At 42.5% G+C, this 126,042-nt stretch overlaps 1 protein-coding gene across 5 annotated transcripts; it reads left to right on the top strand.

Moving 5' to 3' along the window:
- The first annotated feature begins 50,594 nt into the window (after positions 1-50,594).
- Positions 50,595-119,589, top strand: LOC101163046 (protein jagged-2). 5 transcript variants are annotated; one of them, XM_011490664.3, is made up of 26 exons: positions 50,595-50,837; positions 51,316-51,639; positions 74,534-74,591; positions 86,292-86,546; positions 87,210-87,270; positions 98,508-98,638; positions 100,328-100,447; positions 100,517-100,630; positions 102,925-103,038; positions 105,476-105,589; positions 106,179-106,225; positions 106,561-106,734; positions 106,835-106,985; positions 107,075-107,239; positions 107,747-107,860; positions 108,330-108,443; positions 108,695-108,808; positions 108,920-109,036; positions 109,112-109,139; positions 109,909-109,994; positions 111,321-111,434; positions 112,457-112,572; positions 112,663-112,923; positions 113,424-113,555; positions 115,725-115,884; positions 116,894-119,589. In XM_011490664.3, the coding sequence occupies exons 1-26, from the start codon at positions 50,769-50,771 to the stop codon at positions 117,394-117,396; spliced, it is 3,756 nt and encodes a 1,251-aa protein (XP_011488966.1). In that variant the 5' UTR covers positions 50,595-50,768; the 3' UTR covers positions 117,397-119,589. The 5 variants fall into 5 exon arrangements, with proteins under 5 accessions (XP_011488966.1, XP_020569115.1, XP_011488967.1 ...); XM_020713456.2 differs by having other exon boundaries at positions 111,294-111,434; XM_011490665.3 differs by lacking the exon at positions 105,476-105,589.
- Positions 119,590-126,042: the final 6,453 nt, after the last annotated feature.

Here is a 126,042-nt window from a genome sequence, read left to right as displayed (position 1 = left end):
GACGTGTACTGACGTGGACTAACATGTACTGACGTGTACTGACGTTTACTGACGTGTACTGACGTTTACTGACGTGGACTGACGTTTACTGACGTGGACTGACGTTTACTGACGTGGACTGACGTGTATTGACGCGTACTGACGTGTCCTGACGTGTACTGACGTTTACTGACGTGGACTGACGCGGACTGACGTGTACTGACGCGGACTGACGTGTACTGACGCGGACTGACGTTTACTGACGTGGACTGACGTTTACTGACGTGGACTGACGTGGACTAACGTGTATTGACGCGTACTGATGTGTCCTGACGTGTACTGACGTTTACTGACGTGGACTGACGTGTACTGACGCGTTTTGACGTGTACTGACGTGTACTGACGTGTACTGACGTTTACTGACGTGGACTGACGTGTACTGACATTTACTGACGTGTACCGACGTGTACCAACGTTTATGTCAAGGTGCAGGGGGTGGCTCGAGAGCCAGTTGGACCCAGATGCAGAGACAGGAGGCACACAGTTCCGGGGCAAGGGGTTTAATCACAAACACAAACGAAAAGCGCTGCAGAGCAGGATGTCAGATCAGGAACAAAGAACTCACTGTGGCGTGGCGTGGCGTGGCAAGAAACATGGGACATGGCATGACAAGACATGAACACCAGAACAGGAATAACTAATGGACCAACACAGGAGGAAGGCAGAGACAAGACTTATATACAGACAGGGCAGACAAGACACAGGTGAACACGATCAGGGCAGATGGGGACCAAAGGAAGTAAAACCCAAGAAAACAGACAAGACAGGATACTTTCAAAATAAAACAGGAAACAGAAACAAGACAGAACAAGGACCAAAAACAAGACAACAAGTTCAAATCATGACAGTACCCCCCCCCCTCAAGGAACCGCTCCGAGGTTCCAAAAGTCACATGAGGGGGGGGCCCCGGAGGATAAACCTCGACGGGCACAAGAGTCCAGAGGACGGCCGGGGGTCCGCGCCGTCCGGCGAGGCAGGTCCGGAGGACGGCCGGGGGGCCGAGCGGTCCGGCGAGGCAGGTCCGGAGGACGGCCGGGGGGCCGAGCGGTCCGGCGAGGCAGGTCCGGAGGACGGCCGGGGGGCCGAGCGGTCCGGCGTGGCAGGTCCGGCCAGGTCAGGCTCCGGCGGGTCGGGCCAGCAGTCAGGCTCCGGCGGGTCGGGCCAGCAGTCAGGCTCCGGCGGGTCGGGCCAGCAGTCAGGCTCTGGCGGGTCGGGCGTGGAGCCGAGCTCAGGCGGGTCGGGCGTGGAGCCGAGCTCAGGCGGGTCGGGCGTGGAGCCGAGCTCAGGCGGGTCGGGCGTGGAGCCGAGCTCAGGCGGGTCGGGCGTGGAGCCGAGCTCAGGCGGGTCAGGTGTGGCAGTGGAACCGGGGACCCATCGGGGCGCAGGCGGCACCCCCCTGGGAGCCGGGACGGGTCGGGGCGCAGGCGGCACCCCCCTGGGAGCTGGGACGGGTCGGGGTGCAGGCGGCACCCCCCTGGGAGCCGGGACGGGTCGGGGTGCGTCCGGGACCACCACTGGACATGGCTGTGCTGCGTCCGGGACCACCACTGGGGGAGGTTGTGGTGCATCCGGGACCACCACTGAACGTGGCTGTGGTGCATCCCGGACCACCACTGAACGTGACTGTGGGGGACGGCGGGGACGACGGCGACGTCGACCCCCCCTCATGGCGAGACGGCTCCCAGTGTAGTCCTGCTCTGCTGGGTCCAGAAAATTTGGTTGGTCCATTCTGTCACGGTGAGGAGGTGGCTCGAGAGCCGGTAGGACCCAGAATGCAGAGGCAGGAGGCACAAAGTTCCGGGGCAAGGGGTTTAATTACAAACACAAACAAAAGCGCTGCAGAGCAGGATGACAAAAACCAAACGAAAACTCACTGTGGCGTGGCGAGGGACAAGGAACGAGGAACAGGGCATGACATGGCATGAACACCAGAACAGGAATAACTAATGGACCAACACAGGAGGAAGGCAGAGACAAGACTTATATACAGACAGGGCAGACAAGACACAGGTGAACACGATCAGGGCAGATGGGGACCAAAGGAAGTAAAACCCAAGAAAACAGACAAGACAGGATACTTTCAAAATAAAACAGGAAACAGAAACAAGACAGAACAAGGACCAAAAACAAGACAAGTTCAAATCATGACAGTTTACCCACGTGTACCAACGTTTACCGACGTGTACCGACGTTTACTTACGTGTACCGACATTTACTGACATGTACTGACGTGTACTGACGCGTCCTGACGTGTACTGACGTGTACTGACGAGTACCAACGTTTACTGACGCTTACTGACGTGTACTGACGCGTACTGACGTGTACTGACGTGTACTGACGTTTACTGACATGGACTGACGTGGACTGACGTGTACTGACATTTACTGACGTGTACCGACGTGTACCGACGTTTACCCAGGTGTACCGACGTTTACTTACGTGTACCGACGTTTACTGACATGTACCGACGTTTACTGACGTTTACTGACGTGTACTGACGCGTCCTGACGTGTACTGACGTGTACTGATGCTTACTGACGCGTTCTGACGTGTACTGACGTTTACTGACGTTTACTGACGTGGACTGACGTGGACTAACGTGTACTGACGCGTTCTGACGTGTACTGACGTGTACTGACGTTTACTGACGTGGACTGACGTGGACTGACGTGCATTGACGCGTACTGACGTTTACTGACGTGTACTGACGTTTACTGACGTGGACTGACGTGGACTGACGTGCATTGACGCGTACTGACGCGTACTGACACGTTCTGACGTGTACTGACGTGTACTGACGCGTACTGACGCGTACTGACAACACTTTCACGTTTACTGGGACTGGCATTCGTTTTTTCTGCATTGTGTTTTGACGTGTTCATTGTGGGGATTTTTGTTGTTTCATTACAAGCTGTTCATTTATGCATGTGACTGTTTCAACAAATGTATTTGAATCATGTGACTAATGACTAAAGATTGAATTATTTAATTAGTGTCTGTGACCTTAAACTCAGTTGGACATAATCCTTGAATGACCAATATACTCACTCTTAGCGAAAACCTCAAAACTTCAATCTTTCTCTCCATAGAAAGAACACTTAATATAATTACAATAAGTCAATATAATTTGTACATTTTGAAATATGTGTTCAAGTACAAAAAGCAACTATTTGAATCCCTTGTGATTTTGAAAGTTCTCACGCTTAGAAATCCTGGAGGGGTCTGCCATTTTCATCTTAGGTGCATGTCTACTCTGTGAGACTTCATCTTTAAAAAATCGGCCTCCAGAAACCTTTGGAGGGAGAACAAACTCCGTGTTTTTTCAGCGACAGCCCAGAAACCAGACTGATCTAGAGGAGATCTGTGAGGAGGAGTGGGCCAAAATCCCTCCTGCAGTGTTTGCAAACCTGGTAAAAAAAACTACTGAACCAAATACTTACACTGATTTTCTCAGGGGTTCAAATACGCATTTCCAACAGTAGCATACAAATTATTAAAAAAAAAATCATACAATGTCACTTCCAGATTTGTTTATTTTAAGGTGATGTCTCTCATCGTGCACATGCTTCGAAAATGAAAATGTCAGCCCCCCCATGATTATTACAATTACAGTGTAATAACTGGTGCATAACAGAAGTAAAAGGATAAAATACAGGATCAAATATGTATAAAAAAAGAATACAGCAGATGGTGAGAGTGTATGAACATGGAAAAAAGAAGGAAATGATCTGTGTTTTTAGCCAAACAAAAAGATTCATCTAGTAATTCACTGCAGACACAAATCAAGCACTAAGCAGACAAGCTGTGGGGATGCTCCAAGCAAAATCTAATCAAAGGGGTTGGAGGGGCTGGGCTCACACATCCTGACAGGCTGCACAGCCGAGGCCTCATTTATCAACATCAGGACAGCAGGATGAAACAGATCCATCTCTGACATGTGTCTGTCTGTGCAGGGGCAGGACATGTCACTCCTCACGCCTCCACAGCCGTCAAGGAAGCAAAATGGCTGCGATTTAACCACACATTAAATCAATATTATACCAGGAGCTCCAATGAAATATTTGTTCTACCCATCAGATTTTTTCCTCATCAGTCAAGCTCTAGAATGGGAATCTGTTATCATCCTGTAAACATGCCTGCAATAAACCTGCTGAGCTTCTTTCCAGCCCTGCTTGTTTTCTGCTTCCTCCTCACAGGAGTCATCCTGATCTGATGGTCTACTTCATCTCCCAGTCCTGCACCACTGAGTCCCCCTAACCACAGATCCTCTCGTTCTTCTGTCTGATATGAAACATTCCTCACAAAAGGAGCTCCACTTGGCTTTTCGACACTGAAGAACACATTCACAAGCATGATGCATGAATGGAGGAGGACCCAAGTGCAGAAGACAGGAGCAGGGGGAAAAAAAGATTAAATGATAAATGAATTCTCTGCAACACAACTTAAAAAAACAAACATAACATGGCGTGTCACATTCCCGACATCACATGGTAAGAAAAACGATTTCTTCTTCCTGGCTGAAGACGCCAGGCCCACAGAGGAAGCTGTCACTTGATTGGTAACTGTTGGCGTGGAGTCGCAGCTCAGTTCTGTGTTCCGGAAACAAAGGACATGGTCGTGGTCGTCAACGTGACCGCCTGTTGCTGCAGGAGCAGGATGACAGCAGCTGAGCAAACAGAGCAACTGAGGGTTCTGCTCAGTGGACCTTCCAGGAACATCTTCCTATAAACCTCTTTTGATTTTGAGAATAAACCTCCTTTCTTTTAACGTCACAGTAGGTTTTAACCATCAGAGAAGTCCTGGACGTAAAGGGCGGCACGGAGGAAAAGTGACAAAGTTAGGAAAGCGGGGATGACACACCAACAAAAACTCAGCGAGATGAAAAAAAATAAAAGAAATGAGAAAATCTATGTGTGGTTTACAAAATAACACTATTATTGCGAAGCAAATGCAAACACATATAACAGCAATGACCACCTTTACACATTCACACTGCATCTGATACACAAACACGCACTGAAGCTCATGTCCATCCCGTTTTCTCCATCCACGATCGTATGAACCCATTTTATAGTTGTACTAGCCCATGTTTTATAAAGATACAACTTCTAGTTTTTGTGTTGTGACGTTGTGCAGTTGTGCTGCCTGAGTTTTTTTCACCTTTTGTGTTTTTTTGAGTATTAATAATAGTGTGATGAGATCGACACTTTTGCTGCAGTTTTTCTCTACAGTGAAGTACTCAAACGTACTCACAGAGTCAGTCCGGTGTCTCAGTCTATTCAGAATCAGACCCTCTGCCACCAGCTCTGCCTTAGCAACCTGCAACCCCCTCACACAGATTACTGTGCACCAAGCCAATAAAAGATGTGCACGCACCACTCTTTGTTTCAGTCACAAAAAGAGGCAATACTGTTTGTTTCAGCTCTGTGCTTCTTTTGCTTTATTCATGCAGAGGTCGGCCATGCAAATGTCAGAAACAGCCCAGAATTCAAAGGGAAGCTTGTGTCCAATGCATAGAAAACAAACACACGTTTATCCTAACCTTCATTTGGAGCAACACAACGATGTGCAAAAGGAGCAGAAAACAAAAGTTGTCAGTGTGACTTTGCGATGACTGCGTGTGTTTGTGTCGTACTTCAAGTCATCATTATTATGTGTTGTGTTGTTGTAATGAATGAGCGTGTGTTGTGTCTCGTGGCCTGTGCACTGGTGCGTGAACCCAGCTCGCCCTGCGTTCGGTTTTCTGCCGACAGATGGAATATGTCACGCACAGAGAATGTACAGGGGAGGTCTTCATCACATGAATCAGACCTTCATCATGCAGATGATGTCTGATAGAACCTGAGGGGGTCTGCTTCTAAAGCCGTCATGACTTTTTACCGTTTTCTTTCTCCAACATTCCATCCTTCGTCAAACTGCTTTCCTTCACAGCAGTGATGGTTTTCTAATCCTGTTCTTATGCCAAGCACCAAATAAATATAGTTTAAAAATAAGTTTAGTTTAAATAGTTTATAAATAAATTCGAGCTGTAATTTCTGAAATGACTTAAAAATGTTGAAAATGCATTCAAGTTTTGTCTTTTTTGATGCTTCAAACCTGCACACGTGGATTTCCCTTTTGGATGAAACATGAGGGTCTTGGATGAGATCTTGTTGAAAAGTGGATTATTTCGGACCGAAAGGGTTAAGTAAGGATAATGGCCGACGAAGTGTGCATTATCAGAAATTAACGCACGCCATGAACGGTTGATTCTGTGAAGTGCAGTTATTTCTGATCAAGCACACCTAACCCGCTTATACCACAGGCACTTGATATAAGCGGTCCACCCCCCGCAAAAACAATGTTTCAAAGAAAGATTGTACGATGGAGTTTTACGGCCAGTTTACGAACTATTTTTTTAAATTAAATTACAACTTTTCTGTCGTAAATTTATGAGAAAAAAGTCATGGATTAACGAGCCTATTGTCATGAGGAACCCTGACTTTGCCTCAACTGTGATCTCCTGGAAGCCCTCCCCTTCCTGAGGTCTCCTGCGAGTCACAGGTGTTCTAAATTATGTTGCTTATGTTTGTGTCTATTTATACGGTGTCTGTCCTTGTTTCTGTGTCGGAGCGTCTTCATTTCTATGCTCCTGGTTCGGTGTTGTGGTTTTTGGCAGTAAAGCCTTTCTAGTGAACAATTGGATCTGGGTCGTTCTTGCTGCTCCTGGCTTTTCTCCCTTGGACTGACCGTCACACCTAGCCTATTATTGGAGCCTAGCTTGATGAAAGATGTGGAGCGTTTTCTGCAGCTTTATTTCCAGATATGTTTAAAAAACAAAGACATGTCGGGAACTCAAAACCAGATTCTTGCCAGTGTAGCCGTCTTTCCGGCGTTCGGTGTCGGTAAAACAGAGTGTCATCTGTAAAATAAGGAACTCAGAGACACGTTTGGGTGTAGAGGACCAATGCTTTATTTTCCTTTTTCATTCACACAGCCAGAAGATCATTTGTCTCATTGCGTTTTGAACCTGTCATGCACAGAACACCAATGTGTAAACAGTTCCATATGCCCCCTCCTCCAGAAGAAACGTCCCGTTTCAACATAAAACAACAAAGATGAATGAAAAGAGTCTGTTATATTAGCGTTACAACGTTGAAAATGCCAGAAAGCGCTCCTCGTTAGATGGAAGTGTCACACAGACTTAGAGATCTGGTCTTTGGAGGAAGAAAGGACTGAAGTGGACAGCTGCAGGGACACCGACGTCTTCATCAACGGCTGCAGAGATCCTGCAAACCACCCATCAATAAATAAAACATGAATAAATCGTAAATCAAACATAGGAGCTACCAAACATTTGGAACATTATCAGTAAACAGTCAGCTCACCTGTTCAGCTACGTTTAGTGGGTCTGCTCTGCTGAAGCGCTGCGTTCACTTGCTGCTCTTTAAGATCACTTCCACTTTAATCTTTTTTTTCTCGTAAATTTACGACTTTAAACCTGCTAGTTTTTTTTTCTGATGGCCTTATAATTCAGTCGTAAGATTGAAATATTTAACCCACAAGGTTTTTGTGATGTTTTAGTCAAAAAATTAACTGTTCTGCAAAACTCCACTGCACCATTTACTCTGTGAGAATAGACTTAGAATGAAGTCCATCCACTACTGGATCATTATCTTCTGTCTAGTTCAAAGGAAAAGAAGCCTGATAATATGAATTGTCTGCAGTGATAACTGCTCTTTTCATTTTTTGCCACTTTCTGTTGAATCCAGTCCATCAAAAGCATGTTTATTCTTTCAGACAGAACATGAGGTCCTCTGTGTGTCGTTTGAGTTTGCTGTGTCATTCAGAGCTTTCGCTGGACTCTGACGTTTGTCATTTCTAGTTGCTGTGTCTCACCGCCACTACGTACATTTGGCACATATGTCACAGATGAAAATTGGTCATACATGAATAAACGTGGAAAAAGTGAGAAAACTTGTGGTCTTTATGTTTACGCAGAGAACACAAAAAACTAACGTGCATGAATATTGTGCTGTTTATATGCAATTCATTAGTGATTTCTGAGTCAATTAGATAAATTGAACGTGAAATGTGCGCCGTATGCGTGATATAAAAGTTATACATCAGTGGTTCATGGGTGAAAAGTCTGTTAGACAAATGTGGAAAGACAACAAGTTGTGTATGTTTCTCGCTAAAATCACGTACAATTGCACACGATTTACGTAATAATTGCATATAAACTACGTAAAATTCGCACCAACTGCATAATTATCAACCAACTAAAAGTTCTGAACTGCCCCAAACAGAATTCACGTAAAGACCCGTCGGCTGAAACCATCGATGAATGACTAACGCAAGAATCATGTATGAATGGCGCTTAGCATGCATGTTATACAAAAGACTGACATTTCACACGTGTAAAATGCACAGCGTGTTTGTAGTAGCTGTGTGACACGGCCTAAAGCTTCATCAGAAGGATGCAAAGGAAGGGATCTGCTGGAAGCAGGGACAATAAGCAGCCACCACAGGAAGACTCTCCTTCCTTCTCTCAGAACTAGATAATCCTTAGCTCTGTTTCCTTTGTCTCTGTTCTCTGAGGCGGCAGCTGCTGATTCATTCCTGGATAAAATGTGGCCAAGCTGAATTATGACAACGTTGCTGGAACACATAATCAAAACAATTGTTGTTTTTTTTTAAGAATACATTTTGTTCTCTCTTGAAAATACACACTAAAGCAAACATCTGAACTGATAGGATTTCATTTTTGTAAAAAATACAATTTTTTTGTTACAGCCAATTTGAATATTTGCTGACCTCGTAAACCCAGCTTAGTCTTTCAAAGCAGACTTCATTTTTGCTGTGAGACCAAATGATAAGTGGCCTCTTGTTCTGCAGGTTTCATCCTGCACTAAGAGGGAGCAAAGGCCCTGCCATTTTATCTTCTAGTCTCTATTATGGTCTATTAATAATATCAAGTTAAGACAAATTAGCCTTTTTGGGATGACTTGGACTGAAGTGGAGTTTAACAACCATAATAAATCTAGCTTGGTTTACAGTTTCCTTCCTTTTCTCTTGTGCCTTGAGGAAACTTCAGTAGGGAACCAATTTTTATATACAAAGTAAATCGGAATGAAGCGAAAAATTCTGAAAACCAAACGTTATGAAAAGAACAAGGCTACAAAAGAGGAATGGTTGGACATTTAAATGGAACTGGGTATTTGTTTAGAATTGCGCAGGTTTGAATTAAATTACAATAATACAAACATGACATGTTGCAATCCATTAAATAATGCTGAATGACAGCAAGAACTGGGATTTTGCTGCATCTTTGCAGACAACGCTTTCATTCAGGTGGGAGTGAACTCAACAGACTGCTGCCTAGCACGGAGGTGGCAGGATCAGGTGGGAGCAGATGGGGCAAATGCAGCCCTCGAGACAGCATAGTTGCATGCTAGTTCATGATTGGCCCCATTGGTTTGTGGCCCTGTCAGTCTATATGCGGATGTTGTAATCAAACAGGCCGGTGGGATTTTAAACTGTCTGTATGCTGATGTGTGACTGAATAAGTCAAGATATGCACATTTTTAAGCCTGTAAACACAAACATTAACAATGTGGAGCATGAATGTGACCATTAACATCTAATTGGTATTTCGATACAATTAAAAACCGACAAAGCAAGAAACCAAGACATTCAGCTGTCAACATCTTCACCAGTGTCCAAAACACAAACTCAAGATTCAAATGTCTCAGAAACGTTGATGATTTCAATTTCAAAATGCTGATGGATATCATCAACAGGCACGTCTGACTGCAGGTTTGATAAAGCATGTCACTCTTGCACGTAAGCATGTCAGCTGCGGTCATAAATGGGTAGGCATTGGCAGAATCTTCAAGATTACCTGCTGCCGCAGATTTTTTGAAAAATCCTTTATCCATTCACCTTCGGAACCGTTTTATCCCTTTCGGGGTCACGGGGCTGTTGGAGCCTTTCCCGGCCACTTGTGGGCGTAGGCAGGGGAAATCCTGGACAGGTTGCCAGTCTGTCGAAGGGCCACAATCACACACCCATGGACACTCATCAGACGATTTTGGAGACCTTGGAGACCCTCCTATCAGTAAATTATTGGTCTGCGGCCTTTCTGTCACTTGCCTGTCACTGGACTGCAAATTTGCCCGGGTGGACACTGACCGATGTGAAAAACTCTTTTGGTCGCCATAAAATATGTACCGTATTTTCCGGACTATAAGTCGCACCAGCCCAAAAATGCATTATAAAGTAGAAAAAAACACAGATAAGTCGTACCGGACTATAAGTCGCATTTTGACGGGAAATTTATTTGACAAAATCTGGGACCAAGAACTAATAACTTTCACAACCTCATGACACAATCATAGCAGACTGTTTATCTCATAATTTCACAGTAATTCTTTCTCATACTTGTTTATTTATTCTTTTCATGAAGCATCATTGGCCAACTAATACTCTGTTTTCATCCTGTATTTGTAGAAACAGTTGTCATTTTTATTGCATTTCTGAATCTATGAAATCATTGGAAAATAGAATATTATGTTTTTAGCCTTCAAGATGTTACTGTAAAAAAGGTTTGCTGATTCTCTGAGTCACTTAACATACTCTTAACACTTAACATACCTGATACATCAAATTGACCCAGGAACATCATCTCTGTTCATCACAAATGAACATAACAGGAGGGTTAACAATGTATTTATTTCAATTTATTTTTAATATAAGTCGCTGTGGAGTATAAGTCGCACCACTTGCCAAACTATGAAAAAAAGGGCGACTTATAGTCCGGAAAATACGGGTACTTTTTCTTGAAACATTTTTACACGCCACACATTTTTGGAGGAGAGTAACTGGTTTTCATGCGTGGAACTCTGCTGTAGAACGTCTCCCAACAGTTTTTAATGCTGGAAAAACAGCAACAGAGCCGGTTTGAAGTTAGCAGTATCAGAATTTGACCTCCAACTCAGTCTACTGATGTTTCCAGGCAGACAGTCCTACTGTTCTGTTCCCAGATGTGTTAGTGGAACCCACACAAGTGGAGTCTGAAAGCTCCACTTTGTCCCAGGGAATGCTTTAATCCCATTTTAAAAGTGTTTTTCAGTCACTTTGTTTGGCATAATCCCATAATCACAGCAAAGGGTGCGAAGAAACATGACTGAAACGTTCACGACTGCTGTTAGCAAAGCAGAGATGAACTTGATTTCTAGAAAGATTAGCTGGATTAATTGGGGGAGTTTCCAGTGAAAGTAAATGTTGGGAAGGAAGAAGGTAATGAAGGAACTCCAAAAGAGCACAGTGGAGTTGTTTCCCTTTTCAATATGAACGTGTGTGCCCTGGCTCTGTAATTCTGGATGTTGTTCTTTTCACCTGGGGATGTCTGCTTCGGTTGGAGCTCCTGAGCCCAGACAAAGACATCAGCGCCGTCATTTCACGCCTCAGTCTGACTGACTCATCCGAGCCCAGCGACTCTGTTAGTGTTTGCTTTGTGTGGAGGTGTGGGCTCTTGGCCTGCGTCTCTCCAGGGACCACACAAGCAGGAGCTGAAGACAAATTGACTCTGTCAGGCAGTTCTGTGTCTGGGGGACAAGACAGCCTAGTGCCAACTCTCTGCATGCTGTCAAGAAGCATAACACACAAACACGTGACACTCTAAGAAGAGCAGACTGGCTTCAGGCTTCCAGAGAAGAAGAAAAGCCTTCCTAATCAGGTGTGCTCTGGTTGGGTCAGATTAAATCTATAAGAATTAGTTTTTCTTCCCCTGCGTTAGAGGATGGATGATAATAAAGCAGCTATGTTTCCCACACTTTGGTCATATCTATACTGAGATTGGTCAAACCCAAACCCAAAGGGTGGGTGTTTGTGTTCAGGCTAGTGTTGCACCTCCCTGACTTCATAAGAACTGTGTTAATCTGTGAGTGAGTTCAGAGGTCAGAAAGCCTGGTCAGATGGCCACTTTGCTTTCTCCTGCCTCCTTTATAAGTCTGTGGTGCCGTCGCATCTGTCAGGGCTCCTCTTTGTTGGAGCAGTGGAGCAGAAGGCTGGAAGAAAAGAGGAGGAGGAGGAGCAAGAAAGGAGCTCGTGCCTTCACACAGAACTCCTTCCACACACTCCTGCTGGCATTTACCATAGCAGATGTTCCATTCACACACACACACACACACACACACACACACACACACACACACACACACGCTCACAGGGTTCAGGCAGACCTCCAACATATACAAAGCAGTGTCAAAACAAACGTTTTTTGAATCTGTAAATAAAAGCAGATGAATCAAAATGACGCACAAATTTAAAAAACGCTACAATTTATAGAACCACACATATGCACAGGTGCCCCCCCCCCCAGGCAGCAGGCCCATCCACAAGTCAATTGGCCCCTCCCACTTGGCAAAGGAAAGCAATTAAAGTGCTTCACAGACAGCCTCCTCCCCCCCGTGCCTTTCACCAGTATACCATCACCTCCTCCTCTCATGTCACCCCCCCCCCCCCCCCAGCACGGACATATTATTAGAAACCACCAAAAGGTCATCATACAAAGGCAGGACCTCCAGACACAGCAGAAATGACAGCTTATTGTGGGCCCCGGCTGAAAGACCCGCCCACACGCCCCAGAGAGTCAGGTAACAATCCAAACAGTCAGTCGCTTTCAAATCACTGTTTTCAGCTACCAGACCTTCAGGTTCAACCATAGCGTTCTTCTAGGTCTGGTAATACTGGAGGCTCACCGTACCCAAACCATCATTCGTTCTGATAACATCATTTATTCTTTTTAATTGATTAATTTAAAAGGGACAGGACAAGAATAACCGATGCCGTGTCCACAGGCCATCCCACCAACAGCCAGTTTACAGACCAGGGGCCTGAGACGAAACGGTAACAAAGAAATTATTAAGACATGAACATTAAGTCAGCATTGAAAACAAAGAAATGAATGGAATGGAAAATAGAAGCAGAAATTGTGTGCAGTTACTTTGTGTTTCTGTATTTTGTTTGCAACCTTTGATTTGTCCAATTAGTGTCCACAAACACACAATTCTCCATTCAATGGACTTTTTTTTGACAGACTCTATCATACTTTACTCTTGGAAATGGTTTGTTAATAGTTTATTTTAAGCAATCCATGCAGAAATTATACAAAAACAAGACAAAAAACAGGAATTTATATCTCTACAAAGAACATAGCATAATTGGTCATAAAATCTGATTGGAAAATATGCATATGTTCACTTACACTAGTATTTAATTATTATAATCATAAATACACATGTTAGAGACAATGAAACTATTAAATATTAGGATTGTCAAAAAGCTCTGAGGTTCTAAGCCATTTGGTAAAAAAACACTTGAAAAGAAATTATTGCAATTTATGAACTCATCTCAACCTAATTCTAGCTTTTGTTATTCAGTTCTCTTCCTGTTTATAAAATGAAACCTGTCAGTATTATTTTTATTTATTTATTTTAGAAACGTTTGCCCTTTTGGGGTTGTTAACTAGTTTCATGACTTTCCCGTGTTCTGATTTCTTGTCCCTTTCAGGACAGCGGGGAGGCGTGCATTCACGGTTCATCTCACGTGTTCTTGTCGGCCTCCTGTATGTCGAAGGTTCTTGCTTCTGTTCCTGAACATCTGCCTCTCATGCTACTGAATTATGGTCTGCACTTTGAGTCCCCCACTCAATCAGAGAGCAGTCAGTGATTTCCATCTAGTGGTGAATTTTGGCACTGCACATCTGTTCATATTCAAACTGTATCCATTATGCCTAACTCGGACGATTCTAAATTGCAGTGCCACTCGATTTCCTATTGTGTTTATTTCATTTTTTAAAATCTCATTTCCGTTTCAAGGTTCTATCACAGACGCTGCTCCGTGTGGTCTCATCTCACACCAAGAAGGTTCTGCTTCAAATCCAAGCTGGGATTTCCTCATGCATGTGTGGGTTTTCTCCAGACACCCCAGCTTCCCCCCAACAGTCCAAAAACATTGTGGCCCTGCAATAGACTGGCAACCCGTCCAGGGTGTGCTCTGCCTTTGACCTATAGTAGCTTGGATAGGCTCCAGCAACCCCATGACCCAAATGGGATTAAGCAGGTTTGGAAGATGGATGTGTCTGCTTTGAAGTTTTTAGGATGTGCTGGCACATTACCACACAACCTTTCTTTGTGACTCTTGTTTCGCGAGCAGTCGTGTGTGAGCATGAACACAACGTGTTGATGATGCACAGACGGATTTAGATGTGTGTGGGAGCGAGGTTAATGCAGTTTCTTCAACTTCGTTAGTTTGAATTAGTACTCTGGGCTTTTTCTTCTCTTGTTTTCTGAAGCAAAGATGACCAGATCTCTTCATCCTAAAACAATAATCTATGAAAGTACATAAATATTGAACATGTAGATGTACAGAAAATAAGGAATTGGAATATAAAACAAGTTTATAAAAAAGAAAATCACAATGAATTCAACATTTTAATCAAATCTGCTTTTCATTCTCCTTGTAGAAAAACACGATACATGCATTGGTAACTATTCTCCTGCCTCCAACAGGTGGTGGTGTTTCTGTAGTAATGTTGACCTTTCAGGTCACTGCAGTAAATTACTTTAATCTTGTTATTCAGTTTGTAAATCCACTCATTTCCAACAACGGAGCTTGGAAATTCCCTTCAAGCCTCCAAAGCTATAAATTGGTACCAATCCCCTTTACAATTTTTCTTCATTCACCTCCTTACACATTTCTAGTAAATGACAGCATATAAACTGACTTTCCAATATGTTAGACCAGCTCAGGGGCCCAATGGAAGCGAATCCTCTAAATCCTCTGCCAAGTCAAATCAAAGACTGAAAAGGGACGCACTATACTATACTATACTATACTATACTATACTATACTATACTATACTATACTATACTATACTATACTATACTATACTATACTATACTATACAGCACAAGAGTTAAGCGTCATGATTGTTAGAATCCAGCGAGGCTATACCATTCTAACTGGCCTCTATAAGTTGTTTTAAGACACCTAGAAGCAGAAAACTGCAATACAAATGTGCCATTTTCAAAACAGCAACTCTCCAGCATCAATGTCCATTCTGTTTGTGTGAACTTTAAAACTGAACGTGACATCATTCTAATTGACAACATTTCATTTGTGGTTTGCATACATGCCCGTTTTCATGCATACACATGCTACACGGTGTTTTGTTAACCAGCATAGACAGATCTAAGAACGAGGCTTGAAGGGAGAACACACAATGAGGTAGGAACAGTTCAAGCCAGGATTCAGAGTCAGAAAAGTTCCAGCTAAAAGTCTTACTGCACAGCTGTCCCCACCAGAACAGCTGGACACACATACTGAGGCTACACTCACTAATGCAGAGCAGTTCAGTATTCATACCCGCACTTCAAAGTGACTGTGGCTTCTGTTCAACAGTCATCATGTCCGTATCTAACATACTTTAGGTTTACAGAGGCCGTGAATCGGCCGACTCAAGCTGACTTACATGTTCCCAAAAGCTTAGACCTCTGATCTGCTGGTCACTTCTTTCATGTCAAGGGAACAAGGTTTGCATGATGAGTGGTGTTTGCTGTTGCACCACAAGGTCAGGGAGCGAACACACACTCTGCCAACCCAAAAGACAAACGGGCAGCAACTGTGGTGGACAACAGACTATCAGCCGATGATCTCAGGATTTCCCCTGAATCCCAGTTAGCTCCACGTTTCACCTGCAGCCCTGCTTCAATGTAGCCCAATTAAACTAAAATGGCTGTAAAATGTTCTAAAATCCAATGTATGATCAGTTCATATGTGAAAAATAAATTCATCTTCTATTTGTGACAGGGTACCTTTGGCCAAATGAGATTTTCTTCCTAATTATGTGCAATCGGCCAAATCAGTCAGTGTTCAGAAAGACAATGCACAGCTGAAGTTGTAGTTTTTATAACGCAAGATTTTTAAAATGGCACAAACAATATAGGAGAAGGCTTTTTTGATTGTAAGTGTTGACAGTTAGGACCGTGTCAAACAGCCACTACTTACATTTTGCGCATATTGCAAGTATGACAATTGGTCATATGTGAATCTATGTGGAAAAAGTGAGAAAAGTTGTGGTCTTTCCGGGACATTTTCCCAAATGTATCAGGAATGAACCACATCAACCCTTGTGCCATCTTAGATGACCCCACCCTTACTTTGACTTGTTCTCCCTACCATGACAAAGGTGGATAAAGGTGGAAAGATTTCATGTAATTCATGGACACCAGTGAAGATCACAAATCATTGAAGAAAAAAGGTTCAGCGCACTGTCTAGTGGGTCTAGATGACCCAACTCCCAACGTTAAAGTGCCTAGGATAGCACAAGGGTTAAAACCACAGAAAAAGTTGGAATAAAGCACATAAAGAACACATAAAGCCCTGTAGAACATGAACCGTGTGAATATCGCGCTGTTTGATTATTGTGTTGGTTATATACAATTGGGGTAATCACATTAATGATTCATGCATCAATTTCATAAATTGAACGTGATATAAAAGTTATACATAGGTGGTTCATGTGTGAAAAGTCTACATACATTGAATAGTCGTGGAAAGACATTTTTGCACAAAAATCACGCACAATTGCATGAGATTGTGTGTAGAATACGTAAAATACATGTAAACTGCGTAATTCTCAACCGACCCAAAGTTTTCAATAGCTCAAAACCAAATTCCCTTAACCCTTGTGCTATCTTAGATGACCCCACCCTCACATTGACGTGTTCTCCCTACCATGACAAAGGTGGATAAAGGTGAAAAGATTTCATGTAATCCATGGACACCAGTGAAGATCACAAATCATTGAAGAAAAAAGGTTCATAGCACTGTCTAGTGGGTCTAGATGACCCAAACCCCAATGTTAAATGCCTAGGATAGCACAAGGGTTACAGACCTGTCAGCTGAAACCATTTTCTGCGCAAGAAACACTCATGAATGACGTACTTCACACATGAGTCACGAAAGACATAAATTTCAAACGTGGAAAATGCGCAAAAGGTACCCAGCGGCTTTTGTGGCACAACCTTCAGGCACATTTCCACAGCTGAGATTTCTGCATGCAGCAGGATTAGAGCGAAGGCACAAACCAGATGCCTGTTTTTCCCCCGCTGAGAGCTGGAGTTAAGGGAGCACTCGCTGGTCATTGTAATCCATTACAACGTGGAGGGGGGAGAAGGGGGTGGGTGGGCAGAGAAGATACTTCAGAACAGGATGAAAAAAAGCTAAAACCTGACCCCATCTCTGCAAACAAAGACCGTGGGTATGTGAGGAGTATGGAAGCAATAATACCCCTGCCTAAAAATAAAGGGGACTAAATGACAGTGGAGGATACGGTTACAAAGAGCTCCAATGGACAAATGTGAGGGCTAGTGCTTTGAAGAGTTTCTCACAAAAGCCCCCCCCCACACACACATACCTTTGCCACCCGCTCTGCTCCCTGTGATCAAATTCCCATTATCATTGGAGATGGGTTTGAAGGGCCGTCAGAGGCTGCTCCTCTGAGCGGCTTGTACAGATGAACACGACTCAAGCAGCGACGCTCACGATGCGACGGATTTTCTTTCAAGTATACATTAGCTGAAGCATAAGGGTTAAGGTTTAAAATCACATTTAGCCACAAATGGATAACAAACATTCCTAAAAGCTCTGCAAACCTTTACAAACTGTCAAAAGTAAGGATTATATTAAGGAAATCGACACTAAAACCTAATGTATTTTCTGAGCTAAGTTATGTGTTGCTTGGCAAATTACACGCTACTTAAAAATTTGAGAACAAGATTTCTTTTTGCATAGTTTCTACAGAATGTCACCTAGTTCTTTTGTTTATAAAAAAAATCCAGAATAGGATATGGATTATAGAATCATATTTGAATGGATAGATGGACTTGTTCTAACTTTTAAAAATACATATATTTACATAGCTGACCTTTTGGATGTTTGTCCCATAGTGTCTGAGCTTCTTTCATTATTCCAAAGAGGACTAAGAGGAGAACCCTTCAGCAGAACCAGACCCCCTAGGGTAGAACTTTCAGCAGAACCAGACCCCATAAGAGGAGAACCCTTCAGCAGAACCAGACCCCCAAGGGTAGAACCTTCAGCAGAACCAGACCCCCTAAGAGGAGAACCCTTCAGCAGAACCAGACCCCCTAAGAGGAGAACCCTTCAGCAGAACCAGACCCCCAAGGGTAGAACCTTCAGCAGAACCAGACCCCCTAAGAGGAGAACCCTTCAGCAGAACCAGACCCCCAGTGGGAGAACTTTCAGCAGAACCAGACCCCCAAGGGTAGAACCTTCAGCTGAACCAGACCCCATAAGAGGAGAACCCTTCAGCAGAACCAGACTCCCAAGGGCAGAAACCTTCAGCAGAACCAGACCCCCTAAGAGGAGAACCCTTCAGCAGAACCAGACCCCCTAAGAGGAGAACCCTTCAGCAGAACCAGACCCCCTAAGAGGAGAACCCTTCAGCAGAACCAGACCCCCAAGGGTAGAACCTTCAGCTGAACCAGACCCCATAAGAGGAGAACCCTTCAGCAGAACCAGACTCCCAAGGGCAGAAACCTTCAGCAGAACCAGACCCCCTAAGAGGAGAACCCTTCAGCAGAACCAGACCCCCTAAGAGGAGAACCCTTCAGCAGAACCAGACCCCCTAAGAGGAGAACCCTTCAGCAGAACCAGACCCCCAGGGGGAGAACCTTCAGCAGGACCAGACCCCCTAAGAGGAGAACCCTTCAGCAGAACCAGACCCCCTAAGAGGAGAACCCTTCAGCAGAACCCGACCCCCTAAGAGGAGAACCCTTCAGCAGAACCAGACCCCCTAAGAGGAGAACCCTTCAGCAGAACCAGACCCCCTAAGAGGAGAACCCTTCAGCAGAACCAGACCCCCTAAGAGGATAAACCTTCAGCAGAACCAGACCCCCTAAGAGGAGAACCCTTCAGCAGAACCAGACCCCCAAGGGTAGAACCTTCAGCAGAACCATACCCCCTAAGAGGAGAACCCTTCAGCAGAACCAGACCCCCTAAGAGGAGAACCCTTCAGCAGAACCAGACCCCCAAGGGGAGAACCTTCAGCAGAACCAGAACGCTAAGAGGAGAACCCTTCAGCAGAACCAGACCCCCTAAGAGGAGAACCCTTCAGCAGAACCAGACCCCCAAGGGTAAAACCTTCAGCAGAACCAGACCCCCTAAGAGGAGAACCCTTCAGCAGAACCAGACCCCCAGGGGGAGAACCTTCAGCAGGACCAGACCCCCTAAGAGGAGAACCCTTCAGCAGAACCAGACCCCCAGGGGGAGAACCTTCAGCAGGACCAGACCCCCTAAGAGGAGAACCCTTCAGCAGAACCAGACCCCCAAGGGGAGAACCTTCAGCAGAACCAGACCCCCAGGGGGAGAACCTTCAGCAGGACCAGACCCCCTAAGAGGAAAACCCTTCAACAGAACCAGACCCCCAAGGGGAGAACCTTCAGCAGAACCAGACCCCCAAGGGGAGAAACTTCAGCAGAACCAGAACGCTAAGAGGAGAACCCTTCAGCAGAACCAGACCCCCTAAGAGGAGAACCCTTCAGGAGAACCAGACCCCCAAGGGGAGAACCTTCAGCAGAACCAGAACGCTAAGAGGAGAACCCTTCAGCAGAACCAGACCCCCTAAGAGGAGAACCCTTCAGCACAACCAGACCCCCAGGGGGAGAACCTTCAGCATGACCAGACCCCCTAAGAGGAGAACCCTTCAGCAGAACCAAACCCCCTAAGAGGAGAACCCTTCAGCACAACCAGACCCCCAGGGGGAGAACCTTCAGCATGACCAGACCCCCTAAGAGGAGAACCCTTCAGGAGAACCAGACCCCCAAGGGGAGAACCTTCAGCAGAACCAGACCCCCTAAGAGGAGAACCCTTCAACAGAACCAGACCCCCAAGGGGAGAACCTTCAGCAGAACCAGACCCCCAAGGGGAGAACCTTCAGCAGAACCAGAACGCTAAGAGGAGAACCCTTCAGCAGAACCAGACCCCATAAGAGGAGAACCCTTCAGCAGAACCAGACCCCCTAAGAGGAGAACCCTTCAGCAGAACCAGACTCCCAAGGGCAGAAACCTTCAGCAGAACCAGACCCCCTAAGAGGAGAACCCTTCAGCAGAACCAGACCCCCTAAGAGGAGAACCCTTCAGCAGAACCAGACCCCCTAAGAGGAGAACCCTTCAGCAGAACCAGACCCCCAGGGGGAGAACCTTCAGCAGGACCAGACCCCCTAAGAGGAGAACCCTTCAGCAGAACCAGACCCCCTAAGAGGAGAACCCTTCAGCAGAACCAGACCCCCAAGGGTAGAACCTTCAGCAGAACCAGACCCCCTAAGAGGAGAACCCTTCAGCAGAACCAGACCCCCTAAGAGGAGAACCTTTCAGCAGAACCAGACCCCCTAAGAGGAGAACCCTTCAGCAGAACCAGAACCCCCAAGGGGAGAACCTTCAGCAAAACCAGAACGCTAAGAGGAGAACCCTTCAGCAGAACCAGACCCCCTAAGAGGAGAACCCTTCAGCAGAACCAGACCCCCAAGGGCAGAACCTTCAGCAGAACCAGACCCCCTAAGAGGAGAACCCTTCAGCAGAACCAGACCCCCAGGGGGAGAACCTTCAGCAGGACCAGACCCCCTAAGAGGAGAACCCTTCAACAGAACCAGACCCCCAAGGGGAGAACCTTCAGCAGAACCAGAACGCTAAGAGGAGAACCCTTCAGCAGAACCAGACCCCATAAGAGGAGAACCCTTCAGCAGAACCAGACCCCCTAAGAGGAGAACCTTTCAGCAGAACCAGACCCCCTAAGAGGAGAACCCTTCAGCAGAACCAGAACCCCCAAGGGGAGAACCTTCAGCAAAACCAGAACGCTAAGAGGAGAACCCTTCAGCAGAACCAGACCCCCTAAGAGGAGAACCCTTCAGCAGAACCAGACCCCCAAGGGCAGAACCTTCAGCAGAACCAGACCCCCTAAGAGGAGAACCCTTCAGCAGAACCAGACCCCCAGGGGGAGAACCTTCAGCAGGACCAGACCCCCTAAGAGGAGAACCCTTCAACAGAACCAGACCCCCAAGGGGAGAACCTTCAGCAGAACCAGAACGCTAAGAGGAGAACCCTTCAGCAGAACCAGACCCCATAAGAGGAGAACCCTTCAGCAGAACCATCCAACATAGTAGCCTAATCACTTCAATCCTTATGATTTTTCCTCTTCATGTGTGGGCCGGAGTAAACCACCTGACGGGCCGGATACGGCCCGCACGCCGTATGTTTGACACCCCTGCCCTAAGGGGAGAACCTTCAGCACCAGACCACCTAAGGGTGATGATCTGCTGTGAAAGGTGGAGTCTACGAGTAAAGACGGAGACAGACAGAAACACTGGAAGATCTGTTCAAAGACAAAAGTTAGCAGAGGAGGAACAGGAAGAGAACCAAATTCAAGTTAAAGGACAAAAAGACATGGGGATGTCTGCCATGAGGACAAAAGTAAAGACTGGTCTACTTAAACATCTGTTGTTGCCATGCCAGCGCTCCACCCTCTTCATCAGCATGTGGGGCAAGCAGGTGGGGACATCACCTGTGCCTCTGCCATGTTAAGAGCATGCAGACCTGCTTCAGTGTCAGTTCGTCTTGACTCGTCAAAGTGAGCTGGTTCTCATGATTGTCCTGCCTCTGAGCAAGCTGTGTGAGTTCTGTCAGCCCTGACCAGTTCATCAGCCCTGGTTCTGAAATCTGGATTTTGGACCTGTTCCTGCCTCTGACCCGTCCTACAGCGACAGCTCTGCTGTGTCCTTTCCTGCTGGGATGTTCTCTGCAGTTCTTCGCCCACAAGCCGCCGTTACAAAGTAAAACATTCATAATAGTACTTCTGCCCAGGCTGTCCTCCATTGCTGCCTCTACGCACCCTCTGCTGCTCAGAAGACGGTACTACCTACCACCTCTGGTTCCTCATCCTGCCTTTAGCTCAAACCTTTCTAACTTCCTCAGAGTCTGTATTCTGTTGGGTCCAAACACTAAGCTCTGCATTTACAGGGCAGAAAAATAAAACATTTGTGTCCACTGTCTTTTGTTCATTGCTGAATTGCTCCCCGGGCGAGACCCTCTTCAGGCACCCCGCCCCACTCCAACCCCATTAGAGACTCATGTGATTTTTGTATGTTATTGCCAACTTAGTACAAAAGAATAGTATATAATATATCAATCCCTACTACAGAGAAGAAAAATCAGCTCCCAGTTGTTGTTTTCAATCCTATGATTGACACATTTGTAGTTATGACTGGTTAAATAAGATTTTGTCACCACAGAGTTGTAGTAAATGATAAATATTCACTTTTAAATAATTAGTCAATTCCATTGACTTATTAGAGGACTCAACACGATGGAAAGAAATAAAAAATAAACGTCACACATACAGGCTCAAAATTAACCCACTTTAACTTCAAATCCCCAATTAACTGGTTAAAGAAAATGTTTAGGCTGCCACAAATGATTATGAAAGTAATGACTAATCTGAAGTTATTTGCCCCGTTAGCAGAATGCTGTATAACCATCACAGCTCCTTCAACATTTATTATCCAACTATAGAATAAAATCTTAGTGTCACAGCAGACACACGGGTCATTGTGTTCAGATAATTCTTCCCATTAACTCTTTTGACTATAATTCATTTCATGGACCATCCGAGTCTTAAAAGAGCTTTAAAGTACACGTGTGATTCACAGACTGACTGTCCTGTTCACTGATGTGTTCTCTGCCAACCTGTTGTCTTAATTCAGGGACAAATAGCAGGGATGTCGGCACACATTTGATGCTGCTGCAGAAAGAGATTCTGTATGTTTCACCAAAAAAGAGTTAGAATACAAAAGGAAAACAAATGATTTGATAGGAAAACACCAGTGAGTTTTAATATGAGAACCCCATCACCCATCCACAAATAGTGGCAGAAAAAAGGAAACCAATACTTTTCTGCATGATATATTGCAAGATATATTCTTGAATGTAAATTTAAAGGGAAAACATCAGTTCAGTACTTTTCTTCAACCTCCATCTTGAATAAAGCAGAACAACCAGCATGAGGCTAATTTACTCTCCATGTCATTTGGAAAAGGATTATAAACAAAGATATAAAATGTTTGTCATTCCAGTAATGCATTTACAACAAGATCCTGCCAAACTAGAAGCTGTTTGCAGCGGAAAGTTTCAGTGTGTACGTGACCAACAGGAAGTTTCAGAAAGCTATGATATGAAGGAGCATAAATGCCCAGATTTCTAATCATGCCTCCCTTTGTCATGAGCATGACAGCTAGCAGCTTGCTCTGCAGGTTTTAGCAACATGCACGTTGTCGAGTCACGTGTTGTGCATGTCAAACTCAACAGAGAATGGATGGGTCTTGTTAAAACACCGGCTAGCAGCTGAGCAGACAGTTAATGCTTTGTAGCTCCTCCCACATGCAGGACTGGACTTGGAGAGACATGCTCAAAGGGAGATGCTGCGTAGGTTCAGTGCTCTGAAATATCACTGTAAAGATTTTTAACCACTCATGCAGTAGACAGTGCGTCGACTGCAGTGTTTTGTTGTTGTTTTTTCTGGCTGATGATTATTGCTTTTCAGCCTGAAAACAAATTCTTTTACCATCCTACAACAATCAAATTGAAAGAACGAGGTCAGTATTTGGATGTCTAAAATCTGGCCAGATCAACTAAACAGCCTCCTCCAACCTTTCGATCAACCTGTAACCCCTGACCTGGAAGAAGCCCGTCTTTACGACACGGGTTTATTCCCAACATATGAAAGAAGCTGTTAAAAACATCAACAGTGTTCATGTTTCCATAACTTTGCAACATCAGACAAACTCTCACATAGTCAGTGATGGAACTGCTTTTAGAAACTTGTATTGAAGCGTCACCTTACAGCTGAAGTGACGGCAGACTGTCGTTTAAGGTTAAGGATGGTTCACGTGCTTTAGGTTTACCTGTGGATGAAGTCTATTAATATTCTTCATGTGGTCCTTTTGGAAAGTTTCCGTGACCTGAACTATAAAGTAACTCTCAGAAAATGTAACTTATTTGCTTCTGGAGACTCGGCCGTCACAAGAAACCATTCACAAATAATGAACCGTTTACTTGATCAGAAACTAGTTAGTGAATCTCAGTACAGGTATGAGTTTCTACCACAAAGCTGAAGTGTTTGAAAGCTTCATGTCCAGACGTGTCTCCTCGTCTTTTTCTCCCACTGCTTTCCTCTGTAATTAAGATCTGGGAGTTGCAGGACCTTTGGCGTTCCTTTCCTGACCAGGAGCACAAGGTTTGTTTCAGCATTGGTGAGGCTCAGTTGCAAACTTGATGTAGAAAGATTTTTGAAATATATTTTAGTTTGATTCATTGATTCAAATCGTTAGGATGGTTTAAGTTCTTGTGAACCTTTTATTGGTTTGGTACATTTTCACCATGCTTCAGTCAATGTTAGCCATTCAAATAGCTGTTTGTTCAGCTGGGGCAAGATGTAGGGTTCTGGTTCTGAAAACTATTGTTATTAAAAAAATAAAAGGCAAGATGCCGATGTATGGAAGTGTATTGCATTCAATAAAAAAAAACAATTTCATTGTGTATTAAAAGGAAAATAAAAGAAAACGGGTGATCTTTGTTCAAATTATTTCCGAAATTAATGTTCCAATAATTTTACAAACTACAAAGGCAAAGAACTCCAAACAGGCTGGACTCTAACCTAAGATGATGTGCAATTAAATGTTGAAAAGGCGCAAAGTGTTCGTGTCACAGACATGATCCGTTTAGTTTATGTGCTCGTCACCACATCCCCAGTCTGTTTTGTTCATCCTACTGACTTCATCTACTAATAAAGATCACCTGTTTTTGAAAAATGTAAAAACGCGAAATACACGGGAAAAAAATGTTTGATTGAATGCAATACGCTTCCATACTGATGGTTATTCCACAAAAACGAATGGGAGAAAGACTTTTAGCGTCTACCAACTGCTTTTTTACATAACGAGCATTTTAGATAAACCAGATGGATCAGACGTTCACTTGTCAGCTGTTTTTAATGCTACGTCTGTAAATTCTACGATCTCATCTTTTTGTTTTTTTTATCCCAAATGGGAGATGCCCCTCATCTAGTTTGATATGTTCTTCATGTTTTTCCTGATATCTGTCTTTCATTTATTGAATAAACCTGTTTGTTTCCATTGCTTTTGCACTGATGTGATGTGTTTTTTTTTGTTTTTTACCAAAGTCTTGTTGCTAATTTAGGGTTTTTGGCTGTGCTTCTTTTTTTTTTTATCTTATGAATATTTCTGTTGTCCCCTAACAATTATTTTTCTGCTCCTTTGTGTTGTATGTTTTGTTTTTTGTATTTCTTCTTTTGCTTCTTTTTGTTTTTTGGGGTCAACCGATCCTTTGGTTGCTGTGTACATGTTTGTTATAGATCCTAAAAGAAGCTGCTAATTGTAGATGATGGAGGATCCATTGAAGCCGACTTTTTATCTTTTTTCTTTTTTCTAAGAAGAATGTTGGGAATTTCACAACAAACCTTGATGTCATCTACTGTAAGGTTTGTGTATGTTTTTTTGAATTCTGTAATTTTTGAGATTTTCCTGAATTACTGGTAATGTGATGTCTATCAGGGTTTCAGTGAACATTGAGTTTAAATCATGTGTGTTGACGATTTTAGATTTGTTAGCAGACATGGTTTTGAGTTCTTGTGCCAGCTACGTTTTATACTGTTTGTCTAAGAATAAATTTTATTATCTCCATCAGGTCCTCTAAAGAAGCTGCGTGTGACCTGATTAATATTGTCCACTGTAGGCTCAGGGTTTGAGTTTAGTCATTGTCCATTTGACCCCTTAAGGTCCTTGGAGTTGGTATGTTCCTTTGAACACATTCGAGTTTTGATGAAATTAAATTGAAACCATTCAGGAATGCATACAACTAATGAACAGCTCACGTTAGGCCATAAGCTCCATAAACACCAAACATGATTTAAGTCAATGTAAAGACGCGTTGAAAGGTCATGCGGCGTGATTTGAGCTTCAGGCCCGGCACGATAGCGGCAGCACGTTTTGGGCATTGTGTTGCACCCATGTTTCCAGAGATGAAACACTGGAACTTGCGATGAATTTATGGGCTTTGGCCCAGAATGTGTTGATGTGATCAGTGGGAGTCCAAAACTAGCATGGAGGAGAATCTGATCATTGCAGTTTGTTCTCCTCCTAAACTTTATTGTTATTTTTATTTGTTTGAGACAATAATAATAATAAAAAAGTCTTCTGAATTACACTGAACAAAAATATGAACAGAACTTTTTTGCTCCCATCTTTTGTGAGGTGAACTCAAAGATCTGAACCATTTTGTAAAGCATGATAATGCATGGCTCCATGTTGAAGCATGATGATGCACAGCTCCATGTTGCAGCATGATGATGCACAGCTCCATGTTGAAGCATGATGATGCACAGCTCCATGTTGCAGCATGATGATGCACAGCTCCATGTTGAAGCATGATAATGCACAGCTCCATGTTGAAGCATGATGATGCACAGCTCCATGTTGCAGCATGATGATGCACAGCTCCATGTTGAAGCATGATGATGCACAGCTCCATATTGAAGCATGATGATGCACAGCTCCATATTGAAGCATGATGATGCACAGCTCCATGTTGAAGCATGATGATGCACGGCTCCATTTGTGGGAGGATCTTGCTCAGCTTGCTCCCATTTGTGTTTCAAGTTTGTGTCATTCCTCACAGTCACACCATTGCTCTTTTGTGCTGTTTAGATTGCTGTTATTCTTCTTCTTATTACTCTTATTTTATCTATTTTATTTTATTATTTTATAAGCTGCTGGCACTGTGGGGCGAGAGGAAAGTAATTTCATCTGTGATGTATGTCTTGTGTTTGCAGCATATTTGACAATAAAGCTGACATTGACTTTGAGGTGTATAGATACGAAAAAGAGTAACTTTTTAAAGCTCTTTAGTACCATCAGAACTACTGGGACTTAATTTATTCAACACTTTCAAATTAAAAGTTTGCAACATTCCATAACTGTTGTCACTGCTCAGAGATATTTCCTTGGAAAAATCAAACATCACAATAAGGCTGTGTTTGGTGGGTGGTATAAACTACTTTAGCACAGTTTGGATGCCAAATGCAAATTTCTGTGGTCCCTGATCTAATCTCTGAATTCTGGAAAAATTGGGATTTCAATTGAGTGCAAATCTTAGAGAGTCTCACCTTACAGTGAGGAGGTTCAAATCCCAGCTGGGTCCTTTCTGAGTGGAGTTTGCATGATCTCCTTGTGTATGTGTTGGTTTTCTCCGGTTTCCTCCCACTGTTCAAAAACATGCTTCATGGGGTAACTGGTCCCTCTGATTCATCCTTTAGGTGAGGGTCGTCTGTGTGGCCCAGCGACAGACGGACAAAACTTGGCTGACTTGTGCACTGGCACAGGCCAGAATACTTTTACTCAGTTATGAAATCAGAGAAAAACATCTGGGAAATACAGTGTCCATGGTGTTCATTTGTTTTTGTTTTTTTACACAAACATCTTTGTTCAAAAATACATTATTTTTCATCAAATGAAATATCCATAAACCATAAGTGTCTGCATTCAAGTTTAACCCTTGTACTATCCTTGGCACTTTAACATTGGGAGTTGGGTCATCTAGACCCACTAGACAGTGCTCTGAACCTTTTTTTCTTCAATGATTTGTGATCTTCACTGGTGTCCATGGATTACATGAAATCTTTCCACCTTTATCCACCTTTGTCATGGTAGGGAGAACACGTCAATGGTCATCTTGACCCCATGGGATAGCACAAGGGTTAAACGATTCATTTTAAGTTCATTTGACTTTGATCGTGGATGTCGGTCACACTAGCAACATCTCCAAGTCCCATACGAGTCCTATTGACAGGATTGTTGAAAACATTCATGTACCAACTTGTAGGATTCTAATGAAACGTATGAATAACTCACAGCACACCTGCATTTATTGAATGTATTGCTCATTTTTGTGTTGGGTTTAACCGTTCAGCCAGATCCAGTAACTTTTGTGATTGTTAAAGTAGTGCAGCATCCCTTTCCCACACAGAGACCTAGAATCTTGTCTGTTTTAAGGCTCTGTATTTGGTGGTTAGTAGGCGTGTAACGTTCATTTTTCCAACAATCATATAATTTGTGGCTGACGATACGATTCATAGTCCACATCGGTTCATTCTGATGGGATCTGATTGACCTACAATCCGATCCTGATCATCTTGATCCAAACTTCAAGCAGTGAGACGGCTGGAAGTTTCAGACAGAAATTCCTGCTACTGAACAGTGAAGTTTTCCAGCTTCTTGGATTTCTTCCAGATCATCAAGTTTAAATGAAATATGTGTTCAAACAAACAAGTAAACTAGAATGAATGTCAAATCCATTCACATGTTAGTTTCCTAAAGTTCACCACTGTTGTTTTCCCACATCCAAAGAATCCAAAGGGAACATTCTTAGAACATTCTAGACACTGGATGGTCACATGACTTTATTCAAAGTCTGTCCACACATTGGACTGGAATGATGGACTGATCCATGTTAATGACATCACATGTGTGTTGTTGCTGTGATTGATCGTTTTTACCTACTGTACTTCAATCCAAATGGTATTTTCCAATATGGATATAATAAATACATTTCATTTTTAACCTTTTTTTTAGGGTCTAGGTCAATTCAATTTGCTTTGATGAAAAACTTGGCTTCAGACAGATTGATCTGGTTGGATGAATTGATTCATTGTTTCGATTAATCGTATCACCCCTAGTAAATGATGTCTAACAGGACAATCCCATGGCAGGTGCTTATCAGACCCTCCAGCTGGATTGCTCCTTGGGCTTGGAACCAGGCCGCCTGGAGCAGGACATGTTAGCCAACTCTCAATTTCACCACTACCTTGTTGTAGCTGGCAGGGTGCTCTACCGGGTCGAGCTCTTGCAGGAGAAAATTGTGTAATTTCCTGACGACAAACACACCCCTTCACACTTTCCTAAGAAAGCCAGGAGCATACATTTCCAGCTCCAGTTTGTCACTCAGTGAAACACAAATGACCATTTATTAACAATGCTGCTGCTCCCACTGGAGATTGTGGTGAGTGATAAACCCACTTCCACACCCAAGGTCGCATTGGGTCACACGGTGTTTACTTTTGTGTCCTTCAATTCAAGATACTTTTCAGATGGCTGATTCCTTTAGTGGGTTTGAGGGGAAACACCTCTAAGACAACAACATGAATAACAAAGTAACCCTTGTGCTATCCTAGGCACTTTCACATTGGAAGTTGGGTCATCTAGACCCACTAAACAGTACTCTGAACCTTTTTTTCTTCAATGACTTATGATCTTCACTGGTGTCCATGGTTTACATGAAATCTTTCCACCTTTATCCACCTTTGTCATGGTAGGGAGAAAACGTCAAAGTAAGGACGGGGGTCATCTAAGATAGCACAAGGGTTAAACACCATTTATTGAGAGAATAAAGAAGAGGGGGCCATATGTATAACTACGTGGTATCTGGGCCTGTTTTGTTATGACTTGTCATATTTTTGAAGATCATTTAGAACATTTGTACATAGTGTGTGCCTACCAACCTGCCCAGATCCATCAAAGCAGTATGAAAGACAGTCATCCATTGTTTTTTTTAAAGCTAAGCAGAAACTTCTTTTAATCCAAAGTTGTTGTTTTTCATTGTTGGTACTTTAAATGTGCATGTAGGTGAAGGTGTGGGTTGATAGAGATTCCGCATGCGGAACATGAGGTGGACCACTGTTGAATGATGCTGCTGTCTGATGCTGCTGTGCACAAACTGCCCGACATGAACTATCTTTGACCCCCAGTAGAAAAATGTGCATCGTAGATGTTTATTTTTACCCATGCACCTATGTTTCCATGCAGGTGCCTCTGTTTTGTCTAAATTACAAGCCCAGTGGGAGCTGAAGTGCGGAGCATTTGTGAGTTTGGGGTTTAATTGCCATGCCGCTGTTGACAGTGACACACCCAGCCCTTCCCTCCACGTCTCAGGAGGATATTTTCACAAGAGGTGGGCACCTGCCTCAGCTTCCTCACTGATTGTTTCCAGGAGCAGGGGGCCTCTGTAGTCTTGACATTTTTTGCAGTGAGGCAGCGTTTCCTTGCATTATGGCCGCAGAACAGCCCCCCCTCTCTATTGTGCAACATGTTAAAACGCCGTATGGATTTGTGAACAGCAACAGGGGAAAGTGGAATCGGGGAAGGAGGGGGATTCTGGGGAATTCCTGTGGCATTCCTATCAGATTGCTTCCTTGCCCTTTTTTAGGCAGTCCTATCGTGTCAAGGCCATGTTAGATCTGTGCTTAAGATATATTGACAAGAAACTGCATAAATCATTTAAAGCACCAAGCGTGTTGTCAAATGTGATGACAAGGTTTGATAAGACAAAAAAATGTTTGTTTGTAGCAAAATAAAAACGACTATCAGTGGAAATGAGAAAAAAAAAGACAAATGACTGCCCCTTAAAACAATGCAAGACAATCACATGTGACTGAGCCTGACACACACTGACAGGTTAAGCAAAGTGCAAATAGTTGCTGGGAAATGGGGAAAGGAGGGGGAAAATGCACGGTTCAATTCTGTATTCGGTTTTAAATTGCATAAAAAAGAATAGCGTCCTACTACTCAAACAGGACTTCACAATCCTGAAACCATGATTTCATAATATTGCCAACATAGAAGGTATGAGGGCTTGCAGGTTGCAGAAGACAAAACTATCTCATTTGACAAGCAGCATGAACCCAAAGTAGAGCAAAGTCAAAGCCCTTCATGTGTGAATTGAACCCAAAATTCCCGCCCTGGTGTTCAAGAGACTATAGGATTTGTCACAAGAGCATGGAATTGTGTCCTTCTCTTACAGGATTACTTTGTGATACTTTTAGCAACAGCAACAACTCATCAGTTAAAAAGTGAAACGACTTGCTGTCGGATTTTCAATTCATGCTTAAATTAGGTCCAGTCTTTGTGCGTTCCCAGTGCTCTGTAGAGCACAAAGAAACATTTTCCCACTGCCTTGTGGAGCCATGATCTTGTCGCCGAGCCGCAGCCATGCTGGTCATTGTATTTATGTCCTGCATATCACTTCCTGCATCAGATTGTGGATTGTTAAGGGAACAATGGCAGGTTTTTCCTTGAAAAGTCACCTCAGTCATTTATCATTGTGCTGTAAATGTACAGCAACATGGCTCAGCGACAATATTCATCCATCGTTGGATGATGGTGCTTGAATGCAGCCTCAGCCAAGAGCTGGTTAAATTCCAAGTGAGTTTTTTTTTTTAACTTGTCCTGTCCAATAGCTGAGCAAACCAATGAGAACTGAAGGCCTCTTGTGTTGGACATATTGTACTGTTACCCTAGGGGTTATGAATCTTCACACAAGGTGTATATTTGAATAAACCCCTTTTGTAATTCAGACTAAACTTTATTTATATAAATTATATTTGTAACAGTTTTTTGTTGGACCGGACAGAGAAGAAGAGGAGGGAAGAAGAGAGAGGGATTGTGGGGGGGGGGTGTAAAATCATAAAGCATCGGAAAGCAACAAGCTGCTGGAAGTTTTTAATCATTACTGTCAAGTTAAGATGTTCCAAGTGGGTTTAATGTTCCTTTTCAAGGTCTACTTAATTACTTTAAATGCCCAATTGTGCTTTAGAATGGGCTGTCAGGATAGCGCCAGTCTGTCCTGCTGCATGACGGAGGATACCAGGAGCGTAAAACCGTTCCACTCTTAAGAAAAGATGCAGGATAATTAAAACAAGTACATTTTCAGTGAATAGAAAAAAAATGATATATTGTCCTTTATTTGCAAAAGACCTACTGTTTTCTGAACTAGCATGGGGTATTGACTTCTGTTCTTAACATGAAATGTTTGTGTTAGCCAATGCAAACTTGCCCACCTCCACAAATATGCAGTCATGTACACACTTGTTGCTCATGGTTTAAGGAGCAACGATGGCGGTGAGAGTGAAGCCTTTCCAGCATCCCATCTCACCTCCCACTAGGGATGTTATGTGAGGCAAAAAGAAGTCTAGAAAAACCAATATATGTTGCCCTGGTGCAAATCTAAGAGGGGAAAAAAGCATGTTTGGACTTAATGAAATTCTTGTGCGTCAGAAGGTTGGTTCTTTGTGTGCCCCGGCTTGTTGGTGCTTCTGCTGTTGCATCATAGAGGGCTGCTCTCTAACTCTCCACGTGGTAAACGATAGAGGTTTGGTTTTTAATGTTTAGTATGAAAACAGACTTTTGCTAAAAGGTCTTTGTATTGACCAGAGCTTAAATTTGCAACAATTTGTTTTGCTCAGCACTCTTGTCATTAATCTTTGAACTCTATATTTTTGTGGGTTTACACAGATGTTTCCCCTTTCAGCCTCGTACACCCCCATCCTGAAGCAACATGTAGGGGTTAATGTTTAAAAGTACACAGTGACACTTGTTTGAGATCATGAAAGGCTGGTAATGTATCACTCAAATGTAAATGTATGGTAAGTAACTCAATATATCCAACAATCATTAACAGCTGAATATAAATAATCCATTGAATAATAAGTCATATTATTCAAGTCTGGGTCAGACTACTACCATACCCCTATCATCTGAGTGTGTAGTTTGGGGTGAAGTTGATGGCCCAAGGCCAGAAATATCAGCTTGAATATCTGGAACAACCCAGACATCCTTATAAACAAAAAAATTATACACTGCCCAGTTTGGCAAGCAGGGGGCGTAACATTACTAGAGCATTTAATTATCAATAGAAGATTCATAACATCCCAGGAACATCCCAGTGAAGTCTCCGGTGGCTTGGCCATGCCAGGTGGAGTCAAGTTGGTATTCCCAAAGACATTCTGTACAGTGAGCTCGCCACTGGTGCCAGACCTGCAGGAAGACCTGTCCTATGCTACGAGGATGTCTGCAAGCAAGACATGAGAGCAGGTGATATCGACCCACCAGGATGGGAGCAGGCAGCTGAGGACCGTACCAGCTGGAGAAGGACTATTTGAGAGGTCGTCCAGAGAAGCGAGGAGTAGACACGGCAAAAGTGGGAAGTCAAAAAGGTGCACAGACAGCAGAAAGCAGAATCAGCACCCTCCACAGAGTCAGACGCAACCCATATCTACAGCAAATATAGCAGGGCCTGCCATTCAAGAATTGGCCTGTACAGCCACAGCAAGAACAGTAACTCTACGGAACAGACCGTGGTGTAGATTCCATTGTCTCCCGAGACAGAAGGATGTCAACAATTAGCTCTGGAAGCAAGTACATTTTGACCACACAAATTCACATAGTGGGTTGAGGCATTTCCTCCAAGGTGCTGAAACCTATTCAGGTTATTGGCCGGTAGTTGGATGGGACTGCACCCTTTGAGGGATCCTTCTTGATCAGGACCGTTCGCCCTTCCGTTCGGGGTGAGTCCCATCTCTTAGCAGCTGGTTAATTTGTGCTGCCAGGCGCTCGTGGAGTCCGGTGAGCTTCTTTAGCCAGTAGGCATGTATCATGTCAGGGCCTGGTGCTGTCCAGTTCTTTATACCTGAGACTCTTTCTTGGATGTCTGCCACTTTAATGGTTACTGGATTCTGTTCAGGGAGGTTCCTATGTTCTTTTTTTCTCAGAGAGACCAGCATACATTCCACAGAATTAAATATATATACATATATATCAGTGACGTGCAGTCAGGAGAGGCAGGTGAGGCACAGCCTCACCTGTCATTATGGGATGAAAAGAGAACAAATAAATTCAATTATTATATTTAATCAGTAATTTGTGCTTTGCAGTCATTTTCCATTTAAATGTACCATTTTTGGGTGTTTTTTCTTTTCAAAATCGCTGAATTTCCGCATTTGCCGTTCAGATACTAAGAAGTGACGTGCGATGAGGCACCAGCCCGCTGAGCCTCACCTTGGATTGCGCAATACCTATGCAGTCAGACGGTACTGCTGTCTCTCTGTATGTCGGTTCAATCACTTGTACTATATGAGCTGAGTTTACATAATTTAGCAGATGTATATGATGTACAGTGTTTGTTTTTATAAATAACTGTATGTGAGGGACGTGCTTCTTAAGCTGAGCGCTAAACGCCGGTGAAAAAGCCGCTGGGTGAGGCCAGCAGTTCTCGTGCCTCATGTTAGGGGGCGCCGGTGAGCCCTGAGATTATGACGCTAAAAAATAATAGATAGCAAGCGGCAAGTCATTTTCTTCAGAAGGAGCGGCGTATGGACTTTATTTACAAGTAAAGGTAAGATGATAATAATGTTTGTGCTTTTTTCTATGCTGCAGTTTGTATATGAAAAAAACACATGTAGAAATGATATTTTAAATAAAACATGTTAAATGTTGTCAATCAAATGGTGAATAAGTTACTCAGTATGGTTCATATGTTTGTAAGTCTGACTGATGACGTCAGTGCCTCCCCAGCCATTAACCTCTCCGCACGTCACTGATATATATATATATATATATATATATATATATATATATATATATATATATATATATCATTTTATGTTGAGTGTTTGTAATTGTTCAATGAAACCTTCGTCTATTATACTTATCACACTGCAGTACTACATTTTTTATAGACTCATCTACAGCAAAAAAGTCACATTTCCCACTTGTGTGTCCACCTACCATGAGGATCTGCTTGTTGCGACATGTAACCTTAGTCTGGATTTTACTTTTCCTTCCCAACTTTTACTCCCAATATGCATCCTATTCCCCACTGTCTTCAGCAGCCCATACAACAAGTGGTTGTATGTACTTGGTAGGTGCTGATCAATGTTAATTAATGACAGGGCAGGAAAAAAGGTGCAGTACAGCAGCAGGACAGAACACCAGGATAGCACCGCATTGCAATCTGTTCCAAATGAAAGAAAATAAATGCTTGAAGAGATAAGAAGAAAAAACTTTTAGACAAATAATGTTAAAAAAATATCAATCAAGTTCAACGCCTTCTTTCCCTTTTGCATTAAAATCTTTCGAACAGAGCTTAGACCTATTTATAAACTTTCTACAATTTTCAGCCACTGCTAGGAAAATGAACGAAAAAGAAACAAGAAACAAAAATTCTCCTACAAAAGCTGATATTATTAGAAAGATTTCCAACATTTTGTTCCCGCCATTGATGTGTCTTAATTAATTGACCTTTGAAATGACAGGGAACTTCCCAAATTCCTCACTTTTGAACATTGCGTCTACGACACACTTAGCACACAAAACTGCCCGCTTCGTAACACAGAGAAACAGATTTATGAACAAAAACGGACTGTTAAGTCACAAAATCCTGTTGATACATTTTTGGGGTATTTTCCAGTGATCTTAAAGAAATTGTGGGCCATTTTTTTTTGTAAGAAAATAGCTGCATATCACGTAGACCAGTCTATGAACCAACTCTCTGGAAAACTGTTGGATGGGATGCTCTACCTGTCATACTACCTTATTACCTATCATACCTATTGTGCATTGGTGTGAGGTAGGGAGATGGTACATTGAGAAAAATAATCAAATGTGGCATTTTGCTCACCACTGTGTGCACAGCAAGTCAGTGATTGATGTCATTTCTTTGAACAGAAAGAAAACATTTTCCTGACAAAGCATTTTTCCTAAATGACTTTGAATTCATCAGAAAGCGCAGGCGGCCATTGTTCCAGATCCCAAAGACTTAATGCAGGACGGACAGCCCTTCAGAATCAACCCTCCAAAATGCCGCTGTCAGTCTCATAAGCAACATCTCACATCTCTCTTTAGATCTCTGCACTGGCTTTCTGTTGCAGACCAAAACATCAGGAGAAATCAGACCTACAACTTTTCTCCTGAAGACATTCATCCAGGTCTACAATCTGGCTGCACTGTCACCAGTGGTCAATGCATCACACAGCAAACTATCACATCTTATCTCCTCTGTGATCCCACAAAGGTGAAAATGCAAACAATGTTACATTTTTATGTGCTAAAATACAACAAGAAACACCACCAACCAAAATATTATGGTCTTTCAGATTTATTACAGTTGAGATTAAACTTTTTTTTCTTTGTTGCTTAACTTGCCAAGTGTCTCTAAATGTTCTGCTTCTGTAAGTCAGATTTTAATGGAAATATATGCTAACAGAAAAAATTATGATTGTAAATATAATATCCCCTCTCTACATCTGTGATTTGTGAATGTCTAATTCCTTTGTCTTGATCTTATTTTTTTGGATTCTAAATTGTGTTATTTAAGTGAAACTGCTTTTCTTTGTGTTTTGATTTTTCCTTTTTACAGTGCCGGACCGTGCATAACACACCTGGGCCTTCAGTAGTGCTGCGTCAGAACCCCTAAACCCCTCATGAACTGCTTTAAGATGCAGAAACCAGTTGTGCAAATTCCTGTAGCCACAATAAATGCCTCTGAATAAACTGACTAAACAAAACAGTAAACAAATCTCATTATGCAGCCACAGCCCGCAGAAAAACATAGTAAAAAAACCCAAATTTGGAATTTTATTTATTATAGTATTTATCATTTCACTCATCAAAAATCAGATTGTTTGAAGACAAATTCCAACCTCCTTTCTTTCCTCAAAAGCAGGTCAATCACCCTTTCATGTAGATTATGGAGCTTCAGTTCCGTCCAGAAGTCCTGTTCTATTCCATCAAGATCATGAAATGTATATATAAGTATGTAGTTTGATTTAGCTCAATTAACTACTTGCATCCGACACATCAATCTGTTTGGATAAATAAATAAATAAAATAAACTCATCAATTAAACTTTACATCCGTCATATACATTTATAGCTATTAAAAAGATTTACATTGACGTTATTTTTCATAGTACCGGCACAAACAAAAATCTACTTTCGCCCCTGGTTATGCGTTGGCTCCAGTTTTTGGCAGCAGTGTTTCGGTGTGTGCATGTGTGAATGTGCATGTGTGTGTGTACATGGGTGTGTGCATGGGTGTGTGCATGTGTGTGTGCATGGGTTTGTGCATGTGTGTGTGCATGTTAGTGTGCATGGGTGTGTGCATGGGTGTGTGCATGGGTGTGTGCATGTGTGTGTGCATGGGTGTGTGCATGTGTGTGTGCATGTGTGTGTGCGTGGGTTTGTGCATGTGTGTATGCATGTTACTGTGCACGTGTGTGTGCAAGTGTGACTGTAAAACACTTTGGGCCTTCTGAGAAAGCGCCATATACGTCCATGACATTTATAATTTACTTTCAATAGGGTCATTTAGCAGTTTTCAATTAAAAGTTTAGAGCAGTATTTTACAGGAAGTCCATAAATGGGAATTTTCTGCCACAAGGCCTGTTTGAACAGTGCACTCAAAAAAAGGATAAATGCAAGTGTTGGTAGGCTTGACTTGACTGTTGGTATGTGCAGAGGTGGAGAGGGGGATTGGGCCTGTCAGTGAACCTGCCAGTGATCAAAAAGTGTTTTCTCTGAAGGTGTGAGCCATTAAGGCTTTGAGGAGAGCGTAAAAGTGGAGTGAGGTCAAACAGTCAAGCGAGCTGCTAGGCCGAAGCATCTTAAAGGTATCATTCTGGGGTCTCTTGTTTACCACCGACGCATTACACCCTTCAAACACATGCTTCCCATTTTTCAATTAGGCGAAAAACCTCTTTCATGCAGCAAACATTCCATTAATTTTTGATTAAAAATATGATCCAGCAGCCGTAGACGTTCTTTGTTTAAATTGTTTATTTATTCATTTTTGTTCACGCCGGGTTTTTGCTTGTTTTACTTTTATTCTGTCTGTTTTTTTTTTGTTGTTGATTGTGTCTAAAATCCTGTAGATTTTGTCTCTAGTGTGGGTACAGTTGAGCTAGTTCCCTCCATAAATCTCTACACTGGCACCACCACAAGATTATGATGGACTAACTAACAATCATTTTTTATCTTTGTGACCAAAGTGAACCACAAATATTTGTTGTATAAATCATTTCATTTACTGATTTTGAGTATCATCCTCTTAGTCCACATGTTTCAATGAGGAGAGATCCTTGAAATGTGAGTAGCATTAGGACTGTTTGTGATAAAGAGCTGCATGAAGTGAGTCCCTAATCATTGGCGGTTAGGCTCTGGGCCAATGACGCCCCGTGTGCTGGTGGGATGAGCTCGGAGCTCAGATGAATAAACCCCAGAGCCTAGACGCTGATGATGGTTAGAGGCCAGACCGTGACAAAGCCTTGTTCCAGGTGGAGAACAGTGTGGAAGAGGGCCGGCAAAACCGTCTAGAAATAGAGATGAACGTCTATGTTATTATCAGTGACTGAGCAGGAGTTTAGCTATTGGTTTAGAGCAGGGGTGGGCAAACTATGGCCCGCGGGCTGGATCCGGCCCGCCTCCATCTTTGGTCCAGCCCACTGAACAATATCAGAGACCCATGTTTTTTTTTTAACCTGCCACACAATCAAGACGTGACATTTTCTTCCCCCCTTCTGCAGTCTGTGCTCCAACCTGAAACCCTTTAAAAATCTCTGTCAAAGAGAACAGAAGACAGTCTTCCCTTTCTACGTCGCAGTTCATCTTTCCCGGTTTTGCTCATTCTTTTAGAGCGATTATACTCCTTTTTTTAAACAGCACACCCTGTTCTGTGTCCTGATTGGCTGGAGACCTTGTCAATCAATCTCCCATGTGCCGTGTCTCCTGTACAGAAACGCAGAGCTCTTCAGATCAGAAATCTGTGATCGATCAGATCTTTGTTCTCATTCTAAGATCCTAGATTTTTTTTAATGTATCAGTATATTTTTCCTGAATTTTTGTCTTTGATAATCATAGAGTGTTATTTGGTCATTGCTTTATTTCATAAATCATGTTATTTATTTTATTAAAAGGATCATGAATGAATGAAACTTTATTCATATAGCACTTTACAACTCCTTGAAGGTACCAAAGGGCTTCACAATAAAAAAACTGATCTAAAATGGGAACAAAAGTTTTAAACTAAGAACTCTAGAATTCTCTGTTTTTGAAAATAATTTTCAATCTGAATGTTTTCATCTACATTCCATGTTATATCATTCCCACTCCATCTGCTCGTGGTTCGGTCCTTCTTTCCAATTTTACAACCCAATGTGGCCCGTGAGTTAAAATAATTGCCCATCCCTGGTTTAGACTGAAGGCTTAATTGATGAGTGGCGTTCAGAGTGAGTGACGGATGAACCCGAGTCACGCAGAAGTGAGATAGATCTTCATTATTGTCCCTAAACCTCAATGTCCCTTCTACCCTTGTTTTTACAGCGAGCCCATCTTCTCTGATATTTGTGATTTTTGTTTGAATTAGTAAATGTTTTGTTCTGTGTGGCTTAACGTAAATATCCTGGCGGGGTGTTGCCCTGTTTTGTAGAACTAATTATTTCTAAATGTAGGAAAGTATTTTATTTTGCTGGGGTATTTTATTTTGAAACACATGAGCAAAGTCATTTCCGTTCGCTGGGTAATTTTTCTGTCTGAGACAAAAGTTCCACTTCAATCACAGTTTGATCTGTTGCAAAAACACCAGTTGTTCATAGTGGGCCCAGAGGTAAACCTCGGCTGAAATCCCATCATCCCCTAACATTAGCGTTGTGTCAAAAATGGTGAGCAATATCGTAGCTATCCAGTCATACCGTTTAGATCCAGATTCCAGCTCAGACCAGGAAAACAAAGATGTTCACGGATTTGTCTGACAGAGGATGATCAGAAAGGGGCGGAGCCAGGAGTATTTGACACGCCCATTTCAGTTACCGCATCACAAAAAAAAGCACTTTTTCCATTTTTGCGTCTGCTCCTGATTCCTCCTGATTTGAATAAAGAAAAATACTCAGAAATGCAGTTTTCATTTTTAAATTCCTTTGTATTTGTCCTAAATTTTGGGGAAAAAAAGCTACATGAACACGTTAATAACCCCAAAAATAGCATTTTCATTGGAGTGGGTTTTAAAATAAGTCCTAATGCAAGTTATTCTAATTCTATAACTTGCTTAAGCGATGAAACTTGTATGTGTTCTATTTAATTCTATGCTTGAACACCGTAGATCCTCGTTAAGCTGTTAATTGATGACAAGTTGCAAAGTAATAATTAAAATATCTTTAGGTTTTCTGCTGTGAGCTATGTTTTACAGTCTGTTTACTTCCTTCACAGGCATAAATCAGTATATTACCTCCGTTTTACCACACACACATTCTCAAATACACAATCAAACTGCTGAACACCATCTAAATGTCGTCATCCTGCAAACCAACTCTTCAGGAACTGACTGGCTTCTCCGTGCCCTGCTCTCTGACCGGAGCGCCGTTGGATGAAGCTCAGACACCAGCGTGTTCAAACTCCATCACGCCATACCGTCCTGGTATTAAAAGTAGACTTTCTGTAGTAACTATTGATCTAATCGGATTGATCCCCCTTCAGTTTTAGTTCAAGAATTCAATCTTGGTTTGGATTGCATCAAGAAAAAATAAAATTACGACTTTATTCCTTTCTATTGTCTGTTTATGGGTCCAAAGCCCCCCCCCCCACCCCATGTTATTAAAATGTGGAAGTTAAAATCTTTCAGGTCACATGACCCTGACAAAAGCAGTTTACAAGAACACATGGTGGAACTGCGCCCTGCTGGGAAAAGGGATATCAGAGCCGCGGTTCTAAATGCTGCTCTGCTTCAGACGTTAATCCAGATCCAAACAGGCCTTTTATCTCGGGCTGCTTGGCTGGATTCATGACATATCTGCCTCTCAAAAGATGTTACGACTCGATTTCAGTGTTTACCCTACCCTGAGAGCGCGATGATGCATCACATTTTGAAATCCTTTTCAGGAACTGAAGGATGAATCCGTCGCTCTTTACACTCCCTTACTAACAATTACCATCCACTCCAATCTCTGAGTCATTATTATTGTTTAAGAATGCACACAATTTTTTTTTATTAAGGCTGTTTCTGGGGATCTTGTGTTGAGTTGCAGGCTTAAGCATGAGGACAAAAAGCTTTGAAACTGCAAAACTGCGATGGGGATAAAACCTCCCACTCTGCTGGATGGGAGCAAGCTGCAACACGACTGTCTAAAGTTTACTCTTCTCAGATAAAAGCTGAACTCACTTCTGTTTGCATTCTTCCAGACGGGACTTGTAAATGTTTCTATGGCAGCTGGTTCCGCCCCAGGCTTGTTTGTGTGCCACTGTTTTCCACATCATGTGGACGGAGGTTGAAGTTGCTGCTTCCAGATCCTCCTGAAGCTGCTGTTTTTGAGCACGTCAGGCAGACACACTTGGATCATGCAGGTGAGGCCAGAAAGTGATGAAGAGGAGGCAAACATAAGAAGTGAAGATGAAACTAAACCTATATTATGAAAAGAGATCAAATGAGCTGCTTTGAGCAGCTTTGTTTTTGACAATCTATTCAATTCAATTTTATTTATAGCCCAGTATTTATAACAATAGTCGTCTCAATGGGCTTCATGCCGGTAATTGTATAACAAACATGAATCATAAAGAACACAAAGTCATAGATCAATAGATAATGGCTAAACTAAACTAGAAGGAGCTGCATTTCCAGAAGAAAATGCAGGGTTGAATGCTGTATTGCTGAAAGAAAGCTTAATTTGTAAAAGAAATGGCTGAACTGAGCTGAAAGAGCTTAACATTTTAAAAGTAACATGGTTAAAATAGGTGAAAACCTGTAAAAGAGGTTAAGCACAGTGATTCCCTATGTATTTTAATGGAGCAAAAAATCCTGGAACATCTTAAAAAGTTCAATGATTTGAATGACCAAAAGTAATAACTGTAATAATTTGAAAGATTTGAATATTTTCAAAGTTGAAAGGTAGAAAATTTTGAAGCGTCCGAACCGGGTGCCGAACCGCGAACCTCATGTACCATAAGTTCCCAATGCATTTTAATAGGGCAAAAATTCCCGGAAAAACTGGAATATCTTAAAAAGTACAAGGATTTGAAAAACCAAAAGTCATAGCTGGAATAAGCTGAAGGAGCTGAACATTTTAAAAGTTGAATGGTTAAAATAGGTTAAAAATTGTAGAAGTAGTTAAGTGTCAAAAAACGGCGGAAGATAGTGTAAATAATAACTAGAAGGAGCTGCATTTCCAGAAGAAAATGCAGGGTTGAATGCTGTACTGCTGAATGAAAGCTAAATTTGCTGAAGAAATGTCTGAACTGTACTGGAAAAACCTTGAAAAGTTAAATGATCAAAAGTCCTAGTAGGAATAAGCTGAAAAAGGTGAACATTGTAATAGTAGAATGTCTAAAATAGGTCAAAATTTGTAGAAGGAGTTAAGCATTAAAGCTGAAATTGTTGATAAAATGGCTGAACTGTTGAAAATTTGAAGATGTTGCTAAAATGGCTAAAAGTGCTAGCATTGGAATCAGCATCATCAACCGACTCAAAAAAACACATTGTTTGAGAGTATCATATTGGTAAAAGCTACATGTCTAAGTTGATAGAAAATCCACTTTTTTCAAAATGGCGGCTTTTCTATTAATTCTATCTCCATAGCAACCATTTTATGTTTGGGTCGCCTGGGGATGACGAACCAATCGACGTCAGTTTCAGACAAATCAGAAAAAGTAAACCTTTGGACGTCCATAGCAACGAAGTTTGTTTGCTAACCACGCCCACATTCCTTATATGTCCAGATCCAGTGAATATCAATATGTTCAGTTCCAGCCATGGATGAAGTTAAATGCAATATTTGCTTCAGATTTGGTCAAAAAATGGCCACCAAACAGTAGGTTGTGTCGACATCCCATAATGATTTCTAAACCTATTTTATAGTCCAAAGCCTTGTGATCAATTTAACGTTTGAACGGTATCTCTAGCTAAAGGCATGTTGAAGTTACAATGGTTGAAAGAACCAAAGGTTTTCAAGGATTCTCAATGTATTTAAATGGAGCGAAAATCTTGGAAAATCCTGGAAAATCTTGAAAAGTTCAAAGATTTGAAGGACCAAAAGTAATAGCTGAAAGGAATAAGCTGAAGGAGTTGAACATTGAAATAGTAGAATGATTGAAATAGGTGAAAGTTTGAAGAAGTTTAAAATTGCCTCACATTTTGGCAAAAAATGGCCGCCAAACTGTAGGTGGTGTTGCCATCCCATAATAATTTTGAGCCTTATATTGAAGTCCAAAACCTTGTGAACATTTCAATGTTTGAACGGTGTCTCTAGCCAAAAGAATGTTAAAGTTACAATTGTTTAAAGAAGCAAAGGTGTGGCCAATGGAGCAAAAATATTGGAAAATCCGGGAATAACCGGGACTATCTGGAAAAGTTCAAGGATTTGAAGGACAAAATGTCATAGCTGGAATAAGATGAAAGAGCTGAACATTTTAAAAGTTGAATGGTTAAAATAGGTGAAAAATTGTAGAAGAAGTTTAACTGTGAACTTCTGCACGAAAAATTCTCCATGTATTTCAATGGAGAAAAAATCATGGAAAATCCTGGAATATCTTAAAAAGTTCAAGGATTGGAAAAACCAAAAGTCATAGCAGTAATAAGCTGAAAGAGCTGAACAGTTTAATAGTTGAATGGTTAAAATAGGTTGAAAATTGTAGAAGGAGTTAAGTGCCGAAAAACGGCGGAAGATAGCGTAAGAGGAAAACAAAGGGTTGAATGCTATACAGCATTCAACCAACTAGAAGGAGCTGCATTTCCAGAAGAAAATGCAGGGTTGAATGCTGTATTGCTGAAAGAAAGCTTAATTTGTAAAATAAATGGCTGAACTGAGCTGAAAGAGCTCAACATTTTAAAAGTAAAATGGTTAAAAAAGGTGAAAACCTGTAAAAAAGGTTAAGCACAAGAATTCCCTATGTATTTTAATGGAGCAAAAATCCTGCAAAATCCTGGAATATCTTAAAAATTTTAATGATTTGAATGACCAAAAGTAATATCTGTAATAAGTTTAAAGAGTTGAACATTTAAAAATTTGAATGGTAGAAAAATTTCAAGTGTCCGAACCGGGTGTCGATCCGGGAACCTCTTGCACCATAACTTTCCAATGCATTTTAATAGGGCAAAAATTCCCGGAAAAACTGGAATATCTTAAAAAGTACAAGGATTAGAAGTACCAAAAGTCATAGCAGAAAAAAGGTAAAAGAGCTGAACATTTTAAAAGTTGAATGGTTAAAATCGGTTGAAAATTGTAGAAGGAGTTAAGTGCCGAAAAACGGCGGAAGATGAGCGTAATAAATAATAAAGAGAAACAGAAAAACAAAGGGTTGAATGCTTTACAGCATTCAACCAATAAAGAAATAAAGAGAAACAGGAAAACAAAGGGTTGAATGCTTTACAGCATTCAACCAAATAAAGAGAAACAGGAAAACAAAGGGTTGAATGCTTTACAGCATTCAACCAATGAATGCTTTACAGCATTCAACCAACTATACAGACTAACCTGAGCATCCCTGCCCTCAGACCCTCCTTCTCTGTCATCTCTAAACCTGCCTGGTTTCATTATCCGCGTCTGCCAGAAAACACAGATGTTGGTTTTAGTTTGTGCATCACGGCAAACCAGACAAGTGTTCCAACAACATCGAGTGATTGATAAACTAGCAGCAACAATGAAAAAGCAATGGACATGGTAACCAGTGCAAGGACTTATTAACAGGAGTAAGTCAGTTCCCCTGGTTCTGGTTCTGGTTGTGGTTCTGGCAGCAGAGTTCTGAATGAGCAGCAGCTTTTTTGAAGACTCATCCAGAACCAAAAAGTCAACAGAAGATTGTCTCAGTTCAGATGCATTATGAGTTGTCTTTGTGTCTCCTCCTCCATCCTGACTGTGGGCTTAGACCAGGCATGTCCAAAGTCTGGCCCATGGGCCACATGTGACCTGCCTTCAACCTTCCTTTGCCCCGCAGGCTCCTGTCATAAAATCAATAATCTGCAGCCTCAGAACCTTCTAAGAAATACGATTTCTTTATTATGATGGCTGACGTACATTCCAAGCAGAAAAGAACAGATTTATTTGTCCTCTGATCAAAACCACAGTAGTTTGTTCTTCTGAATTACATCACGGTTATTTTCCTGTTCCCATTATTCAAATTTAGGAGTTGACATTGAGCATTTAACAGAGGAACATATATGACATTTCAAACAAATCCAGATTTAATGTTGACAAAAGCATTTTTTCCCCATAGACTTTTTCTTTTCTTTTTTTATTCCGGTCTTCAAATTAGAAATTCGCAGTAATTTTCATATTTTTTTTAATGTAAATCTGTTTTATGTGAAACAATAAAAAGCACTCCCTTGTAATAAAACTGTTAGTTAAATATTTTCCTTTTCACCTCACCGATTGTCCGTGGGTGTGAATGTGAGTGTGCATGGGTGTGTGATATGTGTGACCCTGCAACAGACTGGCGACCTGTCCTGGGTGTCCCCCACCTTTGCCCATAAGTGGCTCCGCCACCCCTGTGACCCCAAAAGGGATAACCGGAATAAGATGAATGAATGAACCTCACCATTCGGACCCTCTTTGCAAAATGTTTGGACTCCGGTGACTCAACTACCCCTGGCTGGCAGTGTGCAGACAGAGGCGTGGCCTAACGTGGGCGGGGTTAAACGCGCTCCACCCACTGTCTTTGATTTTTCTTCGTCACCGCAATTGCCGTTATTTTCTTAGCATTTTACAAGTTTCCACGTGCAACAATGCCTCCTACTTAAATTACGGTTCACCATGTTCATATTTTTTCAGGAAAAGATTTGTTTTTTTGATTTCAGGATGTGCATACTCCTGCTTTTAGAGTTTTTTGTAATTAATAACAGCCCTTTTTATTTATGTCTACAGGAACAAGAAAGGCAGACTGAACTAAACTGTGACGAGTCGGTCGTGAACGAAACGGCTCTTATCTCGCATAAATAAAGCTTATATTGTGCACTAGACTAAAGAATGCAATTTGCTTCTTTTTTCCCGCCTCTGTATTCCCTGCTCAGTGGACGAACACACCAGCCTCCTCTTCTTCAGCACATTTGTAGACGCAGCAAGTCACTGATCAGAATGACTGGAGACAATCGCCTTGTTTCAAAACTGGAAACGCCGCTCAGACGTTCATATGAGGACTCGCAGACAGTCTCAGACAAATCAAAGCAACACTAGAATGAACTAGAAGGAGCTGTATTGAAAATGAATGAAAATGAAACTTAAAGGGGAATAATTGAAAAAAAAGGAAACAATAAGTAAAGAAATGATCAAAGTTGACTATGAATAAAGTGAAAACAGCACAATAACATAATGGATATTTTTGTGAAAAAAGCCAGAGCCGGGTATCGAACCAGCGAGCTTCTGCACCAAGGATTCCCCATGTATTTCAATGGAGGCAAAAATCCTGGAAATCCTGGAATATCTGGAAAAGTTCAAGGATTTGAAGGACCAAAGGTCATAGCTGGAAAAAGATGAAAGAGTTGAACATTTGAATACTTGAATGGTTGAAATAGATGAAACATTGCAGAAGGAGTTAAGCGGCAGGAAATGGAGGAAGACACTATAATAAAGAAAGAGAAACAGGAAAACTATGGGTTAAATGTTCTATAGCATTTAACCGACTAAAGGCACAATTGTGGAAATGACTGATGAGACGAGAGAGCTTCTTCCTGGAACCTGTTTTTTAAAACTGTCCTTCAGTGCCGCCACGCTGCCGCCGCCGCTGCAGCAGCAGCAGCCTCATGTGGCTCCTTCATCCTGCCATTGTGGCTCTTCAGTTATGTAGAAAAATGCTAACGATTGTGGTTTGATATTAAAATGAACTTAAAGCTCATACAGATTTAAAAAACAATTCTTCATAGTGATGGAAACTGCCATGTTACATTTGAATTTCTTGCACTTTCATTTAAGTAAATCTGCTGCAGCATAGACATTTTTGAAAGAATGTCTATGAAGTGCTATAAAAGTAAAAAATTTTATACAAAGAAGACGACAAGAATTTTATTGCAAATATTCAAAAGGTCCATGTTATGAATAAATAATAGCTTGATGGCTTAATTGGTTTTGGTCAGTAAGAAGCTGGACTGAAGGTTAGAGCTTTCTCACTGAGAGACATAAGTGCTAACCACTACACCACAGTGCAGCCCTGCAGTTGAACATGAAAAGGTATTAGGGTTTTGGAAACAAGCAGGAAAGAGGCAACGCAAAATTAACATCTTCTTGTCCGTTTTTCATCTCCCATCATTTTTTTCCAAAACTATTTTGAGGGTTTTGTTCAGATGAATTTGTCTTGATAAACAATTCAAAGTATTTGACAGTGAACAGATCTCATAATCATGAGAATCAATCACACACACCATCCCTGACAGACGTGTTTCACCTTCCGCAGGGTTCTTGTTTCGTCTTTTCTGTGCCTTTAGATTTCCTAATCCTTCATCTGTCTCCAAAATATCGAAACAAGCCTCTAAAAAAGGATCTCAATGAATTCATTCAGAAATGTTCCATCAGTGCGCACTACGTGTTTGTCCTCTGCACAAGGTGCTGGGACAGCTTTTTAAGGAAAAAGACGTACATTCTGTCAAAGTTCAGTTTCACATCACCTCATTCACATCCATATGCAGTCATAACTTTCAGTTTTAATGACCTGAATGTTTTCTGCCCTTTCAAAACAACAGAGATCTGTTGTTTGTCTATCCATCTATGACAATGAAAAAGTAAAATCTCTAAAATGCTTTTCTATCAACTGCATCATTACACTACAGCAACAACAAAAAAATCACTTGTGGGTTGAGACAATGAACTGTTTTTAACAGCAGGAGATGAAACCAAATCATCGTGTAAAAAAAGGCTGTGCAAGAAAAGAAGGAAGGGACCGTGTAAACAAAGACACAGAGCAGCAATCCTATGCACTCTGTTTGTGATCAGTGCATGTTTTTGTTTTGAATGTGTTAAACCACAATCACATATCAAATATTTATATGCTATCGTTGTTGTCCTTTCCTCAGCTTGTCTTTATAAGAAACACTTTCAATGCTACCATGGTTAATATTTATGCACACAACATTTGTGCGTCAGTGAGCAAGCACCACACAAACTGTCTGTGTGTTTGCACCTGCCTCCTTTAGAGGAAACACCAGCTGCAGAGGCCACCTGTCAGACTGCAGATTACCGATCCAACTGCAGACGGGATTTATCATCTGCACAAGCCGAGCTGCAGCAGAGCGGTCTGTGTGGGGAGAAGCCGCTGTCCATCCATGACTCGCCATGCAAGACTGTGTTGACCCACCCCGTTGGCCCTCACAATCCCTGAGGGTTCAGGTCCGAACGTTTGATCAAATTTGACCCTGAATTTCAACAAAGCACAGCGTTGATGAGTGGAAGTTGTTTGCTTACCAGGTGAATGTGGGGGAATTCAGGAACTACATCCACTGTCTGGCAGCACATTCATGGATTAATGGGAGATTCCAGCCTATTAGTAGTCATTAGCTGCCTTTCCATTAACTATGAAATTACAAAAATTGGATTTTTGATGTGCACGGTGGCGCAGTGGTTAGCGCTCTTGCCTCACAGCAAGAAGGCTCCCAGTTCAAGTCCCGGCTGGGGGATGTAAAAAACAGCTTCAATGGGGGACCTTTCTGTGTGGAGTTTGCATGTTCCCCCCCTGTATGTGTGGGTTCTCTCCAGGATCTCCAGCTTCCTCCCACCATCCAAAAACATGCTTCATAGGTTAATTGGCAACTCTAAATTGACCATAGGTGTGAGTGTGGGAGTGAATGGGTGTGTGATTGAGGACATTCTACCCTGCAAAAAACTGGCGACTTGTTCAGGGTGCCCCCCCAGCCTGATGCTGTGTGGATCGCTCTAGTGTGGAAATAAGCTCTGAGATCTCCTGCTCGCTGTTCCCGCTCCCACCCCTGTTTCTGATTGGCTGTAAACGGTGAGGCTCCGGCAGCCCCGTGACCCCGAAAGGGATAAAATGGTATAGAAAATGAATGAATGAATGAAATTTGCTTGATGAAAACACTCCAATTTAAAAAAAAAAAACTCTAAATGGACACATTTCACAAAACTGCAATGAAAACACTTTTTAAATTAAATGAGTCATGTGACCAACAACCGGATGGCGATGCCCTTCTTGTGTCACAGCTCATCAGAAGTGGAGCATGTCATGTGGAATTGTTGGATCCACAGCTCCTCTGGAAAATCACCAAACATCATCTGTAGTCCCTCCCACATGTAAGGAGCTCGCCGCTCCACGACCTGAAGAAGGCGCCGACGCCTCCTTTGATAGATGATGATGAGCGCTAGTGCCGTGGCAGAAATGTGAATGTATCTGCTGTCAATCAAAGTGTTGTTCACATCCTTACATCGCATGATTAGGATCTAAGGAAAAGAGTGTCATTGATAAATTGTGTAAATTTCATTTTCAAAAAGTTAAAAAAAATTCTAATTTGATCATTAAATGGATTAACAGAAATGCTTTTTCATTTTCAAAATGTAACGGCATCAAATGACTCAAAATTAAAATTAAAAATCAATACTTCAAAATGCTTTTTCATTTTCTACTTAAAAACCGCTTATTCTGTGTCATAATAAAATGAAAATGCAAAGAAGGGATTGCATTTTCATTTTAACATCCACCCTGCGAATGAAATGTCAAATACCCTTTTCTTTATCATCTTAATTAAGTGACAGAATAAGCAGTGTTGAAGAAGAAAATGAAAAAGCATTTTGGTGGATTGCTTTTCATCTTAATTTTGAGTCAAAAAATGCAGCTTTATTTTGAAAATGAAAAAGCATTTCTGGTTTTGACTTCTATTTTTTATTATGCTGCAGAATCGCTTTTATACACAAAAGACATTTCTGCATTTCTACCAATACTGTTGGGAAGGTAGAGCGGCCGGTAGAGGGCGCTAACGGCCCCGTTGTCCTTCAGACCGGCCAGTCTTGAAGAGTCCTTCCGAAACTGGTGTCTGAAGGTTCCAAGTTTCAGTCTGAACGTGATGAGTGATGACCTGTGGTTCCTTTAAAGTTGGAAATGTTTGTTTTCACATGAAACACTGATGCTGAGAATCCATCTGTGCGTAAAACCCGCAGCTGAAGAAACGATTTAGGAAAAAGAAATCCATGAAGATGAAGGAGCATGCAAAGCTGTGAAAAGATGCCCGAGGAGGAGCTGGAAAAAAGTTTGGTGAGGGGCTTCAGGGCGTAAGAAAGAGGGACTCCTGCAACATCTCCTGCAGGAGAGAGAGCAGGAGATTCTGCGCAGCTCCTCGCAGCTCCCTGGAGCTACAGGAGGGTTTTTTCTGGGATTCTCCTCGGACATTGACATTTGTAATGAAACACAAAGAGATGCTGTGTGGATCGCAGACAAGCTCTAGCGTGGAAATAAGCTCCGAGATCTCCTGCTCTCTGTTCCCGCCCCCACCCCTGTTTCTGATTGGCTGTAAACGGTGAGGTCCGCACTGACGGCTGGCCCGTCATTGGTTGGTGGGGTGTCGATCACATCCCACGCCTGGTTCCGTCTCTGACAGCAGAGCCGCGCCGCTTCTCCTCCTCACTGCTGCTCAGAGCCTCGAGCGGCGGCGCGGAGCGGAGCAGACTGTGCGCGCGTGACTGACCGTGTGTGGACCAAACCGCTGCAGCGCGCATCCAACCCTGCAGGCATCCCGGGAGCAGGCGCGCCTCTCCGCCTCCGCGGGACACTTTTCCCTCATGAAAGCCAACACCGGGGAGACATGTGGAAGCATCCCGTGAAACCGCACCGCTTCTCGGTGGTGTGTTTTCTGTTGACAGTGTGGGCAGAGGTGAGAACTTCATGATGACGCGTCCTGGAGACAGGTGGCGTGTTCGCCATGTGGACTGCAGAGAGTGACCTGCCTCTTTCAACACATTCTGCTGTTTTTTAACTTTCAAAATGTAAAAATGTCCTGGGAAGATAAAAGAAAATGCATGCACGCGCACTGTGCGCTCTTACACGCAGCTTAGACAGCTGCGCCTTTGAGAAGGGACCCTAAAGCTGGAGCGCAGCAGAAACACGGCGCTTTAGAACTTGTCTTCACAGTGATGTTGGTGACTAGAATGTGGACAGAACTGAACCGGAGTTCTGGTCCAGAGGGTCAAACTTGGTCCGCGCGTAAAGAAAGCGCACTTTCCCCTGGACATTTAGTTTAGACTTCAGATTCTAACGGTTCGATGCCATCTTTTGCTGTTTCCCGTTACTGTGTGCATGCCATGTGTTCATGAGCAGCTGTGAGCCCCCGTCTCTCCCCCTCTACCCCTCAGGTGTCTCAGTGCACGGGGTACTTTGAGCTCCAGCTGCTGTCGCTGGACAACCCCCGGGGGCAGCTCCTGAGCGGGGACTGCTGCGACTCCACGCGCAGCGCGGCCGGCGGCTTCTGCGGCGAGGACGAGTGCGACACCTACTTCCGAGTGTGCTTAAAGGAATACCAAACCGAGGTCACGACCACGGGAGCGTGCACGTACGGCTCCGAGATCACGAAGGTTTTTGGTGGGAATATTTTTCGCTTCAAGAGTGACCAGAAATCAGGACAGAACCGGAACCATGACGCAGGGAAAATCGTCATTCCCTTTCAGTTCGCGTGGCCGGTAAGTCGATATTGGCTTTATTGTCCAGCATAAAGTCCAAAGTGATGCTTTGATGTCTTTTGTGAGGATCCTGCATGTCCAAACTACATAATGACGCGTTTCTAAGCGGAGCTCTGGCTTTTCTTTGCGTAATTCTGTTCTAAGGTGTAAAGACGGTCCCTCCGTTATGTTTGATTTTAAAAAGCAATTATATGTTAGTTGGATGATAGTATGATGTTTTGCAGAAGGTTTCCTTGTTCTGTCTTGGAGAAACACGGCGCGTTTCAGGTGAAGCCAAAGTCCTGAGTGCGCATGACTTTTACGCACAGCAGAAGAGCAGCGTGTCTGGGTTTGATGAGTTACCACACAGTCAGCTGTCTGTGTGGCTTCATGAAAAGTGAAGGGGTGTTGTGTGGGTGGATGGGAATGCTCTTCACGCGGTGCTGATTTAAAAGTGGCATGTAACAACATCCAGGCTTAATCCAAAAAGAACAACGAGCCAACCAAAACTTGCTCCCGCTTGTTCCTCTGAGGACCAACCTGGGAATACTGGATTGCTGCTGGCAGTCAAAGCTCTGTGAAACTCATGCAACAGCAATAAATCTTCAACTGGGCAGTTTCATGATAGGGAGGGGTTTTTGGGGAGGACGTCATCAGTTCAGTTCTCACATTTGCTGAGCCAGCTGTTACAATGGTCGTGTAAGCTCTCACCCTGCGTCCCTCAAACCAGTTTATCTTTCTCTTTGGATTTTAAGACCTTCCACAACAGTTTAGTTTTTTTTAAACTAGTTTATGCTTAATGTTTTTCAAATTTCAAAACATTTTTTTAAATTCTAGAACTGACAAACTGAACTTTAAGCAGGCAATGTTTGCATTTAATAATCCAAAATGAAGCGTCATTCCTGCAAACATCTTTATTGGAGGCAAACGCAATAAATAAGACCATGAAACCTGAGAAATGTGTACGTTATTACATGTAATGTAATTTTAATGTCACGGCAGCTGTATAATCATGAAAGCACTTAAACCTTGTCCAGGTGTTCATGTCAGAACATACATATCAGTTGCTCCGTGTGCTCACCAGCTACATGACCTCTCCATTCATCACTCCCCATGGTCAGCTGTCAGCAGAGGGTAGATGGAAGTCATAAGTTGGGGCCCCGCAGGCAGATATGGTTACCACTAAGTCGTGTGTGACACGCCGGTGGATATCAGTGTCAGCAAACACTCAAATATGTGAAGATCCCCGGTCAGACTGGGCTCGAGACGCCTTTACCTCCCATCCTCTCAGGTTAATGCTCGCTCTGTTATGGGGTGATTGTGTGCCGAGTGTGTGTGGGGTCAGTATTTACCACTGTCTGCCTGGGAGGGGGTGTGAATGTTGGGGTAGGTGTGGGTGAGGAGCGTGTTAGCAGCTTTCTTCTCATGATGCTGTCAACACCGAAGCAGGCATTTAAGACCCATTTTTCCCTTTATTAGGTAGACATTTTACAAACTGCTCCGCTGGCCTGACCTGCTGTTGGCTGCTTTCACAGCATCCGTGAAGAAAGATGCTAGGAAAACAGCAGTTTTAGAAACCACTGCTTCATTCTGAGCGGTTTATTTTTATGGTGTTTTATTGGAGATGTCATCACTCAGATGAACTCAGAGATCTTGATTTGGTCAAGCAGCCAAATGTCCAGATCAGAGTTTTTTTGTCCCTGATCCGATTCCGAGTCATTTGATTTTAAAACGATATTGAGTCTCCATCTGATACTTTTGTAAAACACATTTTAAAATAGGAAATAAAGTGATCCAGATTGGTCCCTATTTTGTATTTTATTCACTTTATTTTATTATTTAACATTCAAACAGAACACAATTGTGACAATTAAGCAAAAATAGTGCAACTAATAACTAAATAAAATTGTAAACTAGAAACTAGTAAAAATAGGTGATATTTAGTCACGTGAGAACGTTTGTGAACTGCTGTAGCATTAGTTCCTTTGTGTCTTTTTGAATAATAATGATGTTTACTTGAAAAATTTTCTCCCTAAGTCTTTGTTGCAGCAGGACAGTAAAGTAATAATTAGTCATGGGAGAAAGTTTGAGGACTGTAGCTTTTGCCTCTTTACGAATCAGATGTGATCATATCTTCATTAAAAGTGAAAAACAAGGATGTTACAGTGAGTTTCCATGACTAGATCATTGTAACAGTTTATTAGGTTTGGTTGTTTCTGAGAGATTATGCATTCTTTACTTCTCCTGGAGCTTTCATTCTCCGCCGCCTCTCTGCCGGCAGCCGGAGAGCGCCGTATTCATTACAGAGAAACAAGAACCTGACCTTTGTTTAAAGTTAAGACAAAAAGCAAGAGAGTTTAAAACATTTATTAAAGAGTTTCTGTCTGTGAATATCTTGCTAACCTTCCCATTTTTATTAGCCTCCTGCTGCGCTTTACAGCCCTAATATGTCAAGTTCATGATATGCAGACTTCGACCGGGACATTTATTGGAAACAACAAACTTGAAATACACAACATTGATCAAAATATATATAGATATTTATTTAAAAAAAATCCAAGCTTGATTGGGAAACGGCATCTGATTTTGATGGAGTCTGAAAGCGTGTGATCCGATCGGGAGATCCCTACCAAAAGCGAGATGAAAATCTTTCCAACAGGCTCATAGTTTTACCAAAAAGATTGACTATCCCTCAGAATGTCAGGCATCAGCACCCAAACCTTTGGCTCTGTGATAGTTTATGTTGGAAATGTATCAAAAAGTGGGTTTACTCCGGTTTGGTGATGAATGACTCCATCAGCTGTAGGAACGTTTGTCCGTCAGGCGCAGAGCCGTCGTTTTCTCATGATCCTTACATTTCATGACTCACATTTGCAGATTTCTTTCTGTATACAGTCATCGATAGTTTTTTGTATAGACTGTCATTTGGAAGATAATCTTTTATTTTTAAAATAAAGTCAACATATTTTAACATTTTTTTTTGTCATTAATATGTGATATTTAGCAAGATCCTTCACAAAACTGTGGAGGAACTTTTAAAGAATGGAGGCTCAATCTCCAGCTGCTCCGTGTGATAAACCGTCATCTGCAGATCAATCAAATTCCTGCTGTCCCCTTGTTTTTTTTTTGGACTAAAGCAGAGCACGGACAGAATAAAACTACCACATGGGGTTTCCTTACCATTGCTGTTGGAGAAATACCCTCATCTTTCCCTAAGTTCTGCCTAAATACTTGATTTTATTCATCTGGAAATAACATTTTAGAGGGACAACAGTGCCTGCATATATCTCTGTTGTACTGGTAATTATGTTTGTGAAATTTAAAAAAAAACAACAAAATGAATAATACAAGAATAATAAATTAAAATATAAATAAAAAAGATAAGTAATAAAAGAACCTTTAGTCCAGATGTCGTCCAGCATCCAGATCCTGTTTGTCCATTGTTTTTAGAACAATGACCGTGAGTTTACCAAGATTTTAGCCTTTTTTATGAAACCTACAGCAGAGCCTCAAAAAAGTTTTTTTTTCAGCAGAAGGGGAGCTGATGTTGTGATTCACTTTTCCTGCTCCATATCAGTTTGGAGTCCATCCCTCTGCACCGAGAAAGACTATTCCTAAGCCGAAATCCGATCCAACAGGGACTGCAGATGAAAAATAGCCCTTTGTCTAACTCTGGCATATTGACAGAAATGTTTATTAATATGCGCTGTCCCCCCTATTCAAATAAATGATTCTCAACAGAATCATGGATGGAATGATCGGTTGGATCGTGCAATGCTCAGTGGCATTTCATGAAGGACCACAACTGTAGTTCTTTAAGCCACAGTTGGTATTTGACACAGGAAGTCATCAACATTTGATCAAGTATTGCTGAAAACTGCAAGGGGAGAGATGTGGAAAAAATAGTCTCTTCAAATCCAGACGTCACTCCAATCGATGACGTCATCAACAGTCGCCGGTCATCTAGGTTAGCGCTTAGCTGCCAGCGCTTGGATAATACATAATAACATCGGTTTTACAACTTTAAAAAGTCACGCTACGACATAAATGCATTAGTGACACTTAAATGTAAACGTCTGGAATTCAGAGCAAAAACCCATGAAGAAATAGTTTCTCTTCCACGGCACTGTGGGACACGGTGCAGGGATACCCAGCACTAGGTCGCTACGCCTCCTCCTTCAAAAACACTTTCGGACACAGCTACAACACCAGACGCCCCTAAATTAGAGCAACAGGGAGGAGGCGGAGGGGTAAGGGATGAATCTGGATTTGGTCTATGTCTCTTTAGAAGTTCTGCCTGGAGAAAGTGGAGAAAGTCTTCTCCCTCCAAAAACGGCACTTGGTTGGACTGTCTGTAAAAATGCTAGGATCACAGTGTTTGATAGAAAGGCCCAACCTTACGTTCGCACAACAAAGCACAACATTTTAGCGTAAAGACATCAAGCACAGTGAAATGGAAGGGAGATGCAGATGGAAGATGAAGCTCTTTTTTGTACTTTATTCATCACCAAAGGTTAATTTCTTCTGTGTATTTGACCCATCCACCAGTAGAAAGGGAGCAGTTAGACACTACAAGGTCACTTACTCAGCCTTTATGGGGGACCCTGTCCAACCAGCCAATAGAACTATAACCACTCTCTCTGGTCATAACCGCTTCTTCATAAAAATCTACCTCAAAAAGGGTGTAAAGTTTTGGTCCAGATTCCAGCTCAGACGAGGAAAACAAAGACGTTTATGGATCTATATGTCTGACAGTGTCTGACAGAATATAGCGGAGCAGGAAGTTTGTGGCCCAACCAGATTTTATTCTGTCACAAATACGATCTTTTTCAAAAGACATTTTTTTCATCTGCTCCTTCACAACGATTTGTATGAATAAATAGTCAGAAATGCAACTTTGAGCTTAATTCTTTGCATATGTCATCCATCATTAGAAAGAAGTCAAAAGAATTTTAAAAACACCATTTTCATAAAAAAGGGTAGTAAATTTCCTTCATGTTATCAAACAGTTAACTTTATGTAGCAAAAATCCAAAATGTCACAACTAAGGAAGAAGCTGCCCAACCTTAAAGATTTGGGGTGTAACCCTTGTGCTATCCTAGGCACTATAACATTGGCAGTGGGGTCATCTAGACCCACTAGACAGTGCACTAAACCTTTTTTCTTTAACGATTTGTGATCTTCACTGGTGTCCATGGATTACAGGAAATCCTCTTCACCTTTATCCATCTTTGTCATGGTAGGAATAACACGTCCACGTAAGGATCGGGTCATCTGGACCCCATAAGATAGGACAAGGGATACTCAGCTTTTTATGGAGCCATGTTTTAGTTAAAGAAAAGCTTAGAGACAGCTTTTATTTTTAAAGATTGGTATCTGTTAGGGAGGCAGCGATTCACTTCCCCATCATTCTCTTGGGTTGTTCCATCTATTGTTTATTTTTTACAATAAAAACTCAGAAATACCATATTTTAAAGTGTCTATATCCTGCTTGTCTTAAGCCTTTCAGAGTAAACTGTATCCAAATGTATGATCATATATGACCTTTGGCACACTAAAAAACATTTTTTTATGAAATAAGAGTTTTTGTCGCAGCTCATTTTCCTACCAGGAAGTAAAACGACTCGATCTTGCAGGCTCCGCCTATTGCTCATTGTGGGTGGGGCCCATTGCATGACATCATCCTAGAGCCGTATTGTGCATATAAACATAATAATAACACCTCTAGCTCTACGGAGAAAGTGGGTGTATTGGCAGCCAGACTCTTCCTGGAAGGGGCAGTTCCTCACTTTGTGTTGTCACAATGCGAGGACCCACTCGTTTTGGTGAGTTGGGAGGGGCTGGTGCTCAGAGAGCAGGTTTATAGAGGAATACTCAGAGATGAATGGATCAAAATACCACTTTGGGTTGTTTTTGTGAGGAATGAACATTACAACACACTTAAAACTCAAATTGTTGTTTTGTATGATATAGGTCCTTTAAAATTTGGTAATAAGCAATTAAATTCTTCTTACATCTACTTGACACTTTCAACATTAACATACAGGTATGCTGTCAGAATGCAACCATTCACTTTCCCCATCATGTCACAAACGGTTGGGGTTTGAACTGAGAGACGTGGCGTACCTGTAAGTGCGTGTCATTAAACGCTGTTTCCTTCCCATGAAAAACATACAGTAGTTCATTACCATGAAAGGCATTCCTATATTATCTAGATAACAAGCATCGAAACAGAAGCAACTCACAGAAGTCTAGATGGATGAATTCTTGCCATGAGGCATAAGATGTCTTATTTTGTGGTTTTACCTCTGGTGTTAATACCAGAAAATGAATGCAGTTGCTAAAATAAAGAAACCAGGTTTGAGATCAAAGTCATGGTTAAACCAGGACGTTAATTTCTGCAGCATGCTGGGTCACCTGGAAGTTCAGTAGGGCAGAAGCCAAACTGAAGAGTGAGTGGCTCAAGCTGCAACACTTTGTAGTTTCCTGCCAACAAATGCAGACAACCCTTTGATACCAAAGTACTTTAGCTAATAACATGATTTAGATTTGACTTTTCCGCAGTAAGTGCAGCGTCACAAGCACACCAATAACATCTGTGCAACATCTATACAGTACGTGAACTCATTGGTCCGCTGTTGCAAAACAAGATGGAGGACACCATCTCTCCCGCAGCTGCACAACAGGGGTTGCATGTGCCCGAAGAACCTCGGGCCGGCGGCTGAGTGGCACGAGTATGTTCATGCACCGCCTTCTGTGGAGCGGCAAGTAAAAACAGCACTGCTGAAGTTTACAGTTCATTTTTGGATTTGAACGCTTCACCTTGATCCAAAACCTCATTTCAGTCCATCTGAACAATGGATTTCTGTCCACCTCATACCCCAGTCATGTGTTTACACAACCCTAACAGATGTCCACACTGCTCCTTAATGTCCAACAAGAGGGGTTTCAGTTCTCCTTCTGGCTCAGAGCCATCAGCTGTTCCGGACACTTCGTGTGACTTCCTCAGTTCAAAAGTTACTGAGCTGGAAAACTAACATCCATAATAACAGCAGACTTCAGTCATCGCCCTCTCTCTGTTTGTTTGCTACCCTGATAGAGAAGACAAAAGACTAAAGCTGTCACTAAAGCTTAGAGACCTTTGCATAAACCTTCTGACACTTTGATGCCCAGGACTAGGATGCTTTCTGTGAGACACACAAGTATTATAATTGACTTTTGTTTTAAGAGCAGCGTCTCCATTCCACCAATAAACAGTGAGAAGATAGTTTAAGATCTTTTCCACCCAGACAGTTCCAACCCTCCCTGGAGCTACATCACACTTGTCACACCTCCACAGCCTGATCTAGCGCCTCATTGATGGATGTTTTAACAGCTAAATCCCCTTCTCCCCTCACACCTGCCCCCCGCTCTCACCAGCGTGTTGTCAAAAGTCAGGTGAAGTGTCAGATTCTGTCAGCCCCAGAGCCTTGAAGCCATCAGTTTAGTCAAATTCTTTAGTGCCGTTTACACTTGAGCCTGACCACATGAAGGTCGCATGCGGCTCCAGAAACTCCAGAGAATGTATTCGGATGCCTCCACTATTGGTTATTGACACAACAGTCATTAAAACTAATGTAGCTGTGATATTAGGAAGCTGGTCAGTAGAACATGCGGCCCTCAGGATACAATACTCGGTTTCCCTTCACTTTGTAAATTGCAGACCTTTGGTACCAATGTTCTTTGCTTTTGGAGTATCATCTTGAGCATTTCAAAGATAATTTTAAGGGACAGAAAATATGTTTGTGAACTTTTGGAAATGTTGAAATGAACTGATCCACCTTCTTGTTTGGAGAAGAGACAAAGACTACAGATTTATGTACGATAACTCAACTTTATACCATAGAAATTCCCAAGCGACACTGTTTTCAGAAATCTCAATTTGGATTATTAAAAAAGTTTACATATGTGTTTGCAGAAAGATGTTTCAGATTTCCAGGACAAGAGCGATGCTAACCTAAAACATCAAACACTTGTACACTTCTCTCTGTTCAGACAGATTTTTCATAATTTTCTGTCTTGACTGCCAGTATTTTACAAAGGTCGAACTGAGCGCCCACCGTCCTGACCACACCAGGTATGGATGGGGTTGTCTTGGCATTGATTCTTGGAGGGCTTTCCACCAGAACTCTCGTTTGGACCAAGCAGAGAAACCCTGGTTAACCTTAAGGGTCTCTGATCATTGCTAATAAACTCTGGTGCAGTTTAAGTCAGTACATATGCATATCAATTATCCAAAGGATCTATCTGTAAATGTCCATTTTGTTAGAGCTGGGTTGATAAAATCAATAAATCGATCTGAATCAATCCAAGCTTCATAAATCAATAATCGATCCATAAAAGTAAGGATCAATCTTTTATGGCTTTCCTTTTCCAGTGAAAAGGAAAGCCATAAAAGCACTAAGGGTGAAGTCCGCTAGCTTGATGCTAACATATAATGGAATTTCCCATAGGACGGCTAATGCTAATGCTCAGTCAACCTAAACCTAATTGCTGACTAAATGACCAGCTTTTATAGAGTATATAGATATTAATATACTCATTTTCCAAACTCTATTAAGGAAACATTTTTTTTAAAGTAAGCATTTGTGATCTGAAGCACCGTTTTTTCATATAACACTGTATGGTGATAACAATCTCATCGGTTTATTATTTCACTGATAGGTTTTACAGAATGTAAACTGTATCAGATTAATATGAACATCTTCAAAACTTATATATATTATTACTGTATTTCTATACAGATATGTCTAGATGTGTAAACATTGCAAATTCAAAATCGAATCTAACTGATCGAATGAATCTAAAAATAAATTGTGAATGGAATCGATTCTGGACGTTATTGGTGATATCCAGCCCTTAGTGGAACCTGCCTGTAGAGGTGGGACACAGCTGGGCTCACTGCACCTGGTTGCCATTATACCAATTCATATTCCCTATGAGTGTCATATTTTTTCATCACATTGGGTTATACAGAAGAGCCACATTTTTTCCTGTTTTCACCCCATCATAATGGTAACCTAAGTAGCCTACAAAAACCACACGGGGCTCACACACTCATGCTGGTTGGATGAAAGCAGGAGGCACTAAAACGTTAGAAAAGGTCTTGTCAGTGAAGTTACAGTGAGGATTGCTCAGAAAAGCATGATCGGTCAAGGACTTGCAGTACCGGCTGTCTTTTCTCTCCATCTTTGTCAGAATTTATCTTGGACACGATACAGTACATGTACGAAAAGAGCCTCTTTTTGAATAGTAGGATTTTTCCAGACAGCTTGATCCATTTCAGTCTTTTTTCTGCTTTGTGTGAGACCAAACCAAAGCAATTCAAGGTGTAAAATTATCTGCATCCCCACCTAAACCAAGTTTGTGATGAAAGATACATAGCAAGGATTGTTCAGATCAGTCCTCTAGGTTGATGTTGTCACACTTGTCATTGACAATGCTGGTCAGCGCATAATTATTCTTGAGAAATAAAAAAACTTTCATGCCAGTAAACATTTCTTACTAAACTGGTCTTCAAACTGCTGCAATCTGGCTGTCATGTTCTCTGCTGCAAGCATTCGCTCCTGGGGGATTGGGTAAAGGTTCAAGGGTTTTGTCTGCTTAGTTAGGACTAAAATGTACGACATTTGCATTTGTTACACAAGCAACTCCTAACAGAGAAACCTCTGTAACACTTTCCACACTTTTGTAAAGCTCTCCTGGGTCCATAATTTCCTCCACATATCACACAACATAGATAAAATCAAATCAAATCAAATCAAATCAAATCAAATCAAATCAAATCAAATCAAATCAAATCAAATCAAATCAAATCAAATCAAACTTCATTTATAAAGCACTTTTCATATAAAAGTATAACACAAACATTAAAACAAAACAACATAAATAATATAAAAACAAGCTTGAAAATTAAAATAAACAAGCACAAAAATAAAAAAATGTAAAAATAGGGCCCCCCCTCCCCGTACCTACACACAACCCTCCACTTCTTTCACACCTCCCACCCCCCTAACTGATGGGGAAAGACAATGAGAAATAGGCTGAGCACAAAAACAAGATGTTGGAAACGCTAATAATTGGAATCTCCCTCTCTGTGAACAGCTGCATAACCAGCCAAATGCAGCATCACAGGCGGGGACCGCTCCACCACAGATAAGCAGTAATGCAGGTTCCCATCCAAAGTCGCAGTGGCTGAACAGCAGCCGACACAGAAGCGGAGGACCCAACTGAGGAAGCACCAGAAATTAAAATAAGAATGAAAAAGTAAACATATTGATAAAAGCAATAAACAATAAAACATTGAAATAAGGTTAATTAAAATAACACATGAAAAATCTAGTTTAAGTTAATATAAAGATAAAATGGATAAATAAATAAATACATTGATAAATAAAAATAAATAAATAGTGGTAGTAAAAAATAAGCTGAAAGCCAGGTTAAACAGATAGGTCTTTAGCCTTTTCTTAAAAACTTCAATGCTCTCTGCGGCTCTCAGGTCCTCTGGCAGACTGTTCCATAAACGGGGGCCATAGTGTTGAAATGATCCTTCTCTGTAGGTTTTGGTTTGGTTTTAGTGCCAAAGGATCTCAGGGTCCGCGAGGGTTCATACCTTACTAAAAGATTGGATAAATAAGAAAGTGCAAGACCGTTAAGACATTTAAAAACGGTTAAAAGTATCTTAAAATCAATCCTGAAGCATATGGGGAGCCAATGCAGGGATTTTAAAATTGGTGCGATGTGAGCCTGCCTCCTGGTCTTGGTGAGAACTCGTGCAGCAGAATTTTTGAGAAGCTGAAGGTTCCTAATATGGGTTTTTGGAAGAGCAGCAAGCAGGGCGTTACAATAATCAATTTTACTCATGATGAAAGCATGCATTAGAATCACCAGATTAGCAAGAGAGAGTTGTGGGCGGATCCTAGACAGATTTCTAAGATGATAAAAAACAGTTTTAACCACCTGTTTTATATGTGGGAAAAAAGTTAGCTTAGAGTCGAAAATAACGCCCTGGTTTCTGACTTAATGAAAGGTATTTTAACTTCAGAAACTCTTTCTCTCTCTCTTACATAACTAAAATTTCTGTTTTTTCCTGGTTGAGCTGCAGAAATGATTTGCCATCCATAATTGTCCTCAGCGCTACATGGAAGCATTGACTGTATATATGCCTCCATGTGCAGTCAATAATTAGAGAGATTGTTCTCACTTACTAATGCATGGAAGACACTAATCATGCTGGGAGATCAGATTTTTTATGTTGGAGAGCTCTACAAAAGCTCTTCAAAATCATTCAGAGAGGTGAGCTTCACTGACTACTGCAGGAGCGGCATCTGAACGACGGCGCCTTCAGCGATACTTGAGTCTCTCTGCGACCCTGTTTGATGACTTCCTGTCCCGCATTAGTCAGGGAAGGTAATGTAAGAGTAAAACTAGAGGATCCTTTTATTACTGTCTTAGAAAAATATCATAGAGTTCAGGTGAAGAACGACCAGATTCTCCTCCATGCTGGTTTTGGACTCCGTCCACTGATCACTAACACATCACTGCAAAAGCGGAGTCCCTTACTGGGTGACGCAACATGACTTCTTTGCCAAAATTCAGATTTTTGTATTCTCGCCCAAATCGCTCTCCCAAAATGCACTGCACCCAGTTTGTGCTGGATGTGGGTTTTATAACGGGCTTTTAGCACATGGTGTTCACGCTGGACTGGACGAGCACATTTGGAAGAGGCTTGATGTGATGTTGAAGGGATGTAAATGTGCTGAGTCTTTGTCCAGACTTTTTCTTTCACAGCTCTGTTCTGATTAATGAAAGACTTCTAGCCAGGCACAAACCACAGTTATTAATTTCTCCATCATGATGAATTTTCAAACAGTTGAACTTGTTTACACTACCATGCAGGCACCAAGTCCTTGATAGGTCAAAGTTCAACGGGTTTACCTGCAAAATACATGGAGTGTGCGTGGAGCTGCAACGCAATCAAAAACCTGGGTAGCGGCGCGTGAACACAAGAGTTCTGCACACTACTAGAGCTGCCCCGTGTGTGCCGCTGGGTCACTATAAATCCCATAATGCACTGCCATGATCTTAAAAGACTAGGAAAGCCTGTGAGCGGGAGTCCTTGCCTCTCTGATGAAGATGAATAAATAGTCACACAGAAGTGGTCCCTCAAATTTTGGCTGGTCCGGGTCTTGGAGAAAAAAATGTGGTGTTGTAGAAAGGAATTCAGAAAAGCTCTAGAAAGAGTTTCAGAAAAAAATGCATATGTTCCATATGTTCCATATGTGCCATATGTTTATTGCTGTTTTTTTAAAAGCTATAAACCGTCTCAAAAGCTTTGTCAGTTCAACCACGTGCATGACAACAAAGTGTTGAACTGAGCTTTAATACAGACTTCATTTCTGCATCTTTGCTTGCGGCTACAGACACTTCATCTGTCTGTCATCGTTTCTTTATCTGCTGTGTGGGAAAAGTTTTCATTAGAAATTTCAATAGAAATCTCCAGACACAATTTTAAAAGACCTGATTTTTAAGAACCATTTTCACATGGTTCAAGGCCAGTGCCTAGTTCCTAACAAACACGGACGTATTTGTTGTTTTAATTTCACCCGCTGTGTATTAGAGGATGACACCTCTGCCCTACTTGAAAGCCTTAAGTATAAAGTGAGATGCAGTGCTTTTGTTGGATGCGACGTCACTTATATTTCATCTGGCCTGCACATAAAAGGACCCGCCTGCACACAGCATGTTTTTGGAGGGTCTGTCCTCAGGTGGACCAGTTTTGGAGGAGTTGTTCAGCGTTTTCCCACGGCATGAATATCACCATCCCCAAGGCGCTGTGGAAATGAGGCTTCCTAAACGCCTTTGTCACCACACCTTTCAGCAGGAACAATACGTTTCTACCTCGGCTTTTGTGCTTACAGTTATCAGGATCATCTGGGATGCGGGGACATTTCTGAGAAATGGAAGTGGAGAAGAACTAAGAAGGAAGAGGTTTGATTTAAATTTAAGGGCATTCCATGAACGCGCAGCTTTGAAGTAAATGAGACTGAATTTCTTTTTATTTGGGGGCTGGCTGTCAGGCAGAGCTAAATCCTGTAATGATCAAAAATGGAACAGAATACATTTTGGAGACAAATTTGCAAAAGATTGGTTTATAAAGTTTATATAGTTTATATAGTTACTCCTTTCCACATATCACCTCTTTTGTTCATACTTTTCAGTAATATTGCTTGAAAATTTTCACAATTGGGCACCATTCAATTTTATTTGGCTAATTTATCAAGTAATTTGGGGTTTTAGCTTCTCTTTTAGGGTTTCTAGTTCTTTTCATGCTTTTGCAAACCTAACTAACAATGTTTCTCAGGTAAGATCTTTTCAGTCCTTCACCTGCTTTAGCATTTAGCAAACTGCTGTAGTATTTTAAGCTATCAGCGTCTTCAGTGAGCGCACTTATCTTAGTTGTGAACAAAGTTTGTCTTGTATCTGTCGTGTTGCACTTCCTGCCTATCGCAGATGGAAGAGGCAAACATGAAGACCAACACTTAACTAGAAAATCAACAGAACTTCCCAACGGTCCCTTCGCCTGCCCCTTGGCCCCTTTAGGTGTTCTGGGTAGTGTAGTTTGATTACAAATATATGACTGCATTGACTGGTAAATGGGCCTTATAGTTGCTTTTTGGAGAGTTTCTATGGGGAAATTTAAGGCTGTTATGCCCTTGTGTTGTCTTTTTTCAGCTTGCTGGTTCCCCTTCTTCTTCCAAGGTTTTTCTTTTCCTCTGAAACGAAACCCCATTTTTTATTGGCCCTGATGTTTTTTGTTATCTAGATTATTTACAGGCTTTCTTGCTTTACGGACAATAAACGCGGAGAAGCCTAAAAGGTCAGTACATGCCATAAACGTTGCTGCAGGAGAGTTACTGCAGATGTCTCTATGTTGATTTATTGCTTAAAAGCTTAAAGCATGTTATGCGCTGATGTAACACATGTAACAACAGTGTACAAAATGTTGTTAGGTTATGGACAACAAATAGAGCTTGAGGCCTCAGGTGAACCTCCTAGAGCAGCTGGGAATAGGCCTCACCAGGAGTAACAGCAGTCAGTTGAAGGGATACTGGACGGAGGTGAATACGGTTAGGCTGTGGCGTCTGGACACCATGTGACACCATCACCTGGAAGTCATGAGTACGAGCAACTTCCTTTAACCTTATTAATACTTCACGGTACGCTTACCACATGCACAACAACCGCACGTTTCCTTTTCATACGTCCCTTGAGGTGGCTGTACGAGCCTCAAGAGAACTGCAAGACACACCGGACAACCCGAAAAACCCGGTCAACCCCTTTACAGGTGCATGTGACTGATGCTGTGAAAATCGCAAGGTTCAACAAACATGCTTCTAAAAAGGGAATAGTTCAATCCGTAATCTAAAACCACAGTGAAGGGCAGAAACTCGGTCAAGGAAAGAACAGGAAGACTTGAAAACAGGCAGGTAAACAGGTCAGAGAGGACCAGGCTCGACTCTGATAACTTACTGAGACGATCTGAAGGACATGATTTAAGTGGAGGGTGTGCTTAAACTGCATGTCCCAGGTGTGGCTGATGACAGCGATGACCCCAAACAAAACCAGCAGATGAGGAGGAGCAGTGAGTAAACCACTGAACATGACAAACTGTTGGAAAATTTTAAATAAATGTGAGTTTATACTAGGCCTGCACAATATACCGCAAATTTATCGTTATCGCAATATCAAGCTGTGCAATATGTATATCGCAAAAGACAGCAAATTTGCAATAAATGGTTACCTTAGATGTGGCCAAACAATCTTATGGCAGCTTGAAGTGTTTAATGGATTGAAAGAATCCCTTTCTGCATTTGACCAATCAGATGGACCCCTTCACGTTGTTAACTAATCGGATGGCGCCCTATTATGTTGTATGTTCGCCTCCTATGTCAACAAGGGTCATTTGTAGTATAATTTTTAAGCTGTTGTAATATAATGGGAATAATATTTTTGGTTGTTTTGCTAATTGTTTATATACCGCAAATTATATCGTTATCGCAATATTAATCACTGATATCGCATATCGCGAGTTTTCTTCATATCGTGCAGCCCTAGTTTATACTTATATTTACTCTTAATAATAACAATTGAAGCTGTCAGAAGTAAGAACTCTGTCTCCTCCTCTGGTCACCGGCGGGAGTAGTCTCCAGAATAATGAAAGCATGTCATCTTCCAGCGTGCACTTCCTGGATGCAGCACACCTGACTCTCATTCACCCAAACAACCACAGTCTATTTCAGCACTGCACTGAGCCTCACTCAGTGCAAAGTATTGTCTGTGCCACTCTGCCTTCATCACCGAGCGTTACATCAGGCTCCTGACCCTGTATCTGACTCTGTTTGCCTGCCGTACTAATGGGTAGATGAGGCCTTGTGAAGCGTTTCGGCGCATTGCCCAAACTGTATTGATACTGTGTCGATTCTGTGTTACTCAATACTGCGTCCTGGTGGACCAGAAACATCATTAAAGGCAACCAAGGAAACTCCACTGATATATAAACTATTGTAAACACAATATTTGTCATTGTAGTTTCTCATTCCCTTGTCTGGCTCTATGGCCCAGCATTGGGGAAGTTCTTTAAAGTTTGACAGTTCTGCAGAACAAATGCCACATTTGACGTCCCAAACATAAAATGATTCTTTTCAAATAAGAGTCCGTTTGAAATGGAATTGTATTCTGTAGATCAAGCAGAAACTGAGAGGAACAAAAATCACTATTAATAGTATGAGATAATTCCACAAATCTCATTAAAACACCACATTCAACACCTTTAGGAAAGTTGGTGTCCAAACTAACTTTTTTCACTAGGAGCACTGTGGACCCCAACTGAAAGTTTTAGGGGCGCATACCGTAAATCAACATGCTAACCAAATCTACTCATTTCCACTGTATTATGAATAAATACTTTAATAATAGATGCAGAAATTACAATGTGCAGTTTCTAATTCAGTGTCACATTTTAATCTGCACTTTTGAAGATGCAACAACAAGGTAAACTTACAAACGCATCGCTGTCATGACAGTACAAATACTAAACAAAACGGATGGAAATGTATGTTGGTGACACCAAATAAGTGCAGCCAAGATGCGCAATAAGCGTGTTTGAGATCACCCAGGTGGACTCAACGCTGCACAGATCACCTGGTGTGTGACGTATATTTTTGTTTTTGCTCCAACATCACCCGTCAATCAAAACAAAAATATCACGAGAAAGGGGCGGGAGCAAGGCCCCAACCTGAGCGAACGCAGCTGGAAATTTAGTACTGCACTGACTGAAAGCTGCGCTGATAACTGCAAAACAATGCATTATGGGACATGTGTCCTGATGGGTTTTTGTAGTTCAGTGATCAATCAAAATAATTTTAAATACCAATTGAAAAAAGGCTACATACATTACAAAACATTCAAATAAGTATAAATATATAATAACCCAGATCATACTGAGGGAGAGAGGGATATTAAAACTAAATTGAATGGTAAGGACAACTCCAATTTCCTGGCTGTTGTCCTTCATTCGCCTTCAACCCCCCGCCTGGTCTCCCACACGATCCAGGCGCGGCGCTGGTTCATCTCAAACACGTCTATCGTTGCATTTTCCCCAACGTGTTTTCAGTGTGTCTCAGACTAAATCTTGTCACTCGCACATATTTAAAGTTCAAGCCCCGTTAGCTGTCACGCATGTAGGTGTGGGATATTTATTCTCCTCAGCTGACCCGACTCCCGCGGGAGCGGTGAGCTGCCCTAACAGCGGTGCATAAACCGTTTGTGGTCGGGGGTGACACGCCGCCGCTCGCTTAACCAAAACCTAAACCTTCCTCCGGTTCTGTGCGACCCAGAGAAAAGTTCAGCACGGACTGCATGTATTTAGAAAATTACGAGCGAATAGATACGTTCTAAAGAAAAGTAAGGAACTCCTTAATGTGGTCCGGGGAGGGAGGGGGCTGTCAGGTTTCCTGCTTTCAAACCCTGTCATTGTCACGCCCCCCAAGAGTCATATACCCCACTGTGATTGGCTGGTCAGCTCTGCGCACGACAATGAAAAAGTGTCTTTCATACAAACTGGCGGGCCGCATTAAAATTGAACTTTCATATTAAGGCGGGGGCTGCAAAATATCATCTTGGGGGCCGCAAGTTTGAGACCCCTGCTGTAGACTCTGGCCCTGGTCCACTAGCCTCAGGTCGGAAGAACGAATCAATAGTTCACTTAGTTCACTTGCTCAGACGCACATATCAGGTTGTGATGATATTTGTCTCCTTTTCCTTCCCGCAGATGTTTACGCGCGCGCGAACATCTCTAGGCCCCTCCCCCTCCACGCATTTAGCCACTTACAGTGACTTTCCCTATTCTTCTCACACGCATTGGCTGCCTCAGACAGGTATCATGCGAGTGTGTGCTAGCGTTTCATGAATATGTGCGTGAGTGTGTGTGTCTGCCTGTGTGCGTGTGGGCTCACGTCTCATTGATTATTTCATTGATCATTGACGTGCCCCTTCTACGTTGAATGTATTAAAAATACGAAGGGTGGGGGAGGCAAATTTACTGGTAGCACATGTGCGACTGGATGTAAAATTTAGTCGCACACTCTCAAATTTTGGTCGCAAAATACGACCATTTGGTCGCAGTCTGGAGCCCTGGGAAAGACTTAATAGAAAAAAAACACGTCAAACACAGGCGGCGAGGAAAATGGGGGCGCACAATCGCGAGAAACAGCTGGAAGCTAAACGCTACTCTGTTAAACTCATCGGCTGGACTGATTTAGCTCCCAAGTGACAGAAACGTAACCAAGAAGATCCGGTACTTTTTCAAATTAAAATATTTATCAAAATTTAAGATAGCTTAGACTCATAATAATAATAAGTAAAACCACCCAAATGGGCATAAAACTACAGAATCTGGAAACTGCTGGTAGATGCGCTTCCGTGCTTGGCTCCTCTGTGACACACCGACACAGTGGCTTTTCCTGGAGCGATGCGTGTACCGACCGGAGTTTCACTTTGTAAGCTCGACACGTGAGCCGAGGCGTTGGTGTTGCCGGACCCATCCCTAGCCTGCTGCCTGCCCCGACCCGCGCCAGGATCCTGACGACCCGGTCTCTCCTCTGATGATGTCATACCTGTTATTGACCCCTGCCTGCCTGATACCTGATTTAGGTTTGTGGACTTTTAGCTGAGCCAATAAACCTGCTGCATTTGGATCTAGCCGTCTGCCTGTTCTTGTGACAGAAGCATTTGTTTATCTTTGTCATTTCTGTCACAATACAAAAATGCATCTTCAGATTCCCAGTCTTTAGTTTGTTTTATTGGATTTGTTCTTGATTCTGTGAATCAACAAGGATCCTTGCTTCAGTCAGTAAACTGGACATTCACGTCTTACTGCTTATTACCTACATGCATTATGTTAAAGACCTACTCCAAATGAAAAATGTCTTTTTGGTGTTTTTAACGTGTTCTTGTAGCATTTTTTTCATGATGGAGGACATATCAAGTTTAAAACTGTATCTCTGAGTATATCTTTATTGTGAATCAAGATCAGACGAAAAATGTTGCTTAAAAAAGCTTGTAGTTGTTACATTGGTGCTACAGTCGTGGGACAAAGTCTCCTTGCTCTAGCTCCGCCCCTTTCTGATCATCCACCTGCACACCAACAGATCCATGAACGTCTTTGTTTTCCTGGTCTGAGCTGGAATCTGGATCAGAACTGGACAGAAGTTTTTTAGATTTTACCTGAAAACAGTTTGACAATAGAACAAAAGATGATCTCAGGGGGACTTTAAGCTGCTGTTGTCATGTAAATAATACTAAGATCATCAATATAAACTGATCATAAATTGTTATTACATCATCCACAGCTACTTCTCTGTAGCACAATAAATAAAACGGCTTGGGTGAAAGTTGAAGCTCGTCTCATCTCTGAATGTAGGTGGTGACGTCTTTCTGACAGGTTTGATTAAGCTCCGAGGATAAAATGAATCCTTTCTTTAAGTTTGATCTCTGTCTTCTTTCAGAACAAATAAAGAAAACTGGACTGGTGTTAGAAAAAACAGACTGAATAACCTAATTTTATCACTTCTGTCAGTCAGATGACTTACATTTAAACCTGTTTCAGCCATGGATACATGTGTTCCACCAGTTTACAGACGTCAGATTCACTCCGTACTCCTCTCACCTCCACATAAATAGCTTTTTACTTGTGACAGAGATAATTGAGGTCGTTTCTCAATTCAAAGCTCAGTAAAGACCTGATTAGCTTTGATTAGATTAGCTGGCTGAGAAAGGTCTCCATTGGAGCGACTGGCACGGCAAGGCCTCCTCAGAAGGGGGCTGGGTGGAGGGGTGGTGGGCTCGTCTCGTTAAATGAACCATCACGGCTTCTCTCTAGTGGGAGCAACATGCATTATTCATGCCAACAGACTAACAGGTGTAACAAGACAGGTGTTGAAGCTGTTTTTTCTGTCTCTGATCACAACCCTGGAAAAGTTGTTAATTAGGTCTTTGTTCCCCTCGTGAATTTGAACAGTACAGAGACAAAGATTTATTCTGACGATCTAGTAGAAATGTTCAAAAACAAACGGTCACTTTCATCTTTTAACAAATGCAATTAGCTTTTCATGAAACTCCGACTAAAGAAATGCTCAACTGTTGCACTTTTGATTGACCCAAATGCTCTCACCTCATACCCAATGTGCATGTCAAGCAACCTGCTCCTACACCTGGCTGTGGTTCCTGTCTCCGGCTCGACTCGCGCCTTTGACTGTCCCCACAACCATGGCTGGATGAAGCTCGTCTGCTGGACTTTTATATATGTAGTTGTAGATTTAGATAAGTTAATTCTTCTCTAAGATTTCTGGTAAATCGCCTGTCCGTCCTGGGGGAGGATCCCTCCTTCATGTGGGCACCCCTGAAGTTTCTTCGTTTTTTCCGGAATCCGGTTTTTTTGGGAGTTTTTCCTTACCGCGAAGGGGGGTCTAAGGGCAGGGATGCCAGTATAGCTTAGTCAGTTTGTTAGTTCATTTTAGTATTTTCCTATTGAAGTCTTTGTATTCGTGATCCTTTTAAGTTCATGTTTTACTTCGAAGCCCATCGAGACGACTGTTGTTGTGATTTTGGGCTATACAAATAAAATTGAATTGAATTGAATTGAATTGAAAAGTGCTATTTGAAATAATTTTCCCTGATCTGAGCATGGAGTCATCATTCATTCATGACTCTTGCAAACACAGAGCTGCAGAATCCTTCAATGCTCATTTGGCCTTGTGCTGTTTTTAATCCACTGTAATGTCTTTTCCGTCTAAAACAAAAGCAGAAGTAAAACTGCTTCATGTATTCGTGATGACAAGCTGGAGCCGCCCGTTTGCCCTAGACTCACCTGCGACCGTCCCTCCCATGCCACGTTGGAGGTGGAGGTGGAGGGGAGGAGGTCAGTGACCTCCTGTAAGGCTGTTGTATCCCACCGCTCACCGTGTGACGGCTTGGAATGATAGCAGCCGCCTTGGCCTGGAACTCGACAGAAACTGTGGAGAAAAGGACGGATGTGAGAAACACCAACAACAGCATCTCGTTTTTGGAACGTTCCCTCTGATGCTATTCCTCTGTCTCGTCTGTGAGGAGCACAGAAACTGTTGTAATTGTTCTGGGGAGTCCCTGATTTATGAGCACATGGGGGGGGGTCACCTGCTAACTTAAGTTTAAGCACAAGTGCATTCCTCTAATTCCAAGCCGTTTATAGTCTTCTCTTACATCATTTTGCTGACTATTGTTTCCGTGCTTTGGTCCGTCGACTGCCTCTTCGGCTCCACTGTTTAATGATGAAGAAAGCGTGTGAAGGTGACCTGAATCTTCAGAAGGAGACGTCTCTTGGAGACGGCTCATTAGTGAGCGTGATGAGGAGAATGTGCGGCTCCAGCAGTGCAGGGACAATTGTGTTCCTGCTCGGCGCAAAGCAGCAATTTATTCATTAAAGGGACGGAGGAGACGAGCGGATTTGTCCTCAGTTAATGAAAACTCAAACCCCTCTGACTCTTGTAAATTGGTTTGGAGGTGTCAAGTGTCTTTAAGCAAACACCCCCTCTCCCCCGCACGCTAACACATGTGCACAGACCCACATTTGACTCCTGAAGTTGTCGTGATGCAGATGTCAAGGCCGTGAGTTTGGAGCTGCTGTCCTTCACAGACGTGGAGCTCGGCACCGATATGCAGCAAACAGCAGCAGCTGCCTGTTTCTCAGAGCTGCTCTCACTGACATTTCAAGTGATCCCAGGCAGACGGATGAGGACATGGAGACTTTGTTTCTTTACTTTAAGGGTCATAGTAGCTCGCTGCCTCATAAATCCGCTGCTTCCTGCTGTCAGAGAGCGGTCTTAAATCTGAGGCGTATCTTTAACAGCCGTTTCTGGATTAGATTATTGACATCACTCACTTTCTGCCTCCAAGGGAGTCCCCTTAAACCCAGTTTAGAATGATCTCAACATGACGGGCAAACTCTAAACTTGTAGAGTGATCTGCAAAATTAACCTCCAAATAGGTAGGAGTAAAGCTGGTGTAAGAGCTCAGCAATGGCACTGATGACAGGGCTGGACAGGCTGTGTTTTTACATTGTTCACACCGGAACCGGACTCTACCATTGGAATAATGTGACAAACCAGGCCAGACATCCGTTTGTCTCCAGTCATCCTCATTGCAGTCAACCGTCTCGGGCTCTGGGTCGTGGGAACTCACAGCTGCCGTCTTGACCTTATGCGCTCACAGACGGTCAGATTGTGGTCGGTTTGCTGTCGCCAAAAAAGAAAAAAAAAAAAGCTGCTTCTGAATCAATTTATAACTGTGGTTACTATGGGATGTTGGTCTCCTCTTTAGGGTTAAATGAACAGAATTCTGTCTCTACGACAAACTGCTTTTAATACTAACAGAATAAAGCTTGACGTGTTTCCTAAGTTATTAATTGTATTCAATGTTTTAACATTTTATTGCTTTATTATATTTGCAATGAATAATTTGACTACTTTCAAATAAACATGATATCATGATATGAGATCTTTGGTTGTTTTTATGGTTTTATTCTTTTTTATTGTTTTTTTGAGTGCGCCTGTGTGGTTGCAAGTAGCCGGCTAGGTTTAATAAAGCTTTGCTTATATTCTATTCTATTCTATTTTATTCTATATATTAAACATAGAGATCATGTTTGGTTGTCTACCAGTGCTATACTTTCCAAGTGTTCATACTGATTCTCCTCTTTACTGTGCACCTGTGGCAGGGATTGACTGAAAACTTTTTTTTTCCGAAGAAAAATACTTTTCTCGGCCAAAAACGGTGACTCTGTGAAGGTGATGAAACCTCAGCTGTAGAGATGCTGGCCTGTACCAAGAGGAAATACTAAGATGAGTGAAACTGCAGCTTCTGGTTGAGTCATGATAGATTCTGTCATATTTGGCATCAAATGAATTGAAAAACGGAGCAGAAACCACCTGCTGGGTAAAACAATGGTGCAGGTTTTCAGGTGAATGTTTTGCTCTTTGACAGTTGACTGGCTGCACCTGTTAACCAGCCTTAGGCTCATGGTAGCTAATCAGTAACAGAGTGTGGGAACCAGACCAATTTTCCCACCATGATTCACCGCCTGAGCGGAGCTGGGGTGTTTTAAGGAAATGCTTCTATGTGTTTATGAGGGGATGGCGGCTCACTGTCACTATGACGACATTGTGTTCATATCTCTGCATGTACATGAAGCTGATCTTGTTTACGTACGTTTCTGTGTGGATGATGCCACGTTTCTGAAGTGCTGAGTGATAACCCCCCCCCCCCTTTTCTTTTTTCACAGCGAGCGTACACGGTGATAGTGGAGGCGTGGGACTGGGACAACAGCACTCACAGCAGTGGTAAGGTTTCCCCGCTCAATGGTGTGACTGCCACTGCAGAAAGCCACAGGCTGAGAAAGTTTAACTCAGAAAACCTTTTCTACACAGAAGCATTGGATCTTAAATGCATAGACTAAATTCATGATTAGTCTATGGCCAAAAATTTTTTAGGAGAGCACCAATGCTGTCCTACAGACACACATATTAGATCCAACCATTAGCTTCAAATGACATCAGGATAAACGATAAAGCTTTAAAACCACATGGAAATATTTCACATTTCATATCCATCCAAAACTAAAATTTCTAGAAAAAAAGGAGAAATACTGTGGGTGTGTGGTGTACATTTAAGTATAAATACATGCTTTCCCAACTCAATCATTTATTTATCCTCTAAACCCGCTTAGTCCTGTGTAGGGTCATGGGAGGCTGGAGCCTATCCCTACTGGGGTGCACTGCTCAGTTTGTCAGTCCGTCACAAAGCCACAGAGAGACGGATGACATTAAGATTCACGCCTCAGCATATTTTTAGACCGGGGGAGGATGCCCGGGTTCCCAGAAAATATGCACGAGGAGAACATCCAAACTCCACGCAGAGGTCCCAGCAGTAAGGTGAAGGTGCTAACCACTCCACCACTGTTTGGGGAGCAAAATCCAGAAAACAAAGGTGGAGACCAGCAGAGTGGTTTAGAAAAGAACTGAAGACACAAAGAATCCTATGCGGAGGATCAGCGGTTATGTCTGCAGAAAGACTCTTTGTATACGTCTCATAAACTTAATTTAGGATTTACAACATTTTTGTTAATATTTCTTGTTTGTGTCAGTAAACTGTTGTTCATACATAATGTTCAATATGATTTGATTTTTGTATACTTTCCAAGGACATTGTATGTTTACTCAATCCCCAATCAACCGCTAAAAACGGCGGCGTGATTTTACTCTGGATTACACTCCCATGCAGCTGCTGGTTGGCGGAAACCTATTCCTGGAAAGCGCTCTGCGCTGTTCTTGACCTAAACTTTAGGCCACTGAAGGTTGCTGACCTCTGTGAACTGCGTTAAGCCTTAAGGCTGATTTCCGCTGGTCTGTCGGCGGTGTGTCTCCGTTGTGTTGGCACAAAAATGAGAATATTCATTTATCAATCTGAATGTTTTCATCGCCTCCGTCACGTCTGCCTTCCACGTCCGTGCCTCTGCACCACAGCGCAAGCTTTACGCAGGAGTTCCACGTCCCGTCGGTTGACGCGTCAATTTCAGCTCAAAAAGTCGGGGAACCGGAAACAAGTCCAGGTTTCAAAATAAAAACTTCCACTGTATACTTTCAAAATAGAAATTCACAAGACTTCATTTAATAATCACGGTGACATATCACGCAGTAACGCTAACACTGCGGATAACGCCACCACGGCAGAGGTTTAATTGTGGAGGTTCAAAAGCAAAACATCATTTATGACTCAAAGGTGTTTTACAAGGACTCGGTTAGAAAGGAGAGGGCATGGGGTTTGGTTGTTTTAGGGAATGGGAACATGGGAATAACAGGACAAACCCCTCCTCTGTGATCCAGGGGGGGTAGGAACAAAGATGCAACAAAGTTTATGTAAATTAACTGACAGTGGTGAGATGGACTCAACACAATGGAGACGCACCGCTGGCAGCCAATGTCTATTGGGGATGAGTCTCATGCACCTGTGGGAGTGGCTTGTACGGGTGCTTTGGGTTTCTGGGTAGTCTGGGTCCGTGGAGGGTTGTAGAGAAGAGCAGCTGCATCTTAAGAGGAGGACAGGTGTGTCCTGCGGTTTCCCTGAGGCTGTCATGAAAAGTAAATGTGTGACAATCGTAAATAGTTGTTGGGATATTACACTGCACTCGAGTGAGAGGCACACTAGCTCCTTACAGACCACATGCTTTATGCACGGGGTGTGCACGTGGCGCCTAAGTGCCTGTGGGTACCTGCCCACACACACTACCCTCTGATTGTCTAATTTTCTTATTTCTAACAGCCAGGTTGCGTGCAATGAGCGAATAAAGAGCACGCACCTTTCCCTTTGAACAGCACCAACAAGCTCTCTGCATAGTGCAGGGGGAAGGAAAAAAGGAAAAAAATCCATACGACACGCCTGTGTCTCACCTACTTCACCCTACTTCACCCTTACTTACCCCTATGTGTTCAGTACAAAATGATGGCTGTGGCATGCCTGTTAGAATAAATGGGCATAAACCGAGTGGTCAACGATCTTAAATGTCCAGAGTTGCTGCTGTTTTCAACAGCTTTGGCTTTTTTTTTAAATGAAAACTCGACAGCGGAAAACTTGGTTGTGCAGAAATGTCCTGCTTGGACTTGTTGATGAGAGGGATCCCATCGCAGTACTTTACTGGAATTCACTGCACTCCTGAGAGCGGCCTGTTCTTTTCTGGGGGCAGTCTGCATGTGTGGGTGCATGATTCACCTGTGGCAATGAATGTGACTGAAACACCTGAATGAAATGATTGGAACGGCTGAACGGATTCTCATGGCGATATGGGGCACGTCAGGCTGCAGTGGGAAGTGACTGAAGGCCTAAAGTAACCTGATTACTTCATGATGTCATTTACACCGCTCAGAAAAGTAAAAATACATGCAGAGCTAGTGGATAATAAACGTAAAATGTATAGTAGCCATAGATTTTGCTCTAAATGTTCTTAAGATAGAAACCTGCTTTAAAACTGACCATTTTAGCTGAAGGAGTGAACAGTGGTTCACCTACAGACCCGTTAGCTCGGTCCTAACATGTCTGCAGCTTGCACCTGAGTTTTTTAATCACAGAGCTCAATCTAGTTTATACTTGCTATCTGGACTAAAGCTGTTTTTTTCCCAGCATGTCTAGAATTAAAATGTCCTATTGAGGAAATGAAGGAATAAAACACTCAAGTTTTTCCAGAAAGCTTAGTGTCTTGTGGGACATCAGCCATGGACACGCTCACACGAACCACTGAACATGTCTTTTTTCATTCAGATAGTTAGACTAGCATCAAACGATGTGTTGTTATTGTGTGGCCACAAAGTCATCTTTTCCCATCTTTTCAGACTTCATCAACAGCACTGGGTATATTGTGTTACAGGGACAGGCAGCTCTTCACATTTATAATAATAAGAAGAATGGATTAGATTTATCTGCTTTTCCAGACACTCAAAGTTCTTCCAATGTGTCCATCATTCATTCGTACGTGGTGATGGTAACTACTGATGTAGCCACAGCTGCCCTGGGGCAGACTGACGGGGGCGTGGCTGCCAGTTTGCGCCTATAGAAAAACAGTGTTTGCTCTTGGAGGAGGTGAGTTTTGAGGCGTATAGAGATGGACATATTTAGCAAAACTGCAATGGAAAGACTTTTTACAAATTAAACGAGTCACGACGCCGACGTCTCCTTTGATGGATGATGATGAGCGCTAGTGCTGTGGCAGAAATGTGAATAGATCTGCTTTAGATCCATTGTTCACATCCGTCACCCCATCCCGTGGGTTGGTTATTCCCATAATTAGGATTTGGTGGAAACAGTGTGATTGCAAAATCGTGTTTGTTTTTTTTGTTGACATTTCTAGAATTTCAGTAAAGCTTTGCGCATATGTGTGATGAAAATGCAGCTACTGTCTCATCATTTTTGAAGCATTTGTATTTCATCTCAGGTTAGCATCTCCGAGTTTCTACTAAACAGGTTGCCGATCGTTATTAGTTGAAGCCACTTTCATTTCTTGCACAATATTGCATTGGCTTATCAGCATGAGTTGGTTCTGTTTTTGTGGGTTAAGCCCCGTCTTCCCGTCTTCCCCTCTCTAACCCTCATCTGGCCCTTCTCTTCATCAAGATTTGAGAGTGTGTTATCTCCTTGAGCTGTTAATTACAGAGCAGCTCCAGCCCACATCTCTCTGATGTCTGCTTCCTGAATGGCGGCCTACAACCGTCTGGCTGCTGCTCTCTGCTTCCCTAGACACCTCTGTGACAGGCTGGCATCCAGGCGGCTCGCTCAACCACTTGTACGTCTGACGCTGTGAGGGCCAGAGGGCTGTCTCTTCCCACCACGCTGGTCCTGTAGACCTAACTCCGGTTATCTTTTTTTTTGGCAATTTAACTCGGGACTCTTAACAGCAGACAATTGAAACTTATCCTGTTATAAGAGACACAACTTTGACTACAGTTAGAAAGAAACTGTGATAAAAAAATGTACACAACCCATTAAAACATCAAGGATGTCCACTTAGTCCACTATATGGGTTTGTTTCCACCAGATAAAAGAATTGGAAATCATCATAATTGGAAATCATCATGGGGAAAGAGAGGGAAAAATTTCACTGAGTTCTTAAATGATTTTTTATCAGATACAGTTTGTTTTTTGTCAAACGTACCTTACATGTTTCGGCAGAATACCATCCGCCTTCATCAGAGTCATCCAACCTGCATTTTAGTTTGGCTTTAAACAAAAAAACGCTGCTTTAGGCAAGAGCCCTAACCCTAACCCTAACCAGAGGCCTCAAATGGTTACTTTAGAAATGTTTCCTTAAAAGAGTTTGGAAAATTCCTCCCTGTTTGTATATTTATATACTTTTTGTAAAGCTGGTTGTTTAGGTTTAGGTTGACTGAGTGTTAACATTATTTGATCCTTTATTTATCCCACACTGGGGAATGTCTTCTCTGCCTTTTGACCCATCCCCTGGGGAGTGCGGTGAGCTGCAGACTGGCCTCGCTTGGGGGGTGACAGCTGTCTGGGCGGAGCGGGGATCGATCCCCCAACCCTTCGGTTGTTTGACGAATTGCTCTACCGCCTGAGCTAACCTGCCGTCCTATTGGCTGTCCTATGGGAAATTCCCTTATACCCTTTTCTTTACTGCTGTTGTCTGTTAGGTCACTGGAAAAGGAAAAGGCATAAAAGATCCATCCCTACTTTGATGGATCGATTATTGATTTATTAAGCTATGATTGATTCAGATTGATTAATTGATTTAATAAACCCAGCCCTATGTTTCTCCCACTAAAGTATCAAGCCAGATTTCGACGAAATTACTGAACCATTTCATGCATTTTAATGTGTGCTTGTATGTGGGGGGAGTTAGGAGATGGATGGGTGATGGGAGATGATATCTATTTTTTAATGTTTCCTTTTTGTTTTTGTCTTGGTTTTGGTTTTTAAAATTGGAAAATGTTTTTATGTGAAGCACTTTGAGTCACCTCAGTTAGAAAAGTCTCTACAAGTAATGTTTGGTCTGATGTAATTGTTGGAGCAGAGCTGGAGACCACTGAACAAGGAGTGTCCTCTAATTAGCATCACAGGTGTATTCCACCTGCTAATCAGTCAGTCTGCTTTTTCAAGTGGTGACCAGTCCTCCAATGGTGGCATGTTGTGTGTCAAACAGAGAATTGTCTCCTGAGATTATATAGAAGTCACAGACAAACATTTCTGAGGTAGAGGCTTTAAAATCCACAACTCCACTGATTATTCTGAAATTATAACAGTAGAAAACCTCCCTGGACTGGACTGCAGCAGGAACAATGTCATAACAAGTTATCCCTTCATTTATTTAACATATCTGTTAAAATGTAAAAATCATTTGTTTACATTTTGTATAAATCATTGTCCTTAAATCTTCTGGAAGCAGCTCCTGCTGAGCAAAGGCGGGGCAAAAGCCTGGACAGGTAGCCCCTGTAATGCCGCGCCACACAATCACACATGCACCTGTTTAGAATCTCAATATAACATGTGAAGTCAGTTTTTGGGCAGTGGGAGGAAGCAAGAATCCCTGGAGACAATCCACATGTGGAGAACATGCAAACTCCTCACAGACATGTCTCAGCTTGGATTTGAACCTTCTCTCGTGAGGTGAAGGCGCGAACCACTGTCTCACTGGGCTGCCATATTCAGGTAAACAATAGTGGCTTATTTACTCCCACTAATTGTTTTTTCCCTATTCTGCTGGAATTTCTTTTAAACTTTTGTAAAGTTTGTTGATTGATGACATCCCTTGTAAAAAAAAAAAAAAAGACAATGTTGCTAACACCAGAGACCTACAGAACCAATGACCTGCAGGACCAGAGACCTACAGGACCAGAGACCTGCACAACCAGAGACCTGCAGGACCAGAGACCTGCACAACCAGAGACCTACAGAACCAATGACCTGCAGGACCAGATACCTACAGGACCAGAGACCTACAGAACCAATGACCTGCAGGACCACATACCTACAGGACCAGATACCTACAGGACCAGAGACCTACAGAACCAATGACCTGCAGGACCACATACCTACAGGACCAGATACCTACAGAACCAATGACCTGCAGGACCAGATACCTACAGGACCAGATACCTACAGAACCAATGACCTGCAGGACCAGATACCTACAGGACCAGAGACCTACAGAACCAATGACCTGCAGGACCAGATACCTACTGGACCAGATACCTACAGGACCAGAGACCTGCAGGACCAGAGACCTACAGAACCAGAGACCTGCAGGACCAATGACCTGCAGGACCAGAGACCTGCAGGACCAGAGACCTGCATGACCAGAGACCTGCAGGACCAGAGACCTGCATGACCAGAGACCTACAGAACCAGAGACCTGCAGGAACAGAGACCTACAGAACCAGAGACCTACAGAACCAATGACCTGCAGGACCAGATAACTACAGGACCAGAGACCTACAGGACCAATGACCTGCAGGACCAGATACCTACTGGACCAGATACCTACAGGACCAGAGACCTGCAGGACCAGAGACCTACAGAACCAGAGACCTGCAGGACCCATGACCTGCAGGACCAGAGACCTGCAGGACCAGAGACCTGCATGACCAGAGACCTGCAGGACCAGAGACCTGCATGACCAGAGACCTACAGAACCAGAGACCTGCAGGAACAGAGACCTACAGAACCAGAGACCTACAGAACCAATGACCTGCAGGACCAGATAACTACAGGACCAGAGACCTACAGGACCAATGACCTGCAGGACCAGATACCTACAGGACCAATGACCTACAGGACCAATGACCTGCAGGACCATAGACCTACAGAACCAGAGACCTACAGAACCAATGACCTGCAGGACCAGATAACTACAGGACCAGAGACCTACAAGACCAATGACCTGCAGGACCAGAGCCAGGACCTGGTCTGACTCTGAGTTCTGACTGAGATTGACCATCACCTTACTTCAACAACTGCTAACCGTTGTATGAATGGAGTCTTGTCATCATTAGCCTGCAGGCAGAATCACTCAACTTCATTTCTGGAAAAAAGTCCGAATAGGCGGACAGATCAGGTGACCAGAGGCTGATGTGGGTTAGGATAGATCACGTTAACGCTGGTGGGGATGCAATGAGTCCCGAAGAAGAATTACAAAAAAAAGACGACATGTGTCCATCTAAAGATGGACACAGAACTTGTTGCTCTGCCGTTTTTTGTATTTTTTTGCTTGCAGCTGTTTTGCAGTGAGACTGCTTGTTGTCACGCGGCAGCTGCGCACAAACCAGCTGTTGTGAGAGAAGAGATGAGCTCCTAATGTTAGAGGCTGCTGCTGATCCGTGTTAAATTCAGTAACTCGTCTCTTTCAAAGTCTCTGAAAGACTTTATAGAAAATGTCTAAGAAGGACGACAACCTGCTACAAAGATTCTGTTTTGTGTGTTGTTGTTTTTGGACATCAGGGGTTCTACCATTACCCTAAACTGAAAAGACCATTCTGAGGCGGCACAGTGGGGTAGTGGTTAGCACTACGGCCTCACAGTGAGAAGGCTCTGGTCCAAGTTCCAGCTGGGTCCTCTCTGTGTGGAGTTAGCATGTTCTCCTCACACATGCCTGGGTTTTCATGGGCACTCTGGCTTCCAAAAACATGCTTCATGGGTTTTTTGATAAATCTAAATTTTCACACACACACTCAAAGACCATTGGCAAAGTGTCTAAAGTGTACCTCACCTTCACCTGCTGCAGTACTCAGGACACACTAAGAACTTGTATTTTATTTATCGGGAAATGAATTTGTAGAATTAGAAAATGTTTATATTTAACTCATAAGTCATCACCGTCTCATATATCTTCATATCTGTGCCACTTTTTCAAAGTAGCCTGTGACAGGTCGCGACCTGTCCAGGGTGAACCCCCACCAACAGAAGCTCGGTCAGCGGCAGCCCAGTGACCCCAGAAGGGATTAAGAAAATGGACGGATACTCCTTGAAACAGTCATGTGGTTTTTCCATTAGCACTGTGCTTTGACCTGTGCAGTCTTAGGGATTGAATGTTTTTTTTTCTATTAACTCCTATATGGGATCATTTTCCGTAGGGTAGCTGGGCGCTTCCTTAAAGATAGGGGGAGGAGCCTGGTCAAATGGCTCCTCCACATCCACAGGAGTCAGTTGAGGTGGCTTGGGCATGCAGTCCAGATGCCTCCTGGACGTCTCCCTGGGGAGGTGTTCCGGGCATGTCCCACTGGGGGGGGACCCTGGGGAAGACCCAGGACATGATGGAGAGATTATGTCTCTCAGCTGGCCTGGGAACCCCTCGGGGTCCCCTCAGAGGAGCTAGAGGAAGTGGCTGGGGCGAGGGAAGTCCCGGCATCTCTGCTTAGACTGCTACCCCCGCGACCCGGCCCGGATGAGTGGAAGAAGATGGATGGATGGATGGAATCATTTGATTATCCTCTCTCAAAAAGCAAAGAGCCACTCTAGCAGGATGTTGACTGGCTTTCACCAGCCTTCATCATACAACTATGTGCATTGTGGGATTTGTAGTACCATTTTGGGCCAGCTCCAGCATTGATCAGACATTTGGGTCTTTATTTTTCCATATGTTATGTGGAGGGAAAAAAACCCTCAAAGGCTGTCTAAGCTTGAGAAATCCAGTTTGTTGAAAAACATAACACAAATAATCTGATAATACCAGGAGGACGGAGATCCTGAAATTGATGTTTAGAACTGTAAATATTTTTCAAAGTAAAAGCAGACCAGTCCCTCTGGTGCTAAAAAGATGTTTGGTAGCTTTAGCTGCATTATCTGTAAAGCATCCAAAGTAAACCATCCAATTTATTGAATCGTTTGAAAGACCCACTCCAGGGAAAATTGTGTTTTTAACAAGTTATTGAGGCCTTTTTCTGATGATATAGGACATAAATTAAGAAAATTGAACTTAAAATTTCATTTCTGAGAGATGCTGGATAGCTCTGATATTGTTGCATCGCTAATGTTAGCTTGGGGGTGTTAGGGGCTGTTAAGGAGGAGGTGATGGGCCTTACTCCACGCCAACAGTCCATTGGCGTGCAAATCTCTGATGAACTCCTGCTGCTCTGCAGAAACTATGTCCTAGAAAAACGACAGAAGTTTTTGGATTTTGGCTAAAAACGACATCATCGTAATGAGAAGACTGCTGGGAACGCTTTGACAGCAGTTTAAAGCATGCTTAGAGAAAATACAGATTTGATTGCTGCATCAACATGTGAACATGCACTCACTTCTGAAATAAAATGTTATCTGGTAACATTGTCCTCTCTTAGATTCTTACTTATATCATAGAATAAAAAAAATGTGCAATAACCCAATAACTGAATTTTGCATGTACTGTAATGCACACCTTGCAGCCATTCATTTTCAAGCCTTACCCACAATCAAACATAACTGAAGGTAGTTTCTACGCTGCAGTTCTGAAGTCTGAACAGAAAAATGCCTTCTTAAAAGCAGCCTGGACTTTCATGTGCTGGAAAAGCTCTGTTGTTGACGTGAGCTAGTTTGAGGTGGGTCTCTCTCCGCTGGTCTTCCTAGTAACAACAGCCTCTCTATGCATGTCTCCTTCACGCCAGAGGAAGCTTGTGATTGGTCTATATTTTTGTATCGAACTGCTGGACATGAACAGAAGTGACTGTCTGGGTGTTTGGAGTGGTGGGTGCAGGACTGAAATCTGTGGCAGTGTGTTAATTCACAGTGAGACTCATTTCATCAAAATGGTGCGAAAATGGATTCTCAGTCTCAAGCTGAAAACTCCAAACTTAAGAAATTATGCTCATCAGATAAAAGGCACAAGGAGATCTGGTTATATTTGACAGAAGGATAATAAACTGCAGCTGATGAGGAGGGTAACATGTAGACATATAACTCAGTATAAACACTAAATGTGTGCATTTAACATGAAAATATGAGGAAATACATGTTATATATACAGTGCCCTTGCCAAAGGATTCGGCCTCCTTGAACTTTTCAACCTTTTGCCACGTTTCAGGCTAAACATGTCGATATAAAACTGAAATTTTATGTGTAGAATCAACAAGTGGGACACAATCATGAAGTGGAACCAAATTTATTGGATATTTCAAACTAGTTTTACAAATAAAAAACTGAAAAATTGGGTGTGCAAAATGATTTAGCCCCCTTATGTTAATACTTTGTAGCACCACTTTCTGCTGCTGTTACAGAGCTCCTTCTTCCACATGTCCAGGTGGCTTGTGGGTAACTTTAAACAACACTTTTTATTGATATCTTTAAGCAATGGCTTTCTTCTTGCCATTCTTCCATAAAGGCCAGATTAGTGCAGTTTACGACTGATTGTTGTCCTATGGACAGACTCTCCACCTCAGCTGTAGTTCTCTGCAGTTCATCCAGAGTCATCATGGGCCTCTTGGCTTCATCTCTGATCAGTCTTCTCCTTGTTTGAGCTGAAAGTTTAGACGGACGGCCAGGTCTTTGTAGATCTGCCTTCCATTTCAATATTATCAGTTGCACAGAGCTCCTTGGGATGTTTACAGCTTGGGAAATCTTTCTGTATCCAAATCCGGCTTTAAACTTCTACTCAACAGCATCTAGGAGTCGGACCTGCCGGGTGTCTTCCTTGTTCTTCGTGATGCTCTCCGTGCTTCAAACGAACCTCTGAGACGATCACAGAGCAGGAGCATTTATACGGAGACTTGATTACATCCAGGTGGATTCTATTATCATCATTAGTCATTCAGGTTCACTTTTGATCATTCAGAGATCCTCACTGAATATCTGGAGAGAGTTTGCTGCACTGAAAGTAAAGGGGCTGAATCATTTTGCACGCCCAATATTTCAGTTTTTTCTTTGTTAAAAAAGTTTGAAATTTCCAATAAAGTTCATTCGACTTCATGATTCCACTTGTTGTTGATTCTTCGCATAGAATTACCCTTTTATTTATTTATGTTTGAAGCCTGAAATGTGCCAAAAGGTTGAAAAGTTCAAAGGGGCCGAACACTTTCACAAGGCACTGTATATAGCCATGAAAAGCACTACAATCCTTTAGATTTTTTATTTTTTTTGCCTTTAGCAAGTTCTCAAAGTCGTAAGTCACAAAGACAGTCATTTGGACTTGGTTCATCTTCTATCAATAAAGATATTTGACTTCTTCTCTGTGAATTCTGGCTGCTTAAGCTGCAGCAGTACCTTCAGTGGCTTTCCTTTTAAGCGGGATGTCTTTTCTGTCCAGGTATACTTTGTAACGGGGCTTTCTTTCTGGAAAAACCAACTAAAAGGCGCTCTCCATGCCTCCCTTTCCTGGCCTATTCCCCGTCTCCTATTGGCCAAAAACCAGCTAGCCTAACGTCATTTCAGTAACCTAGGATGAGCATATGACATAACCTTAGTTTGGATGGTTTTTGACTCTGTTACCAGCTTTCGAGCAAAACTGAACCACACAAAAGGAATGTGTATCCTCTGTGTCTTTACATGTTACTTATGGTCTGCATGTTCTATAGATGAGGAGCTGCTTATCGAGCGGAGCATCCACAAAGGTATGATCAACCCCGGAGAGGAGAAACAGACTGTAGAGCACAAGACTTCGGTCACCAGCATGCAGTACACCGTTCGAGTGCGTTGCCATGAGCACTACTATGGCAGCAAGTGCAACCAGGTGTGCCGTCCTCGCGATGACTACTTTGGCCATTATGTGTGCGACCAGTCGGGAAACAGAAACTGTATGGAGGGATGGACGGGGCCAGACTGCAAAACAGGTGAGGGAGAAATATCAGCTCAGATACTTTCAAATACGTGTTTTGGTTCAGTTTCAGTCAGTACCAAGAATGTTGACTGGAAATTATGTGCTCAACATCACAAAGAGAAACGGAAGTCATGCTTTATTACCTGCTTAAATTTCACAGCACACAACTACAATATCACAACAACAAGACAACATTTACATAAAAACCTAGCCATTAATCACTCACTTCCCCTGAAAGAGTGTTTCCTTCATACTTCATGCCAAAAATACAGTCATATAGGCTCTGTGAATGACTATAGATGTCATTTATGTAATGGCAAACATCCATGTGTTAGATAAAACATAAAACACTGCCTGTATTACCATCATCCATGTGAAATGTGGCATACTTACAGAAAGTACACCAAGATGAAAAAGGTCAAACAAAACCAGTTCATCAATGTGAGACAAAGTTTGGCTGGAAGAATTTTGTGTCTCTCCCAGGGCTGAACACCAGAAACTGACATGTCATCTACTCCTTCTTGTTGAAAAAGGAGGGATTTTCTGCTTTGACAAAGATAACAATGTTTAATTTAGGGAATTAAGGACTCCAAGTTCTTACTAATAAAATGTTGAGATAAGGATTTTATCATAAACAACGTGTACTTTTTTCTTCTGTTCCAATATCTCCTAACAGCCATCTGCAAACCAGGATGTCACAGCATTCATGGAACCTGCAGCGTCCCAGGGGAATGCAAGTAAGACAGGATTTCTTTCCCTTTGTTCTGCTTCGGCTGCAGCGTTTGCTTCGTCTGGGCCGAGCTTGCGTGTGTGTCCTCCTAGCAGCAGTCATGTATGACCAGACAATGACAAAAAGCTGACCTGCGACTGACCGTGTGCTCCTGACGTTTGTAGCCCTGCAGAGCAGAGCTTTTGGCTGCATGTGCTGATCTGTGGAGATTAAGTGGGGGGGCAGTGTCACAGGGACTCGATGCTGTTTAAAACATGGAAAAACTGCAGAACTGTCAACCTGCAGTTACTTTTAGAAGCAAAAAATGAACCACAGCTGCCTCTTTTGAATTTAACACACAAAGAACTCTGTGCTATTGTGGGTATTGATAATAATAACATTCCTGATGTCTGTTTTAAACTGATCCTTTATAACATAAAACTGTCCATTTTGTTACAGAGTAGCTAGATTATTTAACATTTTCTGTTCAGAGATTGTGCTCAGTTATTATACACAAAGATGAGGTCTTCTTCTTTGGAATAAAACCAAAAAGTCCATGGTATTTGTGAAAATTGTATGTGTGAAAATGCAATGACACATCAGGAATAATCATAAAAATGAATCACATTCTAACAGAAAACAGGGATGCTAAAACTGCAGAAGCCAATTCAGAATTTTCTGCCCGACAATAAAACCTTCTTTTCATCTTTGATGCTTTTACTGTTTATTAAAGGTCTCTTTAGCCTTTTATAGTAAACTATCTTCATATATGATCATATATGACCCTTGGCACACTAAAGAAAGATTATTTTATGAAATATGGATTATCTTTGCAGCTCCTTTTCCTACACAGAAGGAAGATGCCTTGATTTCTGAGGCTCCGCCTTTCGCCCAGTGTGGGTGCCGCCCATTTCATGACATCATCCCAGCAGCGTCTTTGTTTTTCGCCCATGTTTAGCTGATCAGCGCTAGCTTAAGGGAGAAAGTGGGCGTATGTGTTAGCCTGGGGGCGGGGCTGGCAGAGGAGACTCTTCCTGGAAGGGGCTGGACCTCACTTTGTGATGTCACTATGTGAGAACACACTCAACTGGGAGGGGCCAGTGCTTAAAGAGCATGTTTTAGGAGGAATACTCAGAAATGTGTTAGTGGATCAAAATACCGCTTTGTTGTTGTTTTTAGTGAGGATAAACATCATAACACACTTTAAAGCTAAAAAAAGTGGGTTTTTCATGATATAGGCCTTTTAAGAAAATGTGGTAAAATAGAAAAATGGAAAACAGTTTTGTGAGGCTGGTACAGTTATTTTGGACTTGTTTCATAGTGATCGTGTTCTTCATTAAGTTAAGTGCCTAAAAGGGAGGGGGGTATGTTTAAGTGGCCACTATGAGCCAAAGGCTGTTTCTGTGTTGACATATCTGGCGGTGTGCAGATGGCCGACACTCTTTCTTTGCAATCAATTTTTAATGAACTGAAACACTAAAAATTAGTTCCCTGAAGGCGGATCTTCCCTGTGACTGCTGTTACGCATTCTTGACATTGTAGTTATGCTTTAAGGTTGGCCCTTAGAGGCCCCGTATTATCTAGGGCCCTAAACATTTGTCTGTCTTGCCTATCAGCATGTGGCCCTTTGCTGCACTGCTGCCCAGTCATGTCAGATGCAATGTTGTTTGGAAATTCAGTTTTGTGGGAGAAGAAGATACAGACTTAGTATAAACATTTTTTTTCCCCGGTACTCGTGATAAAGAAGAAGCTAAGGATTCTGTGTGGATAATCAATGATTTTATCCTGAAGCTGGTATGCATCCTATTGACCATAATTAGATCTCCAACCCGGTTCTGGCACAGTCTTGCTGCATCTCTTTGGAGTAGAGAATCTCCTTCAAAGTTCTTCTTTTCAAACGTTGGCAAGCTGAAACAAGCTATGTGGGTTTTCTTTAAACACTTAGCCAAAATGTTTAATAAAAATATGAAAAATTATTTAATTGTTACAGACCACATCCACCCAAAAGTTGGGCCACAAACCTTCCAAAGGACATTCCCACCAGCCAGTCAGGCATTTTGGTTTTTCTGACCAAAGCTGCAGGGTTTCACACAGGACTCCACAAGACACCTGGACTGAATTTGCAGCCTCAAAAGCTCCCTCCGGGATGAAACCTACCCTGCTCTTCCCGGATGTGGGGTTCAACCATCAGCTGAATCTCTTCTCTGGTTCTCTGTCCTAGACTCAACCAGGGAAGCTGAGATTTGTGGACCAGTTGTTGTGGCACACGCTTTGGCCTCGCTAAAAAAGGAGAAAGGGGAACCCCCTCCTCAGTTTTCCAATGTCTATGGATTATTGGAAAGCTCCAGGTAGGGGTGGCCCAGACTTCTTAGTCCACAGGCTCTGATTGGGCTTTCTTTATGGAATTGGGATTGAGGTATTCCAATTTTTTTTATGCCCTCCCCGCCTTGTGACATGAAGGTCAATAAATCCCAGGGTTGTTCTTAAATTGATTGGAGGTATTTTTGAATCATCTCAGCCATGTTTACACTTAAGTTTTAGTTTCGGTTTCTCAGTTCTCTGCTAATAACAGCACTGCTGTAGTACAGACTCCTCCCAGTCACACCTGTCCAGGCTTTTCTTGTTCCCACGTAACCCTAGTCCAGGCAAACAAAACAAAATTTTTCATCTACATTTCATGGCTTCTGGGAAACACATCAACTTAATTGGTCACGGCTAATGTCTTGTTCTTGGCATTTTTCAAATGAGATGTGGTGAGAAGCTCGGTCACCCACGGAGAGCTCGGAGTAGAACTGCTTCGTCTCCACATCCAGAGGAGCCAGTTGAGGTACTTGGACATCTAGTCCGGATGCCTCCTGGACGCCTCCCTGGGGAGGTGTTCCGGGCATGTCCCACTGGGCGGGGGCCCCAGGGAAGACCCAGGACACGCTGGAGAGACTGTCTCTCAGCTGCCCTGGGAACACCTCGGGGTCCCCCCAGAGGAGCTGGAGGAAGTGGTCAGGGTGAGGGAAGTCTGGGCATCTCTGCCTAGACTGCTGCCCCCCGGTCCCGGATGGAAGGATGGATTTCAAATGAAAATCTCCAATATTTAAGATGTTGGTTATTTTTCAGAAACAAGTCATCCCATTTAAGTAAAACTTTCCTTTGCAAGTTACTGTAACTTACATCTACAGGCCCGGGGTAATTTTTGGACTTGAAATTAGATCAACATACTCTGTCAGATTAAAAGTTTTAGCAACTGTGATAATTGGGCTTTTTCTGCAGAAAGTCTTTCTGCTGCACCCTCTCACTGAAAGCTGAGAATTACAGCAGGATGGAACCAAACCGGCTTCCGGAAGTCCCGCATCAGGCCTGGAGATTAGATGTGGTAAATAAGGAGCTCCTGATCTCACAACCAGGAAGCCGTTGGTTTGAAAACATGCAGACTGAAGGGAAAACTGTCCTTACAGATCTGCCTTTCCAGACGTCGTCATGATTCATCTAAGCCCAAAATGTTCAGTTATTACAAATATCACAAAAACACTGACTTGTTTGCAAACTCGACCAAGATTAGAAGCAGAAGTCAGTTTTCTAGCGTGTGAAGGTGCAATTGCGTAAGTAATGTTTTGATGGACTTACCGTCAGACTATCCGGGAAGTTTTGGAAAACAGAAGCAGTTCAGGACCACAGAGGTGTGCAGGAGAACAGTTTAGTTTGAAGGCAGGCGTTTCTTCAAGCTGCTACATGAACGCAGGACTCTGGAGGGAAATATGGAGTCAGTTTGAGCTGAATTGTGCAAATGGACACTATGGATCAGGGATCTTAAGAAACATTCACTTCTTTTTGCACAAACAGTGCCAAGAGCTTGAAGGGAAACCAAAAGAAAGGGGGGTGTTTTTTTTTTTGAGGATGCAGGATTGATTAATGAAGGCATCATAAAAAAAACAAAAACCTGACATTTCTCAGAGAAAATGGCCAGAGGATTAGTATCGGGAAAAACATCTTTGAATGTGTCTCAGCATGTTTTTGGAGCTTCCCTGGGATCAAAAATGCACCCATGCAGCTGAGAAAAGAAAAGTAGCAGTTCTTCATTCTCAGTGGGTTTGAGGTTTATGTTAGAACATATCATGATCATACCAGAATGTAATAAGGCAACCGTATTGATAAAAGTACAATCAGTCAGAACATCCAGCTGGGAAAAGGGAAGAGTTTCTGTGCACTCGGTATGCAAATGAGTCATTCCTGTCTGTGTCTTAAAGCAAATGGGACTTATTTTTCCCGGAGTGTCCGGACTTTAAAAAGTCCGTCCTGCCCGTTCCACTTAAAGAGGCCAAAAAGTTGAAGTTACCTGGGAACTTTAGAAGCAGCTGTTTCCTGTTTAGGCTAAGCTGTTTGGAGTTCACTCCTCCAGTCTGTCATTTGCAGGTCTTTGAAGGCTTCTGAACAGTTTCCAATGTCTGACTGTGAGGTTTCAGAGGGGAACCTCTTCACAACATTTACAGCTTCTAGGATACTGATATGGGGGGGGGGTGTTCTGGTTAGAACTGTACAAAGGAAATAAAGACAGAATACTTCAACTCAGTCAATGTGCAGATAATGTGATGCTGTCACATACGTGTTTCTCCCCTCAGCAGCTGAAAGGCAGCCTTTATGCTTCCAGATTGACAGATGAACAGGTGGTTTGCTACACAAACAGGTCCGTTTGCATTTACTGAAGAAAAAAAAAGGATTCGGCTGCTTTCATGAACTTCTTTGTCTCTGTGCCCATTTATAATAAATAGAACCAAAAGGGTCAAGAAATGAATCAGACCCAACGAGAGGAGGAACAGCGAGTTTGGAGATGTCTAGAAGAAGACCAGAGAGGAGGTCATGGGTGTATAGGAGGAGGACAAGAGAGTGGCGGGTGTGAGGGAGGAGGGTGCAGAAGAAAGGGTTCGATGTGGCGCCCCCTAAAGGGAGCAGCCAAAAGTTGTAACCTGCTTCATTTGAGCTAAAAGACTAGAAGTCAGATGTTTAGAATGAACTAATCCAGTTTGACTTTTTGACCTCAGGCTCCATTTGTCACTTATTGTTTGGACAGAGAAAAACTTTAGCACTAATTCTAAAAGAGAGTGCGCAGAAAAGGAGGTTGGAATTCCTCACAGCCTTATTGAAAGGTGTGTGCTTCTTTCATACTTAATCACTTTTCCTAGAAGGTGATGTGCCTCGGCTCTGGGCTCTAAGACGACCCCAGTTTCTCAGCACCAGCCAGAACAGTTGTGCAGCCCTTCCATGTGTCTTGCTTTTTCTGTGGTCGTGTGTTTCATGCAGACATAGCGTGTCCGTGGGCCGTCACAGACATGATCGAACATGAAGTGAAGCTGCTCATGATGGGGATTTGTCTGTAAAATGGTCTTTCTCTCTGAGTTTTCACACTCTGCCAGTCCGGTCAAACTGTTTTTTTTTTTTTTTAAGGGAAAGTTACAACTACAGAACATGAAAGATTCGGATTGCTCATCGTTGCTGCAGAAGGAGCATGTGTTTGTGTTCACGTTTAATTTATTGACAAGATAATCTAGTCAAATAGTTTGGGTGCTTTAGGTCCCTCTGTTAAAGCCATCAGTGTGTGAATGGATGAATGGGACTGTGTCTGAGAAGCGCAATGCAAAGACCATTTGACCAATCGGACGGACGGTTTCACGTTGTTGACCAATCGGATGGAGCCCTTTTATGTTAGATGCTCGCCTCCCACGTAGACGAGGGTCATTTGGAGAATAATTTCAGTTATTTTGACTCTTATTTAAAGTAAACTGTTCCAGTGAAATAAAAATGTTTTTGGTTATTTTGCTATTTGTTTATGTATCAGTAGTTATATCGTCATCACAACATTGATCATTAATATTGTAAATTGTGAGTTTTCCTCATATTGTGCAGCCCTAGTGTGGTTTTATGTGGAACTTCATCTAACTGATGCTGAAACTGCACCAGTTTATGCAAGAAGATGCTGATTGGAGGATCTCTAGCAGCAAAGGTTAATGGGAAATGGCTGAAAGCGACATAAAAGAGATAAATATTGAGACAAAGGATAAAAGGGTGAAAGAATTTCAACACTTTTTTATCTGATGACCAAAAAAAAAAAGCTTCTTTCTTTGGTACTTATTTGACTGATGATGCTGACAACAAAAAAATCACTCTTTTTTTCTCATTTTGTACTACTGTGAAGCGGCTTAGCAAGTAAATTCCATGAACATGGGAACAATGAAGCTTTATGTCATGCTGTTGTCTCTAGTCGTAGCTGATAAACATGTTTGTAGGAAAGCCTAAGAAATTGTCAAAAATGATTAAGACAACATAAAAAGAGGAAGAGGGGTTGATCGCCCTAAAGAGCAGAAACAGGAGGAAGGAGAGAGAATCAGGAGAAAAGCCTGGTAGTTTGACAGAGGAGAAACTATAAATGGGTGTTTGGGATCTTGTTTCTTGCACACAGCGCTTTCACAACCTACGCTCGCTCATGTAATACTACTAAGCATGTAGCTAGGCAACAGCAGGCCATGTCTGTCTTTTGGATTTGGGGGTGCAAGACTGGCCTCTAAATAACTCAGTGTTCCCACACATCAGCCCCCCCAGACCTCTGCCCCTGTCCCCCATGGGTGTGGTGTGTCTGAGGGGTATTATGGGCAGCCGAGATATTTTAGGCTCCTGCCGCCCCCCCCCCTGACGGGTCAGTCGGCAGGAGCCTGGTGCTGGGGCTTGTGGGTTCTGCCACCCTTGTGTTTTCGCTGCCTAAACCCATTTTCTTGCTGCTCCACACAGCAGCCAGACAGACTGTCCACACTGCAACCACCGCTGCACCAGCGGCCCGAAGCCGGGCACCGCCGCCGACCGCAGAGGGAGACGGCGGCAAACAATGCAGAGCCCGACACACACCCATGCTGCCACAAACTCGCTGCATCTAGATGGCTGTGTTAGAAGCACACATGTGTATGCGGGGTCCCTCAACACCATGTCAAACTTCAAAGTTCTGTAATTGCAGTCTTGTCTGCAGTTAGTGATCAAATACTGGCGGCTAAAATGATCATAAATATGCTGCAGCAGTGATTTTTGCTGCACAGTAAAAACAAATTAAAATAAAAAGGAAAAAAACATTTTAGGCAGTTTTTGTTGTATATTTATGTAATTGTTACCCAATGAACCAAATGATGAATAAATGTTTTGTTAAGATTTAACTTTCTTTAGATCATCCAAGTGAAGCCACATGTTCTATCATCATCTGAAGATATATGTGTCACCAGCAGATGCATATTTTTTTGTAAACGCCCTCCCAGCCAGCAGTAGGCAGTTGGGCGGCTAAAGAGGAGGAGAATCCCTCGAATAGAGGAGACGAAGAGGAAGTCAGTGTTGGAGACTCACTGTGAGCAGAGAAACACTGCAGCAGCTGATGACAGAGGAGACGACAACAGTCTAACAATCATCAAAGAAAGGCAATTTATGGAATCGTTTTAGTAATGAAGCACTTACAAAACGGAATGCAAGTGCTGTACAGCTTGAAAACAAAACACAATTTCAGTTAGATGCAGTACAATTGCAAACATTATTTTAAAGACATTTATATGATTTCAAAGACTAACATGTTAGTCAATTATGACAATAGGTGGGAAATGGAAGTGGAATAAAATGGCCATTTAAAATAGGATAAAAAATGTCAAACAAGCTAAAAATAGAACAAATACAACAATAAAAGCCAGAATACCATGGCTTATGATTATGCATCAAGTAAAATCATTTTTAATTTGCTTCAGAGTTGAGGCAGCTGTTTGTGGGGCTGAGGACGGAAGCTGCTTGGATGCAGCGCTCTGCCAAAGGTGAAGCATCAAAGGGTTAAGAAGACTCTAGTGGTGTAGAAAGAAGCTGAGGTTGCAAACAAAGTTGGTGTTTTCTAAAAATATCCAAGGAAACCTTCGACTAACTGTTTTCATTTTTGCTCAGATTTCCTTGTAACCTGCAGAAAGCAGAGCCAGGAAGGTTTTTAGCTTTTTAGCAGAGCTACAATTTTAAAAAGTCCGAGCAGGTTGAATCAAAGTCATCGACTTTTAGGACGGAGAGAGTCTGCAGGAAAGTGAAAGGCATCTGAAGGAGTAATAGTGAAATTACAGATTTAAGGCAGAACCAGAAGAAAACATCACACGTTTGCCAGTTTCATAAAACTCAACAGGTTTTGCTCAAATCAAATTTGCAACAGTTTCTAATAACTATAACTGTAACCAGAAGAGGCTGTGAAGACCCTGAAGTTAACATGATTTCAGCATTTGATTGCAAGACCAGCTTTTTGAGCGCTTCCTTTAAAAGTGTGTCGTCCTGGCGTTCTTCATCACTGCTGGTTTAGTGGTCGGTCACTGTGCTTCACTGCAGCCCACTCTTCTACAGTGTGACATCACATGTGTGGACATCACATGTGTGGACATCACATTGTAGGTTATAGTACTACAGAGGTGGATTCTGGAGTCCTACTGATACCAAATTCATAGAAAAGCTCGGGTCTGAAGGGGTTTTTAACATGCATCATTGTGTGATGCAACCTGGAGAAATCCTCAGGGATGTTACCTACCATCATGGAGTGTTTCAGGCCTTTCAAACATCATACACTCTCTCCCAGGTGACTGATCCCGGCTTGTGTCCAGGTAGCACTACTCACCCACGGTTGCCCCCTCCTCATCCACAGGGTGCTGCTGCCTCAGTGACCTCTTTGATGACCCCAATGCTACCCAGCATGTTGAATGCTCTGCACGGCGACTGGCGTGTGACCTCGATGGGCTTGCCACCCATTGTTCTGGCACTCCTGTGTTAAATCAGCACACTTTGGCCTCTCCTTGACGATCCGGTCCTCCAAGGAGAAGGTCAATTCCACGAGAACGATTTGCTTGGAGGCTTCCGAGATGAGCAGCATATGTGGCCTCAGGGTTGTGGTGGTTTCTGGACATTTCAGCTGCTTTTCAAGGTCAACTTTTTCACCCAGTCTGGTGCTGTTAGCAGCCTGAACGGACGGCTCTAGCAGCTAGTAGCGTCTTCCCAGGCCGGACAAAGGCGAGGATATTCCTTGCTGGGTGGAGGCGAGGTGTTGGCTATTGCCTTCAGGACCTGGTCATGGCGCCAGCGGTAGCACCCCTCGCCCAGGGCTTTCAAGCAACAGCAGAGGATGTGCTTCAGACACGGTTTGCATGCTGGAGACTCCACCCATCCCCAGCAGAACATGTTGGTGGGGCTTGGTAGGACGCTGTAGACAGCCTGTATCAGGAAACGCATGCGGTCTGGCTCAGATTTCTACAACTGTGCTTATGTCCTATGCTCCCGCCTTGTCCAGGCTCACTGCTGGAAGGTGGGGAAGCAGCAAAAAATGATTCATTGAACTTAAAGCAGGATGGTGGTCATTGTTCTGCATCTGCAATTTGCACACCTGAAAGGCAGGTGAACAACTGGCCCAAACAAACACAAAACTGTCTGCGTAGTTTGAAACGAGAGGACATCCTCTCTGCTCATGTCAGACATCCTGTAAGTAATGACAGTTTCAGCATTGCAGTGATGTCCTTCTGGGTGAGCTATGGGCTGAGCTCTGCTTGCCGCTCTCCTCTTTCTAAGCTCCGGCTGCTGTGCTCGAGAGCAGCTGAGCGGAGCCCCGTCCCCGCCTGTACCTCGTTTTTGATCCCCCGTGTGAGGACATTATAGTCCATCATCAGGGCAGACACTAGATGATCAGCTGCTTGGTTTGTGTGGCAGTGGCCTGATCAGCATGTCTTCAGCTCACATCTCAGAAAACAGCGCCCACCTTGAGTGTAGTAGATGTCAAAGCGTGTCAGCGTTTGCTTCCTTCTCCATCTACCTGGTTGACTTACCCATCTGTTCTCCTCTTTTGAAACCTTTTCAAGCTGAAACAATTTTTCAAAGGTGTAAAGAAATGTGGCGTTTTGGTTTTTGTGGGGGTTCGTCATTAATCTGCTGCTGTGAGCGACCAGCTGCCCCAAGTGCTCCTTTGCAGCTCGCTGCAGGGCAACAGGCAAGGCTACTCGATCCACGTCTATTTTCAAGTGGTCGTGACAGTAAAGTGGGAAGGAGGAGGGGGTGGGGGTTGACTTGAAATAGGCCGAGAGAGAAATGACAGGACAGGTGGGACAAGGTTGCCGCTAGCCTTAGAATAACAGCGTGCTGACATACACCAACAGATTAGCTAACCCCTGTGCAGGCCTCTGCTCCAAGATGACAAACCATCATTACAGAAAGGAGCTGCTCTCCCAAGTTTGAGCTCATGACATACAAAGAATGCCAAAAGAAAACATGCAACACTTGTGGGGAGAGGAAAAATAACCTCCATCTTTCTGCTCACTGCCCCACGTCTGATCAAGTCCAAACCAAATAGACAACACGAATGACTAACTGGAAGTTATTTCATGTGTTCAAAAAACATTTTTAATCCAGGGGATTTAAACCGACTAAATAAACCTATGTGATATTGTTGAATTAATTGATAGAACATTATTGGTAATATTGAAAACAACATCAATAATGTATACCTTTTACATGTTATCATTTTATCACACTAATGGATTTCCGTGGTTTCATTTATGGCGGTGTACCAGACGGTTCTTCCTGACTCTAGCTCCTCATCCAAATATGTTTTTGCATTTTTATTTACCAAGCTGTGGTCAAAATCCAACCAGGCGACTGTTAGTGATCCCTTCAGACAAATGAAAAAACGTCCAGCACCGTGTTTTCTGGGTTTTTCAGAATTGTGAGGAATCTGGGAATTGGTGACCAACATTTTCAGAGATAAGCCGATGAGTTACAGCCACAGATCCCAGGGCTTCAGCTTAACCATTATCAGCTTTTCAACATTTAACATTATAGCTACATTTAGCTTATTATGCTCTTAATGTAAAGCAGCCTTTTTTTTAAATGATGGATAACATTAAGCAAAGAAAGACTATGACGAGTTTCATTATCTGCTGGTGGAAACTATACACATTAGAGTCTACATCCTTTGTTAATATTTTGTTTTCTGTATATTGTAAAAATCATTGACTTTTTACACTAACGTTACATTTTTTAATATCTAAATTTGCCCTTTGTAGAAAGGGATTTATTTATTATTTTCTCTGTTATTTATTCCAGTTTGGCTGCTTATGAAAGTGATAATGTCAAAAAGGGGCTGATTAATTCTGCTCCTACTTTCAGCTTTTCCAGAGTCTGGTCCGGTCTGCCACATATGTCACCGGTTTGTGTCTGAATAAAAAAATCTCTGGGTTGTTATGTTTGTAGATGCAAGTATGGATGGGACGGCTTGCTGTGCGACCAGTGCTTGCCTTACCCCGGCTGCTTCCACGGTACCTGCAACGAGCCGTGGGAGTGTTCCTGTGAGAAGAACTGGGGAGGTCTTCTCTGTGATAAAGGTCAGCGCAAACTTATTTCATTGAGTTAAAACAATGTCACAACTTCCAGTGTCCTTGTACATTCAATGTTTTTTCTGTTGAAATATCTCTTTAAAAGTTATTTTCAGAAGTGCAAGCACAAAAACTGATTTGATTCCAAAATGACCAAGCCTTTGTGGTTATGTTAAATCTAGTATGTGAGACATGTACTGCATCATTCCCCCCTGGCTCGTCTCTGCTCCTCTACCTGACCGTGAACCTCCTCTCTGCTCCTGCTCCTACACCTGGCTGTGGATCCTGCCTCTGGCTCGTCTCGCACCCCCAGCCGTCCCCCCACTCCATCTAGATGAAGCTCATTTGGTGGAATTGAAACATGTAGTTGTAGCGTTAGATAAGCTAATTCTTCTCTAAGAGTTCTGGTCCATGGCCTGTCCGTCCTGGGGGAGGATCCCTCCTTTATGTGGACACCCCTGAGGTTTCTTTGTTTTTTTCTGGAATCTGTTTATTTTTAGGAGTTTTAACTTACCGAGAAGGAGGGTCTGAGGGCAGGGATGTTAGTTTAGTTTAGTCAGTTTAGATTTTTTATTGAGTTCTATGCATTCATGATCCTTTTGATTTCATGTTTACTTCACAATTACTGGAACGAAGCCCATTGAGACGACTGTTGTTGTGATTTGGGGCTATATAAATAAAATGGAATTGAATCACAATTTTGGAGGAATGAAAATTAAATAAGAGGTTGGCTTTGCACAATCCAGCCCACAACAGCAGGGTGCAAGATGCTAGCAGGTAGGGCATGCATAGCCAAATGGCTGGTATAGCATACAGAAGCATCTGTGCTGAGAATGAGCTGAAACGTCAAGATGGGAATCACATTAGTAGGTAGTGTGGAAAGACCAGGGTAACCTCCTGTGGGACGTCCAGGTACAGAGAAAATGATAACAGACCGGACCGAGCAATCCTGGGCGAGTAGGAGAACAGGGCCCAAGTGATAGATCCCAAAGGATGGTAACTTCAGGGGAGAGTATCAAGAAACACCAAGGACTGAAAGAGGGAGGTGAAGGCGACAGAGAAGACTCAGGGCGGTGACCCCCTCACTGGGAGAATGATGATCTTAGTCCAGAAGGACTAAGGATCAGCTAAGATCCTGCACAGGACCTTCAGGCCCCAGGGGACCAGACCACTCACAGAGCGGGGGGGGTTTGGGGTTATACACACATATTTAAGAAACTAAAAATCTTTATATTCATTCATTCATTTTCTTAACCGTTTTTCCCTTTCGGGGTCACGGGGCTGCCTGAGCCTATCCCGGCCACTTGTGGGCGAAGTCAGGGGATGCCCTGGTCAGGTCACCAGTCTGTCGCAGGGTAGAATGTCCACAAACACACACCACTTCACTCTCACACTCACACCTAGGGACAATTTAGAGTTGCCAATTAACCTATGAAGCATGTTTTTGGACGGTGGGAAGAAGCCGGAGACCCCGGAGAGAACCCACACATACATGGGGAGAACATGCAAACTCCACACAGAAAGGTCCCCCGTTGATGTAGTTTTTCAGGTCCCCTAGCTGGGACTTGAACCGGAGGCCTTCTTGCTGTGAGGCAAGAGCGCTAACCACTGCGCCACCGTCTTAATAATCATTGTAAATATATCTTCTGTCCGAAAATGTTGCATGTGATTAAATGAGTGTTTAACTTTGCTGTGCAGATTTGAACTACTGTGGCACCAACTGGCCGTGCAAAAACGGAGGAACATGCATGAACACAGAGCCAGACGAGTATAACTGTGCGTGCCCAGACGGCTACTCAGGAAAGAACTGCCAGATTGGTGAGTGGGCAAATCAAAAACCAGGAAGATGTTGGAGAACGTTTAAATTTGACACGGCTCTTTGTGTAGTTGAACATGCCTGCGTGTCCAACCCCTGTGCTAATGGAGGGACATGCCATGAGGTTCCTTCAGGTTTTGAGTGTCACTGTCCTCCTGGCTGGTCTGGGCCCACCTGTGCTAAAGGTGAGAGACTCGAAAATGCACCAACTGTTGTTAAAATAAATTAAAACAAATGTTTTTTTCTGTTTCAAAAATGTAACCATATACTGTCATCTAAAACCCAGTAGCACCAGGAAAATAACCAAATACATTTGATTTTCCTTAAAGCCGGGACAGGATCTGGCAACCCTGTGACCCTGAAAGGGATGTAGCAGTTTAAGAAATGGATGGATGGACTTTCCTACATTAGATGTTTTTATTTTAACATACAACTATACTGCTTTGGTGTACCTCTCTACCAAAAGAGTAATATATGACACTGGTTATTGTAATGTAATGCTTTACTTTAGTGACATTTTACTCAGGAAATGCTCCGTATCATTATTATTATATTGACAACAAGTATGAAAACTAAGAGAAGCATATGCTTGATGAACAAACAGTAAATCAAAGATGTTGTCATCACAACGGGTCCGTATGAAAAGTAACTGTAATCCAAAGGTCCATGACGTGAACTGTTCCTGTAGGCACCTTCAGATTTTCCTGCTTAAAGCAGTTTAGCCACAAAAGGTGGTGCTGCTGCATCAGTCACCCTTTCTACTGCTCAAGTTTTGAAAGACATGCCAGATTAAGACGAGCTATTGACAGCAATGTTTTCTCAGCTAATACATTAGGTGTCAGTGCAAAATTATTCACTTACTTACAGGTGAGAGATCAAAAATGTTGACACCCCTGGTAAAACGTTCTGTCATTGGGCATAAAAAAGCCAAGGAAAGACATCAGATTACAGATTCCTTACATGTCAAATTCACTTTTTTTCCTTTCAAAATATCAGAAAACAAAATAATGGCGTTGTAAAAGTTTGGGCCCCCTGCAGAGACAGTGCCTTGTCCTGCCCTCTCTTTATTTTCGGATTTTTCTCAGATGCCAGCATGTTAGGGCTGAAATCTGGGTGAATCTAGTCTTCCTTCTACTCGTGAAATGTCTCCTGTTCCGCTCGCTGCACTCCAACCCCAGAGCATGATTGCTCCACCCTCATGCTTAACAGTTGGACAGAGGATCTTTTCATTAAACTCTGGTCCCTTTTTTCTCCAAACGTACCTTTGCTCCTTCCGACCTTAAAGTTCCATTTGAACCTCGTTGCTCCACAGAATGTGTCTCTAAAATGCATCAGGCTTGTTTCTGTGTTCATTTGTGAACTTCAAAGGTTGAAATTTGTGGCAAGGACGTAGGAGAGGTGTTTTTCTGATGATTCTTCCATAAAGACCATATTTGTACAAGTATGTCTTTACAGTAAAACAGTGTAACTCCAAAATCTGCAGGTCTTTCTGGAAGGATGGTGCAGTCTAACATGGGTTTGGACTTGCTTTATCGCAATCCTGCGAGCTGCTCTGTCTGAGATTTGTCTTGGTCTTGTTCCAGATCTTCCTTCAACTTCCACTGTTCATGTTGATGCCATTTCTTACTTACATTCTGAACAGAGGATACTGGCATCTGAAAACACTCTGTGGTTTACTTGTAGCCGTCTCCTGCGTTGTGAGCAGCAATTGTTTTCAGTTTCAGGGCTCTAGACAACTGCTTGGAAGAACCCATGATGCTGATTGTTGGGGCAAAGGTCACATGACTCAGATTATTTCAAGTCTTTAAGATTGAAGTCACCGGGTCTTCACAAACGATGATTAGGAACAATCCATGACACGGTCAGGTCTCCGCTTTTCCAAAGGGCGCAGGGCATGCAATAAATACTGCAAGGGGGCACAAACTTTTGCACACCATTGTTTTGTCTTCTGTTCATTTGAAAGTGTAAATGACAGAAATTAAACCTTTTTTTTTTTTTTTACATATTTCAAGAATGTCTCATCTGTTCTCTGATGCCTTTTAAAGATTTTCCCATTTTTCCTTGCCTTCTTTATTGCACATTAATACAACGTTGTACCTGGGGGGGCCTGACCTTCTCTACCCACTGTCCTTAATATGGCAGCAATCCACTGTCACTCCATTTGTTCAGCTAAGAAATGTTAGCAAGCTTGAAGTGGCCTCAAAGCAGCAGAAAGCTGCACACAGCATTGCCTTCATTTGTGCCTTGGGCTTGTCTACATGGACAAGATCCAGAAAGGTTACCCATTGAAGGGTCATCCATTACTCAGCTAAGCCCCACCAGAAAGGCTTTTGATTTATAAGAAGACATCTTTGAATCAGTATTGCTCTCCAGACTCTTCTTTTGTTTTATTGTGAGGGATGACAGGTGTGTACAGCTAAGGAAAATGCACCCGCTTTATGCGAGTGTGACGTTGCGTCTAACGTGAGCCCTATTTCAGACACAGACGAATGCTCCTCGAACCCCTGCGCTCATGGTGGGACCTGCATCGACATGGAAAATAACTTTGAATGCCTCTGCACTCCGTCGTGGACCGGCAAGACCTGCCAGATCGGTACGTCTGTCTGTCATGTAAAAGGATCTTTAATCCGTGCACGTTTGGATCTGCTGCCAAAAAATCACGAAAAACAGCATTAAAGGGTTCGCCATGAAAACCACAACCATAATACATGCATGTCGGTTCAGAGTTGCTGTAAAAAACCCAGTGTGTGTGTTTATGTGCATGGCACTCACGTCGACTCATGCATCATAACTCATTATAGGAGTCTGGTTTGCACAGTTACAGCATATCAGGCTGTTCTGTTGGCTAAACATTGGTGCAACTGCTTCAGTGTCATTTCAAACTTTTCTGAGTTTGTATATACGCACCCCCAGCTGAGACACTTTCTGGGGATCATCTGCAACTCAGGCCAGGTGACTTGACTGAGGCTAAAAATATTCCACAGCCTGGCAACTGCTGGCCTTGCGGCCAAATATTCCCTGCTGGGGGGGCTATCTTTGGCTCCAGACAGGCCATAACAGAGTAATAGTAAGGCTACGGTGAGGAAAACAACCCTTTGGCTTCATACAGGAAGCATTGTTCTAAGCTGTAAACATGTGTAGAGGAAGGCAGATGAAAAGCTGGGGTTAGGGTTACAACTGTCCAGAGCTCTTCCATTTTCAGAGGTGGCACTGGTACCTGAGGGAGAGCAAAAGGAGACAGGGCAGTAGTCAAGGGGGAGGTTGGGTTTTCAGGAAAAGGTCCGGGTGTTGCGTTTCAGCAGCCTAACAGGTGCCGCTTACCTCCTGGGACTGGTATAAATGCACTGTGATGGTCTGAGTGGGCGAGGCGGTGCGGCAACCGCTGCCTCTGAAACTGACCACTTGGAATGTGCAGGTTGCCCTTTAGGGAATGCAACATAGACATTAACCCTGAGGGAGGGGTATGTATAAACAGGGGGAGGGGGTGGGGGGGTGGAAAACAGTGGAAAACTTAGGAAAAAAATAGTCTTGCCACTAGAAAGTCATTCTGAAATTTCTCTAGGAAGTGCTAGCAAAAATGTTGTAGTATTTCATGGATGCCATTATGTAAAAGGATTGTCATATAAAGGCCGTGTCCCACAGCCACCACGTACATGTTGTGCATATTGCACGGAGAAAAATTGGTCATACGTGGACAAAGTGAGAAAAGTTGTAGTCTTTACGTGAAATTTTCACAGATCTATCAGGAATGAAGCACGTTAAAACCACGGAAGAAGTACAAATAAACCAAGGAAAGAACACGTAAACCAACATAAAAGTCAGATCTGGCTCAAAATTCATACATCAGTTACGTAATTTTAAAGTACCGGTTATCTGAGTCCCGTATACACGATTTTGAAGTTATACATCGGTGCACATTATTTCCAGTGAAAGAAACTCTGAATGCTTCAGGATACCCAAAACATTTTGGACAATTCCAAGCTCCCAACCTTGTGGGATCAGTTTGGAGCGGGCCCCTTCCTCTTCCAACATGACTGTGCACCAGTGACCAAAGCAAGGTCCACAAAGACATGGAGGACAGCGTCTGGTGTGATGAACTGGACTGGTCTGCATAGAGTCCTGACCTGAACCCCATAGAACACCTTTGGGATGAATTAGAGCAGAGCCTGAGAGCCAGGCCTTCTCCACCAACATCAGAGTGTGACCTTATCAATGACCTCTTGGAAGAACGGTCCTAAATTCCTAGAAACGCTCCTCAACCTCATGGACAACCTTCCCAGATGAGTTGAAGCTGTAAGAGCAGCAGAAGGTGGATCCACATCATATTGATCTCTAGGGGTTAGGGATGGGACGGTAGTTCAGTTCATATGTGAGTAAAGACAGGTGAGCCAGGACTTTTGGTAATATAGTGTACATCACGAACAAATCATGAAAGACGTGGAAAAGGCACAAAATGTACGTAGTGGTTGTGCTGGGTTGAAATGTGATTTTTTTTTTGTGGATATTATTGAAATATCCACTAATATTTTAAGGACTTTGAAAAAAAATTTGAAACAATGTGTATTTTCACTAATGATTTGTCGCCAAACTGAATGCCAAATCTATCAGGGTGTTAGATTACAAAATAAACAGGAATAGTTACAATGGAATGGGATTAAAAAAAACATTTTATGAAAGCAATTCTGCAAATAAAAATGTGCATCTTTAATATAGATCAACCTTTTAAAATAAATCATATGAATGTATGCTTGATCCGGCTGTGCAAATCAAGTGGCAGCGCAACAGTTTTCGTGCACCAGTGTTGGTCTGCAGGAAAAGTACCGCTGATAAAACCAGAGGACCTCAGCAACTTTAAATGCAGAACTCTTGTGCGTTTTTTTTTGTAGCTTTGAAAAAAACAAAATAAATAGTGAAATGTTTCTGTCATTTGAGAAAATCTCAAATCCTTGGCTGGTGATGTGTTGGGAATAAGCTGTTCTTGGTGACTGGGTAATCCAAGTGTCTTTGTTCATCTCGTCCTCAATTTTCAGACATTAACGAGTGTGCGGGAAAGCCTTGCCTCAATGCTTACTCTTGCAAAAACTTCATTGGTGGATACCACTGTATCTGCTTTCGTGGATGGGTTGGCCAGAATTGTGACATCAGTTAGTATGAGTCCAGAAAAGCTTCGGTTTCAGCCCTGTCCTGCCTGTCTGCTGCACTCACAGCTGAAGCCCAGCTGCTCAGCCCGCCAGCCTCTCTTCCACTTTTCTAAAGTTTGCTTTCTTCTCAAAACTACCAATGATAGAGTCTCTAGTTCCAGCTAAAAGCTAAAGAAGTGTAGAACTGAAATGAAATCACTTCCCTGTGATTGTGCGTTTGCGACTTTTTATTGCTGTAAAACGATGACGTTGTTTCTCAAGTGGAAGAGCAGTGATTGAGCCAGAAATGCTGGGCTTCAGCTCCATTTTCCATCTCCCACACCTCTCTCTATTGATCATTTAAAGCTGCTCCAGGTAAGTAATAGCAGAACATCGTCTCACACTTTAAAAAGTGAACATTTAAACCACTTTTTCCTCTGCAGCTCTGTTTCACTACCTGCTCTCGTAACTGTCTGCATGTCTGCTTTTGCATCACTTTGAGTCCTTGAAAACTTAACCCTTAATGGCACTAAAACGTTTCCACTCTGTAGCTGCATGCAATAGTGAGTAATAGAAATTCATCTCAATATGAAGCCCTGCTTTTCCCCCACAGATCTGAACAGCTGCCACGGGCAGTGTCAGAACGGAGGAGCCTGCAAGGTGAGTCCCCAGAAAGTTTTCTTCACAATGTTCTGCTTTTATTGCTTCATATCAAAGTGTTCATTATGTCAAACGTTTATCATTTCATATTATACCAAAAGAAGTCCTTAAGAGCATTGAAAGTTTTGCACAAATACAAAAAATACAACAAATCATTTGTACATTTTGCTGAAATATAAAATCTTGTTGAAACCTTTCCTTGTTTTTTTAAGGATTTCCAATGAATCTATTATACAGAGAAAAGCACACATAGGGGTCAACCGGGTCAACATGCAGCAGGAGTACCCCACTTATTTCCAAGTAGCCCTACATTGAATTTCTTGTCTCTACATCAGGAAAGCGCCAATGGCTACCAGTGTGTCTGCCAACCAGGTTTTGTGGGTCGCCACTGCGAGGTGCAGAGGAACCTGTGCTCTAGCGGTCCATGCAAAAATGGTGGCCACTGCCACGCTTTGTTGGATCACTTCCTGTGCGAATGCCCTCAGGGCTTCACAGGGGCAACATGCGAGGTAAGCCCTCCACACATGAACTCCAAAACGGCACTTGTACCTATTTTGAAACAGAACAGAAGGTTTCAGATCAGATTCTGTGTTTTTTTACCCCTTCAAGGTGCAGAATGATCCTTGCCGGCCAAACCCCTGTCACAACAAGGCCCAGTGTTTCCGCCGGTTGAATGATTTTTACTGTAGCTGTTCCAATGAGCATGAGGGCAAAACCTGTTCAGAAGCGAAGGACCATTGTAAGACCAACACATGTCTTGGTAAAGTCCTTTTTTTCCCAGGATGTTAGTGACTTCCAACTCTCCTCCTCTGCTCACCGAAAACCTTCTTTTCATTTCTTTCATTCAAGCAATTGACAGTTGCACTGTTGGTGTTTTCACCAACGACACCCAACAGCTTGTGCGGCGCATCTCATCCAATGTGTGTCGACCACACGGACGCTGCATCAGCCTGACTGCCGGGAACTTCAGCTGCTCCTGTGATTCGGGATTCACCGGCCTCTACTGTCACGAGAGTGAGTCATTATTCCCCTGGCTAACAGCCCAAACGCATGCACAGTCTAAATGTAGCATGCAGAAGAGGAGGCACACACACCACAGCATCCATGATACCTTTGAGTATTTTAACACCCCCAAACCTTTCTATGAAAAAAAATGGTTTGTTTAGCTTTTGTTAAAGATATGATTAGGATTATCTGTTGATGCTACATTTGGGATTTTTTAGCAGCTGTTATAAGAAATGATTGTGGCAAGAAAGTTGGAAAAAGGTCACATCAGTCTTTGCTCTGTCATATTTCACCTAAATGCAAGCTGCAAATGTTTTAATAAAACCCAAACAGCTGAGGCTGTTGGACTTTCAGCTCCTTCCGCTCGGAACTGATAGATCTGATTTGTGTAGTTTATTGAATAAAATATGACCACAAAGCTGTTTGGAATAAGGTTTTGTTTTTTTCCTTTACTTTAAATGTTTTGTTCTTAAAAACCCAGGTGACCAAACCCCAAAATGAACTCTTTGCCTGCAGACATAAATGACTGTGCCTCCAACCCCTGCAAAAATGGAGGCACTTGCATTGATGGGATCAACTCCTTCCGGTGTATCTGCCCAGGCGGCTGGGAAGGCCTCCTCTGTGATTCTGGTGGGTGTGGGGGGTGCAGCGGGGAGGTGGAATGGGCTTAGCAGGTATCAGTGTGTCGTTTAGGTTAGTCTCTGAGACAAAAGGAGCAGCTTAAAACCTCAGTGAATTCCAGTGCACTGTTATTAAAAGATGTTTTTTTTAAAAATGGTCAGATTAAAGTAAAACACTTCTGCCATAAAGAGATGCCAAAGCATCTCATTTACGGTAGCTGGGTGTAAATATCCTTGTTTTTTTCCCCAAAGTTGTCTTGCTTTAGGATAGTCAAATGTTTTCAATATATTGCAGACTCCTTAAAATCAAATTCTTTTTTTTGTTAGTATTTTAGATTTTTAATTACAGTTTTATATAAAAAAAAGATTACAATAAACTTACAAAAAAATAATATGCTTTTTACCTGATAAAAAGGTGTTGCTTTTGCTAACACAAGAGACTTTGTGCTTCTTTGATTTGCTGATGCGTCTGCTTTCAGAGGTGAACGAGTGCAGCAGACTTCCCTGTCAGAACGGCGGCCAGTGTGTCGATCTCCTCAACGACTTCTACTGCAACTGTGTGGACAACTGGAAGGGGAAAACCTGCCACTCACGTGAGCCTTTGACACTTTTAAGAAACAGCATTAAATACGTCTGAAGAGGGAAACTGAGTATTTACACATATTGGGAGGTAGAAAGAGTTAGCGGTAGTATTTGTGCTTTGTTCTAAGATGACGATGCCCTCACGCTCTGTTGTTCAGACATGTTTGTCTCCTCTGATGTAATCCTGGCTTCGGTAAATGCCCACCAGCGCTGGAACACAGCGAAACATTTGCAATCGTTTAGTCATGCTGTCTCTGTTCAGGTGAGAGTCACTGTGACTCCAACACCTGCAATAACGGAGGGACGTGTTACGACCACGGCGATTCCTTCGTGTGCAGCTGTCCTGCAGGGTGGGGAGGAAGAACCTGCAGCACAGGTGAGACACCGGCTGGACGGATCATGATCAAGCACTTTGATACCAGCATGGAAGCTGAATTCGTTGCTGTAATCCTAACATTTTAAAAAATGACATATTTCGAATTGTCAGGCAAAAACAACTCTTGTGATTCGAGTCCGTGTGAGAATGGCGGGACGTGTGTCGGGGCTGGAGACTCCTTCACTTGCATTTGCAAAGAAGGCTGGGAAGGGCTGACGTGTACACAAAGTAGGCTCTCTTCCTTCATCTTAACAAAAGTGCAGTAGCTCTGTTTTGATGCATAAAACATTTTATCTTTTGCAGATGTTGATGACTGTAAACCACATCCATGGTAAGACTGATCACTTTCTCCATGAATTGTGCATTTCCTCTGATTATCAACCATCATTTATGGCTATGAATACTGTTAAAATGCACATTGGACTGGGTGGAGATTTCACTTCTCTGCTTTTCTCCACATTTGCTGGGTTTAGTTGATGACCTGGAGGTTTACAGCTGTTTATGAGTTCCAGATGTAGAACCTTATAGTTACTAAATAATGTTATCCCTGAGCTCCAAAACCCTAATTCACATTTTCCCTAATATTTTATTCTATTTGCTAACAGGGAAAAACATTTTTTGACATTTTCACATTTATTACTAGTTTGATTGTTAAGCAGTAATAAAGTGAAATAAAAACAACCTATTTTTTAATTGATCAAACATATTCTATGCATATTTTCAGCATATTTCACTAGATTTTTACAATTTAAAAGTGTCTTCATTCCGACCGTTAAGGATATGATAATGACCACTTAGGGTTTCTTTTCACCAAAAAAACATTTTATAATTCACAGCTGAGCATGTCATCAGCTTCTACAGTGACTTTGGGGCTGAATGGGCCAAATATACAATTTCAAATGTGTTTGTTCATAGTTGTCTACTTTTTTGTGTCACATGTCTTTCCACAAAGAGTATTATCTGTACACCTTATGTCCTCTTAGCTACAAATTTTGTATCTATTTATGGGAAGCACTTTTAGGGGTGTTCAACCCAAAAAGACAGTTTGAGGTCAGTTTGACACCCTGCAAACCGAGCGTTTTTCCATGTCTTCCAAACAGCTACAATGGTGGCATCTGCATTGATGGTGTGAACTGGTTTCGCTGTGAATGTGCACCAGGATTTGCAGGACCAGACTGTCGCATCAGTAAGTATCTAGAGATATCTACACGCACCGGCACACCTGTCCACCTGCTCATAAACGCAAATGTTTAATCAGCCAATCAGATGGCAGCAACTCAATGCATTTAGTCATGTAGACATGGTACAGACGATCTGCTGCTGTTCAAACCAGCATCAGAATGAGGAAGGAAGGTGATTGAAATGACTTTGAACGTGGTTGTTGGTGACAGACGGGCTGGTCTGAGGATTTCAGAAACTGCTGATCTACTGGGATTTTCACCCACAACCATCTCTAGGGTTTACAGAGAATGGTCAAAAAAAGAGGAAACATCCAGGGAGCTGCAGTTCTGTGGATGGAAATGTCTTGTTGATGCCAGAGGTCAGACGAGAACGACCAGACTGGTTCCAGCTGATAGAAAGACAACAGGAACTCAAGGAAGCACTGGTTCCAACCAAGGTCTGCAGAAGAGCATCTCTGAATGCACAACATGTCCAACCTGGAGGCAGATGGACTACAGCAGCAGAAGACCACAGCGGGTACTGCTGCTGTCAGCTAAGAACAGGAAACTGAGGCTACAATTCCCACAGACTCACCAAAACTGGAACATAGAAGATGGAAAACATTGTCTGGTCTGATGAGTCTCCATTTCTGCTGCCACATTCAGATGGTAGGGTCAGAATTTGGCCTCAACAACATGAAAGCATGGATCCATCCTGCCTTGTATCAATGCTTCAGGCTGGAGGTGGTGTCATGGTGTGGGAGATGGCACACCATGACACCACTTTGGACCCCCCATGGTGGAACGGGAGATCGCCGTCATGGATGTGCGACAGACAAATCTGCAGCAACTGTGTGATGCTGTCATGGACCAAACTCTCTGAGGAATGTTTCCAGAACCTTGTTGAATCTATGACACCAAAGAAAAATGCAGTTATGAAGGGAAAAGTTCATTGGCTAGAACCGGGTCCAACCCAGTATTAGTAAGGTGGACTTAATTAAGTGGCCAGTGGGGTGAGGGTGGCTGGGCTGTGGCCGGGGTCAGGTGACCCTGGCAGTAAAGATTGTTCCTGATTCCATCTGGATGACGAATTTCTTGAATTAGCAATTGGTAGCACTTCTAAAGGCACTAAAAATGTGTATAATGAACTAAATAAAATAAGAATTCCTCACTATGGTGAAGCAAATATACAGTATAAAGTTTATCGTCACAGCAATGAGAAAAAAAAATCAGTTTTGCATCTGTATTTGCTCTTTTAGGGAAACTGAAGTTTTTTACTCACTCTCCATCATCTGTGTTTTTGAAGTTCACTAAAGTACCGGTAGTTTCTTTTCTTCTCTATTCTCTTGAAGACATAGATGAGTGTCAGTCGTCTCCCTGTGCTGATGGTTCTACATGCGTCGACGAGATCAACCGTTACCTCTGTGTTTGCCCTCCGGGAAAGGCTGGGCCTCGCTGTCATGAGAGTAAGCAAAGCAAATCCCTGTGGTGTTTATAACTGCCTAAATAATTGCATCCATAAAGACTGGTTTAATGCTTCCTTTATTCAGGTTTGAAAGATCCTGTAAGCATGAGAAATGGGATTTGTTGCATCAGATCTTCATTTATTCAAACCACAGCAACGTTGGTGAAATGGCCACCTATTAATCAGCCATCTATGAAAGAAAACCCTCTGATACATTAATTGATGTGAGAGAGAAAGGCTGTTTGTCTAAGAAATTGACTTTGGTTTTTTCCACTTTCCTATCCAAATAAGTCCAATTTCAAATTGGCTCCTTGAGTAGCCTGTAGAGTGAGGCACAGCCTTTCCTGTGTCATGAAGGCCCATCGGCCTGCAGTGACAACAAACCACAAGAACCAGCCGATATAATGCAGGATCTCAAATTGTACTTTTGTATATTTCAGTTGCTGCGGCATATTTAGAGTTGGTTTTGATCCAACTGAGCATCTCCAATGCACCATCCTGAGTAACTTTAATGTCTTTCTAAAAAAAACCTTCTCTAAATCTCTAAGCTGAAGTGTTCTGAGGACTGTGTACCACCTCCTGGATGCTGTCAAAAGAGCATCTCCTTAACCCGTAGGTGTGTTCTACGACTGCTTTGAAACCAGTTTCATAGATGAGTGGAAGCACCCCAGCGTTTAACACGCCTGTTTTTGATGGAGTTTGATAGAAGCTCCTGGTTCCATTTTTAGCCATTAGCCTGATGTCCTTTTCCCCTAAAACTGTTCCACTGGGATGTAGGACAATGAGATGTAACCAAAACTCTTACCAGTATGTCATCACATTCTTACGTAAAACACAAGTGGTTCACTGCTTTTAAAATGCATTCTCCAAATGTGCTGCTTTTTCTTTTACTAGCATAACAAAGCAACGTTTAAGACTATCATGTGTACTGAAAAAAAATTCAAAGTGATCACAAAGTATCGTTAAGCGTCCTAGGTTCCCTCAATTTTTAAGGCGCACATTTCTAATTTTATTCTCATCCAGTGATTGAAGTGGTGAAGCCGTGTCGTCACAGTGGGCTGCAGTACCCTCATGGCAGTCAGTGGGAGGAAGAGTGCAACTCCTGCCAGTGTGTCAATGGAGATGTCCACTGTACCAAGGTAGATGACATATGATGTGTGCTTCAAGGGTCCTGGTGTTCATGAAAAACCCCGTTTGGGCTCTAAACCCACCCAACATCTCTTTTCCAGGTGAGATGTGGTCGGCGGCCCTGCCTCCTGGAAAAGTCTTCATCAGCAGCTGAAACCAGTGCCCAGGCCTGTCCTGGGGGTCACGAGTGCGTCCAGCATCCGTTCCTCACTTGTCTCTCACCACCGTGTCGTCAGTGGGGGGTGTGCTCAGCACCTGACCCCTCCCCAGCCCCTCACACTCAGTGTGAGCCCAATAGTGGCTACCTGGACAACCGTTGTGCTCACGTCACGCTCATCTTCAACAAAGACAAAATACCACAGGTAAAGCATTTCCATGGATTCAGTGTGTCCAGTGAACAGATGGAGGTCTTCCCCCATTTTTTTTAGCAGGCACACCTGTATTAATCAATTCCTAACATTGCTTTTGCACACCTCATGGTTCTCATTCCTTCTCTTCCTGCACACATTGCCAAGTTTTCCATCTTCATCCTGTAACGTCTTCGATCATAACCAAGCAACACACAGAGAAATGTTTTTTTTAACCAACTGAGTAGTAGGTTTGTTTTTTTGAAAGATGAATAATTCCCTGTACAGATGAAAGGAGACTCATCTGCTCTGGCAACCAGTGCCAACCGCCAAATGATTAAGAAAAACGTAAGAACACAAGAGGTTCTGCTGAGCTACTTCACATCCATACTCATGCTCCAAACCATCAGACGGATGAGGGGGGGTTCAGTCAACACACGCCACTGGGTCTTCGATCGTCCTAAAGAGAATCTTTGCCTCGTCAGGCACTGAAGCGTGTTTTGTGTGGATTTCAGGGAACCACAGTGGAGAGCGTCTGCTGGGAGCTGAAGTACCTCCCTGTGACTCGGATGCTGGCTACGGAGCATGTGCTGCTTATCCTTTGTGATCTGTCGTACTTGAGGAGTGACGCTGTGGAGGTTGCCATGGTGAATATCCCGTTTTCCATGCTCTTTTCATGTTTGTTTTTTTAGTAAATCTAAATATTTTTCAAGTAATGTTTCCAAAAAAAAAAAGCAGAAACAACCTGATGCCTTTTGTTTCTTTAAATCTTTGCTGTCAGCTTGTATTGAACTGGAGCATTTAATTATTTTCAAAGCATTGCATTTTTGTTGTTGTTGTCTGTCTCTCCTTGCTGGGCACCAGATTTTAGCTGAATCTCTAATCACATCACTTAAGCTTTGGAAACCAGTCAGTACTGAGCAGGAAGGAGGAAAACACAAAGCCTGCAGGCTTCTGTTATTGAACCAAAATAGGATAGACCGCCCCCCTACAGACTCATGTGGTTGCATTTATACATAAGCGGTTTGTAATTGAAAGTATTTCTTCTACTATTCAGTGAGATAGTAGTCTAACCCAAATCATCTTAAACATCTGATCCCCGTCTCTAAAGTAGAGAGGCGATAGCCGCCATGTGTTCATACACTTTGGTTTTGACTTTTTAAAGACCACTCCAATCAAAATTGTGTTTTTAACGTGTTCTTGTAGCATTTTTCTTATCATGGAGGACATTTATGAAGAAAGTTACGATTAAAACAGCATTTCTGAGAATGTATTTAAACAGTTGTAAATAAGGAGCAGACGAAAAAAACACTGTTGGAAAAAGCTTGTAGCAGTGATGTAGAAGTTACAGTGGGCGGGGCCAAAGTCACGTGGCTCCGCCCCTTTCTGATTATCCACCTGCAGACCAATAGATCCATGAACTTCTTTGTTTTCCTGGAAACTGGATCTAAATTGGACGGATAGATAGATCTGATATTGCTGCCATTTTTGTTGCAGGGATCATGTTAGATTGGGAGGGGTTGTAAACTAGCAGGAGAGAATGTGTAAACAAGGGGATGATGGGACAAAGGGAGGGGCTTACTACGCACCAACATCCACAACTCAGAGGGGACTTTCTAAAGATCTCCTGCTGCTCTGCAGAAACTATGTCCTAGAAAATAAAACATTTTAGATTTAGGCTAAAATGACATAATAAGAAGGAAAAGATGACTGGGAACACTTTGAAAATAAATCAGAAGATCGGAGTGGGACTTTGATTACATGTTTTTGTTTAAATAAAATAATTTCCAAACGCAAACATTTCTGGAATGATGATTGCTCGAGGGGACTTGGGCTCCTAATGGTTCAAACATGACTGAACTTGAAAAGGAGCGTGTGGAAGAATTTAGAACCACTATTATATTGTTAAAATATGTAACCATGAATAAAAGTTGTTATTTTTGTTAGTGAAATATTGTTTTCTTGTTTTAAAATTGTATTATTTTATAATAATTATTACCAATAGTGTTGTTATTGTTTTATCTTGGGGTCAGTTTCCAACAGTCATTGTCACTCGTCTAGTAAAATCAATAATTTACCTTCTGTTGAATTATTCTTATGAAAATGTCCTAAAATTGTTTTTAAAACTTTCGGAGCTGTAGATTTCTGACATTTGTCAGCTTTGTCCTTTAGTAATTAGAGGTTGAAATCTTGTGTTTTTGGATCTCTAAGGATCTACACGTAACTCGTTTCTGTTATAGTATGAAGAAGACCTCTACTGCCACCTACTGGACATTTAGAGGTTCTAAACTCTGTGTTGAAACAAATAGAAAACTATAAATGAATAAGAATACTAAGCTAAATGTAAGATACAAAACATAAAACCGGAAAAAGGTTTACAATCTTTTAAATCTTTTCAATGTCAAGAATCCTTTTAACAACGAAAACTTTGTAATAATGAATTATTACAAAGTTTTTGTTGTTAAAAGTATCAGTCAAGGTCTATATGTCTTTGGTTATTCCTAATAGTTTAAACAAAACTCCTGGATTCATATAGAAAACTACTGATTAATTCTAGGAATGATGCTGTTTCATGGCAAATATTGACTTTCAGCAGCAGCTTTGCAGTATTAGTGGATATGAACGTGTATGGAGGACAGTAACTCCCAGCTTAGACTCATGCAAAGGCACATCAAATGAACTAAAAATAACTAGAAACATTGCTTCTGACTCTAGTGCTATGCAGAACTTTGTCAAATATCAGACAAAAGATTTGGGATTCAACTCTCACTTTTTGCATAAATCCCTCTCCTGTCTTCTTTTTTTCATCCCTTTAGTCTTTTGAGAACAACAAGCAGCTGAAAGAAAGTGACTGCAAACAGGTGGAGAAGGCCGTCGGCGCCATCACCGGAGCTCTGTCCAAACACCACAACAGCAGCATCTTTGCTGCTGTGATGGAGGTCAACGTTGAGATGAGGGTGGAGTGTCCTTCTGTGGGTGAGTCACCCACTTCCATCAACCACATGATTTTAGAAAGTACTGCGAAGACATACACAATCAAGACGGACAGTCCTGTATTGTTCCAACCCGCTAACCTAACCTAACCACCTTTTAGTAACACAAATTAAGATAAAACCGACAAACTTTGATTTTTGTTCGTAGGGCTGTAACAATTCATTTGGTTGACGAAACGATTCATAATCCATATCGGTTCGTTAAACAATCCAATTCTCTGACCAAAAGAGGATCCAGATCATCTTCATCCAAACTTCCAGCAGTGTGACTCAGACAGAAATTCCTGATACTGAACAGTTTTCCAGATTCTTGGATTTCTTCCAGATCATCAAGTTTAAATGAAACATGTGTCCAAACAAACAAGTAAACTAGAATGAATGTCAAATCCATTCACATGTTAGTTTCCTAAAGTTCACCACTGTTGTTTTTCCACATCCAAAGAATCCAAAGGGAACATTCTTAGAACATTCTAGACACTGGATGGTCACATGACTTTATTCAAAGTCTGTCCACACATTGGACTGGAATGATGGACTGATCCGTGTTAATGACATCACACGTCATGTTGCTGTGATTGGTTGGTTTACCTTATAGGGAAATAAATCTACAGTACCTCAATCTAGATGGTATTTTATAGGATCGATATAATCGATTTATCTCACTTTGAAACAAATTTATTACGGTAAACGTAGATTTGGTAAACAACTTGCCACAGACAGATGGATCTGGTTGGATCGTATGAATATCGATCGATCTGTGGATTAATCGTTACACCTCTAGTTGTACTTCCGTGAATAAATTTTGAGGTGACAGTTTAGGGCAAACGTTCCATGTGTCACCCTGCCGTGTGTTTTCTGAGGAGCACAGGCTTAAACACTGTGACGCCTCCATGAGTGAAGGGATGATGTCTGATTTTCAGACTGTAATAGAGGTGGTTTTCCATCTAACCATTGACTCGTGGCAGTTTCAAATCTGAATCTCTGGTCTCCAGGTTACCTGGTCCCGGTGCTGTGTGTCGTCTTCAGTCTTCTCTGGATCTTCTGCATTGTCATTTGTGTCTGGAGGATCCAAAGGAGAAAGAAAGGCCGGGAGAGACCAACGTCTGAGGAGATCCAGGTCAACAACCAGCTGGACCAGAGCAACTCCCCCAAAGTGAACCGCGACATGGACATCTACTACGAATGCAAGAAGCTGATGAGCCCCTCCGACAGGACGTGTGACGAGGGGCCGGGGGAGCGGGAGGACGAGCACAGTGGGGAGAACCAGGAGGGTGAAGAGAGGGTGTCGGGTTTGGAGAACAAGCTGTCACATCAGAAGTGCTACGTAAAGGAACCCCAGAACACGGCGGTGCTGATCAGAAGGGGGCTGATCTGCACATCACACAGTGGTCCCGGGAATCTGCTTCCACGGATGGCTTACAGCCCCAAAGACAACCGCTGTAAAAACTTGAATGCTGCGAGGCTCAGCGAGGACGTTAAAGACCAGTATGTGTGATCTGATAACCAACATGGATACAACCAACTGACTCCTGAAAGCACCTCAAGTGAAAACTACACACGCTTTAACTTTGGATTTTGGTTGGCACTCCTTATTTACATTTGTTAGGCACAGTGGCTTATTTAAAAAAAGAAAAAGAAAAAAAAAAAGAAAGAGGTAGGCATGAAAGTATAAGTCCCAGCTTTTAGATTTGTAGGTTTTGTCGTCTGTGACAATACTGGGATGAGGAATTTCTGTTGCTTCAGGTTTTTGTCATTTCTGTTATCCGCCTTAACCCAAAGCAGTGGGCTACCCTGTGTTTTTTTGTTTTTTTTACAATCTCAGTAAAAGAAAATCTAAGTTTTTTTAATCAACGCAGAGTCCAACATGCGATGCTTGCATGTCCATCTTTGCTTCCCTTTTTTCCCTTTTCCACTTTTATAATTCTCATACTTGTCATTATTTCTTTTCTACAAACCAGAGAGTTTCATGCCCTCAGTTCACATGTCTGTCCTTTTCTTTCTTTTCATTCACTCGCTTGATTTTTTCCAACGTCAAAAGGGAAAACGTTATACCGACAAACATTTAAGAAAGCAATACAATTTTTTATTATGATGTACATATGTAAATATATAGAAATGTTTGTGTATATTTGAGTCTAGTAAGTTAAGTGAGGCTTTGTACTATAGTTTTCTAAAGTGTAAGAAGTTTTTTTGTCATTCCGTTTATTAGTTTCTACTGAGACCATGACAGATTTTATGCAGCTTTTTTCCTTCAGTCAAACTCCATCGTGAGTCATAATTTAAGAGAAAATACTTTGGAATTGTAGTAACTGACAGGATGTAATTTATATGTATAGTATTTGGTCCTGGTAAGAAGCAGCATTGGAGCTGTTTGTGTGGACAGCTGTGAGTCACTGGAAAGGTTGTCTTCATTATTACAAAGTTTTTGTTGTTAAAAGGATCAGAATATGGTTTGGGAAGGGTTTCCACAATTCCAAAGAACTCCCTTTCTTTAAAAAAAAATTTAAAAAGTTTCAAACGGTGCCTTTTTTCGTTCAGACTCAGGCCTCTGTAAAGAGAAATGAAACATGTGGATTTAGAGGACATGCAGTTTTCTAGAAAGGCTTAGTAGATGCTTTTTGGTCTGTTTAGCTTTGTTTCTTGATGAAGTAATGGAATGGCATGACTTTAGTTAGCATGGATTTCATTTTCTTTTTTGCAGATAGTATCTCATCCAAAACAGCAGAGATGCACCTCATCGAACACCTCACGGGCTTCCTCTGATCGACACAATTCTGTGTCGCTGATGCAGATATCAAAAGTATTTAGCTGCAGAAATTGTGCAAAGAAAAAAACAACATATTTGTGTTTTTTAGTACTCCTGGCTTTAGAAAAACATCACATTAAACCTTTTTTTGGCTTTTCAAAATTGAAGATCTGGTTGATGCATCTGACGCAACTGAAAGAGCATCACCAGGAAAAGAAAGGTGCAGTGCCTGTAATGAATGTTATTTTGCCTTTTTTTTTACGTTTTTTATCTTTACAAACTTTTTTTTTTAATCTACAGTTTATTTAAAAGAATGAAAATGTCCGATAGAATTTCAGTTCTAGTTGTTGTCTGTTGCACTCCAATGATGTTGAAAGTTGTGTAGTTGGTTCTTGAAACTACCCTGATCTGAGCTGTTTTCAGTACAAGTTGACGAGTAATGGGGTCCAAACACTGTAAAGCGCGTCCTCCGCTCTCACTCCACCGATCCTCTGAAACGTTTGGCGGTGGACAGACGAGGGGCTCAGGAGCCTTTCCTCTCATCACGGACGACGCAGGGGCGGGAATGAGTGTGTGCTTTAAAAAAGGGTCTCTTTTCCACTTTTTCATTTGTAACGATGCTTGTGTGTTTTTCTGGTTTAATGAAGGGAACAACGTGTGTTGTATTTGATGCGGTTTGTGCTCCAAGGATTCTGGGGCAGACACAAATGTTAGGGATTTCCACCACTGCAGTAAAATAAATGTTCTTATTTGAGTATGAATGTGCTTTTTTGATTTGATACTTTTTGACGATCAAGGAGAACGTACGCTTGTTTCTGTCTTTAAATTTGATATTGTGCTCGCCCTGCTTTACCTTTTCCAAAACTTGGTGATGTTTTTGGTTTGCTAGTTTCCTTTTTTCTTTCAACACTACTATTATTTATTAAAGTGTTTTATACCTAATATGATTTCTGTTATTCTTTTAAAGCTAAGGTGCCACATGACAGCTTTTGAACTTTTTTATAAGTTGACACAGCTAAAGGAATTGTTATTTGCTTTGCACAGATTGTGACAGCAGGTGGAAACAGATGCAGGAAAAAAATCCAAAGTTCAGTTTAAATTATTTTTTTTAAACTCTATGTAACCAGGATAAAAAATTCATTGAGATTAAAAATCTCTTTTGAAAGAGCGTACTGGCCAAGAGGCAGCAGAACAACAATAACACACATTTCTCATTTACACTCACTCTCAATCAACATAAAAAAGTCTTAAATAAAGCATTTACAGTTTGATAGTTTTGTGTCATGTTCATTTAAACGTAATTTGAAACAGACCAGAGAAACAAACTCATTTGATTTAAACTCTTTGTGGAGTTCATTCCAAAACTGTGCTGCAGCGAATCTAAAAGCCTTTTTTCCATCTCTGTGCTGCACTCTGGGCACAGAGAGCAGGAGCTGGTCCTGACAGCGCAGTCTGTAGCTGCTGCTGCTCTTCAGTTCCAGGAGCTGCTGGAGTTAAAGCAGTACCAACCCAAGAATACATTAGTAAATTAAAAGGTACCAACGTTTTAATCTGTGCTGTGACAAGGAGGGCCACTGGGACATAGCCGAAACCACAGTCAGAGACCTGTCCCCCACCCGAAGGCGGAGGGACATGACCCTCTCATCCGCCGGGGTGAACTCCAACACTTGGCGACTGAGATGGGGGCTCACGAGTAAGCCCACACCAGCCTGCCGCCTCTCACCATGAGCAACTCCAGAGTGGTAGAGAGTCCAGCCCTCTTTAAGGACTGAGTTTCAGAGCCCAGGCTATGTGTGGAGGTCACCCCAACTATATCTAGACGGTATCTTTCAACCTCTGGCACAAGCTCAGGCTCCTTCCCTCCCAGAGAGGTGACATTCCATGTCCCGTAAGCCAAGTTCCTTGACTGGGGTTAGGGTCGCCGAGGCACCCGCCTTCGACTGCCACCCAAATTACATTGCACCAGCCCCTTTTGAGGTCTCCTACGGGTTGTGGGCCCATGGGAGGGTGGTCCCACGTCACTCCTTCGGGCTTCGAGTTCGAGTCCGACCAGGGACCGTGGGAAGGGCACCAGGCGCTCGACTGCGAGCTCCAACCCCTGGCCTGGCTCTAGAGTAGGGCCCCAGTGATGCCAATCCGGGGAACGTAATTGAGTCCTGGGTTTTATTCTTTATCAGAGGCTTCTGAATCGCTCTTTGTCTGACTCGTCACCCAGGAACTGTCTGCCATGGGAGACCCTACCAGGGGCTTAAGCCCCTGACAGTTTAGCTCTCAAACTCCCCCACCACGTTAAGGTGGCGGTTCACGGGGGAGCAATTAACATACCAAAGTATTTTTATTTGGTTACTAGTTCGATTAAATGTCCTTCTTTTGTAGTAATCGGGTGCAGGTTTTGGAGTTTGGTTCTGCTTTTAGAGAACAGCACATATTTAGTCTTGGTAGAGTTTAAAACCAGTTTTAAATTATTAAAGGTGTTCTGCAGTTGATTAAAAGCTGATTGGATTTTTGATATAGCAATCTCAATTGAAAATGCTGAGGTGTACAAGACGGTATCATCAGCATACAGGTGCAAGTTATTGATGGTACTATTATCAAGGTCGTTTATATAGATGGTAAAAAGAAGCGGCCCAAGAATCAAGCCTTGTGGAACCCCTGAGGATACTTTTAAAACATTTGATTTTTGGTTCTGAACCTTTACACACTGTCATGTCAGACAGGTAGTTTGCAAACCAACCGACGGTGTGCCCTGACAGCCCAAAACTGATGAATGATAAAATCCTCATTGGAAATAGAAAAAATGCTTAAACAAACCAACTAGAACTAGAGTGCAGACACTAAATTAGCAATAGTGTGGTGTTTATAACTGGAATGAACTAATTCACAGATCCAAAGGACTCCAACACTGAGTGCTCAAAGTCAGCCTGCACAAAGCAAACACAACAAAACAACACAAAAGTTCTCATAAGTCTGGGTCCCAGACAGACGAGAAGGCTGATCAACCCAGTGGAACTGGATAAGGAATGTCCTTGTGCAGAGAATTTGGGGAACTCACTGATGATCTCTCACAATACAAAGGTACTGGATCCCCCCCTAACCTTCCTGAAAGCGGTGGATGGTCCTTCAGTCCACCCAAAAGGCATAGGCATGAACTCCTAGTGGCCTATGGGTGTATTGAATGCAGTCTTCCATTCGTCACCCTGTCTGGTACATACTAAATGAAAAGCATTACGAAGATCTAAGGTGGAGAAGACGATGGTTCCCTGAAGGAGCCCAGCAGCCATTGATATTATTAGCAATGGGTACTGCAGAAGGACGAATCAATCGGGACACAGCTGACTGCGGGGGGAGGTGAGGGGGGGGGGGTTATCAGGCAACAGCTTAATGCTGATCAAATGGTCTATAGGGGTCATGAAGTGGCTCAGGTTTTACTGAATACCTCCTTGAGGTATTCATTCATTCATCTTCAGTTTTGTTTCAAATGTGATTAAAACAAAAGCATGATCAGTCTTACACAATAGACTAGACAATGACATCCACAACAACTGCAGCAATTAAATACATAGACCCTATTTTCAATTAAAATAAATGCATAAAAAGGAGTTAAAAAAAAGTCTCTCTCTTTATGAAAGAAGCCAGAAAATGATTAACTGTTTCACATTGAACTCATCCCTCGGGTTGCATTGCTTTGTTGCCTCTCTCTGTGACCTATGGTAGTTGCAACAGGTGAGCTTATCATAAGCAGGCACTCTAGCCCTCCTCCTCGCTCTGAAGCCAAGCAGCCAGCTGTTGCTGCAGTCCTTCATTAGCTGCAGTACAGTCTCTGCTCCCCTCCTCCTCCCAGTCACATTACTGCTTTCTTCATGTTACGCAAATACACACAAGCATCTTGCTTTGACCTCGTGTCACCTGACCCACCTACTTACCCGTCTCCCCTGATCTTAATCTGCTTAATGCTTCTGTAATTATTACTTGCAAGGTCTGTAGTAGCTTTTGTTTTACCATCAAACAGGCCCAAGCCATGGGAACCCTGTCATTAATTACCCTTTGATTAATGGTTCTGGCTCTGTGTCTCGTCTCACCACCAGTCTATCATTAGGACTTTTCCGACTTCCCAACCCAACCTCTTCCAGTGAACAGCTAGCCCACACAGCAGTCGACCCTGCTAAATCCTCCCACCACTACAAACAATACGTGAAGAAAAGTATAGATATTGTGTGTTTTACATATCTCTCTCTCATCATTTTGATATGATTGTATTACAGTGGGGTTACATGGTGGAGTACTGGCTAGCCCCCTCACAGTGAGAAGTCCCTGGTTCAAATCCTTAAGTGTGGAGTTTGCATGTTCTCTTCAAGCACGCATGTTTTGTTTTCTCCAGGCACTATAGCTTTCCGCCCCGGACCAAAAATATGCTTCATGGGTCGATTATCTGTTGGGTGTGAATGTGTGTGGCTGTTTGCCTTTGTGTGGCCCTGCAACAGACAGGCAAACTGACCAGAATGTACCTCACCTTCACACCCAAACCTGCTGAGATAAACTGTGGTGACATGAATGCAAAAATTAGATTAAAGACAGAAGTCTTTCAGGCTGTCAAGGAAAATGATGATCTTAAAGTACAGATTACTGAACTAGAGACAGAAATGAGACCCTCTGGAACTTCAAAATCCAGGGCATGAAAGTAAAGAGCAACCAAAACACCTGTGAAGAGGTCCTCAGCATCCTGTCTAACGTCGCACCACAGTGGGCTCAGCGTGAAGAAGGAGAACCCATCAAGTGATAAAGCCATTTGCTGTGAGGTATTTGGGATCTCATTAACACGAATCAGTCCATCATTCCAGTCCAATGTGTGGACAGACTATGAATAAAGTCATGTGACCATCCAGTGTCTAGAATGTTCTAAGAATGTTCCCTTTGGATTCTTTGGATGTGGAAAAACAACAGTGGTGAACTTTAGGAAACTAATATGTGAATGTTAGTTGTCTAGTTGACCTGTTTGTTTGGACACATATTTCATTTAAACTTGATGATCTGGAAGAAATCCAAGAATCTGGAAAACTTCACTGTTCAGTAGCAGGAATTTCTGTCTGAGTCTCACTGCTGGAAGTTTGAGAGATAAAGATTATCTGGATCCATTTTAGGTCAGAGAATCGGGTCGTTCACCATGATTTAATATCCATCATTAATTGTATTAGTAATCACAAATTGTGTTGTATCAAATTTTGTTAAAATAATCCGTTTCACTCTTACAATCACTCACTGGCCACTTTATCAGGCCTACCTGTCCAACTGCTCATTAACACAAATTTAAAAAATCAGCCAATCAGATGGCAGCAACTCAATGCATTTAGTCATGTAGACATGGTCCAAACAATCTGCTGCAGCTCAAACCAGCATCAGAACGAGGAAAAAAGGTGATTGAAGTGACTTTAAACATGGTTTGGTGTCAGACGGGCTGGTCTGAGGATTTCAGAAGCTGCTGATCAACTGGGATTTTCACCCACAAACATCTCTAGGGTTTACAGAGAATGGTCCGGAAAAGTGGAAACATCCAGTGAGCTGCAGTTCTGTGGATGGAAATGTCTTGTTGATCCCAGAGGTCAGAGGAGAACGACCAGACTGGTTCCAGCTGATAGAAAGACAACAGGAACTCAAAGAAGCACTGGTTCCAACCGAGGTCTGCAGAAGAGCATCTCTGAATGCACAACACGTCCAACCTGGAGGCAGATGGACTACAGCAGCAGAAGACCACAGCGGGTACTGCTGCTGTCAACTAAGAACAGGAAACTGAGGCTACTATTCCCACAGACTCACCAAAACTGGACCAAAGAAGATGAAAAACATTGTCTGGTCTGATGAGTCTCCATTTCTGCTGCCACATTCAGATGGTAGGGTCAGAATTTGGCCTCAACAACATGAAAGCATGGATCCATCCTGCCTTGTATCAATGCTTCAGGCTGACATGGTGTCATGGTGTAAGGGGATATTTTCTTGGCACACTTTGGTCCCCTTAGTACCAGTTGAGCATGGTTCCAACTCCACAGCCTACCTGAGCATTGTTGCTGACCATGTCCATCCCTTTCTGACCACATTGTTCCATCTTCTGATGCTACTTCCAGCAGGATAAGGCTCCGTGTCATAAAGCTGGAATCATCTCAGACCGGTTTCTAGAACATGACGATGAGTTCCCTGGACTTAAACGGCCTCCACTGTCACCAGAACCCAATAGAGAACCTTTGGGATGCGGTGGAACGGGAGATCGGCATCATGGATGTTCAGATGATAAATCTGCAGCAACTGTGTGATTATATCATATCAATGTGGACCAAAGTCTCTGGGGAATGTTTCCAGGACTTTGTTGAATCTATGCACCAAGGATTAAGGCAGTTCTGACTAAAAGGTGGACCTAATGAAGTGGCTGGTGAGAATAAATGGGAATAGGGTCTCTTTAGACACCTACCTATACAAAAGCCCATTGAGACGACTGTTGTTGTGAATTTGGGCTATACAAACAAAATTGAATTGAATTGAATTGATTGACCAAACAATCAAACTGGAAAATCTGCTACATTTTTGGGAAATAAGTAAAGTAGTGATCTCTTCAATGTTTCTTGATGTTCAGTTTTAAAGTACGCAGCTATTCCAGATAATTGAGCTGCACTGGCCTTCATATGATTAGTTTTAAGGTTTATTTGGTCTTTCAGTAGCTGATGCATTTATTTTAATTGAAAATAGGGTTAAAAAAAGAGAATGTCATGTTCATTTTCATAGTGCATATTTTATGTGAAATGAATTGAATTAAAATAATCAAAATCTTTACCATCATTTTTTACTCAGTACATCATAACTTTTGTTAACCCTCTCCACTATTTTTTCCTATGTTTATTCCATCCTGTCTATTTTTATTTCTTAGATAGATTTTTACTTTTAAAAAAAGCAGACTGTTATTCTGTTCAATACAAAACACAGCAACTATACTGACTTAAAATACTGGTCAAATGAGGTTGGAGATAACTATTTTAGCCATGGTCGCCATTCTTCTTCACAACTTGGAAATATGTGCCACTAAATGTAGACGTTTAGGTCAGGTTACATCCCAACCAACTAAAGCCACAAAGGGGGGCCCCAAGTCTGGGTCTCCCTGTGCCGGTCCCCAGCCCAGATATAAAATGGGGTTGTGTCAGGAATGGAATCTGGTGTAAAACCTCTCTGCCAAACCACCTGTGTGGATCAGTGAAAGCTGATTGGCTGTGGTAACACCTGAAGGGATACGCAGAAAGGTGAACATTGAATACTATTTGGAAACCCTTTCTGGCTGTCATGACGTGGCCCAAAACAAAAGCCCAGTTACAGAATTATGGAATGAATGGAAGAAAATTTCTGCTTGATATCTTATTC

Source organism: Oryzias latipes, chromosome 22 (assembly GCF_002234675.1).
Source record: "Oryzias latipes chromosome 22, ASM223467v1".
NCBI classification, from domain to species: domain Eukaryota; kingdom Metazoa; phylum Chordata; class Actinopteri; order Beloniformes; family Adrianichthyidae; genus Oryzias; species Oryzias latipes.
Note: the sequence above shows the minus strand (reverse complement) of the source record. Positions and strands in the feature narration are given on the sequence as shown.

Bases quoted from the DNA above. Each gene is read 5' to 3' on its own strand.
- LOC101163046 (XM_020713456.2), top strand. From the start codon at position 50,769: ATGTGGAAGCATCCCGTGAAACCGCACCGCTTCTCGGTGGTGTGTTTT. The intron at 74,592-86,291 runs GTAAGGTTTCCC...CATGTTCTATAG, and splicing joins CAACAGCACTCACAGCAGTG to ATGAGGAGCTGCTTATCGAG. The intron at 106,986-107,074 runs GTAAAGTCCTTT...CTTTCATTCAAG, and splicing joins TAAGACCAACACATGTCTTG to CAATTGACAGTTGCACTGTT.